Source organism: Ahaetulla prasina, chromosome 2 (assembly GCF_028640845.1).
Source record: "Ahaetulla prasina isolate Xishuangbanna chromosome 2, ASM2864084v1, whole genome shotgun sequence".
Lineage (NCBI taxonomy): Eukaryota > Metazoa > Chordata > Lepidosauria > Squamata > Colubridae > Ahaetulla > Ahaetulla prasina.
The window spans coordinates 15,940,955-16,070,953 of NC_080540.1; the positions used below are offsets into that span (position 1 = coordinate 15,940,955).

The window sequence follows — 129,999 nt, forward strand, 5'->3', positions numbered from 1 at the left end:
TATTACCGTGTTTCTTCGAAAATAAGACCCTCTCTTATATTTTTTTGAACCCTGAAATAAGCGCTTGACTTTATTGCCATGCGCTCAAAAGCCCGAGTGGGCTTATTATCAGGGTATGTCTTATTTTGGGGGAAACAGGGTACTTCTCCACGCTAGCCCAAGAAAACTGACAATTCCCGAGGACGGTTTTAGGAAGTCAAAAAGAAAGGTGAAACGGCTTTTGCTTTGTCTCTTCTTGGAGCATTCTGTGAGTCTCAATTTTATCTGTGGAATATTTAGCTGATATTCGGAACTCTATAGTTCACTGCGCAATATATCCTGCCTGACACTGGTCATACAAGAAAATCAACCTGTTAGTCATGGATACATGATGAGATATGTTTGGTATGCATGATTCACTTTTTCACTTTTCCATTTTTACAACCAGGAGGAAGTTGGGAGGGATCCCCATTTCCTTTTCTTGTCAAACAACAAACAACATGTTTTTTTCTTAAAGAGCCCTATTGGCTAAAATACGATATACAGGTCGTACTCGACTTACGACCACAACTGAGCCCAAAATTTCTGTTGCTAAATGAGACGCTTGTTATATGAATTTTGCGACTTTCCTTACCACAGCTGTTAAGTGAATCCCTGCAATTGTTAACTTAGCAATACGGTCGTTAAGTAAATCTGACTTCCCCATTGACTTCGCTTGTCAGAAGATCGTAAAAGGGGATCACATGACCCTGGGACACTGCAAACTGTCATAAATGTGAGTTGCCAAGCGGCTGAATATTGATCATGTGACCATGGAATACTGCAAAGGTTATGAGAAAAATGATCATAGGTAACTTTTTTTCCACACTGCTGTTAACCTCAAACAGTCCCTAAACAAACTGTTGTAAGTTGAGGACTACCTGTATTTTAGTCCTGCTATACTGAATGCTAGGTATTGAAGTCCAACATAACTGGACAACATCATCATACTAGAAAAAGTTTTTTTAATTATTACAGTTTTTAGATGCTCATTCAAACAGTGAGTTTTTATTTATTTCATCGATGTATGTATATGACTGAGTCACTTACAATATTAAAATGAATAAAAATACATAGAAGCCAGGAAAATCATAAAGATGACCCTGAATACAACCAGGAGATTGAGGCCCCAAGATATTTCTTATAATATCTTGATTATGTTCCACCAAGTTAATGTCACCCCTTAGCAACCACATAAATAGAAAAAGGAGAGGCCTGTTTCTTAGCTACATGTAAGTAGACCAATCTGCTGGCCACTGTGTCATTCTCCATACCGTGTTTCCCCAAAAATAAGACCTATCCTGAAAATAAGCCCTAGGCTGATTTTTAAGTGTGCGTCTAATATAATAATATAATAATAATAATAATAATAATATTTTAATTTGTATACCGCCCTTCTCCCGAAGGACTCAGGGCGGTGCACAGCCAGAATAAAATACAAAGAAAACAATACATATAATATTAAGAACAACCCCTTAAAAACTTATTCGATTGGCCAGAAATTTTAAAATACAGTAACACCCTATAAAAATTTACAAAAATTTAAAACCCATAAAAGCAGATTAAAAATTTTAAAATCAAGCCAGTCCAGCTAGACTGAATAAATAGATTTTAAGTTCGCGGCGAAAGGTCCGAAGGTTGGATAGTTGACAAAGTCCAGGGGGAAGTTCGTTCCACAGGGTAGGAGCCCCCACAGAGAAGGCTCTCCCCCTGGGGGCCACCAGTCGACATTGCTTGGCTGATGGCACCCTAAGGAGTCCCTCTCTGTGAGAACGCACCGGTCGCTGGGAGATAGAAGATGGCAGTAGACGGTCCCGTAAATATCCTGGTCCTAAGCCATGGAGCGCTTTGAAGGTAGTCACCAATACCTTGAAGCGCACCCGGAAGACAACAGGCAGCCAGTGCAGTCTGCGCAGGATGGGTGTTACATGGGAGCTCCGAACTGCTCCCTCTATCACCCGCGCAGCTGCATTCTGGACTAACTGGAGTCTCCGGGTGCTCTTCAAGGGGAGCCCCATGTAGAGAGCATTGCAATAGTCCAAGCGAGAGGTCACAAGAGCATGAGTGACCGTGCATAGGGCATCCCGGTCCAGGAAGGGGCGCAACTGGCGAATCAGGTGAACCTGATAAAAAGCTCTCCTGGAGACGGTTGTCAAATGGTCTTCGAAAGACAACCGCCCATCCAGGAGAACGCCCAAGTTGCGCACCCTTTCCATTGGGGCCAATGACTCGCCCCCAACAGTCAGCCGCGGCTGCAGCTGACTGTACCGGGGTACCGGCATCCACAGCCACTCCGTCTTGGAGGGATTAATATAAACCCTACCCCAAAAATAAGCCCTAGTGAAGGGGGTGGATGTGGCCAGCACAGGAGGCAGTGAGCACACACAAGCGGATGGTGTCCGGCAGTGGCAGCAGCCCATGCAGCGCAAGTGAGTTGATTATTTATTTATTTATTTATTTATTTATTATATTTGTATACCGCCCTTCTCCCGAAGGACTCAGGGCGGTTCACAGCCAATAAAAAACACAATACATAGAATACAAATTAAAAACTATATAAAAAACTGATTCAATAACGGCCTAAAAATTTAGATACAATTTAAAACCCCATTTAAAACCCCCAATTAAAACCCATAAATTTAAAAAACTAACCCAGTCCTGCGCAGATGAATAAATGCGTTTTAAGCTCGCGACGAAAGGTTCGGAGGTCCGGAAGTTGACGGAGTCCCGGGGGGAGTTCGTTCCAGAGGGCGGGAGCCCCCACAGAGAAGGCCCTTCCCCTGGGCGTCGCCAGACGACACTGTCGTGCCGACGGCACCCTGAGGAGTCCCTCTCTGTGAGAGCGCACGGGTCGGTGGGAGGTATTCGGTAGCAGTAGGCGGTCCCGTAAATAGCCCGGCCCTATGCCATGGAGCGCTTTATCTATCCAAGCAGCAGGCGGAGGTAAAGGCAGCAGGTAGGCATGCGATCTGGATGAGCTGCGTGGGCCGCGGAAAAGCTGAGAGTCGGTGGGCCGGAGCAACAGGTGGTTGCGGGAGGGTGGGAGGCAGGCAATCCAGACACAACACGCAGGCCAAAGAACAGCCAAGAGCAGGGGTGAAATGCTCTCGGTTCGGACCGGATTGCCTAATCCAGTAGTGATGGCGGTAGGTGGTTCGGAGAACCAGTAGCAAAAATCTCTGCCCCCCGACCCCGCATGCCCAGTGAGCCGCGCAATCATCAGAGGGTTTTTTTTTTTTTACTTTTAAAAGCATTTTTTATTCGGCCTAAAAATGCTTTTAAAAGTGGGGGGGGAAAGCCTCTGATGATCTTGCGGCTCAGCTGGGATCGGCAGAACCTTTTGAAAGCATTTTTTCTATAACCTCTTCAGACGAATAGGCTGTAAAAATGCTTTTAAAAGTTTTTGGCGATCAGGCAACTCAGCTGGGATCATCAGAACCCTTTAAAAGCATTTTTACTACAACCTCTTTGGCCGAAGAGATTGTAAAAAAAAAATGCTTTAAAGGCTCCTCTGGCGATCCCAGCTGAGTTGCCTGATCGTCAGAGGCTTTTAAAAGCATTTTTTCCAGCTGAAGAGGTTGTAGAAAAAATGCTTTTAAAAGTAAAAAAAAAAGTTGGCCACGCCCACCCAGTCACATAACCTCCCCACCAAGCCACACCCACAGAACCAGTAGTAACAAATTTTACATTTTACCCCTGGCCAAGAGTCAGTGGGCCGGACTGCGGGGGCTGACTGTGGGGGGCTCATCTTCATGATTCTCAGCTTTCCTGTGGCCCACGCAGCGCATCCAGATCACGTGCCTCCCCCCTGCCTCTGCCTCCACCTGCTGCTGGCTTTGGCACCTTCTCTCTTCTTGTAATGTAATGAGTGGTTGTATCTTCCTCAGTCGCCAACTTCGATCGTGACTAATCGTAATTGTCCGAACACCTCAGCATCCCACCCTCATCACCAGTGTAATGTGGTGAGGTGGAACGAATGGCTGAGGCGAAGGATCTGCTTAAAACAACTCTTTTTAATAGTAACAGGCAATGCTTAGAACCAGCAACAACAACTCGGGCTGACAGCTCTTATATATGCCGGCTGTCAGACCGGCTAACCAATCAACTGCATAATAACTCCTGCTGTTAAGTTCGGGCAATGAAGAGGCAGGAGACGATACAAGTGACAACAGCTCTTTGGTTTATTGTGATCCCAGCAAAAACCGACAGGCAAACCCCCTCTTTAAATAATATTTTGGCTGAGGCATCAGCCAATCAGCAACGTGCAATTTCCCGCCCAAATTTCCCTCCTGAAATTAAAATACATTACACCTGCTCAAAGCGTATAACCAATAGGAAGACGGCGGTTGTGTTGTTAGGGCAGCTCGCCAAACACAACATTTCTTGACAAGTATATTGATAAATCCTTCTTATTTTTTGCATCCTGGGTGATAAACAGGATGATCTACTAACTAAAAATGTCTGATTCTAGCACATTCAATATAAGTGTTTGTTTTCACTGAGCAGCTGGGATGACATTCATGGCTTGGTTGCTCTGGCTGAAAGTATATATTTTTGGCATATATTCCCAATGCTGTTCACTAATCCCTCCCAGGAATTGCTCCCTGCCATATAGGAGGAATGAAAGGAAGTAATACTTTGATCAGTGCTAATAAACTACACTAAATGTAGATTAAATGGTTACACTTGCAGGTATATTATTTAAGAGTAGCAAGATATAAGCTTCAAAGCACAGGTTTTAAAATATCTTTGAGGCTGTTTGATGGATGTTCAAAGTTTTGTTGGCCTGCAGTATTAGCTCTAGTAGCTGTAGTCTGAACAAGACAGAATTGATAGAAACCACGAAATCATCTGATCCTGACAATTTAGGGATCCATTCCCAACCAGTGTTGCAACCTGAATGACAACAACCCGTGTTACAACACACCTTTTGTCAATTGGATACAAGCAGACCAGAGGTGGGTTTCAGCAGGTTCTGACCAGTTCTGGAGAACCGATAGCAGAAATTTTGAGTAGTACAGAGAACCAGTAGTAAAAATTCTGACTGGCCCCGCCCACATCTATTCTCTGCCTCATGAGTCCCAGCTGATTGGGAGGAAATGGGGATTTTGCAGTAACCTTCCCTGCATTGGAGAGGGAATGGAGATTTTACAGTATCCTTCCCCTGCCACACCCACCAAGCCATGCCCACCAAGCCATGCCACGCCCACCAAGTCACACCCACAAAACTGGTAGTAAAATTTTTTGAAACCCACCACTGAAATAGACCTTTATGTTTGACAATCCTGTTAAGGATTTCATTTGCTTTTTTTTCCCCCAGCCGTATCACACCACTGACTGCTGCTTAACTTAAGTTCATCAAGACCAGTGATGGGTTGCTACCGGTTCAATCCGGTTTTTGCGAACCGGTAGTAACGGTGGTGGGAGGCTCCGCCTACCCATCTGGACGTCATCAAAGACAATCTGCACATGCGCAGAAGCTTCTGCGTGCACGTGCGGGCGCCCCCGTTGCAAACCGTAGCGAAGGTAAGTGGAACCCATCCCTGATCAAGATCTCCCAATCTGTTCCATATGTACTATTGCCCAGTATAGTGCCTCTCCCACGCCCTACTACAGGTAGCCCTTGACTTATAACAGTTCATTTAGTGACTGTTCGAAGTTACAACAGCACTGAAAAAGTGACTTGTGAGCATTTTTCACACCTATGACCACTGCAGCATTCCCCATGGTCACGTGATTTACATTCGAAGGCTTGACAAATGGTTCACATTTATGATGTTTGCAGTGTCCCGGGGGTCATGCGATCCCCTTTTGTGACTTTCTGACAAGCAAAGTCAATGGGGAAACTAGATTCACTTAATAATGGTGTTACTAATTTAAGAACTAAGGGATGCGGTGGCTCAGGGGCTAGGACGTTGAGCTTGTCGATCAAAAGGCTGGCAGCTCGGCGGTTCGAATCCCTAGTGCTGCTGTGTAACAGGGTGAGCTCCAGTTACTTGTCCCAGCTTCTGCCAACCTAGCAGTTTCGAAAGCACGTAAAAATAGATTTTGTAATGGAAAAAATGATTCCATCGATGTTTGCTTCTTTTGCCAGTTTTTCCCCCCTCCTTTTGCTGAAAGGGCAGAACATGAAACTTAAAGTGTATGTATATATATATATGTTTTCTGAGGTTTTCACGGGTGTTTGTATATAGGTCTTTGGTTGTTCGGGTTTTCTCCCGTGTAAAATTGGAAGTGTCTCGGCGACGTTTCGACGAAGTCTCATTCGTCATCTTCAGGCTTCAGCTTCGTGCTTCTGGGAGCAATGTGTGATTGCAGCTGTTTCTTCCTTTTTAACTGCTAGTGGGGGTTTGAACTGATTGGGTGGGAGCTTGACTGTGCTCTGATTGGATGGGGGTTTTTTTGTGCTCTGATTGGTTGGGGGGGTGTCCTGTTTGGGTGGGGGCTTGGTTGTGCTCAGATTAGTCTGAGTTGCAGGGGGATTTGAGCTGGTGAGCTGCACTGCTGCTGTTTGGCTTCGTGTTCGTGGTCGTGCTACATCTTCGTAGTGGGTGTCAGTCTGCTGCATGTATGGATTGGAGGGATTTGAAATGGCTAATGTTGCAGCTGCGGTCTGGCTTCTGGTCATATATATATGAAGAAGAAAAGAAAAACAATAGGACAGGAACGGTAGGTACGTTTGTACGTTTATGCACGCCCCTTATGGTCCTCTTAGGAATGGGGTGAAGTCAATAGTAGAAAGTTTTTGGTTAAAGCTTTTAGGATTATGATTATAATTTAATAATAATAATAATAATTATTATTATTATTATTATTATTATTATTATTATTATTATTATTATTATTATTATTATTATTATTATTATTATTATTATTATTATTATTTTAGGATTATATTATAATTTCTCACTTAACAACACAAATTTTGGGCTCAGTTGTGTTTATAAGTTGAGACTAACCTGTAACTCATGTTTTTACTTTTTCCTGTCCATATAACCCACTGGATTTGGCATTGAAATAAAGTGCGACCGGTAGGTCTTCGTGTATTCCTGCCTGATCGCCTGAAGGGGGAGCCACCTCAAGGACCAGAAGCTGTCATTGCGTTAAAATAAAAAGCCTACGGAGTTTTTGACCCTTCTTCCTTCCCGTACAGAAACAGGAAGTATAGTTTTCCCTTGCTTCCCCACCCACTTTCCCGCGCTGCTACCCGGCTTTAGGTCCTTCCCCAAGATGGCGAAGCTATTGAGCTGCGTACTGGGGCCTCGGTTGTACCGAGTCTACCGGGAACGAAGCCCCGCCAGATCGCGGCGACTCAGGGCTGAACCAGACGATGGGTCCCAATCCTCCTTGGACCCTTCTTGGGTGAGCCCGCTACTTTTGACGCTCCCCCCCTTGAGATAGTTGGTATCGCCCACGTCACCCTTTATAGAGGCGGGGGGGAGGTGAGCGAAACCATTATTGAACCCGGACGGGGGGGGGCTTCCTTGACATTCAAGAAAGGGACCAGCGTGCAGTTGAAGAATTGGGTCGCTTGCAAGCTGGTTTAAGGGGAGAACAAATTCAACCCGGAGAATCCCCTTATTTGAGGGTCCAGAGAGAAAAATGCAAAGCAGAAAGCGAATAGCCTGGTTAAAAACAGCATTATTATTTTTTTTGCAGGCAATTTAAGAAACCTGGTTTTGTTTTTGGCTTTTTGCAAAACTGCCCATTCCTAAAAGGAGGTGTATGTATGTATGTTAGCGTGAGCGATGCACTTGCAGGTTGACATATAACAGTATGTCAAAAGCTAGCCCAACCGTATATCTGGCTTGGTATGCATCTGAAAATGAACTCTGGTTCAGCTGAACCAGAGTTCATTTTCAGATGCATACCAAGCCAGATATATGTATGTATGTCTTTCTCCTGCAGAGCCTTCAAAACAACTTGCAATCCTATAAGAACCAAAGTGTAAATAAAACAGCTTTTATTAAGCATTGTTTCAGGGCGTACATGGAAGCCTATGTACCTTGAGCGACTATCTCAAGCAAAATGTTTCTGGGAACATAATTTTCTTAGCAACCCAGAAAACCTTGGGATTTTATTCCAAAATTTATGAGATGAAAAGCCAGAAGTGGATGCCATCACTGAGAATTTTATTTGGTGGGTATCACTAGGCTGGCTGCCTCCTACTTTTATTCAGGGTCTTTTAAAGAGGGGATGGTAGTAAGGACTATGTGTCCGTCATCGTCTGTCCCCCCCTATCCTTGGGGGAGTATTTCATGGGGGGAGAAATAGAAATTTACTTTGAAAAAAGGATGAGATAAAAAGTAAAGAAACAAATAGGAAGAATGTGTGTAGCTCAGTGTTGTAATGAACGGTCCTTGGGTAATCTGAGCTTGGTTGTTTTCTTGAAGATGATTCATTACCCAAACTAGGTTAACATCATTGCTAGCTACTAGCACTAGCACTGATGATGTTACCTAGTTTGGGTAATGAAATGTCTGCAAGAAAACAGCCAAACTCGGAAAGCGCTGAAGGTAAACGACATATGTGCTAGTCGTTCCTGATTCTAGGGGGCGCTGCTCATCTCCGTTTCAAAGCCGAAGAGCCAGCGCTGTCCGAAGACATCTCTGTGGTCATGTGGCCGGCATGACTAAACGCCAAAGGCGCATGGAATGCTGTTACCTTCCCACCAAAGGTGGTCCCTATTTTTCTACTTGCATTTTTTACGTGCTTTCGAACTGCTAGGTTGGCAGAAGCTGGGGCAAGTCACGGGAGCTCACCCTGTTACACAGCACTAGGGATTCGAACCACCGAACTGCCAACCTTTCGATCGACAAGCTCAGCGTCTTAGCCGCTGAGCACCAAGGGCCCCTCAAATGGGAAGTTGGAATGCATGCCGGAAAAAAAGCCTTTTGTCTCTAAGAGCAGACTCTTAGGATTTTAATAATTTTAAAACTGTGTCCCTTAGCAACTTAAGATCTTTCCATGGTTTATTTATTGGCTGAGACAAGCTTTTCTGTGGTAGCCCGTGAACACGGTCCCCTGAAGTTAGGCAGGCCTCCTATCCTTCAGTAAAGCTTTGAAGATCTGAATTCCCCTCCAAGCGCTGGGATAAGATTGGATAATTTGTACATTAGAAGACTGAACGGCTGCCAGGTCTTTGTTCTTTGAAACATTTTAAGCTATTTGGTTTTCCTGTTTTTATATTGTGTGTGTTGTTTTTAACTTTTAATTGGGAGCCGCTCAGAGTTGATTAGTAGAAGTTGGGCGGCTGTATAAATGTTTTAAACGGATAAATAAATACAGCAGCTTACCTGGAGGTTGTATTCTGGACAAACTGAAATGCCATCATAAAAACCCTTGAATTGTAATCCCCCAGGCTTGAATGGGGAGTGTGTCAGGGCAGTAACCCTCATAAAACTATCACTTTGCAGAAGATGTTGCAATAACCTCCTCAAAGTCACTTTTGGTCACACAATCTGCCTAGATCTCGGCAGTAAGAACCAGCACTAACAATACCAACAAGCTGCAGAAATTTGTTCTTAAATATGCAAGTGACACCGATAGGTTAAGTGACACCTTCTAAACCTCAGAGGACTCCTTTCATGTAGATTTGGCTGCCTTAATTAGCGTAGTTGTTTTTAGACACCCAGCTCCATCAGTCTCTGCAATGATGAAAACACTGCGTATGGGGACTTCTGTTTTAGTACCCAAGTGACACGTGGCCTTTTGGTTCATTCAGGACAGCATTGAATTGAAACTCAATGCCTAAAACGTTTTTAGCTAGGGATTTGAAGGGGAAAATTATCTGGGTGGTGGTGGGGTGCTGCTCACTGTTTGCTTATTCCCGTCACAATTTGAAAGTAACTGTTCTAATTCTTTGCCCCATACGAATGAGGAACTAAGGATACCTTGTCTATACAAGGATCAGTTATCCCCATGAGAAATGGAATCAGGTTCATGGCACATTTGAGTACACTACATCTAGTGCTAACTAGAGTACATCCCAAAGTTGTTGTGTTTTTTTTCCAAGAGGCAACTGGACTTTCTGGTTTTTCTTTGAAGATGTTCATCCAAGAAGCTTCTTCAGCTCTGACTGGATGGTGGGGAACCAACCAGTCAGAGCTGAAGAAGCTTCTTGGATGAGAAGCGAAACATCTTCAAAGAAAAACCAGAAAGTCCAATTGCCTCTTGAAAAAAAAAAAATCACCTTTGGAACAACCATGACCTGGATGACTGGGAATCTCTAAAGATATTTAGAGTCCGTACAGGTAGTCCTCGATTTACAACAATTTGTTTAGTGCTGTTTAAATTACAACAGCACTGAAAAAGGTGACTGATGACCGTTTCTCACACCTAACGACTGTTGAAGCATCCCTATGGTCATGTGATCAAAATTTAAATGCTTGACAACTGGCATATATTTTATAAAGGCCACAGTGTCCCGGGGTCACGTGACACCCCCCCCCCACCTTGCAACGACCTGACAAGCAAAGTCAATGGGGACACCAGATTTACTTAACAATCATGTTATTAGCGTAACAACAGCAGTGAGCTACTTAACAATTGTGGCAAGAAAGGTCCTAAAATGGACACTTAACTGTCTTGCTTAGCAGTGGAAATTTTGGCCTCAATTACACTCAGAAGTCGAGGACTATCTGTATGGTGGATGAAAAAGGGGCAGAGCTAATAGTTGTGAATAATTCCAAAAATGACTTAAAATCTTGGTTTTCCACTTTTTTTTTTCCAGTGCCCTCAAATCACTTGACAGTTTTCTATTCTTTTTTCTTTTTTTGTATTTTTTTTTTAAAGATAAAACATTCCATCTTTCCTTATACAGTATGTCGTCTGGATACATACATCTCGTTCCTCATTTATCACATCTTTCACGTTCACATTAACAGTTTTTTATAATATGTTAATTACATTACACATTAAAATTCCCCATTTTCTTCCTAACATCTTTTAATAATAATAATAATAATAATAATAATAATAATAATAATAATAATAATAATAATAATACCATATTAACATCAAATATTATTATTCCTTTCCTACATATACTAACAATTGTCATCTTATTTATAACTCTTTCTTAATATATTTTCTACTTATTTTTGATCTCCTTCATTTCCAGACTTCATTTTTATTCTCCAACCATTGATAAAATGCTTCCCATACCATATAATATTTGGGGAGGGGGAGAGAGAGAGAGAGAGGGAGGGAGGGAGTCTTTGTATTGGTGTGTGTGTGTGTGTGTGTGTAGAAATTAGACTCAGAGGCACTATATATATTTCCAGAATTTCAAATAGCAGGGTTAGATCTTCTGTCAGAAATTTTGAAAGCTGCTAGATCATAAATTGCAGCAACATCAGAGTTGGAAAATGCTGTTGAAGTCAAAAATAGAAAAATCTGGACAGGAAAGGGCAGGCTTATACGTTTATATTTTATCAATATGGGGGAGGTAGCAGGCAGTGGTTAGATTAGATTGAGGACACAGATTACATGCCATTCATAGCTGTATATATGTCAGTCTATAATAATCAACATATAACGATAGCACTTTGACCTGTATACTGCTCCACAATGCTTTTACAGCTCTCTAAGCAGTTTACAGAGTCATCACATTGTCTCCCAACAAACTGAGTCCTCATTTTACTGACCTTGAAAGAATGGAAGGCTGAGTCAACCACAATCCGGTCAGGATCGAACTCTAGATTGTGGGCAGAGTTAGCTTGCAATATTGCATTCTAACCACTGGGCCACCAGGGCTGTTGGTGATGACAGTGATACATTCATTATCTGTTATAGAGAACCAGTTTGGTATAGTGCTTCAGAGTAGAAAGCAGGAGACTGATGGTTCTAGTCCAAGGGTGTCCAAACTTGGTCCCTTTAAGACTTGTGGACTTCAATTCCCAGAGTTCCTCAGCCAGCTTTGAGTTGAAGTCCACAAGTCTTAAAGGGACCAAGTTTGGACACCCCTGTTCTAGTCCCACCTTGGGCACAAAGCCAGCTGGTGACATTGGGCCAATTGCTCTGTGTCAGCCCAAAGAAGAAAGAAGAGCAAACCACAAAAAAAAATTGCCAAGAAAACTGCAGGGACTTGTCCAGGAAGTAACTCAGACTCATAAACTGATTCGAATTCCCATCTAACACCCCTCTCCCCCCCAAAAAACCTTGCAATAGTATTATAGATTAGAATCACCATTTTTGCAGCAGAATGCCAGGATGAGTGTATTAGCAACAGGATGTTAAGGAAAGGAATAAGAGTTTTATTCCCTTAATCTTGACTCTTCCCTGTCACTGCAGAATATTGTATAAAAAAGAGACTATAAAAGGGACAGATCATAAGAAAAAACTGTTAAAAGTTACCAGGAAAGAAAAAGGCGATATAAATCAAGTATGCTGTTGGTGTTTTGTTCATTTTATTTACTAATCAAATTTGTAAAGGTGCACATCTGCATAAAAGCTCACAAATAATTAAAAACAGTATAAAAAGCAGAAAATCAATAGTACCAAAAAAAAAACCCCATATAAAACCAGGGGAAAAAAACTATAGCCAAGGTAATCAACTTCCTCCATAACAGTCAATACAGCCAATGCAAAATCTCTACCATACTTCCAGTTCCCCACACCTGTTGGCAAAACCATGTTTTTAAGGCCTTATTCCTCCAGACATACCCGCTGCATAGGGATTGAGGTTCAGTTACCATCATCTGTCAACTGCAGCCCTGAAATTTATGTTCTGTTTCTTGCGGGAGAGAGTCATGAGGTTAGGAAAGAAAAGATGAATGCTACACAGCCGCTAATTAATTTATTACAACGAACCTTTGTAAGACCAGGAATCGGGACTGAAAGGGCAGCTCAGCAGATGTGATGGTGCAACAACATAGATTTTCTTGAGGTAAAACCGTTCTGTTAGAGTAGGCAACCTCTTGTCTTAGATGCGGTTAGCAGGTCTTTCTGAAGCAATCCCTGGTTATCAACCTTGGTAGATTGAGAGCTGTATAGCTGGACCATTTTGCCAAGTCTTGAATTATTTTATCAAGGAAAGTATTTATTTCCAGTGTTGTTGGTTTTTATTTTCTTTTTCTTCCTGCGTTAAATTCAGAATCCTGACCCTTCTCAGCAACACAAAAGAGAAGAAAACAGAAAAATGTTGCTTTCTGTAGGTTCTACCCCTTGGCATGTTAGTCTTCATGAGGGAGAACCAAATATATATACTGGTACTCGGGGGAAAAAAGGCTGAGAGTGATTGATAGAATAGAATAGAACAGAATTTTTTATTGGCCAAGTGTGATTAGACACACAAGGAATTTGTCTTGGTGCATACGCTCTCAGTGTACATAAAAGAAAAAATCAAGAATTCTAAGGTACAACACTTAATGATAGTCATAGGGTACAAATAAACAATCAGGAAACAATCAATATAAATATAAATTGTAAGGATACAAGCAACAAAGTTACAGTCATACAGTCATAAGTGGAAGGAGATGGGTGATGGGAACAATGAGAAGATTAATAGTAGTGCAGATTTAGTAAACAGTTTGACAGTGTTAAGGGAATTATTTGTTTAGCAGAGTGATGGCGTTCAGGAAGAAACTGTTCTTGTGTCTAGTTGTTCTGGTGTGCAGTGCTCTGTAGCGTCGTTTTGAGGGTAGGAGTTGAAACAGTTTCTGGCCAGGATGTGAGGGGTCCATAGATATTTTCACAGCCCTCTTTTTGATTCGTACAGTATACAGGTCCTCACTGGAAGGCAGGTTGGTAGCAAATGTTTTTTCTGCAGTTCTAATTATCCTCTGAAGTCTGTGTCTGTCTTGTTGGGTTGCAGAACCAAACCAGACAGTTATAGAGCTGCAGATGACAGACTCAATAATTCCTCTGTAGAACTGGATCAGCAACTCCTTGGACAGTTTGAGCTTTCTGAGTTGGCACAGAAAGAACATTCTTTGTTATCCTTTTTTGATGACGTTTTTGATGTTAGGTGTCCATTTTAGATCTTGCGATATGGTAGAACCTAGAAATTTGAAAGTTTCTACTGTTGATACTGTGTTGTCTAGTACTGTAAGAGGTGGAGGGGTTTCTCCTAAAGTCTACCACCATTTCTATGGTTTTGAGTGTGTTCAGTTCCAGATTGTTCCGGTCGCACCACGAGGCTAGTTGTTCAACCTCCCATCTGTATCTCTGTGTCAGATTCAGATAAGTTAGGAAGAAAAAAAATTGTAGATTAAGCACAGAGGTTCCAATATTATTGTTACTTGAAATTACTGTTATTTCAAGATAAGGTTGGGGTGGGGGGGGGCAAGAAATCTCTGAAGCCTTGAAGAGCTTCTGATCACATGTTTGGGTTGGTAGAGAGTTATCCTTGTATGATTGTGGTAAACAGTTGTAAATTGGGAACTGAGCAGTTGCAAAGCCCAGGTATTTAACAAGCTTCAGGCTTAGACTATTGGAGATATCCCCAGTGAACACAGTAAATTACCCTCCTAGAAATATTCCCTGGAGTCAGAGGTTCAATTGTGCTTTCTCCAAAGCCCCTGAGCTCTGTTACCAATCTTACAACAATAATAAAAGACCTATGCTTGACCTTTTTTACATTGGTATCTTAATTACATGAGGGGGAAAAAAAGAAACTTTTAAGAGAGAAGGGATATGAATTAGAAAGCTGAAAATATTTTTTCTACGGTAGTTTCCTTCCCAGATCTTCTGGGTCTTAAATGTACCAGATTTCCACCCCAGAATTTATGGGAATTATACCCACTGTACCAAGAGGTTGGAAAAACATCATCTAAATCAGGGGTGTCAAACTCGATTTCATTGAGGGCCACATCAGGGTTGTGTTTGACCTCAGATGGGGGGGGGCAGAGTGGGCGTGGCCAGGGTGAGCGTGGCCAGCTTGACATCACTCAGGTCGGGGCGCCTATGGTGGCTCTGCTAGCTAAAATGGGCTCCCGAGCTCTGTTTTAGGCTACGACGGGCTCCTGCAACCCTCTGCCAGTGAAAATGGAGCTCCATTTTTGCTGGCAGAGGCCCGCAGGCTGGTCCTTCTCTGTTTCCATGGTGGCCCTGTGGGCCAGATCAAAGCACCCCGCGGGGCAGATCAAGGTCTGCCCTGGGCCTTGAGTTTGAGTTTGACACCCCTGTTCTAAATTATCTTGTGCAAAGCAACGTATCGTTCGACAGGATGATATACACAAGATAGGTGAAAATGAGTTTTGCAGGGGAAGTCTAAAATACATACTTGTATCTTTTCTTTTTTCCTCCAGGGAAAATGCTGGAGATTACTGCATATAATTTCAGAAACAATGCTTTGCAAACCTTCTGATGCTTGCGCAAGGAATTCTTGCTCATCTGCCAGGTTCACCTTACGCGATATTCATTCAGACCTGCGTGTGGATTACACATGGCTTTAGAAAGAGTTGCGAAGTGCCAGGGCCCAGCTTTACGTATCAGCAGGCGGTCTTTGATCCTAAAATGAAAGGATGTCTGAACCCCAGATTACCGCTCTATGGCTAAGACGGGAACAGATGCTTTCCCTTCCACCCACCCCAACTTAATAGGGACCCTACTTTTCATTTTTAGCTTCCTTTTTTACCTCTGAGGGTTGCAGAGTCCGGTGATCTATCAGCACCACAAGGGATAAAGTGAAAAGCTCATTTGTTGCTCGCCTTTAGATGTTGGAGAAGATTTTTAAGATGCAAAATATTTCTTGGGGACACCTTGATCTGGGGGTTCTCTAGGAGTCAGGAAAAAATGGGGGTTGGTAGTTCTGAAGCATATAAACAGAAATATAAAGCAAGAGGCATAAATTGCACAGAACTGGGCAGAAGTTGGACTTGAACTACAGGTGGATCTCTGGTTGATTCGTAGGATTTCTGACTTCCAGTTGTTTCAACAGTAGCGATTTGGAAAACCAGTTCCATAGTAAGGCAGATCCAGGCTTGTGTTGGTGGATATGATTAACCCCACCCTGTGGCTCATAGGACTCCCTAGGTATTTTCCCCTTCCCCATATATTACCATTTTTCATTGGTTTTCAGAGAGCTTCTCGCCCATTACATGTCCATGCCAGCCTCAGAAATGTGAAAAATAAGAACCAGCCATTTTAGCTAACTTGCTGCATGCCATGTAGCAATAGCTACACTCAGAAAGCTCAAACTGCCCAAGAAGCTACTGATCCAGTTCTACAGAGGAATTATTGAGTCTGTCATTTGCACCTCTATAACTGTCTGGTTTGGTTCTGCAACCCAACAAGACAGATACAGACTTCAGAGGATAATTAGAACTGCAGAAAAAACAATGGTTACCAACCTGCCTTCCATTGAGGACCTGTATATTGCACGAATCAAGAAGAAGGCTGTGAAAATATTTACAGATCCCTCATCCAATGCTAGATGGTCCCATCACAATCTAAGAATAGTACCTATCATAAATATAAAAAAATATTGGTAGTGGTAAATGAACTTCAATAATAAGTCAATATTTACTTAGCTACAATTAATCAGAATGACTAATTAATCAGATTAATCCGAATGGCAAAAAGGAAGTGGGAGTGGGGGGGACTTCCAACTTCCAGCTGGCTTCCCCACCAACCTTGCTCGTGGGAAGCTGACAGGGAGGGTTGAAAATGATGATCATGTGACCATAGGGTCACTGCAGAAGGACATAACTTTGTGAATAAAACTGGTCTGAGGATCATAGAAATTTCAGATATTTTTATTTACAGATCCCTCACAACCTGGACATAAACTGTTATAACTCCTACCATCAAAACGACGCTATAGAGCATTGAATATCAGAACAACTAGACACAAGAACAGTTTTTTCCCGAAGGCCATCACTCTGCTAAACAAATAATTCCTCAACACTGTCAAACTATTTACTAAATCTACACTACTATTAATCTTCTCATCGTTTCCATCACCAATCTCTTTCCACTTATGACTGTATGACTGTAACTTTTTGTTGCTATCATTAAGGGTTAAATTGCAACCTATGACCATCATTTGTGTTGTAAATGTTGTACCTTTGATGAAGGTTTTTTTTTCTTTTATGTACACTGAGAGCATATGTACCAAAACAAATTCCTTGTGTGTCCAATCACACTTGGCCAATAAAATTCTATCCCATTCTATTCTATTCTATTCTTACTTTATATATCACTTTACAGCCCTCTCTAAGCGGTTTACAGAGTCAGCATTATTACCCCAACAATCTAGGTCCTCATTTTACCCACCTTGGAAGGACAGAAGGCTGAGTCAACCTTGAGCCTGGTGAGATTCGATCTGCCAAATTGCAAGCCAGCCGGCAGTCAGCAGAAGTAGCCTGCAGTACTGCACTCTAACCACTGCACCACCAGGGCTCTTCCCTATAAAGTTGATGGATGGATGGATGGTTGGTTGGTTGGTTGGTTGGTTGGTTGGTTGGTTGGTTGGTTGGTTGGTTAGTTAGTTAGTAACTTGAAAACCAAGCTCAGCAAATGTCTTGTTTCTTTCAACAGGAATCGTATTACCAGCCACGGACCCTTGAAAAACATGCAGACAGTATCCTTGCGCTGGTGAGTGCCTCCTCCATTTCATTTTGTGGAGAGGGAGAAAGAGGAAAATAACAACCTCACAGTCTGGAGTGATTTGTACACGTTTGTGCTTGTGCAAGCCACATTCCAGACTGATCCCCCTCAAAGAAGAAAAAAAGCATTTTGTTGTAACTCTTTCCCTGTTTTCTCTCTTTTCCTTTTCCCCTGTATAATAATACAGATTTATGACCACAATTTAGCCTAAATTTTCCACTGCTGAACAAGACCGTTTTTAAGTGAGTTTTGCCCCCTTTTACAACCTTTTCTTGCCACTGTTGTTAAGCGAATCACTGCTTTTGTTAAGTTAGTAACATGGTTGTTAAGTGAATCTGGCTTCCCTGTTGATTTGGTTTGTCAGAAGGTCGCAAAAGGGGATCACATGACACCGGGACACTGCAACCGTCATAAATACATGCCAGTTGCCAAGCCTCTGAATTTTGATCACATGACCATCCGGTCATAAGCGTGCAATGGTTGTAAGTGTGTAAAACGGTCATAAGTCCCTTTTTTTTAGTGCCGTTATAACTTTGTTTGGTCACTGAATGACTGGTTGTAAGTCGAGGACTACCTGTAGAGCAGGGGTCTCCAACCTTGGTCCCTTTAAGACTTGTGGACTTTAACTCCCAGAGTCCCTCAGCCAGCTTTGCTGGCTGAGGGACTCTGGGAGTTGAAGTCCACAAGTCTTAAAGGGACCAAGGTTGGAGACCCCTGCTGTAGAGTATATCAGAGAAGGATATCATATATTTTCTGTCAGACCCTTCCTCCAGGCTTTATGCAGGTTTTACTGCTGTTAAATAAGTGTCAAATAACCTTTATCACACTTGGATTAGAATGATAACATTTTCTCTTAGGTCTCATTTACAGCTGACTTAATGGTGAAATCATTAGATGCTTTAGTTCTCCTTAAGGGAGGCCCTGAACTGGATATTGCATGAGAATGCTTTGAACGTTTCATTTTATTTTCTTCATTTTATTTATGTATTTGAGAGCCAGTGTGGTCTAGCGGTTAAAGGCACCAGGCTAGAAACCAGGTGCGAGTGAGTTCTGGTCTTACCTCAGGCATGAAAGCCAACCGGGTGGCCTTGAGCCAGTCCCTCTCTTTCAGTCCGACCTACCTCACAGGGTTTGTTGTTCTGGAAAAAATAGGAGGAGGAAAAAGCATTATGTATTTTTTGCCGCCTTGCGTTATTTATAAAAATAATGAAGGAGGGATAAATAAGGAAATGCAGCGGGGTGAAGGAGACCTGAAATCCATTCTAGTTGAAACAAGATTCTACCTCTCCCTCACTTGGAATATTGCCTTGCTTTAGGGAAGCCGTTGAGATAAAGCAAGAGCTCATTAGCAGCATCGATGAAAGCATGTTTACTCACAGTGACAGTCCCCCGTGGCTTTTCAGAGTAACTATGGGTACACCCCTTCTCTGAGCAACGTTGCTCTTTCCAGACTCGGTTCCCTCTTGGCTTCAAACCACTCCGCTTTCCGTAGCCTTCTCAGCTGCTCTCTTTCTGCTGTTCTTTCACCCAGTTCCTCTCTCGGGGCACACAAACACCCCGGCTTTGCAAAGATTCTTGGAAACGTTGCTTCTCTTGTGTAACTCACCCCTCCCTTTGCTCTGTCCTTGCAGGCTTCCGTGCTGTGGTCCATTTCCTATTACTCCTCCCCGCTCGCTGTGTTTTACCTGTACAGAAAAGGTATGGGCTGCTGGTCCTGGGTGAATCGTTGGGTGTTAGAGGCTGCCTCTCTGCTCCGTAGTTGTAGGATGGTTATCTTTGGCGCACTCTGGTCCCCTTCAGGAGTGGTCAGTTATCACCTCTGGTGGCCACTCCCAAGTCACCAAATCAGGGTGGCGGGGAGGGGCTGCTCTATTGCAGGGGTCTCCAATGTTGGTCCCTTTAAGACTTGTGGACTTCAACTCCCAGAGTTCCACTTGAGTTGAAGTCCACAAGTCTTAAAGGGACCAAGGTTGGAGACCCTGGCTCTATTGGACAGGTTCTGTGATTTGGAAATGATGTCAGGTGGCACATACACAGCCTCACGGTCAGGGGTGCTATTCAGCAGGTTCTGACAGGTTCTGGAGAACCAGTAGCAGAAATTTTGAGTAGTTCGGAGAACCAGCAAATACCATCTCTGGCTGGCCCCAGAGTGAGGTGGGAATGGAGGTTTTGCAATATCTACCCCCCAGGAGTGGGGAGGGAGTGGGGATTTTGCAGTATCCTTCCCCTGGAGTGGGGTGGGAATGGGGATTTTGCAGTATCCTTCCCCTGCCATGCCTACCAAGCCACGCACCCCAAGCCATGCCCACAGAACCGGTAGTAAAAAAATTTGGATTTCACCACTGCTCACGGTCATGTATACAGGTAGTCCTCAGCTTACAACCAGAATTGAGCCCCAAATTTCTGTTGCTAAGTGAGACATTGGTTAAGTGAGTTTTGCCCCATTTTACCTCCTACCTCGCCACAGTCGTTAAGTGAACCGCTGCAGTTCATTGAAGTTGTTAAGTTAGTAACACAGTTCTTAAGAGCCGAGGTGGCGCAGTGGCTACAGTGTAGTACTGCAAGCTACTTCTGCTGACTGCCGGCTGACTGCAATTCGGCAGATTGAATCTTGCCAGGCTCAAGGTTGACTCAGCCTTCCATCCTTCTGAGGTGGGTAAAATGAGGACCCAGATTGTTTGGGGGCAATATCCTGACTCTGTAAACCGCTTAGAGAGGAGTGTAAAAGCACTATGAAGCGGTTATAAGTCTTAAGTGCTATGGCTAAGTGATTCTGGCTTCCCCATTGAGTTTGCTTTTCTAAATGTCTCAAAAGAGGATCACATGTCCGGGGTGGGGTGGGGTTGGGGGGTGAACACACTGCAGCCGTCAGAAATATAAGCCAGTTGTCAAGTATACAAATTAAAATATTATTATTATTATTATTATTATTATTATTATTATTATTATTATTATTATTATTATTATTATTATTATTAAGTGCCCGGATTTTGATCACGTGACCATGGGGATGCTGCAGTGGTTATTAAGTGTGAAAAACGATAACATTGAATGGTCACGAAACCAATAGTTTTGCAAGTTGAGGATTATCTCTTATGCTACCAGAAGTCACTCGCTCAGTCCCCGGCATTTGCAGGCTGATGTAAGGCAGATGTCTGCAGGATACTTTGAGCCACTGCCACCAATCTGTGAAGGCAGGAGAGGATTCATCATTATGGCCTAGGATGGGCTGGATCGGGTTGCCCACTCCAGACACTGGACCAGAGCAGGGGTCTCCAACCTTGGTCCCTTTAAGACTTGTGGACTTCAACTCCCAGAGTTCCTCAGCCAGCTTTGCTGGCTGAGGAACTCTGGGAGTTGAAGTCCACAAGTCTTAAAGGGACCAAGGTTGGAGACCCCTGGACCAGAGGATGCTTTGAATGAAGTGCTGATAACTCATCACTGCTTTGAAGTCTGTAGAGATTCTCTGTCATTCAGATCATGGTTTTCCCAAAGGTGCTGTGTTTTGTTTTGTTTTTCCAGAAGGCAACTGGACTTCCTTGGTTTTGTTTTGTTTTTTCTTTTTCTTCTGAAGATGTTTCGCTTCTCATCCGAGAAGCTTCTTCAGCTCTGACAGGATGCTGGGGGAATGGAAACATCTTCAAAAGAAAAAAAAAACCAAGATGGGTCAAGAAGTCGTCAAGAGTTGAGATACGAAAAAGGGCAAGAGATGCGGGATAAATGCAGAACACCGTTTAACATAGGAGCTATACCATTAAGAATTAGTATAAAGATAGAAATTAGAAATGGGGAAAAGATTACTTTTTTTAATCGGGGAAGTATTCTATTAATGGGTAGGAAACAGTAGCAGAAGTTAGAAATCTGGATATGTAAACAGAGATGAAGTAATTTGTTTAACGCAAAATTCTCAACAAGCGTAAGCGAAGATGAGAATGAATAGATTTTGAGAATAATTGTCACAACTATTGTGTGTATAAGATGCACTGTTTGAATTCAAGAGAGACTGTAGAGGTTGTACCCAGGCAGTATACTGCAGTGTTGAAATCCAAATTTTTTTTACTACCAGTTCTGTGGGCATGGCTTGGTGGGCGTGGAAAGGGAAGGATACTGCAAAATCTCCATTCCCACCCCACTCCGGGGGAAGGATACTGCAAAATCTCCATTCCCTCTCCGCTCTGGGGCCAGCCAGAGGTGGTATTTGCCAGTTCTCCGAACTGCTCAAAATTTCCGCTACTGGTTCTCCAGAACCTGCTGGATTTCACCCCTGGTATATTGTTACTGTGAATGTAGAAATTTTATACATAACCCAAGAAAATTGTACAATTAAAAGATAATAAAAAAAACAAGGAAGTCCAGCTGCCTCCTGAAAAAGCACCTTGGACTCATCAGTGCCTTGAATCTCCAAAGGAAATTGCTGATTCTTTGCTTTGGCTTTGCCCCAAGGCCATTATTGATGGGCGAGATGCCTACTTGGCCACCCCCAAACCTTCTCCGGGAGCTGCTTCTAAATCACAGCGGAATGCAAAAAAAATTGGGAAACCTGGGGATCGATTCCTGGAACGCTCCCTTTAAAGAGATGATGTTTTCTTTATCAAACTCAGCTCCTGGCAATGACATGGGCAGGTTCCGTGTAGCTTTCTTGGCAAATAATGCTTCTTTGCCACTGCCTTCTCCCGGTATGGTTTTTCCAATTTCTCTGGGGATTTCCTTGTGGTCTCCTGTCCAAGTACTAACAAGGCCAGACCCTGATGGGCTTTTGAAAACCAGCCAGGATCATCTCTCTTCTGCCAGTTAGTTGGGCTTTAACTGTATGTCCTTCATTTTGATTTGTGTTAAGGTATCTCAAAGTAAATGAAGTATGGTAGGTTTCTGGGCTCCTGCCCATTTTGGTGGGGGTGGGGTGTCTCTTGGAACATCACTCAGATTTTTAAAAATGTCATCTTTGGCCCAAAACAGAGGTCATTATCTTACAACACAGGTGGCTTCTTGGCCATTAGAATTTTTACAAAAGGTCTGCCTCTGGCTCCTTTCCTTTCGGAATCCGTAGAATTTAGGCTGAATCGATTCTTCATTCGGAAATGGAGAGAGCTGCCTTTTGAGATAAGATTTGCAAAATGGAGCATCCTCATCACACAAAAAACCCCAGACACTAACTTAGCAATTTCTTTTATATTGGAAAAGTCGATGTATATGGGAAGCCTTTTGATTTTTTTCATAGAAAGCTCTTTCAGATGACAAGGCAGCTGTAATTCAGGGGCAAACAAAAGCCTCAGTTGTGAGGATTGGGTAAGCATTAAGCATGCAATGTCTAGTAATGCTGGTAGATTTTTGGAATAAAATAGGAGTTCTGAATAAATATTTTCAAGGCAGAAGTAAGCGTGTAGGATTCGGGACGTGCTTACTTCTACCCAGTGGTGGGATTCAAATAATTTAACAACCGGGGTTCTCTGCCCTAATGATTTCTTCCAACAACCAGTTTGCCAAACTGCTCAGAAAGTTAACAACCGGTTCTCCCGAAGTGGTGCGAACTGGCTGAATCCCATCACTGCTTCTACCTTGAAAATGTTAATTCAGAACTCCTGTTTTATTACACACACACCCCCAAAAAAATCTAACAGTATTACTAAACACACCCTGCATTTCTGTGCACAGATACGGTTATGGCATGGAATATCTTGATCCGTGGCTTAGCCAATATCTCGACTTATGATGACAATTTCCATAGCTAAGCAAGGCAACCGATAAGTGAGTCGTGCCCACTTTGATGACCTTTCCCCCACGGTTGTTAAGTGAATCGCTGCAGTCATTAAGTGAATCACATGATCATTAAGTGAATCCGACTCTTCCCCCCCCTCACCTTGACTTTGTCAGAAACCAGCTAGGAAGGTTGCATATGGCGATCACATGACCTCAGGATGTTGCAACCATTATACGTAAAATACATGCCAGTTAGCAAGCACCTGAATTTTGATCATGTAATCTTGGGGATGCTACAACAATCATAACTCTGGGAACTGGCAGTAAATCACTGTTTTCGGTGCCTTGTAAGTTCCAATGGTCATTAAATGAATGGTTGTAAGTCCACTTTCCTACACTTGGAAACTACAGTAAACCAAGTGTAGAAGCACTCAGGGGCTAGGACGTTGAGCTTGTCGATCGAAAGGTCAGCAGCTCAGCGGTTCGAATCCCTAGTGCTGCCGTGTAATGGGGTGAGCTCCTGTTACTTGTCCCAGTTTCTGCCAACCTAGCAGTTTCGAAAGCATGTAAAAATACAAGTAGAAAAAATAGGGACCACCTGTGGTGGGAAGGTAACAGCGTTCCGTGCGCCTTTGGCGTTGAGTCATGCCGGCCACATGACCACGGAGACGTCTTTGGACACCGCTGGCTCTTCGGCTTTGAAACGGAGATGAGCACCGCCCCCTAGAGTCGGCAACGACTAGCACGTATGTGCGAGGGGAACCTTTACCTTTACCTTTAGAAGCAATTATTGCTGGCATACGTTAGCTCAGGGTTGTCAAGCTTGCATCGTCACATTGTCATCACGTGACGTATCACAACTTTTTCCCCCTTTGCTAAAACGGGGTTGGGAATGGCCAGCACTTGATGCATCTGGCCCACGGGCCACGAGTTTGAGACCCCTGTGTTACCCAGTTACCCTTAATGCCATCCCAAGGCATTAATGTGTAATCAGATAAAATCAGCATGTCGTATACAGCCAAAGCGAAAAATCTGGTAGAGATTCTGAGTCATCCAGGTCACGGTTGCTCCAAAGGTGCTTTTTCAGGAGGCAGCTGGAACTTTTTTGTGTGTGTTTTTTTTCTTTTGAAGACGTTTCGCTTCTCATCCAAGAAGCTTCTTCAGCTCTGACAGGGAGCTTCTTCGGCTCTTCCCCACTATCCTATCAGAGTTGAAGAAGCTTCTTGGATGAGAAGTGAAACAACTTCAAAAGAAAACAAAAAACAAGAAAGTCCAGTTGCCTCCTGAAAAGGCACCTTTTGTCGTGTCCCACTCCTCCGCTGACGGCTGGGTCAGGGAAATCCGAATCAGGCTTGCCTCTGCAGCTCTGCCCAAAGTCCTAGCAAAGTCCTCAGAGCAGGCAGGAGACCAGTAAGTGACTTCAGCAAGATAAGTTCGACTTTGCCTGACTCAGAGACTGCCAGAAAGCAGATCCTTTATATAGGCCATGGGGTGTGGCTCCATGACTCAGCACTCATTAAGGCCTGCCCCTCCCTTCCTTCTGTTGCCTCCGCCTATCCAGTCTTCTGATGCGAGGATTACTCCAATCAGCTGTTGTTGGGAGTAAACCCTCCTCAGGCTCACCTGCTGTGGAGGAGGGGGAGGGGTCTAGCTGCTCCGTTTGCCTGGGCATGGAGTCAGGGCTGGGACAGGGAGATGCTCCTTCTTCTGCAGTTTGTCTGGGCATGGAGCCAGGACTGGGGCTGGGAGGCATACATTCCTCCGTGTTCGGGAGCAGATAAGAAGGCCCCGGCTGCTCTGAGGGCGGGCAAGACACAACACCTTTGGGACAGGCAAAGCTAAAGCAAGAACTTTTTTGGGGGGTGGGTGGGTGAAAAAACATGCAAATTTTTATGGTCCATTGAATCAACTCAGATTCTTTCTGACTGCAGGAACTCCCTGCTATTTTCTTCTTAGCAATGTTTTTACAAGTGGTTTGTTTTTGCTTTCTTCTTCCTAGAAGTGAGAGAGAGGGACTGGCCCAAAGTCACCCAGCTCGGTTAAATCATTCCTAACGACAAACTAGCAATTACATTCTGCAGTTTTTGCGAGATCAAAATAATATAAAATATAATAAATATAAAATATAATAAAAATATAAATAAAATAATATAAAATAACAAGGTAAATGATGTACCTTGATGAAGGTATCTTTTCTTTCATGTACATGTACACTGAGAGCGTGTGCACCAAGACAAATTCCTTGTGCGTCCAATCACACTTGGCCGATAAAAAATTCTATTCTATTCTAATCTTCAGCCTGGTTTCTTTATGGAATAAGATTATGTATGTATGTATGTATGTGTATGTACATATATATGTATGTGTGTGTACATACATATACATACATATACACTGTCAGCTTTGGAAGCCATATTAACACTGGGAAGCTTCCAAGCTGCCACATTCTTGTGCTTGGGAAACTAGGAGGGGAATTTAGTAGAGGGAATGTACCATATTTTTCAGAATATAAGACGCTCCGGACTATAAGACGCACTTACCTTTTTTGATGAGGAAAACAATAAAAAGAAATCTGCCTCTGCCTCCCAGCAATTTTGCCTCCTTGCAGCAAACAGCAGATAGCCTGCTTTACTTTCATTCTCGTTTTCAGCATTGCTTGATTAGCACAAGAAAAAAAAATCTGCTCCCAGCAATTTACCTCCTTGCAGCAAGCAGCAGAGGCCTGCGCAGCAATAGGCAATGCCAGTCCCTGCAGCCTGAAACAGCTGAGAGTCGGGAGGCCAATCTCAGGGACAATCAACTTATGCTAATTAGGCTGTGCTGAAGCTGAAATGGGCTGTTTCTTGCTGCTTGCTGCAAGGAGGTAAATTGCTGGGAGGCAGAGGCCAAAGGGTGGTGGGCAGAGCTACATTCGGTGTATAAGAAGCACCTAAATTTTCACCCCCTTTTAGGGGGGGGAAGGGTGCATGTTATACTCTGAAAAATATGGTAATTAGACATAATAGCATTTTTCTTTTCAGTCAAGGTCATGGTATGCCTGCATCTGGAGGAGGAGTGGTTGCAGTGATGGCTCAGGTTGGGACGAATGTTGATTGGGCCATGTGATGGACTGATAGGTGCAGGGGCTGGATTTGTGGGGTTTGATTTACTGAGGGAAAACCCTGAACTCTCAGATTCGGGTTTTCCCAGATGTGCCAGCATACCTACTCTAATAAATGGGAACTTTGAGAAAATGCCTGTCTCTGAATTTTTAATTGGAGTTGGGTTCTTCTGGAACACTGACACAAACGTGTGTGCGTGTGTGCTGGTAAGATTTTCCCTCTTAAAGATGTGAATGCTATTTTGGGTGTATTTCAAAATGGTAGAGTTGGATCATTTTTGCTAGGAACTTTGGCTAGGGTGAGGAACAGCCAAGAAAATGACATTGCATTTCATTTTTAGCTGTCTGAAAGTAGGCTTCCTCCACTTCAGTTTTCCTGAATTAAAAAACCCCTGCTGGCTGGAAAGTCATAGAGTTGCCGCCCTAGAACATCCGGAGGGCAGATTAGGGAAGTTAGTAATCCACCCCTCTTCCTTTCTAAGAAACAACAATGCATTCTTAGTCTTTCGATGTGCCAACTGCTCGCTCTAAACCCCTTCCCTTTCTTTGCCTTTCTTTCTTTCCAGGGTATTTAACCATGCCGAAAGTTGTTGCTATTTCTCACTATGCCGGGACCATGCTACTACTTTTGGCTGGGATTGCCTGTCTAAGAGGTATGTGCTTTGAGAATGCGGTAGGTCCACTGACTCGGGAAGCCATACTTTAACTAGGTTTGGAATCCGGTCTCTGCTCTGTACCTGAATTGAGTTGCATTCATGGTAATACAGGTGACTTACAACCATATTTGGGAACCAGAATTAAGTGATGGGGTCATTAAGTCAGGCATCATGGGAGCAGGCCCAATTTTTACAACCATTTTTACCACGGTCGTTAAGCAAATCACGTGGTCATTAGGTGATTCTGGCTTCCCCAATTGACTTTGTTATTGGAAGTTGGCTGGGAAAGTGGGTGAAACGGGATCACATAACCGCAAGATATAACTGCCGCTGTCATCACTGTGAGCCATTTGGCAAGCGCCCAAATTGCGACATGACCACAGGGCTGGTGTGATGATAAGCCGTAACGTTGAGGATGGGTCATAAGTTACTTTATCGAAGCGTTGTTAATCAAGTTGTCATAAATCGAGTATTACCGGCAAGAGCCAAAAACTATGCTCTGAAGTTGCTTCTGTTCTAAACCTCAACAGTGAAGGGAAGGGGAGAGATAAGAGCTGAGGTGTCTAACACTGGTTAGAATGCAGTACTGCAGGCTACTTTTGTTGACTGCCTGCAGTTCGGCAGTTCGAATCTCACTGGCTCAAGGTTGACTCAGCCTTCCCTTCTTCCAAGGTCGGTAAAATGAGGACCCAGATTGTTGGGGTGTGTGCAATATGCTGACTCTGTAAACCGCTTAGAGCAGAGGTCTCCAACCTTGACAACTTTAAGACTTGTGGCCTTCAACTCCCAGAGTTGAAGTCCACAAGTCTTAAAGTTGTCAAGGTTGGAAACCCCTGGCTTAGAGAGGGCTATAAAGCACTGTGAAGCAGTATACAAGTCTTAGTGCTATTGCTATTGCTAATACAACTGTCCCGTGCAATAAATCGGGAAGCAAGGCGACCTGTTCAAATGGTGACAGGTTTAACGCTCTTTCTAGAAGGATCTGAACCGCTAAATTGGCAGCAGAGAAGAGCCAACGGAATTTCAAGGAGGGTTGGACTTAGATCTCTTGCGGGTGCCGAAGGGACTAGAGACTGATGACGCCTTTAACCCCCTCCCTCGGGCTCAGCCTGGTCGTCTCTCCTACATCAATAGAGACAGCATTGATAGAAATAATAATAGCTCAGGTTGTTACGAGGATTGAAGGGTTGTGGTTTTTTTATTGTTTTTTTTTTATTTGCATTTATATCCCGCCCTTCTCCAAAGACTCAGGGCGGCTTACACTATGTCAAGCAATAGTCTTCATCCATTTGTATATTATATACAAAGTCAACTTATTGCCCCCAACAATCTGGGTCCTCATTTTACCTACCTTATAAAGGATGGAAGGCTGAGTCAACCTTGGGCCTGGTGGGACTTGAACCTGCAGTAATTGCAAGCAGCTGCTGTTAATAACAGACTGTCTTACCAGTCTGAGCCACCAGAGGCCACCAGAGGTTGAATCTTCAGGGAGGGATTTGAAGGGGAAGGAAATGGCACCCCATAGGTCTCCTGGGTGGGAACGCCGAGCAAAATGGACCATTTAGGGCCTTAGTCACTGAAAGGATTCCTGCTTCTTTTCAGGCATCGGGCGCTGGACAAACCCTCAATACATCCAGTTCATCACCATCCTTGAAGATGCTCACCGGTATGGCACACCGGAACACAAGGTAAAGGTAGCTGTGGTTACTTATTATTCGTGTTGCGTATGAAATTATTAAATATGTGATTAGAGAATAATCATATCTGCTGTTTTTTTCATTTTAAGCCAAGGAAACCAAAACCAAAGTCCTAGTTAGAACCCAAGAAAGAGGTTTATTTGTGTTGGCTGTTGCACCCATTCATCTCTCAACCTTCAGCCTTAATATTCATTCTCTTTTGAAGAAGACTTGAAGAGAGGGTTGTTTGTATTTTGTCCTATGTTCATCTAGATCAGCGGTCACCAACTGTTGGTCCATGGACCACTGGTGTTCCGTGAGAAAATTTTGGTGGTCCGCAGAAAATCATTCGCATTTTTTATATTGCACTAAATCAAGAGTCCTCAAACCATGGCCCCTGAGCCGGATACATGTAATGAACGTTTGTGTTGCTGTGGAGAGTCTCCCTCTTCGGCGTCTTTTTGTGTGGGTCAGATTGGTGAGGCACTCCTTTGACATGAGTGACATCGAGTTGGCCATGCCCACCCAGTCACATGACCACTTAGCCACACCCACCCAGCCAGTCATTAGGCTGATCACATTAGTGGTCTGCGGGATTTAAAATTATGAATTTAGTGATCCCTGAGGTCCGAAAGGTTGGTGACCCCAATCTAGATCAGTGTTGGTGAACCTTTTTGGCACCAAGTGCCAAAACAGGAGGTACCACACCCGTGGGGGAGCACCGGAAACCAGAAGAGCAGCTCCCCGTGTATGCGCGTGCCTGGAAGCTGAGCTTCCGGTTTCCAGCGTGCGCATGTGGCCGGCCACGTGGTCTCCCAGTTTCTGGCAGACATGCGCACGTGAAGACCAGCTGGCCGGCACGCATGGGCATGCCAGAAACCAGAAGCTCGGCTTCCCAGTGCACCCAGGGAGCTGCTCTTCCGGTTTCCAGCACTCCCACGGACGCGAAGACCAGATGGCTGGCACATGTGCACGCTCCGGAACGGGCAACGGCTGGCATGCCTGGAGAGATGGCTCTGTGTGCCACTTCCAGCACCAGTGCCATAAGTTCACCATCACAGATCAAGATATTTTAGAATGTTCTCTGAACCTAGAAAAGGAAACTGTCTTCAGCAGTCTAAAGAAGGAAGGTTATTTCATAACCGTACTTCACAAAGAAGTGGAACAACTTGCCTGCAGAAGTTGTGAATGCTCCAACACTGGAAGTTTTTAAAAAGATGTTGGATAACCATTTGTCTGAAGTGGTGTAGGGTTTCCTGCCTGGGCAGGGGGTTGGACTAGGTCCCTTCCAACTCTGTTGTTGTTGTTGTTGTTGTTATAAGAAGGGTACTGACTTTAGAAGTTATATTAATCCCACACCGCATGTTTTTTTAATATAATTTCTTCTTCTCTTTCTGAAAATGCTTCACAGAAAAAACTTTCCAGCTACAATTTTGACTTCAGAAGTTGGCCTGTCGACTTTCGGTGGGACGAGTTCACGAGTCGGTGAGTTGACAGTGGGGAATAACTCTGTTCTGTCCTTCATTTTCAGTGGTCTCCTCTCCTTTCAGGTAGGTTCACAAAATATATTATGGAGTAACAGATGTTTATTGAATGGAGAAAGGCAGAGGAAAGCCGGCTATTGGCAAACATTCACAATATAGCTTAAATGTTTGTATGAATAGCATACGTGGGGATATACTTATTAGCTAATCAGCGTGCATGATTTTTAAATCAGCTTTGGCAGTTTGCAGGATTGCCTGCCTGCCTTCTCCATCTCTTTTCCTTTTGACTTCTTTCCTTTCCTTCTTTCTTTCCTTGCTTGCTTGCTTGCACTATATCTGGCCATTTTGTGAAAACTTTAGCACTAGCCAACCATATTTGAAGGTTATGTCCTCCATCTGGATGATGTATTCCGTTCTATATTCCCCGCAATATTCTCGGTACTCGCTGGACAATGCACTCGGTGATCTGGCTTTCATGTGCTCTGTTGGTCTTGAAAGAAGACACAATCTTTCCCCTTGGATATAAATTAAAACATTCTGGTAAATACTTGCAGGTCAGATTCGGGAAATGTCCCCTTGTTGCGGTCAGAACCAAAGCATCGAAGTGCAATCAATGGTTTCCTCCATGCGATCAAGAAGCTGCCCTGCCAAATTGCCAGGTATCTTGTCTTGTCTTGTTCAGGTTTTGTCGTGTCCCACTCCCCCTCCGACGACCGGGGCTAGGAAGTCCGTATCAAGCGTGGCCATGAAGCCTCTGCAGCTTTGCCAAATTCCTTTCAGATTTCTCAGGGCAGGCAGGAATCCAAGTTGTGACTTCAGCAAACTAAAGGAGACTTTGCTTGACTCAAAGTTGCTTGACTCAAGCTGATCCTTTATATAGGCTGTGGGGTGTGGCTCCATGACTCAGCAATTATCCAGGCCTGCCCCTCCCTTCCTTCTGCTGACGTCGCCTCTCAGATCTCTGGAAGCGGGGATCCGTCCACTGTGAATTCCCTTCCTCCTGTTCTGCTGCCGGTAATTCCAGCACCTGGCTGGCTCCCTGCTCACACGCTGTAGGAGTGAGGTTTGTTTGTTCACTCCTGACATTCTGTCCAGGCATGGGGCCAGGGCCCTGGGGGCTGGAGGCATGCCAGGCCGTTCCTCTTCATTATCAGACTCTGAATCTGATAGCAGGCCCGGGAGGCGACAGGAGGGGCCCAGCTGAGGAGAGGAGAGAGGACGAGGCACAACAGGTTTTAACCTTTGTGAAGTAGGTGAAACATGGCTGAGGGCACAAGAAAATTATGCAGATATCAAAGGCTAGTTGAACTGATGAACATCTGCATGCCTATTCAGAAAGTTCCCAGGGTGCTTTTTTTCAAAAGGCAACTGGACTTTCTTTTTTCCTTTGAAAAGTTTCACTCCTCATCCAAGAAGCTTCTTTGGTTCTAACTGACTGGTGGGGAATGGAAGGATTTATGAAGAAGACTTTACAACCTTATTGATTTGCCGGTTTCAGGTGTGGCTTGGTATAAAGAGTCCAGATATTTACCTTGATAAGCTTTACATGTTTATTCAGCTGAATAAAGGAAACAAGCCCCACCCCCGCTCACTTAGCAAGGGAGAACCCTGAACAGATTAAAAGACTCAAATTTATTTGTTTGCTATATTATCCACTCGTCCACCCAAAAACACTAGCACACTCAGACAAGCTGGCACACTCCAGCTAAGTTAAAGAAGTACAGAAATAGCCATCCGCCTGACTTCAAAGTCCTCGAAGGACATTGGGTATCATCAGGGGTGAAATGCTACCAGTTTGGACCGGTTCGGTCGAACCGGTAGTAAAAAATGCTACTGGTTCACCCAAACCGGTAGTAAAAAAAAAAAAAGCTACTAATTTGGATATTTCCGACAACCAGCTGTGCCGTGCGATTTAAAGCGGGAAATCCTGCTTTCTAGCAAATCTAAATCATGCAGCACAGCTGTTCCCCCCTCTTGCTGTTCTACTTGCCTTTGTAGACTCAGAAAAAGCTCCTTAATTCTTCTCTTTCAGCGCTGTGCATGTACACAAAGCGTACGTTTGGTGCGCATGTGCGCGCAAAGCGAACCAGTAGCGAAGCGAACCGATAGCAGACATCAGAGCATTTCACCCCTGGGTATCATCATCTGAAGGACTTAAGGTGTTTCCTGAGGAACTTTCCATGACCTTGAAGGCCTGCAGAGACAGTGATGACATCGGCACGTAGGCTGCCTCAAGACTGTCAATAGAAATATTAGATTCCTGGTCAACCTTATAACTAAAGAAGCTTCTTGGATGAAACGTGAAAATGTGAAACGTTTTCAAAGGAAAAGAAAAAAATCAAGAAAGTCCAGTTGCCTTCTGGGAAAAACAGAAGCTCCATAGACATTAACCTATCCTGTACCATCCCAAAGACTTAATGTGTTTCTACTGTGACACGTTAGAGAAAGGTAAAAATTTCCCTCAAGTCGAGCTCGACTCCTGATAAGTAAGGCAGATAAAGCCTGTGTTGTTTCTTGAGAACAATAAGGAAATGGTTGCCAATACTTTTTTTTTATTATTTTTCTAAAATTATTATATTTTTGTGGTTGCCCCCTTAAAATTCTAGCCGGGTTTGAACTTGCATACTTAGTTGTGAGATCACTCGAGGTATAAATATTGAGAAGTATAGACAGAGAAGGAAGTAGGAAGCTTGATGGTTGGCTCAAGGAAAAGACGTTGGTAATGTTGGGATAAGAAAGTGGATTGGATTAATTGGAAGCTAATGAATACAGATGACCCTTGCTTCACGACGGGTCACTTAGCAGTCATTCGAAGTTTATAACAGAACTACTTGTTTTCAAAGTTTGAATGGTCGCACATACACCACACAATCACATGATCGCATTATGAGCATTTGGCATGAGTAGAGCAGTGTAAAATAGAATAGAATAGAATAGAATAGAATAGAATAGAATAGAATAGAATAGAATAGAATAGAATAGAATAGAATAGAATTGAATTCTTTATTGGCTGAGTGTGATTGAACAAGGAATTGGACACACAAGGAATAAGCTCTCACTCTGCATACATACAAGCAACAAGTGATAAATCATGATCATAATCATAAAATACAATCATCATAAATCGTAACATACCACACTCAGTGATAGTCATTGGATGTTTTATAATCAACATAAATCATAATAGGGTACTAATAAAAACAATCGGCATAAATCATGAGATGCAAACAACAAAGTTATAGTCATAAGAAGCTAAGGAAATAGAAATGAAATAGAAAATAGAATAGGAAGTAGAAGATAAGGAAATAGGAAAGATGAGGAGGATAATAGTAATACAGCCCTACTAGGTGTTTTGACATCCCAGGGGCATAAGGCAAATGTTGTGGGAATTAGTTGTTTAGCAGAGTGATGGCATGAGGGAAAGAACTGTCCTTATGTCTGATTGTTTTGGCTTCCAGTGCCCTCACAGAGTTGACTTGAGGGAAGAAGTTGAAACAGTTTATATCCAGGATGTGAAGGTTAAATGATTGAGGTTTTCTGTCTGAGGTTGTAAAACTCCTAGAGCAGGGGTATCAAAACACAAGGCCCGCGGCCCGCATCCGGCCCGCGATGTGGTCAGATACGGTCTGCGGGGCCATCCTGGAAATTGTAAGGGGCCTGCCCACATTGCTTCAGCCTGGTCTACCCAAAGCGAACGGGAAACATGCCAGCAGTTTGGGGAGTAGTGTCAAGGTGGCCACACCCACCCAGCCGGCCATGCCCAGTGAGTGGCAACCTGCCCAGTTGGCCACGCCCACCCAGCCCCGAGGTCAACCACAGCCCTGAAGCAGCCCTTAATGAAATTGAGTTTGACACCCCTATCCTAGAGTAAACTTTGGCAGGGAGATTGCACAAGTGTTGAGACGCCTGTCCTTCATTTCCCCACCTATTTGTTGACAGCTTTATAGTGGCACACACCTTTGGACGACGTATGCTGTACCCGGGCTCTGTCTACCTGCTGCAGAAGGCTCTGATGCCCATGTTACTTCAAGGACAAGCTCGACTGGTGGAAGAAGTGAGTAAACACCAACCAGGAATTTAGGAGCCCCCCCCAATTCCCAGACTTCTTTCCAGTCTACTACTCATCCTGATACATGTAGTCCTCGACTTAAAACCATTTCTTTATTGACGGTTCGAAGTTACGGCTGCACTGAAAGACGTGACTTACGACCATTTTTCACACTTGCGACCCGTTGCAGCGTCCCCATAGTCACCTGATCCAAGTTCAGGTGCTTGGCAACTGAGTCATATATACGGACAGTTGCAGGGTCTCGGGGTCACATGATCACCCTTTGCAACCTCCTGGCAAACAAAGCCAACAGGGGAGCCAGGTTCATTGTTACAACCGGATTACTAACTTAACAAACTGCAAGCGATTCCCTTAAAACAACTGTGGCAAGAAAGGTCGCAGAATGGGCAAAACTCACTTAACAACTGCCTGGGAAGAGAAAATTTGGGCTCAGTTGTGGTCACAAATCAAGGACTTCCTGTACAAAAATTAGAAATTAAGTTTCCCTCATTTGTCCTCCCCTATCATTTGCCCCATCCTCCTATCCTGGGAATCTGGCATTTGGGAAGCCTAAAAGAAATGCAGAAAATCCCAAATAAAGGTTGTTCTCCTCCTTGCAGTACAACGGAAGACGAGCCAAGTTGGCAGCTTGCGATGGAAACGAAATCGACACCATATTCGTAGATCGAAGGGGCACTTTGGAGCCACAAGGCAGAAAACTAGTGAGTTGACACCAAGTCGTGGTTTAACTCTCAAAAGATTTTATTGATAAATCTCCCTTAATTTTTCCTCTCCCGCTCATCCTTTACAGCAAGAATGTGCCAAAATTACTAAGCTGCTAAGGGAAGAATAGACTCTTATTTCCACATCACTGACACCAAAATCGAACCGTCTTCAAAGCAGGAACTATTATCCACCTTTTATCATCCTATTGGCTCAACCATGCCTGGTTGCCTGTATCCATAAATTGTTACTTACCGTATTTTTCAGACTATAAGACACATCTTTTTCCCCCCCAAAAAGGGTGACAATCTGGGTGCATCTTATACTCTGAATGTAGCCCAGCCCAGCTTTTCAAACGGAGGTTGCTCAGTTGCTCAACATTTCTTGAGAAATCAGGGTAGCCTGCAAATCTAATCAAGTTACAACTGTAGGGAGTTGGATAAGTTAAGTTTATATTCCCAGCAGAGTAATTTGGGCTCCAGGGCAAATTATCCTGTTGTTGCAGTGAAGGCAACATGATCTTTTTCTCAAAGCAGGGGCTTCTTATCAGTCCCAGGCAGTATGGCCAATTTTGGTGGTATATGGATGGCAGGGAAGATATTTAATACAGATAGTATTTGACTTACAACAGTTCATTTAGTGACCATTCGAAGTTTCAACGTCACTGGAAAAAAAAGTGACTTGTGGCCATTTTTTCACGCTTAAAACCGTTGCAGCATCCTCATGGTCAGGTGATCAAAATTCAGATGCTTGGCAAATGATTCATATTTATGACAATTGCAGTATCCTGGAATCATGTCATCAACTTTTGCGACCTTCTGACAAGCAGTGGGAAAGCCACTTAACAACCGTGTCGCTAACAACTGTAAAGATTCGCTTAACAACGGTGCCAATAAATGGGGCAAAAATTTATTTAATAAGCATCTCACTTAGCAACAGAAATTTGAGGCTCAATTGTGGTCGTTAAGTTGAGAACTACCTGCACCAGAAAACTGCAGTGCCTCTCAAAGAAACGCTCAGGTTTCCTAACTGCAGAAATCTTGAGTAGGGGGTTGGGCTAGAAGACCTCCAAGGCCCCTACCAACACTTGTTATTCTGTTCTTCTTCATTACCTCTTATTCTCTGCTTATCTCAAAGAGGATTGAAGGGGAGCTCTGGAAAGCTTCATAGAGTAGAAGCCAGGAAGAGCTCCACATTTTGGGCACAACATAGGATGTACATCCTTTTATTCAGAGCCGTGGTGGCGCAGTTAGAATGCAGTATTGCATACTGAGTCACTGTCCACTGCCAGGAGTTTGATTCTGAACGGCTCAAGGTCGACTCAGCTTTCCATCCTTTTCAGGTCGGTAAAATGAGGACCCAGATTGTTGGGGGAAATATGCTGACTCCATAAACCGCTTAGAGCAGGGGTGTCAAACTCAAGGCCTGGGGGCCGGATCTGGCCCGTGGGATGCTTAGATCTGGCCCACGGGGCAGCCCTAGAAACAGCAAAGGACTGGCCTGCGGTGCCTCTGCCAATGAAAACGGAGCTCGGGAGGGGCTGCATGTGGCCCTCCCGGGCTCGGTTTTCACTGGCAGAGGATTGCAGGAGGCCGTCACAGCTGAAAAACGGAGCTTGGGAGCCCGTTTTTGCTGGCAGAGCGCTCGGGCCACCAAAGGCGCCCCTGACACGAGTGACATCAAGCTGGCCACGCCCACCCCGGCCCCCTGAGGTTAAACACAATCCTGATGCGGCCTTCAATGAATCTGAGTTTGACACCCCTGGCTTAGAGAGAGCTGTAAAGCACTGTGAAGCGGTATATAAGTCTAAGTGCTATTGCTATTCAACAAGTCTCCCTTTGAATAAGAAGAACCTTCCCTTTCAGGGGAACTACCGTATTTTTCGGACTATAAGACGCACTTTTTTGTCTCCCAAAAGGGAGCGAAAATGTCTATGCCTCTTATAGACTGAATATTGCCAAAGCCCCGACCACCCACCAGCCATTTTTTGGCCTCCACACACCCTGTTCCCGGGCCCTTTTTTGTCCCATTTTTGAGGCTTTTTTTTTGGCCTGTTGTCAAGGCTTTTTGGGCCCCATTTTTGGGGCTTTTTTCAGCCTGTTTTTGAGGCTTTTTTTGGCCTGGTTTTTTGGAAAAAACAGGCCGAAAAATGCCTCAAAAATGCACCGAAAAAGCCTAAAAAAATGCGCCAAAAAGCCTTGAAAATGGCTCCAAAAAGCCTTAAAAAAGCCTCGAAAATGGGCCAAAAAAAGCCTTGAAAACATGCCAAAGAAAGCCTCAAAAACAGGCCAAAAAAGCCACAAAAATGGGCCTCAAAAAGCCTAGAAAATGGGCCAAAAAAAGCCTTGAAAACGGGCCAAAAGAAGCCCCCAAAACAGGCCGAAAAAAGCCTCAAAAACGGGCCGACCCCCTCCCCCGGGAAACAGGCCAAAAAAAGACTGGGAAAGGACCAAAAAAAGCCAAGGCCAAAATCTTTTGTTTTGTTGTTGTTTTCCCCTTCTAAATGTAGGTAGGTCTTACAGTCAGGTGCATCTTATAGCCTGAAAAATACGGGGTAAGTCGTCAGCTCAAGATCTAGGACCCTTGAATGGTGCAAGGCATTAAGGGACCAAATGAACGGCAGACAATGGTTTTGTTTTATTTTCTTTAACTAATTCTTTGTTGCCAAACAAAAGCACCCGTGGTTTTGCAGATAAAAATAAACCTATTCGGAGATCGCAGCATCTGCTGCTCCATAGGGGTGCCAAAGAAAAGTTCGGACATGTGATGGTGGCTCTATATGGGGGAGATTGATTGATTTCATTCCCAGATCCTGCAGAGCTGTCTCTCTTAAGGACGATTCCCATCAATATCCCAGTATTTAGCATTGTTTGGATAGATCCAGCTACTTGTTATGCACAGGACGTTCATAGGCAGGAAGTGGGTGGGAACTTCCTGCATGTTGGCTGGTTGCACAGCACGTTTCCTGTCGTTTGCATTGCTGACACGATAAAAGTTCCTATTTTTTATCTTTTCAGGTGATTTGCTGTGAAGGAAATGCAGGCTTCTATGAAGTAGGCTGTATCTCTACTCCTTTGGATGGTATGAGCCATCTCATTCTATTGCATTCTTTTCAAGGGAAAGGACTTTTAGATGAATTAATTCGCTATTAATAACAGATCATATTTGAGGGGCAGATCATATTTGAGGAAGCTTATTTTCCAAAGCACACCAGAAGGCAAGGACAAGAAACAATGGATGGAAACCAATCAAGGAGAAAAGCAACTTGGAACTAAGGAGAAATTTCCTGACAGTTAGAACAATGAATCAGCTTTCTTCCAGAAGTTGTGAATGCTCCAACACTGGATGTTTTTAAGAAGAGATTGGACAATTTGTCTGAAACAGTATATAGAATAGAATAGAATAGAATAGACTAGAATAGAATAGAATAGAATAGAATAGAATAGAATAGAATAGAATTTTTATTGGCCAAGTGTGATTGGACACACAAGGAATTTGTCTTGGTGCATATGCTCTCAGTGACATAAAAGAAAAGATATGTTCATCAAGGTACAACATTTACAACACAATTGATGGTCAATATATCAATATAAATCATAAGGATTGCCAGCAACAAGGTTTCGTGCCTGAGCAGGGGGTTGGACTAGAAGGCCTCCAAGGTCCCTTCCAACTCTGTTATTATGTTATCTTATGTCCTGGAATTGAATTAAACCAGGGATTCTCCTAAAACGATTGCAAGAAAATTTGAGTTCACTTTCTAAAATGTTTTCTGGGATAGACCCAAATTGTGGGATATGTTTTCCCATTCATATCCTGTGCTAGGATGCAGAAAGGTTTTCTCTGTTCCTTTTAAGCTGCTGGATCTCAAGATCTTCCCTTTTAGCTTAGTCTGATGTTAAGACTGTCCAACAGACAGTTTCCCTTGATTTTGGAAATTGCCCTTAACAAAATCCATTTTTAATCTGGAAAGGCGGATGGTGCCTGGATGGCATCTTAGAAGCACAGCTATGAGAATTAAGTCACTGGGAGAAATCAACCCGAGCCAGAGAAGTAGTTCGGTTGGTGCAGAGCTTTAATTATATACTTGCATGATCAACCATGTGATTGATGTTCTATACGTTCAGCTCCTGTCTGGATTTCCCAAGCTGAAGTGATGGAGACATGTTCTATCATACCTCTCTGGGCATTACAGTAGAGTGGTGAGATGGTGACATGATAGCAGTGTTCCAACATCTCGGGGGTTGCCACAAAGAAGAGGGAGTCAAGCTATTCTTCAAAGTACCTGAAGGCAGGACAAGAAGCAACGGGTGGAAACTAATCAAGGAGAGAAGCAACTTAGAACTAAGGAGAAATTTCCTGACAGTTAGAACAATTAATATGTGGAACGACTTGCCTGCAGAAACTGTAAATGCTCCAACACTGGAAGTTTTTAAGAAGATGTTGGATAACCATTTGTCTGAAGTGGTGTAGGGTTTCCTGCCTGGGCAGGGGGTTGGACTGGAGGACCTCCAAAGGTCCCTTCCAACTCTGTTACTCTATTCTAATTTAGATCCTAAATTAGAGGTTCAGGGCAAACCTTGGCACACACTACTTAGGAAGCTACACATAGTCCTTGCTTAATGAGCAATTGCTTAGCAATCATTCAAAGTTACGACAGACCTCCCTAGAGCTACTTACAACCCGGTTGCGGAATTCCAGTGATTGCATTTTGTGTACTTGGGCAACCAGCCCACGTTAAACGGCTGTTTGCTGCATCCTGGGGTCATGTGACTGATTTTCCGCCATTTACTTCCCATTTCTGACACACACACACACACACACACACACACACACACACACACACACACGGCCCGTTGAAGAAAAGAGGCTCGCTTCACAACTGCGGTTTTCATTCAACAACCACTGCAACAAGAGTGTTAAAATCAGTCACGGCCACACGGTGATCCGCTTAACGACTGCCACCATTTGTGACCGTCATTCCAGACCCAATTGTGGTCCTAAGTCAAGGATGACCTCTGTGGTTGCAAAATCATTACAAGCTGCTATAGGGCCAGGTCTAGTTGATATTGTGTAGGGATCCTGTTTGTTTGTTTTTTAACCCTAGATGGCTCTTTTTCTTCTTCATCCTCTTCTTCATCTCCTGTTTGAGGAGGGGGTTGGACTAGAAGACCTCCAAGGTCACTCCCAGTTCTTTTCTGATGGATTGATGGTTGTTGCGTTTGTTTGGGGTGTTTGTTTGTTTTTTTGGGTTAGGATTCTAGTTATTGCTGATCTTTCTTTTCAGTTGATTTTTCTCCTTGTCTTACAGCTGGATATTCTGTGCTGGGGTGGAATCATCCTGGGTTTGCAGGCAGCACGGTGAGTTATTCTGAGATTTATTTCAGATTATTTTTGACTTCTCCAGTAACTACTCTCTGAAGAAATCTGATACAGACCTGGCCATTCAATAACATATTAGGCGTATTGCAGACCACTGCGCCAATCAACCAATTACTGTACTTTTCGGAGTATAAGATGCACTCCCCTCCCCCCAAAAGAGGTTGGAAATGTTGGTGTGTCTTATACATCGAATACGACCATTTTTGGCCTCCCAAAACCCGGCCCTGCGTGTCCCATTTTTGCCAAAAAGAGGCCCCTTTTTTTCAAAAATGGGATGCACAGAGGGTTTGGGAAACTTGCAGAGTGCTCCTGGGGCCTGGGGAGGGCAAAAACACGATGCATGGCGGGTTTGGGAGGCCAAAAACGGGCATTTTGCCTCCCAGCCCCAGGAGCACTCTGCAGCCCTCACAAACCCTCTGCATGTCCTGTTTTTGCAAAAAAAAAAATGGGCCCATTTTTGGCCTCCCAAACCCCCTATGTGTCACGTTTTTGCCCTCCCCAGCCCCCAGGAGCACTCTGTAGGCCTCCCAAACCCTCTGAGCACTCTGTTTTTGTGAAAAATGGGACCGTTTTTTCGCAAAAATGGGATGCACAGAGGGTTTGGGAGGCCTGCAGAGTGCTGGCAGCCGTGGAAGGCAAAAAGTTTTTTCTTCTTTACATCTTCGAAATTTATACTTCGGTGCGTCTTATAGTCCAAAAAATACAGTAATATTTGGATCAAAACCATGTAAAAGTATTATTTGCTAGGCTGAAACAATGGTCTTTTTTGAAAGCCTTTAAAAGGTAGAGGCCTGCTATTTACATCTGCCCTGAATATCTTTTGCTTCCTCTTTGATGAAGCTTAACAATAGTAACTTGTTTGTCTCTGTTTGGAAAACATAAGAATATTTATCTTTGAAAAGATTCACTTGGGCTTATAGAAGACAAGAAAGAAAAGTTGAGAGCCCTTAAGTACACAAATGCTAAAAATCCAGGGAAATCCATTCAAGCATTTTTATCTGAGAAATCTAGAAACCTATAGTATGTAACATAGAAGAAGCAGTCAGCTTATTTTCCAAAGTACCAGAAGGCAAGACAAGAAGCAATGGATGGAAACTAACCAAGGAGAAATCCAACCTAGAACTAAGGAGAAATTTCCTGACAGTTTGAAAAGAAAAAAAAAAAGGCGGGGGAGCAGGCTACTTCTACTGATCACCGGCTGCCAGTAGTTTGGCAGATCAAATCTCACCAGGCTCAAGGTTGACTCAGCCTTCCATCCTTCCTAGATCGGTAAAATGAGGACCAAGACTGTTGGGGGCCATATGCTGACTCTGTAAACTGCTTAGAGAGGCCCATAAAGCGCTATGAAGTGGTATATAAGTCAGCACTATTGCTGTTGAACAATTAATCAGTGGAACAGCTTGTCTCTAGAAGTTGTGAATGCTCCAACACTGATGTTTTTTAAGAAGAGATTAGACAACCATTTGTCTGAAATGGTGTAGGGCAGTGATGGTTAACTTTTTTGATGCTGAGTGCCCAAAGCGCACGCACATACGTGCAAATGCGCATGCATGTGCCCCAACCCCCAAAATGCAATGAGAGCACCTCCCGACTCATTCACACGCATGCCTCCCCTGCATGCTCATACACCCCCAGACATGTGCCTCGTGCCCCCCCTATACCCCATTTTGGCTTCCAGGTTGGTACAAGAGGGACATGCATGTGAACCCCCAAAATGCAATGTGAGGCAGAGACCAGAAGATCAGCTAGCCGGAAGGAGGCACTGTCGTGTCCCACTCCTCCGCTGACGGCCGGGACAGGGAAATCCGAATCAGGCGTGCCTCTGCAGCTCTGCCCAAAGTCCTAGCAAAGTCGTCAAGGCAGGCAGGAGACCAGAAAGTGACTTCAGCAAGATATGTTTAGACTTTGCCTGACTCAGAGAATGCCAGAAAGCAGATCCTTTATATAGGCCATGGGGTGTGGCTCCATGACTTCAGCAGTTATCCAGGCCTGCCCCTCCCTTCCTTCTGTTGCCTCCGCCTATCAAGTCTTCTGAGGTGAGGGTCACTCCAGTCGGCAGCTGTTGGCAATAGACCTCCCTCAGGCTCACATGCTGTGGAGGAGGGGGAGGGGTCTAGTTGCTCCGTTTGCCTGGGCATGGAGCCAGAGCTGGGGGCTGGAGGTACTTCTTCCTCTTCAGCCTGTCTGGGCATGGAGCCAGGGCTGGGGTTGGGAGGCATACTAGAACATTCCTCCGTGTTCAGAAGCAGATAAGAAGACCGCGGCTGAGGTGAGATTGGACGAAACACAACAGGCACGTGCTTATGTGTGGTAGACCTGGGCTGGGGCAACGGCTGGCATGTCCACAGAGAGGGCTCTGCGTGCCACCTGTGGCACTTGTGCCATAGGTTCGCCATCACGGTTATCAGGTTTCCTGCTTGAGCAGGGGGTTGGATTAGAAGAGCTCCAGGGTCCCTTCCAACTCTATTATTCTGTTATATGCTCAGTGTTTGTTCTTTGCCCTTCTACAGTGCAAGAACCAATGAAATCTATTCAGTGGTTTACATATAGGTAAAACTAATGCTGTTCCTCAACACTCATTCTGGGAAATGTTTTTTTTTCCCTAGAGGACGGATATATAATAGCAGGATGGTGCGTGAATTTATGTCCTAGTTTTTGTAAGGGCAAAAAATGGGTGGGCTGATTGAGAGTGACAAGCAAGGAGTTAGCAGAGGTGGCTAAATTGACTGTTTTGATCAAAGAAAAAAAAAATACAAATGCTTTTATTTCTACTTGGGAACCGCTTCTGGACTTTGTGCTTTAGATGGGGGGAAAAATGAAACTTTGATTTTGGGTTTTACCGATGAGATAGATTTGTTGTTACAGTTTATACTATTATGTGAAAGTAAAAAGTTGAGGTTTAATGCCAATGCTTTATTCTACTGCAACAGAAGGAGTTGGAAGTCAATGCCTTTTTTTTTCCCTTTTTCCTTTTTCTTTCCCTTCCCTTTTCCCTTCTATCTACTTTTGTATTTTCTTTGTATGCTACATTATACAGTAGAACCTCTGATCACGACCATCATTTGTTCCATACCTTTCGTTGCAACCCGATTTGGTCGTGACCCTAACCTAGTTTTGGAAATTTGTTGCTTACAAAAAAAAAAAAATGGCACTGAAGGGGAAATCGACCACAGAAAACAAATGTGAATTTTTTGGTCGGAACCCAATTTGGTCACGGTCAGAAGCGTTCGTGACCAGAGATTCTACCGTAAACGAATAAAAATTGAAAAAGAAAGACTCGGAATGACAAGCAAGGCCCCTGGGAAGGGATTTTCATAGAAAAGAAGACGAGAAGGAAGGAAACCCTTAGTCTTTCCCCCTCAGGCATAACCTGTCTCCCTTGGTCTCCTTGCTCTCAGCAACTTTGCCGTTAATTGTTTTCCCCACTTGTCTCTAGGGAGTTCCCCTGCCACAGAATGAGGCCAACGCCATGGACGTGGTGGTGCAATATGCCATCCACCGCCTGGGCTTCCTTCCTGAAGACATCATCCTCTATGCCTGGTCCATTGGGGGCTTCACAGGTATCAATTAACAAGGCCCAGAAGGAAATTAGGAATTCCTAGCAGAAGGGGGAGGCTGGAGAAAGGGAGGCAGTGTTTTTCAATCATGGTGACTTTTAAGATGTTTTGGACTTCAACTCCCAGAATTCTCCAGCCAGCATGCTGGGGTCATCGAGGTCATCTCGTGCCTCTTTACAGCTGCACTGCAGTCCTTGGCCTGAAACCAGCGGTGAAATCCAGCAGGTTCTGATAGGTTCTGGAGAACTGGTAGCGGAAATTTTAATAATAATAATAATAATAATATTTTAATTTGTATACCGCCCTTCTCCCGAAGGACTCAGGGCGGTGAACAGGCAGATAAAATATAAATACACACAATAATTTAAAACAACCCTTAAAAAACTAATTTAAATGCCCAAAACGTTAAAAAACATACTCCCCTGTAAAATAACACAATTTTAAAAACCCATCCAATAAAATAAAAATCAGGCTAGTCCAGCCATATGAAATAAATAAGTTTTAAGTTCGCAGCGAAAGGTCCTAAGGTCAGGTAATTGTCGAAGTCCGAGGGGAAGTTCGTTCCACAGGGTCGGAGCTCCCACAGAGAAGGTCCTCCCCCTGGGGGCCGCCAGTCGACACTGTTTGGCTGATGGCACCCTGAGGAGCCCCTCTGTGGGAGCGTACCGGACGATGGGAGATAGAAGCCGGCAGTAGGCGGTCCCGTAGATAGCCCGGTCCTAAGCCATGGAGCGCTTTAAAGGTGGTAACCAATACCTTGAAGCGCACCCGGAAAACAACAGGTAGCCAGTGCAGTCTGCGCAGGATAGGTGTTATGTGGGAGCTCCGAGACGCTCCCTCAATAACCCGCGCAGCCGCGTTCTGAACTAGCTGAAGTCTCCGGGTGCTCTTCAAGGGGAGCCCCATGTAGAGAGCATTGCAGTAGTCCAGGCGAGAGGTAACAAGGGCATGAGTGACTGTGCATAAGGCATCCCGGTCCAGGAAGGGGCGCAACTGGCGGATCAGGCGAACCTGATAAAATGCTCTCCTGGAGACGGTCGCCAAATGGTCTTCAAAGGACAACCGACCATCCAGGAGCACGCCCAAGTTGCGTACCTTCTCCATCGGGGCCAATGATTCACCCCCGACAGACAGCCGCATCTGCAGCTGACTGTACCGAGGTGCCGGCATCCACAGCCACTCCGTCTTGGAGGGATTAAGTTTGAGCCTGTTCCTCCCCATCCAGACCCGTACGGCTTCCAGACACCGGGACAGCACTTGGACAGCTTCACTGGGGTGGCCCGGGGTGGAAAAGTACAGCTGAGTGTCATCAGCGTACAGTTGGTATCTCACCCCAAAGCCACTGATGATCTCACCCAGCGGCTTCATATAGCTGTTGAACAGGAGGGGTGAGGGAATCGACCCCGCGGCACCCCACACATGAGGCACCTTGAGTCGATCTCTGCCCCCATGTCAACACTGTCTGCGTCCGATCAGAGAGGTAGGAGGAGAACCACCGATAAACGGTGCCTCCCACTCCCAACCCCTCCAACCGGCGCAGCAGGATACCATGGTCGATGGTATCAAAAGCCGCTGAGAGGTCTAATAGGACCAGGGCAGAGGAGTAACCCTATCCCTGGCCCTCCAGAGATCATCCACCAGTGCGACCAAAGCTGTCTCCGTACTGTATCCGGGCCGGAAGCCGGACTGGAACGGGTCTAGATAGACAGCTTCATCCAGGTACTGGGGTAGCTGACATGCCACCACACTCTCTACAACCTTCGCCGTAAAGCGAAGATTGGAGACTGGCCGGTAGTTCCCTAAAACAGCTGGGTCCAGGGAAGGCTTCTTGAGGAGGGGTCTCACCACAGCCTCTTTCAAGGCCGCGGGAAAGACCCCCTCCCGCAGAGAAGCATTTGTAATCCCCTGGAGCCAGCCTCGTGTCACCTCCTGAGTAGCCAGTACTAACCAGGAGGGGCACGGATCCAGTAAACATGTGGTGGCGTTCAGCCTACCCAGCAACCTGTCCATGTCCTCGGGAGTCACAGGATCAAAGTCATCCCAAACCACCTCAACAAGACGGGCCTCGGAACCCTCGCCTGGATCTACCCAATTTTGATCCAATCCGTCCCAAGCTGAACGATTTTGTCGTATAGATAACCGTTAAACTCCTCGGCACGCCTGTAGGGGTCCTCCCGCCTCCTGTTGAAGGAGCGAGCGGTCACCAAACAGGGCGGCCGGGCGGTTATCTGCCGACGCAATGAGGAGGAACGAACGCGCACCCCTCATTGCCACTAGGTAGGTCCTACTATAGGACCTAACTAGTGTCCGGTCAGCCTCAGAGCGGCTGGATCTCCAGGCACTCTCTAGGCGTCTTCTCCGGCGCTTCATCTCCCTCAGCTCCTCGGAGAACCAAGGAGCTGGTTGAGACCGACGCCGGGTCAGAGGCCGCAAAGGCACGACACGGTCCAAAGCTCCAGCCGGCGCCCCTTCCCAGGCCGCAACTAGCTCTTCAGTCGAGTCGTGGGACAGGTGTTCGGAAACGCCCGAGCTCCGCCAGGACCCCCCCCGGGTCCACCAGGCGCCTGGGACGGAACCAACGCATTGGTTCCGTCTCCCTGCGATGGTGGGTAGCGGTCAGAAAGTCTAGACGAAGGAGAAAATGATCTGACCATGACAAAGGTTCCACAACTAAATCATTTAAAACCAGATCATTAAACCACTGGCCAGAGATAAAAATCAGGTCTAGGGTACCTCCCCCGATGTGGGTAGGGCCGTCAATTAACTGAATCAGGTCCATGGCCGTCATGGAAGCCATGAACTCCTGAGCTGTCGAGGATGCTACGCCGGCTGATGGCAAATTGAAATCCCCATGACCAGCAGTCTGGGGTTTCAACTGCCAACCCGCCAGCAACTCCAACAGCTCAGGCAGGGCTGTAGTCACGCAGCAAGGAGCCAGGTACGTGATCAACAAGCCCACCTGAGTTCTACGACCCCACTTCACGAAGAGGGATTCACACCCAGCTATCTGAGGCACAGTGGTCTCCCTCGGCTCTAGACTCTCCTTGATGATAACCGCCACCCCTCCACCCCTACCCTGGGCCCTCGGCTGATGGAATGCTCGGAAGCCTGGTGGGCACATCTCCACTAGGGGAACCCCCCCTTCGGTGCCCAACCAGGTCTCAGTAACGCCCATAACGTCCGCGGTCCCTTCCTGAATAAGATCTGAAATCAGGGGGGCTTTATTAACCGCGGACCTGGCATTACATAACATCAGCCGGAGGCCCAGGTCCCGATTATCCTGGCCACTCGGGTCACGGGAAATTTCTGGGGGGCCGGAGCACGCAATCGCTCGTAAACAGCAGTTTTGAGCAGTTTGGAGAAATGGTAGCGGAAATTTTGAGTTGTTCGGCAAATACTACCTCTGGCTGGCCCCAGAGTGGAATGGGAATGGAGATTTTGAAATATCCTTCCCCCAGGAGTGGGAAGGGAATGGGGATTTTGCAGTATCCTTCCTGTGGAGTGAGGAGGGAATGGGGATTTTGGAATAGCCTTCTCCCAAGAGTGGGGAGGGAATGGGGATTTTGCAGTATCCTTCCTCTGCCATGCCCACCAAGCCACACCCACGGAACCGGTAGTAAAAAAAAATGGATTTCACCACTGCCTGAAATCCCAAGGCCAAATCTAGCTTTCGGCCTGAACTAAAGTTAGACACCTTGAATTTTAGGAGATGCCCATCTTGAGGGATACCTCAAGATGGGCACTGCCAAGTTCATGTATCTAGAAAGAGGATCCATTCAAGGCTTTGATTGTGTTTAGATGAAATATCTAAACACAATCCTTTTCTATAGTAATTATGCTCAATCCACCCATTGCCCCAAATTATGCATTAATGGAAACAAGGTTCGCCATACTAGGTGGCCCCGTAGTGAACATAAAGAGATTAGAGTTTGGAATGATGCAGTTTTGAAGGTACAGGAGGTCAGCTCAAGACAGAACAATTGGAAGTATTTGGAGGGGATGCTGACGCTGGGTGATTTGAAAGCCACAGGAGGCAATCTATATCAGGGGTCTCAACTGCCAACCCGCCAGCAACTCCAACAGCTCAGGCAGGGCTGTAGTCACGCAGCAAGGAGACAGATCTATATAACATTCCAGATGATTATGGACTACAATATCTGAGTATCTCTTGGAAATGTACTCAGTGGCGAGAAATTCAGAAGGAGGAGGCACAGATGTCCTACTTGTTTATGATTTCATGACATCCCTGCTTGCGTTTCCAGCTCTCCCTAAATACAGATTTCTCTTTCTCCTTGCACCCGACAGCCACTTGGGCAGCCATGTCTTACCCCGAAGTCAGCGCCGTCATCCTGGATGCCTCCTTTGATGACCTCGTGCCTCTTTACAGCTGCACTGCAGTCCTTGGCCTGAAACCAGCGGTGAATTCCAGCAGGTTCTGACAGGTTCTGGAGAACTGGTAGCGGAAATTTTGAGTTGTTCGGCAAATACTACCTCTGGCTGGCCCCAGAGTGGAATGGGAATGGAGATTTTGAAATATCCTTCCCCCAGGAGTGGGAAGGGAATGGGGATTTTGCAGTATCCTTCCTCTTCCATGCCCACCAAGCCACACCCACGGAACCGGTAGTAAAAAAAAAATGGATTTCACCACTGCCTGAAATCCCAAGGCCAAATGTAGCTTTCGGCCTGAACTAAAGTTAGACACTTTGAATTTTAGGAGATGCCCATCTTGAGGGATACCTCAAGATGGGCACTGCCAAGTTCATGTATCTAGAAAGAGGATCCATTCAAGGCTTTGGTGCCCTAGATGAAGTATCTAAACACAATCCTTTTCTATAGTAATTATGCTCAATCTACCCATTGCCCCAAATTATGCATTAATGGAAACAAGGTTCGCCATACTAGGTGGCCCCGTAGTGAACATAAAGAGATTAGAGTTTGGAATGATGCAGTTTTGAAGGTACAGGAGGTCAGTTCAAGACAAAACAATTGGAAGTATTTGGAGGGGATGCTGACATTGGGTGATTTGAAAGCCACAGGAGGCAATCTATATCAGGGGTCTCCAACCTTGGCAACTTTAAGCCTGGAGGACTTCAACTTCCAGAATTCCCCAGCCAGCAAAGCTGGCTGGGGAATTCTGGGAGTTGAAGTCCTCCAGGCTTAAAGTTGCCAAGGTTGGAGACCCCAGATCTATATAACATTCCAGATGATTATGGACTACAATATCTGAGTATCTCTTGGAAATGTACTCAGTGGCGAGAAATTCAGAAGGAGGAGGCACAGATGTCCTACTTGTTTATGATTTCATGACATCCCTGCTTGCGTTTCCAGCTCTCCCTAAATACAGATTTCTCTTTCTCCTTGCACCCGACAGCCACTTGGGCAGCCATGTCTTACCCCGAAGTCAGCGCCGTCATCCTGGATGCCTCCTTTGATGACCTCGTGCCTCTCGCTCTCAAGGTCATGCCGGAAAGCTGGAGTAAGGGGAAGGACAAGAAATGGATCCTTCTTTATGGTCCAATGGTTTCACCTCTTTTGAATCTGTTTCCCAGACTGCTAAATGGTTCAGTCCGTGAGAGTTAAAACTTGGTCAGTAAGAGCTGAACCAACGTCTTCCTTTTAACCACTAAGTTAGTTCTCGTGTCCTCTAGTGGCCTGCAGTTTCTTTCCCTTGTCATCTTGGGAATGTTTTCTTATCCGGTTGCTTTGATATCAGCTAGTAGGTTGAAATTCCAGTTTTACAACATTGCTGTCAATCGGTGTATTACATTGTAGGCGTCACGGAGCTATAAAATCCCCAGTCCTGAACAGCTGCTATGTTTAGAAACGGAATAGAATAGAATAGAATAGAATAGAATAGAATAGAATAGAATAGAATAGAATAGAATAGAATAGAATAGAATAGAATAGAATTCTTTATTGGCCAAGTGTGATTTGACACACAAGGAATTTGTCTTGGTGCATACGCTCTCAGTGTACATAAAAGAAAAGATGCATTCATCAAGAATCATAAGGTAAAACACTTAATGATTGTCATAGGGAAACAGTCAATATAAATCTTAAAGATACCAGCAACAAGGTTACAGTCATACAGTCATAAGTGAGAGAAGATGGGTGATAGGAACGATGAGAAGATTACTAGTAATGCAGACTTAATAAATAGTTTGACAGTGTTGAGGGAATTATTTGTTTAGCAGAGTGATGGCGTTTGGGAAAAACTGTTCTTGTGTCTAGTTGTTCTGGTGTGCAGTGTTCTATGGCATCATTTTGAGGGTAGGAGTTGAAACAGTTTATGTCCAGGATGTGAGGAGTCTGTAAATATTTTCACAGCCCTCTTTTTGACTCATGCAGTATACAGGTCCTCAATGGAAGGCAGGTTGGTGGTAATTGTTTTTTCTTCAGTTCTAATTATCTAATTATAATTATTTAGGTTGGAATTCCTTTATTTTATTTTATTGTCTTCTACTTTAACCATGATGGAGGTCTATGGTTGTGTAATCTTCACCACACGATTTTGTTTCTCGTTTTTGGTTTTTTTCACAACTGGTGGCGATTAGATTCTCAAAAGGATTTTCCCTTTGGTGGGGAGGGCCCCTGATACACTCAATGTTCTTGTAATGTTTGTTTACAAATGTACAGGTTGAACAGAGAAGAATTCAACCAGGGAATGTTCAGCTCAGAGTTATGAAATGCCGTGTTAAGGCTGCAGACTTTTGCATGTGTCAGGGTTCCAAGTAATAGAAGCAAAACTCCGAGGCAGGTTGATTCCTCAAAGAATAGCTTTATTATATATATCATATTGGCACAGATCTGGTGAAAACGGACTCTAAAGGTTCCCGTTTGTTTTCACCTAATTAAAAGTAAAAGTTTTTCCCTCAAACAATCAGTCACATAGTCCAATCCCGGCTCTGTCTGGTTGCCTGGTGACATTACTCTTCTTTCCTCTGACCAGGTGTGAGAATTTATTTATTTATTTATTCGATTTTTATACCGCCCTTCTCCCGAAGGACTCAGGGCGGTGTACAGCCAAATAAAAAGCGCAATATATAAATTAAAACAAGACTAAAACAAACATATTACAAAATGGCCAAAAATTAAAAAAAAAATTTAAAACATTTAAAATAGTTTAAAAAACCCTAAAAATATAAATAACCCCTGATTAAAATTTAATTAGGCCAGTCCCGCTTGAATAAATAGATGTGTTTTCAGCTCATGGCGAAAAGTCCGAAGATTAGGCACTTGACGTAAACCAGGGGGAAGTTCGTTCCAAAGCGTAGGAGCTCCCACAGAGAAGGCCCTGCCCCTGGGGGCCGCCAGCCGACATTGTCTGGCTGACGGCACCCTGAGAAGACCCTCTCTGTGTGAGCGTACGGGTCGGTGGGAGGCATAAGGTAACAGCAGGCGGTCCCGTAAGTACCCGGTCCCTAAGCCATGGAGCACTTTAAAGGTGGTAACCAAAATCTTAAAGTGAGAATGTCCTTGGTTCCCAAGAGAAAGTATTTTATTTTGCCTACAAAGTCCCAACTATCTCAAATCTCCCCTCCCTTATCCCTCAGCTCCAGTGTGGCAACACTGAAGCTCCAAGATGGCTCCAGTCAGGTCAGCTTCAGGGTTGACAGCATGTTCATTTAGAGATAAAGGCCCGCTGAATTAAAAAGAACTTGCTGGAAGACAGATAACACCCTTTATTTTTCACAGATTGTTCTGCCTCCTTCCGTGCTCTGTATACAAAGTGCCAAGAGAGTCATTGTGATGTAGTAGTGGTGCAGGCAATGGGATAAGAACCAAGGAGACATGAAATTTTCTATTGCCTTATACACTGTAAGCCGCCCTGAGTCTTTGGAGAAGGGCGGGGTATAAATGTAAACAAAAAAAAAAAATTTAATGTGGAGAAAAGCAAGATTTTACACCTAGGCAGGAAAAACCAAAGGTGCAAGTACAGATTAGGAGAAGTCTGGCTCAAACACAGCAACTGTGAGAGGGATCTTGGAATCCTAGTGGATAATCGCTTGAGCACGAGCCTGCAGTGTACAGCAGCAGCCAAAAAAAGCTGATACAATCCTTGGTCATTTAAACAGAGGCATAGAATCAAAATCACGTGAAGTATTAGAACCGCTTTGTAAAGCCTTAGTAAGGCCACACCTGGAATACTGAATCCAGTTTTGGTCACCGCATTACAAAAAAGATGTTGAGACTTTGGAAAAAGTTGCAAAGAAGAGCAACTAAGATGATTAAAGACCTGGAGACAAAAACATGTGAAGAACGGTTGCAGGAATTGGGTATGGCCAGTCTAGAGAAAAGATGGACTAGGGATGGCAATGATAGCAGTGTTCCAGTATTTGAGGGGCTGCCGCAAAGAAGAGGAGGGACAACCTATTTTCCAAAGCACCAGAAGGCAAAACAAGAGACCATGGATGGAAAATAAGGACAGCAGCAACCTGGAATTAAGGAGAAACTTCCTAACAGTGACAACAATTAACCAGTGGAACAGCTTGACTTCAGAAGTTGCAGGGGCTTCATTACTGGAGGGTTGTTGCTTTTTTTTTTTTTTTTTTTTAAAGATGGACAGTCCACCTGTCTGAAATGGAAGGGTCTCCTGCTTTAGCAGGGAGCTGGAGTAGAAGACCTCCAAGATCCCTTCTAAGCTCTATTCTGATTGATTGAATCAGAAGGTTGATGTCTGCTCTTACTTACAGAAAGTCACTGGATGGCTTTGGGCCATTCCTCACTCTTAGCCCAGCCCCAGCCAGATTTACAGGGTGGCGTTTGCACAGATTAGATCGGTGGAGGACAGGGTGCAGGGCATGCCATCTTGGGTTAAGGAGAGAAATCTTACTAGATCTCTTAAGTGTTTCACCTACAGTTGTTTTAGCTAGTGGTGTCAGGGTTTGGACCAGAGGCTAAAAGATAAAGGTAAAGGTTCCTCTCGCACATATGTGCTAGTCATTGCCGACTCTAGGGGGCGGTGCTCATCTCCGTTTCAAAGCCGAAGACCCAGAGCTGTCCGAAGACGTCTCCGTGGTCATGTGGCCGGCATGACTCAACGCCAAAGGCGCACGGAACGCTGTTACCTTCCCACCAAAGGTGGTCCCTATTTTTTCTACTTGCATTTTTACGTGCTTTCGAAACTGCTAGGTTGGCAGAAGCTGGGACAAGTAACAGGAGCTCACCCCGTTACACGGCAGCACTAGGGATTCTACCTAGCTATAATTTATGCGCTCTTCTATTGAATGTTGACATCTTTCATGCGGGGATAGTATAATTAGGGTTATCCTTCATGGAGGTAGTCCTCAACTTACAGCCGTTTGTTTAGTGACCATTCAAAGGTAACCACGGCACTGAAAAAGTGACTTACAACCAATGTTAGAATTTTAAGCTGCCCCCAGAATCACTTTGCTGAGTTGTGCAGCTATAAGAAACGAATGAATCAATCCATTCAAATAAACAAATCCTCACACTTTCGACCGTCACAGCATCCCTACGATCACCTGATCAATAATCCAGGTGTTTATAATAATCTGCATCTACTTACGACAGTTGCAGTGTGTCGTGCGATTGCCATTTGTGACCTTCCCAGCCGGCTTCCAACAAGTAGTCTATTGGGGAAGCCAAGTTCACCAAGCCACCATGTGATTCACTTCACGACCGTGGCAAAAAGGTTGTAAAATAGGGAACGACTCACTTCACAATCTCGTTGCTTAGCAATGGAAGTTCTCGTCCCAGTTGTGGCTGTAAGTCAAGGACTAGCTGTATTTGCACCCATGTCTTAATACAGGTAGTCCTCAACTTAACGATCACAATTGAGCCCCAAAGTTTCTGTGGTTAGGTGAGACATTTTTTAAGTGAGTCTTGCCCCATTTTAAGACCTCAGTTGTTAAGTGAATCACTGCAGTTGATAAGTTAATAACCGGGTTGTTAAGTGACTCTGGCTTCCCCATTGACTTTGCTTGTCAGAAGGTCGCAAAAGTCATAAGTATGAACCAGTTGCCAAGCGTCTGACTTTTGATCACGTGATCCTGGGGATGCCGCAGAGGTCATCCTGTGAAAAATTAATTTAGCATATTTGGAAGGGAAGAGCAAAGAGATTATATTAAGAGCCATAATGGCACAGTAGTTAGAATGCAGTATTGCAGGCTAACTACTGACTGCCAGGAGTTCGATCCTGACCAACTCAAAGTTGACTCAAGTCTTCCATTCTTCCGAGGTGGGTAAAATGAGGGACCCAGATTGTTGGGGGCAATAGGCTAACTCTGTAAACCGCTTAGGGAGAGAGGGCTGTGAAGCACTGTGAAGTGGTATGTAAAGTCTAAGTCAGGGGTCTCCAACCTTGGCAATTTTAACCCTGGAGGACAGGGTTTCTGGGAGTTCTGGGGAATTCTGAGGAATTCTGGGAGTTGAAGTCCACCAGGCTTAAAGTTGTCAAGGTTGGAGACCCCTGGTCTAAGTGCTATTGCTGTATAGGGAGTTCTGCAAAATACAGGTAGTCCTCGAATTACAACCACGATTGAGCCCAAAATTTCTGTTGCTAAATGAGACATTTGTTAAGTGAGTTTTGCCCCATTTTATGATCTTTCTTGCCTCAGTTGTTAAGTGAATCACTGTAATCAGTAAGTTAGTAATCTGGTTATTAAGTGATCTGGCTTCCCCATTGACTTTGCTTGTCAGACGGTCGCAAAAGTTGATCACCTGACCTAATACAAACCAGTTGTGAAGCATTTGAATTTTGATTACATGATCATGGGGATGCTGCAAAGGTCATAAGTGTGAAAAACGGTCACAAGTCACATTTTCCAGTGCCGTTGTACCTTTGAATGGTCGCTAAACGAACAGTTTTAAGTGGAGGACTACCTGCACTAATGGGCTGTGTACAGACTGCATTGTGAAAAGCATTATGTAAAAGCTTTTACATCCCTTGTTTGCGAGATCCTTAACAAAACCCGTTATTTGAAAATGGTTAAACTGATTAGTTAGAGGCCATGGATAACAAAGTGAAGTTGGTTTGGGTTAGAGACTTATTTGCTGGGCAGAAAGGTAATGTAATGTTCTCCTCTTTGTTCCACAGGAAGCTTGGTCACCCGGACAGTGAGACAGCACTTAAACCTGAACAATGCGGAACAACTCTGCAAGTAGGCAACTCAGAGGACAAAACACCATGGAGCAAAGCCATTGTCAAAAAAATGTTGGATCATGCCAACCCTTTTCTGGCTAATTTTTAAAATCAACTACCACTCCACATGACCAGTGGCCAGATAGCCCAAAAGATCTGGCCAGAAGCAGATTTCCCCTTCTTTGTTTTAACCCATTATAGCATTTTGTTTGTTGCTTATCAGCGGCAAATGGAAATGAAGATTAGCCAAGGAAATGTCCATTAATTTCATCATCTCAAAGATTCAGCTCTGGAATCTACATCTAGAACAGGAGTGGGGAACCATGGCCCTTTAATGACTTGTGGATTTCAACTCCCAGAATTCCTGAGCCATTCCATGGCTGGCTCAGGAATTCTCGGAGCTGCAATCCACATGTCAAGGTTCTGACTAAGGAACCCAAGCAAATCAGAACTCTGAGGCTAAAGTCTTCCTCAAAGAACTTCTTTATTGGATACATCATATCGTCACAATCAAATGCAAAACCAACTCTAAATGTTTCCCACAGTTTCAATGTAATTATAATAGGAAATAACTCCCTCCCCAAAAGTCACACGTTGGCCAGTTAGGTTAATTGGCGGGCTCTCCAGGCACACCACCTCATCTCCACCTGTGGAGATAACCTTGGTTCCCACGAGAAAAGTGTGTGTTTTGTCTAGCAAGACCTTTCATCCTCCTTCCCCTCTCCACTCTCTGTGGCAGCTGAGGAATAGAAAAATGGCTTCTGCCGGGTTCGATTTGAAGTTGACACCACAAATCACAAAAGGGCCATGGTTCTCCACCCCTGATTCTAGAAGATGCCAGGCACAGAGAGACTTTCTATAGTGGGTTCTATGGAGAATGCAGAATTAAGCAGTTCAGCACTTCTTAACATGGAAAGTTCTTCCTACTTCTTTTCTCCTTTTTGACATTTCAGCTTCTGACCTTCACTGTTATTGCAAGCGGGCGAGTTTTCCCCCTGAAACTCCCTGCTTGAAACCTTTTGAAGCAAAATACAGGAAGTCATCGACTTAAAATAGTTCATTTAGTGACCGTTCAAAGTTACAGCGGCACTGGAAAATGTGATTTATGACCATTTTTCACACTTATGACCTTTGCAGCATCCCCCATCATCATGTGATCAAAATTCAAATGCTTCACAACTGGTTTGTATTTATGACCGTTGCTGTGCCCCAAGGTCATGTGATCACCTTCTGCGCCCTTCTGACAAGCAAAGTCAATGGGGAAGCCAGAGTCACTTAACAACCGGGTTACTAACTTACTGATTGCAGTGATTCACTTACCGACTGTACCAAGAAAGGTCATAAAATGGGGAACAGCTCACTTAACAAATGTCTCACTTAGCAATTGAAATTCGAGGACTACCTATATTTTGCAGAACCCCCTATATCGCAATGGCACTTAGACTTATATACCGCTTCACAGTGCTTTACAGCCCTCTCTAAGCGGTTAACAAAGTCAGCATATTACCCTCAACAATCTGTGTCTTCATTTTACCGACCTCGGAAGGATGAGTCAACCTTGATCTAGTCAGGATCAAACTGCTGGCAGTTGGCAGAGTCAGCCTGAAATACTGCATTCTAACCACTGCGCCATTACGGCTCTTAATAATAGTCCCTTTGCTCTTCCCTTCCAAGTATGCTAAAATAAAACAGGTAATTCTCCATTTTGTCTGAAGCATAGAACTTATCAATTTTCAAGCAGGCTAGTTGGAAATTAAAGCTGCTTGCTTTGAACAGTGTGAAATGTCACTAATATGCAACAAGAAAAGGGACAAGAAAAGAGCCCTCTCGGGTGTCCCCTGGGCAACGGTGATGTCTCCGGCTAATCCTTTCAACCCAGAAGTGCCTTGGTAGCTGCTCCTGACACAAATGTGGTAGTTGTAGAACAGTGTTTGTAGCAAGCTTAGATGAAACGTCCTGGCTTGCCTCCATATTAACCAAGTCTCCCTGTGGTGTCCTCTTCAGGTATCAGGGTCCCGTGTTGCTGGTTCGCAGAACCAAAGATGAGATCATCACCACCACGTGAGTAAAGTAGCAACTCCGCCTTTCCAATTTGGTTCAGGCAGTAAATAAATGTAGCTTTCATGTCATATTTGTCCTTTAGAGTAGAGAAGATCCATGTAGTCAGGGTTCCAGGTAATAAATCCATATCAAGTGAAACTCCAAGGCCAGCAGATTCCTCAAAGAATAGCTCAGGGGTGAAATCTACTTACTTTCCCTACTGGTTCAGTAGTGCACGCATGCATCACATGCGATTTTAGATTTGGGATTTTGGACCCTCTGCACATGCGCAAAGCCTGCGCATGTGCAGAGGGTAAAAAACAGGTTACTTCCTGTTTAAAACTAGGAAGTAACGATGTCCGGATGGGTGGGCAGAGCCTCACGCTGCTGCCGCTACTAGTTCTCCGAACCACCCACTGCTACTAGTTCGCCCGAACTGGTAGCATTTTACCCCTGGAATAGCTGTATTGGAAATGTCATATTGTCACAGATCTGGTGAAAACCAACTCTGAAGACTCCCTAATTAAAAGTAAAAGTTTTTCTATTTTCTCAAAACGATCAGTCATATGGTCCAATCATGGTACACTCTGGCAACCGGGTAGCATCACTTCCTCCAACCAGGAATGAGAATGTCCTTGGTTCCCAAGAGAAAATACTTTGTTTTGGCTACAGAATCCCCTCTGTCTCAAATCTTCCCTCCCTATCCCTCAGCTCCAGTGTGGCAAAACTGAAGCTGTCAAAAATGGCTTCACTCAGGTCAGCTTCAGGTTTGACACCATGTGTCTCTCATTTGCCATGGCATTAACTCTTCGTTTTTTCTGACCTTCTAGGGTTCCTGAAGATATAATGTCTAACAGAGGGAATGACTTACTGCTGAAATTATTGCAGCACAGGTAAATCAATATTATAGCTGCGGTTAGATAGAGAGCTGAACCTTTCCAATTTTAACTCTGGTTATGTTAAATTTCCTCTGCCAGATTTTTCCTAGCAGAATCAGTTTTCAGTTATAGCCTCGCTTTTGTGGGTTTTCCACCTCAATATGTCAGGAAAATATATTGTCCATTTTTAGTACGAATGCCGCTAAAATTCAGTTTTTGAGGGCAGAGAATCCAGAGGCCACAAATGTAGGTTTTTGTAAAACTGAACATACTAGCTGACCACTTTGGTGAAAGGCTTATAAATAGATATTTTGTCTGGGGTGATGGAAGCTAATGGTGTTGTGGTCCGCTGGCGGCCTGCAGAGCTGGCAGCAGAGTTGGACAGTGAGGAGGTTGGGGTGGACCATGGGCCAGTCCTGGAGTCTGGGGAAGGCTCGGATGAGAGCTCTGCATCGGAGGCAGAGAAAGGGCCATCTGGGAGGTACGTGCTGCCTCCGGAGCCTCCAGAGTCAGACTTCAGCTAGGCAGAGGAACAGAGGGAGCCTGTTCCCAGTGCACCCATGCGCAGAGCTGCCAGAAGGCAAGTACAGTTAAAACAAAAGGGACAACTTGGGAGTAAGGCTTGGAGATGATTGGCCCCTCCCATAAGACTTAAAAGAGGAGCAAAGGCAGGTGGGCCTTTTCAGGAAGCAGCACTGTTAATTCTGTTCAGTTTAAAATCTGAAACTCTGTTTGATTCTGGACTCCCTGTGGCTTTGCCAATTAGGTCTTTGGCAGCGTGTCAAGGGAGATAAAAGGGGGTGAATTATCATCTTTATCCCGAAGGACTCTTTACAACTATTTGGGACTCACCTGTGAACGAACAGAATTCACAGCTGTTGCAATAAAAGAGGTTTTTGGGACTAACTCGTGTGTTATACTGACTCAGGAAGCCTAAGTCAGAACAGATGGGATTCTTTCTCAACAAGTGCTATCTGTCCTAGGTATCCCAGAATCATGACTGAAGAAGGCATCAGAATCGTCCGAGAATGGCTGAAAGCTTCTACACCCATGGAAGAAGGTAACGTGGTTGAATCCTAAACCTAACCCCAGATAGATGACATGCTGAGGTTTGTCTTGACAGGTGCCAGAACTGTTGTGAGTTTGGATGATTCATATTAACCACCCTGTGAAGCAATTCTTGGTCCCAATGCTAGACAGTTTCGGGAAAGAGGCATTGATTACTCAACAGAAAGGCTCAGAAATGTCAGATGCATTTAATCAAGATCTGTCCCAAAGATGGATGGTGAAATTAAATCAGGAATGTTGCTCTGATTCTAAAGGCTCTAAAGTCTTCAAATGCATGCGCAAGAACTGCAAGAGCTCTTTCCAAAATAGATCCAGATCAGGGGTGAAATCCAGCAGGTTCTGACAGGTTCTGGAGAACTGGTAGCAGCAGAAATTTTAAGCAGTTCGGAGGAACCGGCAAATGCCTCCTCTGGCTGGCCTCAGAGTGGGTTGGAAATGGGGATTTTGCAGTATCCTTCCCCTGGAGTGGGGTGGGAATGGAGATTTTGCAATAGCCTTCCCTTGGAGTGGGGTGGGAATGGAGATTTTGCAGTATCCTTCCCCTGCCATGCCTACCAAGCTACACCACAGCCACCAAGCTATGCCCACAAAACCAGTAGTAAAAAAAATTGGATTTCACCACTGATTCAGATGCAGCTCAATAGAATGTGTTGATGCTTGGTTTTATTGTATGCTGCCCAGAGTCACTTCGTGTGGGATAGGTGGGTGGGTGAGTGGATGGATGGATGGATGGATGAGGGAGGGGGGAGGGAAGCAAAGGAGAAGGGAGGGAAAGGAAGAAGGGAAGAAGGAAAAGGAAAGAAAGGGGGAAAGGAAGAAAAGAAAGGGGGAAAGAAGAGAGGGAGAGAGAAAGAAAACACCTGCAATCAGAGCAGTGCCCACCTTTGCATCTCCCTGCCATTCAAGCCAGAGGGCTCTACTCACACCAGCTCCTTGTCATTGCAGCCTCTATGTATAGCCGCTATGAAGTAGAAGATGACTGGTGTCTGTCTGTACTGAAGTCGTACCAAGCCGAAGAAGGTGATGAGTTTCCGTGGTCTGTCGGTGAGTCCAATGCGAGAAGCACGTAGAGCAGAAAACTGCATGGCAGGAAACCGGCTCGTGGAATTGCCACAAGTCAATCGTGTTTCTCGGTTGGAGAAAATCTTAAGAATGTGCGATCCAGGTTGAAATTTGAAGACAGGAAAGATTGTCCCAATAATGTTGGCCTGGCTTACTGGCTTATGGGAATTAGCTAGTCTGTTTCCCTGAAAATAAGACCTCCCCGGATAATAAACTCAATCGGGCTTTTGAGCGCATGCGCTAAAATAAGCCCCCGCCCCAGAAACTAAGTCCACCCAGAAAATAAGCCCTCCGTAAAAATATTTAAATGCATGTGCAGCTGGTTTTCCCAGTTGCAATGTATGGCTGTGAAGATTGGACCGTAAGAAAGGCTGAGCGCCAAGGAATTGAGGCCTTTGAACTCTGGTGCTGGAGAAGACTCCTGGAAGTCCCTTGGACTGCAAGGCGATCAAACCGGTCAGTCCTAGGTGAGATCAACCCTGACTGCTCTTTAGAAGGCCAGACCCTGAAGATGAAACTCAAATACTTTGGCCACCTAATGAGAAAGAAGAACTCACTGGAGAAGAGCCTAATGCTGGGAAGGATTGAGGGCAAAAGAAGAATGGGACAACAGAGAATGAGGTGGCTGGATGGATCACTGAAGCAGTAGGCGTGAGCTTAAATGGACTCTAGAGGATGGTAGAGGACAGGAAGGCCTGGAGGAACGTTGTCCATGGGGTCACGATGGGTCGGACACGACTTAGCAACTAACAACAGCAAAAGCTGCTGGTCCCCGCCCTTTCCTCTGGTTAGGGAGACAGAGCTGGAAATCAGGTAGGACGGCAAGAGGAGCCCCGTCTTGCTCCACGTGCCCCAAAATAATAAGATCTCCCCAAAAATAAGGCCAAGTGCTTATTTCAGGGTTCAAAAAAATATAAGACAGGGTCTTATCTTCAGGGAAACACAGTAGTGATAAGTTGCCCTCCCACAACTACATTGAGTAGACCAATAATGATGACCGCATTCCAAACCAGAACAGCTAATGGGAAGAACGGAAGAGGAGGAACTATCATCTGATTGGTGGGATATGTCCCGTCAGCAAGAAAAAGGGAAAGCTTGACTGTACCATATTGTATCTTAGAAGTGACCCCCTGCAACAGGGTTTAGCATTCCTCAACTCTCATTGGACTTCTTAGGAACACAGGAGAGGTGGCAATAAAAGCAGTTTGGCTAACTTGGGTAGGCAGACAGGACGTCCGCAGAGTGTGATCAAGAGTCGAGTTATTATTAGCTATGATGTGGCTATGATCAAAGTCACATTGGTGGCTATGATGTTGTGATCCAAGTTCTACCATTTTTCTGGGCATCGATGGCCAGCAACTTGAACTTTTATTTTACGATTTTTATTAGTGTGTATAATACAAAATACAAAAGCAAATAGTAGGAAATATAATAATAATAATAATAATAATAATAATAATAATAATAATAATAATAATAATAATAATAATAATAATAATAATAATAATAATAATAATAATAATAATAATTTAATTTTTATACCGCCCTTCTCCCGAAGGACTCAGGGCGGTGAACAGGCAGATAAAAATAATACAATACATTACAATAAAAACACTATTTAAAAAAACTTATTCAATAAAGCCTAAATTTAAAATACAATACAAAATATAAAATAAACCCCAATAAAATCCATATTTAAAAACCCTATTAAGACAGTCCTGCTCAAAAGAATAGATATGTTTTAAGCTCGCGGCGAAAGGTCCGGAGGTCAGGAAGTTGTCGAAGTCCTGGGGGAAGCTCATTCCAGAGGGTAGGTGCCCCCACAGAGAAGGCTCTCCCCCTGGGGGTCGCCAGCCTACACTGTTTGGCTGACGGCACCCTGAGGAGACCCTCTCTATGGGAGCGTACCGGCCAGTGGGAGGCATGTGGTAACAGAAGGCGGTCCCGAAGATATCCCGGTCCTATGCCATGGAGCGCTTTAAAGGTGGTAACCAACACCTTGAAGTGCACTCGGAAAACCACAGGTAGCCAGTGCAGCCTGCACAGGATCGGTGTTATATGGGAGCCACCAGTGGCTCCCTCTATCACCCGCGCGGCTGCATTCTGAACTAACTGAAGTCTCCGGGTGCACCTCAAGGGGAGCCCCATGTAGAGAGCGTTACAGTAGTCCAGGCGAGAAGTGACGAGGGCGTGAGTGACCGTGCATAAGGCATCCCGGTCTAGAAAGGGGCGCAACTGGCGGACCAGGCAAACCTGGTAAAAAGCTCTCCTGGAGACGGTCGCCAAGTGATCTTCAAAAGACAACCGTCCATCCAGAAGAACCCCCAGATTGCGCACCCTCTCCATAATGGGAGGGGAAGGGAGAAATGTAGAAAAGGAGGGGGGGAGGGGAAAAATGGCATTGACGTCCGACTCCTTTTGGTGCAGTAGAATAAAGCATCAACATCAAACCTCAACTTTTTACTTTTACATAATAGTACAAACTAGCCATTTTTTATAACAACAAATCTAATCGGGAAAACCGAAAACCAAAGTTTCTTTTTTTTTTTTCCCCGCCCACCTCAAGCACAGAAACGGTTTCCAAGTAGAAACAAAAGTACTTGTGGTTTTTTTTTCCCTTGATCAAAGCGTCCGATTTACCCGTCTCTGCTAACTCCCATCAGCTTTTGCAGCCATTCATTCGTCCATGGTGGGGATCGAAGCGTCCTTCCATTTTTGTGCCAACATAGGCCGCCAACTTGGCCAGAAGGATGGGAGCTTTAATCAGCATTTTTAAATCCAAACTGATTGAACAGAGGTTCTGTTGCACCTTGCTTCCCTGTTAGAACCTTCTCAACCCGCCTCATTATTTTTTCAAACCAGGTGAAGACATGACCCTAGACGGGAGACGACAACTTGCACTATTCCTGGTGAGTCCTCCTAGCCTTGCACCCATACAGTAGTGGCCAAAATTGTGGAAACCTTTGGGTAAAGTGTATTTTCTAAAACTAGCTAATAACACCACTTTTTTTGGGGGGGGGGAGTAGTACCATAAAATTATATATCAATGGAAAGATAATTTTATCAAGAATGTAATGCAATAACTTTTAGGAAGGATTTGCTATTAGAATAGCAGTTACAGTATAAAGAAGGAAAGTGAAACACGTTGTTCTGTCCCTCTCCTCAGTCCGGGAGACATGAGCGATGACTTAATTAGCCGGCAACTATCAATTCTGACAGCAAACTAGCGAGTGTCTGTCAAGTGTCTCTGTTATCTCTCTTGGTGCCAGTGAGTCAGCCAGGAAACCAGGAACAAACAGGACTTCAGCTCTAGTTCTCTCCCTCTAAGCAGTTGATTTGCTCGCCATGAAGTGGTATAGCAGCCCTTGCTGCTTTTATATCCTGTGGGGTGTGGCTCCATGACTCAGCACTTCCTAGGCCTGCCCCACCCCTGCTTCTGTTGTTCCCGCCTCTCCTGTCTACGAAACGTAGGGTCCAGCCAGGCCTGATTGCCATCAGCTGGGTCAGGAGGCGTGGCCTGGGGAGGGAAAGAGTCAGGGAACGAAGGCCTCATTATCTCCTCCACCTGGCTTGCCTCTGGCTCCTGGAGCTGAGCCAGGGAAGCCGGTGCTCCAGAGATAAGTCCTTGTTCTGTCCTCCCTCGCTTCCGTCCGAATGATGGCTTAATTAGCCGTCACTCAGCTCTGGCAGCAGAATAGCCAGCGTCTGCCAAGAGCCTCCGTTATCTTCCACGACGCTGGTGAGTCACCTAGAAACAAACTTCAACTCTTAATCAGTGGATTTGCCTATTACAAAGAGACACAGCAGCTCTGGCTGCCTTTTATATCCTGTGGGGTGTGGCTCCATGACTCAGCACTTCCCACCCTTGCTTCTGTTGTTCCCTCTCCTGCCTACGAAACCAAGCCTGATTGCCGTCAGCTGGGTCTGCAGGCATGGCCTGGGGTGGGGGGGAAGAGTCAGGGGATGGAGGCCTCGTTATCTCTTCCACCTGGCCTACCTCTGGCTCCTGGAGCTGAGCCAGGCAAGCCGGTGCTCCCGAAGTAAGTTCTGACGGCCCTTCCCCCTCACTGTCCAAGTCAGTTTCTGGCAGCAGGCCCGGCTCGGGGGGTGCAGACACAACAGTCCTGATGGCCCTTCTCCCTGACTTTCCGAGTCACTTTCTGGCAGGGGGCCCGGCTCGGGGGGCGCAGACACAACACACGTAGAAAAAGTGAAACATACAAAAATTACCACCATAGAAAAAAAAGGGATATGCAAAAATTATCACTGTATCAGTTAATACTTAGTTGGGTAACCTTTAGGATGAATTACAGCCTTACAACGTTTTCCCATGGAGCGAACCAAGTCTTTTAATTCTGTGGCTATTAGACTGAACTTGTCAATCAGAAAGATTGGCAGTTCAGCGGTTCGAATCCCTAGTATTGGTCTCCTGCGTGAGCAGAGGGTTAGACTAGATGACCTCCAAGGACCCTTCCAACTCTGTTTCTATTACTATTAACTGAGTTTTATTGCTGGGTCACCCCTGATTAACAAGTTTCTGTAGTCGGCTCCATAGATGTTCAATTGGGTTAAGGTCTTGGCTATTAGAATATGATTATCTTGAAACTCCCCCCCAAAAAATGGTGCTATTAGCCATCAAACCTCAAAAATACACTTTTCCCAAAAGGTTTCCACAATTTTGGCCACAACTGTATATTCTGCTCCCCACAGCCCATTGTTCTAGCACATCCACCTCTCTTTCATTCACCATTTTCCTGTCCAACCAGGTAGGTTTCACAAGAGTGTTGTAATGCCCTTAGGATTAACTCCATTTTGTGCATGCACACGCTCGCTAACAACTTAAGCAGAGTTTTCTGAGGCACTTCCATCAAAAAACGCCAGAATTATCCTGAGGAAAAGGGAATACAGGTAGTCACGGACTTAAAATCACAATTGAGCCCAACATTTTGGTTGCTAAGCAAGACAATTGTCAAGTAAACCTTGCCCCCATTTTACGATTTTTAGCGCCATCGTTGTTAAGTGAATCACTGCAGTTGATAAGTTAGTAACACGGTTGTTATGTGAATCTGGCTCCCCCATTGATGTCGCTAATCAAAATATCGTAAAAGGTGATCACATGACTCTGGGGCACTGCAACCGTCATAAATATGAGTCAGTTGCCAAGCATCTGAGTTCTGATCACGTGACTATGGAGATACCACAACGGTTGTAAGTGTGAAAAATGGTTCTAAATCACTTTTTTTTCAGTTCACTAAATGAACTGTTGTAAGTCAAGAACTGCCTGTATTCTCCCCCAATTCTGACAGACTGTTTCTTCGAGTCTAGTACGTTAACCCCATAGTTTGCTCAACCCATTTTCATCCTGATGGCGTTATGCCCAAAAACTGGCTGAAAACTTCCTGGGCCCATCAGAACAGTGGCAATTGTTGCTACTTCTTCCAGTGTATTTAATGGCTTTAATTTTATCATCATCATCGTCTTTTAACAACACCATCATCCCTTGCGGGGTGGAGCCTAGAAAACTGAATGGAACTAGCAGAGTGTTTAATGGCCAGATGCCCTTCCTGTCGCCAATGCTGAGCTTTGTTCAGCAGATATATTCTCATTGTGCCCAGAGAGAGAAATATCTTGCCTCTACCTAGGATCGAACTCGCAGCCAGCCTCCTGATTGTGAGGCAAGAGCTCCACCTCTAGGCCACTGTGCCACTCCTAATGGCTTTATTTTATGGCCCTCTTAAAATAAGGCAATTAGATGGCCACTCATCAGGCCTTGGAGAGCAGAGAATGGCCCGGAAGCTACCAGTCGGGTCCCCTCTGAGGTAACAGGTGTATTTTGTTTTTGTTTTTCCATTCCACAGGCACGGAAGCACCTGCAAAATTTTGAAGCGACACATTGCACTCCACTTCCACCCCAAGAATTTCATCTTCCATGGAGCCTATAGCACCCTCCAACCACCCTCACCGTCACCACCTCCCATTCTTCTCCTGCACTCACGGCTTCTTGTTCCGACGTCCTCCCGCCTGCACCATTCTTGCCCGTGCGCGCGTAGGCGTGAACGGCCATCACCGTGCCGTCCCCCCCTCTCCCCCGCACTGTAAATCTGCTTCCCCTGTAATATTGATCCTCTGACCACCCACCCTCACATCTTGTCATCAGGGTTCACAATAAAGATGGTATTTTTTATATTTCCTGGCTCTCTGGTCTCTCAGGAGCTGCTGACCTCGTCTGGTGTTGTAAGAAGGGGTGGGTTTCAAAAAATTTTACTACCAGTTCTGTGGATTTGGCTTGGTGGGCGTTGCAGGGGAAGGATACTGTAAAATCTCCATTTCCTTCCCACTCCAGGGGAAGGATACTGTAAAATCTCCATTCCCACTCCAGGGGAAGGATACTGTAAAATCTCCATTCCCACTCCAGGGGAAGGATACTGTAAAATCTCCATTCCCTCCCTACTCCAGGGGAAGGATACTGTAAAATCTCCATTCCCACTCCAGGGGAAGGATACTGTAAAATCTCCATTCCCACTCCAAGGGACGGATGCTGCAAAATCCCCATTCTCTCCCCACTCCAGGAGAAGGTTAATGCAAAATCCCCATTTCCTCCCAATCAGCTAGGACTCGAGAGGCAGAGAATAGATGGGGGCGGGGCCAGTCAGAGGTGGAATTTGCCGGTTCTCTGAACTCAAAATTTCCGCTACCGGTTCTCCAGAACTGGTCAGAACTTGCTGAATACCACCTCTGGTTGGAAGTTAAGCGGATTTGGTCTGGGTTGGAAACTGGATGGGAGAAGAGCAAGAAATTACAGAGTTGAAACTTAAGATGGAGGGAAAAATGAGGAGGCAATGGGCTACCACTTCCTTGATGTTTCCAAGGAGACAGCATGCAAGTATCACATCCTCTCTAGGAATCAAATTCAGCCATAGGACATCTTTACTGCCTCTTCATAGATCTATATTGGAAAAACAATAACCTTTTGATTGATAGGAGCCTAATAAAATGGACTTTTATGGTGTGTGGTCCTCCTGTCACTGGATGAGCTGTTTGCTCTCAGTGGAGTATTTCAGTACACAAATACTGAATACTTTTAACTATCCTGAAAAATGCTTAGAAATAAAAAGGGCGAGAGAGCATCTGACTAACTGAAAAAACAGAGTTTGTGCAGGAAGCAAGGATAGAGTAAGCAGGAAGTATACCGATAAATATTTAAAGGTAAAGGTTCCCCTCGCACATATGTGCTTAGTCGTTCCTGACTAGGGAACGTTTCAAAGCCGAAGAGCCAGCGCTGTCCGAAGCCGTCTCTGTGGTTATGTGGCCGGCATGACTAAAGGCCAAAGGCACACAGAATGCTGTTACCTGTTTTGGTCCCTATTTTTCTACTTGCATTTTTTACATGCTTTTGAACTGCTAGGTTGGCAGAAGCTGGGACAAGTAATGGAAGCTCACCCTGTTATGCAGCACTAGGGATTCGAACCACTAAACTGCCGACCTTTCGATTGAAAAACTCGGCGCTTTAGCCACTGAGCCACCGCATCCCTTAATAAGTATTTAAGAAAGGCTAATAAATATCCTGATGAGTCATCAATGGCGTTCACATGACCCCCCCCCAAAAAAAAATCACTGAAATAATTGTAAAATATATGCTTTACAGTTGCTAAGTGCCTGAGTCTAAGTGCAGGAAATGTGACAGCTTTAGCGCAAGGACCATTCGTAAGTTACTTTTCTCAGCATCGTGCTAACTTCAAAGTCACTAACTGAATGGTTGCAAGTCAAGGACTACCTGTTCGGCGGTGTACTCTCAAGTCCCCCAACCAGAATAAAATTTCATTGGTCTCATTTCTTGAGCTTCAAATAAAGGCTTATTCCTAATGTGTCCCGATTGTTTGGAACTGAATTGCAATTTTTAGTAAGTCACCGAGAGTGAGTGGGGAGCCATATAAATTTTCTAAATAAATAAACTGAGGTGCTTTCCTTCTGGAATTGTGGGCTCTCTGTCCCTGGATGTTTTTCAAGCAAAAGATGGTTTAAGTCCTTCCTGCCTTGGGCAGTGGATTGGTTTAGAACAGGGGTGTCAAACTCAAGGCCCACAGGCCGTATCCAGTGGTTGGGCTGCTGCCGGTTTGCACCGGTTCGGGCGAACTGGTAGTTCCAACGATCAGCTGGCCCCGCCCCCACATCCCCGCCCTACCTTGTCCTATATTTCCTTCTTTCTGGCTCAGCTGATTACATGGCACAGCTGATTTCCACAACTCCGCTGTTTTACTTACCGGGGCTGCCTTAGAAGGTCCGAATAGGTTGTAAAAAAAATGCTTTTAAAAGTTTTTAAAAAGGCTCTGACGATCAGGTGGCTCAGCTGGGATCGTCAGAGCCCTTTTTTCACCTTTTAAAAGCATTTTTTTACAACCTATTCAGCCAAACAGGTTGTAAAAAAAAATTATTTTAAAAGTTAAAAAAAGGCTCTGACGATCGCGCGGATCATCTTTTTTCACCTTTTAAAAGCATTTTTAAAAGAAGTGGCAAGCGGGAAAGCAGGTGACCGGGCATTGGGTGGGCATGGGCAGTTCGGGGCAGGAATTTTTGATACCGGTTCTCCGAACCACCTGCCACTATCGCTACCGGATTATCCGGTCCGAACCGGGAACATTTCACCCCTGCTCCAAGGTCCCTTCCATCTCTGTTACTGTTACTGCCTTGGTGTGAGATGAACATGAACAAAAACAACTTGAGACAGCCTGACCCTTCTCCTCCTGCAAGACTGAAACCACACCATGGCTGGCTGGAGATGATTAAAAAATTGTGTGTTCCTCCTTTGACTCACAAGAGGAAAACCAAACCGCCACCAAGAAGCGATAACCTTTTCAGAGGGCTAATTTTGGCCTCTGGTTCAAAAATGCTTCCCTCCTTCTCGGGTGGAATTCATGATGGCAAAAGGCTTTGCCAAGCATCCAAACGAGGTGCAAATATGAAGTTTTGTCTCCTGAATGTATTGGTGGAAATAATTCTTCTGAGGAAAGAGCAAGGTAACAAAGCCACCGAGGGATCATCTTGGATCTGGGAGGGCAAGAAATAGGGTGAGGGGAAAGACTTGTCTTATTTTTAGCGATCCCCTCCCTCTTTCGTTTGCGGGTCTAAATGGGAAGACAAATTTGGTGTGGGTGCACGTTTAGGATTTCCTTACGTGAAAGATTAGCCTGTTTGCTCAAGGGTTACTAACTTGCGCAGGAGAGTCGGATGCTGAAAAAAAAGATCAAAAATTATACCTCTAAAGGTGCCTCAGAATCCTCTCCACAATTCAAATCAATTAAAGGGTTTCAATGTAAGAATTGAATAAGGTAAAACACATCGTTCATAGCAGAAAAAATGGGATGGGGATTTTGAGAAACATGCATTATAAACGGAGAAATAAGATAATTAATTGAAGCAGTGCTAAGAAATTAGGATTTGAAGGGTGGATGATGATATTGTTTATATATTAAGGTAAGGAAAAGATTAAGGTAAGATTTAAAAAGTAGAAATATTAGGGCAGAAGTTGAAATATGTAAGTTGTATGTGGAAAAAACAAAAAAAGAAGATTGGAATATATAAAAATCAATACATAACTGTTATAAGTTGTAGAAGATGTGACCCAGTCAATACACTGTTCATAAAATGTGTATGTAAAAGAAAAATTTAATAAAACTTGTTTGTTTGTTTTAAAAAAGAATCCTTTCCACAAGACAAATTACAATGTCCATTATCCTGAGTTAACTGGGGATGATGGGAAGTGTGTGGCCCACTACATCTGGGCACCACGAGGTTGATCAAAAACCACTTAAAAGCAGCATCAAAATGGTTTCTTGCAAATGAGATTTTTAAAGGTAGGTCGGGATGTAGCCTTTGGCTGAAGAGGTGGTTAACGTCTACTTGTCTTCTCCATCAGCCATCTTGGTGAAAAAGCTCACTCGTGAACCTGGGGAGGAGGCCTCCTTTCCCTGTGAAGAGGTGGGCTATCAAACGCATCTTTTTTGGCTCCCTCTGAATCCCAAATGTGCCAACACCAGCACAGACAGAGTGGAAATAAACTGGAATCCCGCCAGGAATGAAGTGATTCCTCTTCGGTTCGACCAGCGCCTGGTTTACCAGCCTCCACAATTACTAATTCTTAAGAACCTCGTCATGAGTGATTCAGGGATTTACATCTGTCGCTTATCCAATGGTTCAGAAACTCACACCAACCTGGAGGTCACCACAGGTATGTCTGCATGAGTGCATCCAAAATATTACTTTTCCCTAAGAGTCAATATACTTCAACATGAGCGAACCGTGTGCTGCAACTGCCCCAAAAAGCCAACACATTTCTAGGTTGCATAAACAGAGGGACAGAATCAAGATCACATGAAGTGTTAATACCACTTTATAATGCCTTGGTAAAGCCACACTTGGAATACTGCATCGAGTTTTGGTCACCACGATGTAAAAAAGATGTTGGGAAGAAAGAGTGCAGAGAAGACCAATGAAGATGAGTAGGGGACTGGAGGCTAGAACATATAAAGAACGGTTGCTGGAACTGGCTATGTCTAGTCAGGGGGTCAACAACCTGTGGTTCTGGAGCTGCAAGTGGCTCTTTCATCCCTCTACTGTGGCTCCCAGTTGCTGGTCGGCGCCACAATTTTGAGAGGAGCTTCCAGTTAGGGAGGGAGGAAATATGGCATGCCACGAAGAGACTCTATGGCAAGGGAAGGGTTTTCCGGTTGGCTCCACAATTGATAGGGCTTTTGGTTAGGACAGGTAGAGGAAAAAGGAAACTGCGCTAGGAGGAGACTCTATGGTGGAGGAACCGAACTTCCGGTCGGCTCCAGAATTGAACGGGGGGGCTTCTGGTTAGGACCTTTGTGGCTCTTTGAGGGTTTAAGGTTACCGACCCATGGTCTAGTCTGATGAAAAGAAGGACTAGGGGGGACATGAAAGCAGTGTCCCGATATCTCAGGGGCTGCCACATAGAAGAGGAAGTCAAACTATTCTCCAGAGCACCTGAGGGTAGAACAAGAAGCAATGGGTGGAAACTAATCAAGGAGAAAAGCAACTTAGAACTCAGGAGAGATTTCCTGACAGTTAGAATCAGGGGAACAACTTGCCTCCAGAAATTGTAAATGCTCCAACACTGGAAGTTTTTAAGAAGAGATTAGATAACCATTTGTCTGAAGTGGTGTAGGGTATTCTGCCTAAGCAGGGGATTGGACTAGAAGACTTCCAAGGTCCCTTCCAACTCTGTTACTCTGTTCTGTAACAGAGTAACTGTTCTGTTCTATTCTATTCTGTTCTGTTCTGTTCTTCTTTTCTGTTCTACTGTAAAATATTTCAGGCATGAGCTATTAACCATTCCCAGTATAGGTAATTCTTAACTTATGACCCAAATTTTGAGTCCAAATTTTCTGTTGTTAAATGATTTGTTAAGTGAGTTTTGCTGCACTTTACAGCTTTGCTTGCCGCAGTTAAATATTGCAGATGTTCAGTTAGTAACACCATTGTTAAGTGAATCCGGATTTCCCATTGACTTTGCTTGACAGAAGGTGGCAAAAGGTGATCCCACCTAACCTCAGAACACTGCAACAGTCATAAATATGAACCAATTGACAGCTGGTCGTAAATGTGAAAAACTCACCTGTCATATTTTTCAGTGCTGTTGTAACTTTGAACGGTCATTAAGCAAACGGTTGTAAGTTGAGGACTACCTGTAGCAAGAAGATGAGGTTGAAACTGAATTAAATTGATTGAATTGTATTGAGTGGAATGATTTAAATTGGATTTTTGATTGTACAGGTAGTCCTTGACTTAGGACCACAATTAGAATAGAATATAGAAGCTGGAAGGGACCTTAGAGGTCTTCCAGTCCAGCTCCTGCTCAAGCAGAAGAACCTATACTATTTCAGATAAGTGACTGTCCGGTCTCTTTTTAAAAACCTCCAGTGATGGAGCGCCCTTGACTTTTGGAGGCAAGCTGTTCCATGAGTTAATTGTCCTCACTGTTAGGAAGTTTCTCCTTAATTCTAGGTTGCTTCTCTCTTTGATTCGTTTCCAACCATTGTTTTTTGTCCTGCCCTCTGATGCTTTGGAGAATAATTTGAAAAAACAACAACAACCCTCTTGCTTTATGTTGGTAAGCGAAACATTTCTTAAGTGAGTTTTGTCTCATTTTTCCATCTTCGTTGCCTCAATTGTTAAATGAATCACTGCAGCTGTTAAGTTAGTAGCACAGCTGTTAAATGCCTCTGGCTTCCCCATTGACTTTGCTTGTAATAAGGTTGCAAAAGTTGATCACATGACCCCGGAACACTGGAACCATCATAAATATGAGGCAGTTGCCCAGTATCTGAATTTTGATCATTTTTTTTTGTTTTTTGTTTACTTTTTATACCCCGCCCTTCTCCGAAGACTCAGGGCGGCTTACAGTGTATAAGGCAATAGTCTCATTCTATTTGTATATTTTTACAAAGTCAACTTATTGCCCCCCCAACAATCTGGATCCTCATTTTACCTACCTTATAAAGGATGGAAGGCTGAGTCAACCTTGGGCCGGGCTCGAACCTGCAGTAATTGCAGGCTACTGTGTTCTTAATAACAGGCTTTTACCAGCGTGAGCTAAACCGGCCCCATGACCATGGGGTGGCTACAACGTTCGTAAGTGTGAAAAATGGTCACTTTTTTTCAGTGTTGTTATACCTTTGAATGGTCACGAAACAAACTGTTGTAAGTCAAGGACTATCTCAGGAGTGAAATCCGGCAGGTTCAGACAGGTTCTGGAGAACCGGTAGCAGAAATTTTGAGTAGTTTGGAGAGCCGGCAAATACCACATCTGGCTGGCCCCAGAGTGGGGTGGGAATGGAAATTTTGCAATATCCTTCCTCCAGGAGTGGGGAGGGAATGGGGATTTTGTAGTATCCTTCCCCTCCCACGCCCACAAAGCCACACCCACCAAGCCACACTGTTAGATTCGATGATGGAAAAGCCAGACGCAGCTCTTCCAATAACAACTCTTTATTAATAGACCAGTACAACCCAACAACCTGCTTGTCTGGCAGTGTCCTCTTTTATAGAAGGCTGTCAGACGGCTTAACCAATGAGCTTCAAGTATTTTCCCGCCCTTTTGGAGGACCTGAGTGAAGCCTATAGCTCACTCCTTATATGGTACATAACACCACACCACGCCCACCAAGCCACGTCCACAGAACCGGTAGTAAAAGAATTTGAATTCCACCACTGGATTATCTGTACTTGGTTTTTTTTTGATGGTGCTTCATGCCAAAACATATCTTGTCTAAGGAGAAAAAAATAAAATTAAGTCTTACCTGGGTGGCTAATTTTTTGACACTAACTAGCGCACTGGGGAAGGGACGTGGTGGCTTAGTGGGTAAGACACTGAGCTTGTCGATCGAAAGGTCAGCAGTTCAACGGTTCGAATCCCTAGCACCGTGTAATGGGGTGAGCTCCTGTTACTTGTCCCAGCTTCTGCCAACCTAGCAGTTCGAAAGCACATAAAAAATGCAAGTAGAAAAATAGGGACCACCTTTGGTGGGGAGGCAACAGCATTCCGTGTGCCTTTGGCACTGAGTCATGCCAGCCACATGACCACGGAGACGTCTTGGGACAGCGCTGGCTCTTCAGCTTTGAAACGGAGATGAGCACCGGCCCCTAGAGTCGGGAACAACTAGCACATATGTGCGAGGGGAACCTTTACCTTTACCTTTGCACACTGGGGAAGCACTTTGGGGAAGCACTGGGAAATTGAAGCACAGATGTGTTTTAATTTCTATGTAAAAGCTCTGTGTGTACACCACCATGAAGCCTGTTGAAAGCTATCCGAGGTTTAGGCTATCTAGAATCACATCAAATCATAGCTTTTGACAAGGCTGATCTTCCAAGCAAGCTTTCTGTTTAGGACAGGAATTATAACTTCATCCCAGATAAACGGCTATCCTATCTTTATTTGAAAATCTCCAATAACTGGGCACTTACATCTAACAGTACTTAAAAAAGAATTCTCAAGGCATCTTTGGTGCCTCTTTATCTGTTAACATATCAGAAAGCAGAGAGAAAATTTATCCCTTCTCTCCCCCATTTGTGATCCAGACTAATAAAAAAATATTCTTATGTGTTGCTAAGAGGTTTATATTAAAAAAAAGTTTCCATGGAGCCTATAGGAATTTTTTTTAAAAATGTACAGATGGTTAAGGTATTTTTATATGGGTCATGACTGCAGGGGAGGCTTTCCAGCATAGTCTAGTAAAATTAAGATGGCCTGCTTATATATATATAGACCTGTAATTAATAAAAGAAGAGCTAAAGATATAACTACGAATTAATATCATGGGCAGTGTTGTTTTTCCAGAATTTGTCTCCAAATTCTGCGACACCCTTTCTTTGGAGGAATGGAGAATCGCTACAGCTTTTCAAGATGGAAAATCTAATATCTAACTTTGGTGGATGGGGAGGGGGTAAAGGATATTTGATTCCTGCAAATGTTTATTTTTTATTTATTTATTTATTTATTTTGTCAAGTACATATTAGATAATATATATAAGCATGAATTGAATACATTAAATGAATACAATTAAAGGGAACATTAGGACAGACCCCTTAGGAATGGGGTGAGGTCAACAGTAGACAGTCTTAGGTTAAAGTTTTGGGGGTTTTAGGATGAGTTCACAGTCCGGTAGTGCATTCCAGGCATTAAAAAACTGTTGCTGAAGTCATATTTTCTGCAATTGAGTTTGGAACGGTTCACTTTAAATTTGTATCTATTGTGTGCTCGTGTATTGTTGTGGTTGAAGCTGAAGTAGTCATTGACAGGTAGGATGTGAAAGGAAATAGGCCACATAGTTTAACTGACCGATGCACGTTGCAAGCTATCAGTCTTGTTGTGAGAGAGAGCAATTCCACACTTGCCTACTGAAGGTCTCAGAAAGGTTTTCCTTCATAAAATCCACTGGCAGCAACTGTTCAGACCTTCATTACTTCATGAATGCTGTAACCCACTCTACATGGTGGTTTGCCTTTGGATTGGTCCAAAATGCAGTGGGATAACCGAAGAAGCAGATTATCAAATTTGTACTTTTGATTGATTGATTATATGTCCCCAAGTCATTTTTTTTTATTTCTAGGACCACATAGACTTTTTTCCATAATGATTGAGGCTTGATCTCCAAAGCCATAGGGGGAATAGAAATAGTATGATGACCTCCCCAGCCAAAGAGAGTTTGGAAGTTGGGATCAATTTTTTTAGAGAGAAGTCTTTTATTTTTGGTAAAATAGATTAAAAGGAACCAGAATCTTAATTGTCTTAAGCAAAGTCTTAAACATACCGAATAACTAATTTTAAGGGAAGGGGAAGGGAAGGGACCACCAAATTTGGTCACAGGCTTAGGAGTTTCCCTCTTGTCTGATTTAGACTTCATAGAAGTCGTCTTCTTATGTCCTGTTGGAAGAAATATCCATCTGGGTTCAGATCCAAGTGGGGACAAAGACACTGGAAACATGGAGGCTGCTTGGAAAGATGGTTTAATGGTGGGTTAGGATCACATGGCTTGAGTTCCTGAACAGAAAAGGGCTGAGATCCTGTGTGCTCCCTGGCTTTATGCTTTTTCTGAGCTTTGAACTTTCTGGGGCACAGGAAGAGTATCCTGATTGGTTGTCAAACTCCCAGGTGGTCTAGGGGTCTTAGTTAACATTGTAGGTTGTCCCTCAAGCTTGCCTGAGCCTTGCCATGTGGTGAGTTTCTGTTCTATTGTGTTGCAAATGATGGTCCATTGACAAAGGTGGGGGGATTGAGTGAGCTTGGTTGAGGCTTTAATGGCCCATTGACAAAGGTGGGGGGTAGCAGGAAGTTGCAGGGAGCTGCTTTGTCTTTAAAACATGTTTCTCCATTTCTCATCCAGGGAAATATATTCTGCCTTTTTAAATATTTTCTAAAATATTTCATTCTTCTAGGAGGGGGGTGGGTGCTAAATTCCTACAGTCCCATCCCAACTGTTACTACAATTTCCCTTTTTTTCATTTGGGGAAAATTGATTCTGTGTCCATCAACCAAATTCTGTCTGGAGATTCGTGTATTTGTAGCTCTCTCACAGTTTCTTTTCCCCAGATGGCTCAGCAGCAGCAGAAGGAAAAGGCTTCAGCAAGTGGGGAAAATGTTAAAAGTAATAGATTCCACAAATAATTACAGAAATGTTTCTCTAACCGTTAATTTCGTGAAGATGGGCATGAGTCCCCTTAGAGATGAGGTTTCTTTTCACTCCAGACCCAAATGAAACGATCCAAAAATGGTGCAGTAAATTATCTCCATTTTTCATGGAATGTTGCTTTTTCAGATCCTTTGATCAAAGATCTAATCGCTTTGAGAAGATGAAAATATCTGAGAATGTAAGGCTCACATGATGCTGTTCCTATTTTCAGTAATTTAATCAGCTTCTCATTTGCATACTTTCTACATGACTGTAACTTTGTTGCTGGCAATCCTTATGATTTATATTGATATATTGATCATCAATTGTGTTGTAAATGTTGTACCTTGATGAACGTATCTTTTCTTTTATGTACACTGAGAGCATATGCACCAAGACAAATTCCTTGTGTGTCCAATCACACTTGGCCAATAAAATTCTATTCTATTCTATTCTATTCTATTCTATTCTATTCTATTCTATTCTATTCTATTCTATTCTATTCTATTCTACATTCATAAAAGATGTTGATTATCACTCAGCCAGGCCTTCCAGGTTCTCTTCCCCATTTAATTCTATTTAATTTTTAAAAAATAAAATCAAGCCGATATGCTGCAAAGCCTTAGTCTTTAGGACTCTCTTCCTTTCTCCCTCAAACCCAACACATTCTTTGGAAATAAAATTGGCCAAGGGATTCTAGTCCTTTGCTTGGAATGATGCTCACATACTTCTCAAAAAATAAGTTGGGATGTGCAGAAAATTTTCTAGCATCTGAGAAATGTCTGGTAAATATCTCATATTTTTTAAGAAAATGTTTGTTTCTTTAGATTTTTTTAATCCCACCTTTATTATTTTTTTATTAATAACTCAAGGTGGCCAACATATCTAATTCTCCTTCCTTCCTCCTCCTATTTTCCACACAACAACAACCCTGTGAGGTGGGTTGGGTTGAGAGAGAGGGACTAGCCCAAAGTGACCCAGCTGACTTTTGCGTCTAAGGAGAGACTAGACCTCACAGCCTCCTGGTGATTGGCTGAAAATCAGCCAGCCAGCTTTCATGCCTAAGGCGGGCCTAGAACTCACAGTCTTTTAGTGATTGGCCCAAAGTCAGTCAGCTGGATTTCATGCTTAACATGGGACTAGAACTCACAATCTCATGGTTGCTAGTCTAGAGCCTTTACCACTTGACTAAACTGGACCAAATCTGCCCATGGTGGCAACAAAATACTATAGGAAGAAAAATCCAGTCCAGTTCCAAGCCGGGGGAAAAGCATTGGAAATAAAATGGAGGTCGATTGCAAGGAAAGAAGGTTTATTTGGTTTCCAGGAACTTCAGTGACAGCAACAATGTTTCTGGGGTGGCTGAGAAAATGGCTGAGTGAGTGGATGGATTTTTATAGGGGTTTTGTGATTGAGATGCTCCAGGGGGTTATGCAATGTAGTGAGCTTTGTGTCATTTACGATTTCAATGGTCGTGGGTTAATCCTATCTGTGTCCTAAAGGTCATGTCCTGTCCTTAGAATTTGGGTGGGGGGATGTAAATTCTTAATCCCATCAGCTCCCAGTTGGGAGCTGGCACTGAAAGCGTTTTGTTTCTGAATAGCTTGGCCCAGTCTTTCTGAATGGATACAAAATCTGCATTCCTAAAGGCCAGACTCTTCAATCTTCTTAGTTTGAAGCTCTTTTCCTATGGCAGGAAGACTGGAGCTGCTGTTTTCTGCCTTTGTTAAGATTTTTCTCCATTTCTCTTTTGGGAAAATATAATATTCTGCCTCTTTTAATATTCCCCTGAATGTTTCATTCTCTGGGAATGGGGGGAGCTTCCCACAATATCAAACATGCTCTCCGGCCCCATAAAGAGGATTTAGTTCTACGTTGGGATTATTGTGGGAGACAAAGGATTCCTGATTTCCTAGCATGCCTTAGGATTCCTTCAAATCCAGCGTCCTCCTCCTCCTCCTCCTCCTTCTTCTTCTCCTCCTCCTCCTCCTCCTTCTCCTTCTCCTTCTGCCATATCTGTCATCGGACGTGGGTGATCATGTTGGTGAGGCTATTTTTATCAACAGTTGCACAAAAAGGTGCGGCTGAGTTTTGTCCAAACCAGCCCCTTAGATTTTTTTAAATTTTTTAAATTTTTATTGAATTTTAAAAAAACAAAACAAAAACAGTGGACTTTGCTCCATGTCTCTGGTTTTTAACATCTGTGTCAAATCTAATTTGCATAAATTAAATTAAATAAATTAAATAAAATAAATTAAAATTAAATAAATTAAATCTAATTTGCATAAATCTAATGCATAAGAGCACAAATGTGCCTACCGTTCCTGTCCTATTGTTTCCTTTCATTATATCCAATTAATATAGTTATTACATACTCATACTTATATATATGCTTTTATATTATATAGTTACTTTCATGCTTATGCTTATATATACTGTTGTGACAAAATAAATAAATAAATAAATAAATAAATAAATGTCATAGGTTCTCAGTTTATATATAGGTTTACATCTCTTCTAATTCCATTCCAGTCCCTTAGATTTTGAAGCCATGATGTTCTTCTGCCTGGACCTCATTTGCCTTCAATCTTTCCCTGGATGATTAAGTGAAGGATGCTGGATTTTTCCGGCATGTCCAAAATATTCTAACTGTTGCTTTTTTTATGGTTTTAATGATTTCCCTTGGCTTTCCCAGGTGGCTCATCATCTCCTCATTTTTGATTTTGTCAACCCAGCTTATATGTAACGGCCCCCTGTCAATCCACATTTCAAATGCTTCTAGTCTCTTCAAGGGGCTTTCTGTCAGAGACCCACTCTGTACTCCGTAGAGCAGGATAGAAAAAATATAGCATCTGACAAGCCTGATTTTCAGTCTTAGGCTTATGTCGTGACTGCAGAAGACCTTTTTCATTTTGAAGAATGCTGTTCGAGCTTTCTCTATCCTTGTTTTTACTTCAGGGGGCATGTCCCAGCTTTCATGTAAATTAGAACCGAGGTACGTGATCCTTTTGACTTTTTCTAGTGGTATTCCTTCCAAAGTTATCTGTGGTAAATCAATGAGTTGTTTGCTGACTTTGGTTTTTGAGGTGTTACGCTTCAAGCTGTATTTTTCAGATATTTCTGTGACTCTGTTGGTGAAAAATTAAAGGTCTTCATGCTTACTGGCAAGCAGAATCCAACCTTAATCCTGTCATTTACCTTATTTCCTTCTTTTTCTACAGGCTGTCACAACAATATCTTGGTCTCCTCCCACTGGCTCAGCATCTCCTATTTGCAGCTCACATGCCAACATTGCAATAACCGGAATACGGACAGTTTCCGATGGCTGCTGAACTCCAAGCGACTAGGCAACCACCGTTGGGCTAAGAAAAGCAACATGGGCTCTTCGGTATTATTACATCCCATCAGGGATAAGATATGGGGACGCTGGGAGTGCCAGTCTATTTTCAATCCTGAGTGGAGTTCTGAAATTTGCTTGAGTTCACCCGCTGGAGAGACGGATGAAAGTAAGTTGGGGATAAACGCTTTGCTTTTAATGGTGGTTTATGTGCTTGGCAACTTTAAGCCTGGAGGACTTCATCTCAGGGGTGAAATGCTCCCGGTTCAGTCCGGTTCGCCCAAACCAGTAGTAAAAAATGTAAAAAAAAAGTTCCGATAATCAGGTGAGTGACGTGCAATCATCGAAACTTTTTTTTTACTTTTTAAGCATTTTTTTACTACTGATTCTCTGGAACTGGTAGTTAAAAATGCTTTAAAAAGTTAAAAAAAAAGTTTCAATGATCGCACGTCGCTCACCTGATCGTCGGAACTGTTTTTTTACTTTTTAGGCATTTTTTTACTACTGGTTCTCTGGAATTCTGACTGGCCCCGCCCCCATCTATTCTCTGCCTCCCGAGTCCCAGCTGATCAGGAGGGAATGGGGATTTTGCAGTAACCTTCTCCTGGATTGGGGAGGGAATGGAGATGTTACAGTATCCTTCCCCTGCCATGCACACCAAACCACACCCACCAAGACACACTCACAGAACGGTAGTAAAAAATTTTGAAACCCACCACTGCCTCCAGGTGACCTTAATGACTTGCTAAAAGAATGCAAATGTCCACCTGTCTGCAAGGAGTATAAATCCTTCCATTCTCCACCATCCAGTCAGAGCTGAAGAAGCTTCTTGGATGAGAAGTGAAAAACATCTTCAAAGAAAAACCAGAACGTCCAGTTGCCTCTTGAAAGAAAAAGCACCTTTGGGACAATCATGACCTGGACGACTGAGAATCTCCAGAGACAGTATATCATATATTTTTTCATTCCATTGTCACTCTCCCAACAGTTCCTGAATATATCGATTCTACCCAGCCCACCTGGTCAACATTGTCTGATTGGTCAAGTCCTGCTACCATTCAGATGACTGAAGTTACGCAGAGACACCATGCTGTGGATAGAATTGCTACCTGGATTTGGATGCTGCTGTTAGCTGGTCTGGCTCTGATCACAGCTGCCCTGGGTGTGACCTTGTATTTTTGGAGAAAAGATTTTTCAGGCAGGTGGGTCAAGGTGCTTCTGTGAAGAACGTTGATGGGAGGGAAGTGATGCTGTTTCAACCAGGTATTACTCCCCTCTCTATTTTGGCTACTGTACAAGTAATCCTCAACTTACAAGCATTCATTTAGCAACCGTTTGAAGTTACAATGGCACTGAAAAAAAAAGTGATTTACACTTCTCACTCCTCATTCTCACGGCCATCGCAGTACCACCTTGGTCCTGTCATCAAAATTAGTGGGCTTTGGAAATATATCTTGGTTTTTAGGAATGATTTCATGGGTTGCATTATGAGCTGTGGTGGCGCAGTGGTTAGAATGCAGTACTGCAGGCTACTTCTGCTGGCTGCCGGCTGCCTGCAATTTGTCAATTCAAATCTTACCAGGCTATGTTAAAAGCATAATTAAAAGAGTATCTGTTTTCCTCCCCAAGTCACATTGTCCAATTTTTTTTATTTTTTTTTAATTTACATTTATATCCCGCCCTTCTCCGAAGACTCAGGGCAGCTTACACAGTGTTAAGCAATAGTCTTCATCCATTTGTATATTATATACAAAGTCAACTTTTATTGCCCCCAACAATCTGGGTCCTCATTTTACCTACCTTATAAAGAATGGAAGGCTGAGTCAACCTTGGGCCTGGTGGGACTTGAACTTGCAGTAATTGCAAGCAGCTGTGTTAATAACAGACAGACTTAGTCCGTTGAGCCACCAGAGCCCAATTAAAACAGTTGGTGGGCTCCCCACTCACTCCTGTCCAACTGACACCTGTTGGGATGACCTTGTTATGTCTAATCCTAACCCTAACCCCTCCCCGAGTACATGGCAACTATGAAGCAACTATGAAGCAGCAAAAAATAAGACGCACTTCCCCCCACCCACACAAAAAGTGGGTGGACTTGTCTGTGCGTCTTATAGAACTAATGTTGCCAAAACCTCACCCACCCACCAGCCCCCACCTTTCAGTCTCTGCCTCCCAGCAATTTGCCTCCTTGCAACAAACAACAATCAGCCTGGTCAGCTTCAGCACAGCCTGATTTAGCAAAAGCAGCTGATTGGTGGTTGGATCGGCCTCCCGGAATACCACCTATCAGCTGTTCCAGGCTGCAAGGATCGCCACCGCCACCCATCGCTGCCACCATGTGCCCCTTTTTCGGCCTCCACACGCCCCATTTTTGGCCTCCATACATCCCATTTTTGGCCTCCATGTGCCCCATTTTTGGCTTCCATGCATCCTGTTTTCAGCCCATTCCAGGTGGTGGGGATTGCCACCGCCGCTGCTGCCTATCGCTGCTGAATAACGGCAGCAGCAGCAATAGGAGGCGGTGGTGATCCCCATCGCCTGGAACAGGCTGAAAATCGGGTGCGCAGAAGCCGAAAATGGGGTGCATGGTGGATGCGATAGGCAGCGATGGGTGGCGGCGATCCCTGCAGCCTGGAACAGCTGATCGGTGGTATTCCAGGAGGCAGATCCAACCGTCAATCAGCTGCTTGTGGTAAATCAGGCTGTGTGAAAGCTGATCAGGCTGTTTGCTGCAAGGAGGCAAATTGCTGGGAGTCAGAGGCAGAAGCAGAATTTTTTTTTTCTTGTTTACCCCCTCAAAAGCTAAGTGCATCTTATGGTCCAGATTGTCTTATAATGCGTATATAATTTATACTATATAATTTTTAAAAATATGTTTTTTTTAAAATTGGGCAAATGTCTCTTCCTCATAGATGCAACCTCATATATTTTGAAGAGACTTCTCCACAAAATATATGTGGTTGCATCTGTTATGCAATTTTAAGCACAGAATAGTTGAACATGACATTAGCCTAAGGTGACCAGACATCCCGCTTTTGGTGGGACAGTCCCGTTTTTTAATAATTTGTCCCGCGTCCCGCAGCATTTCAAAAAAGTCCCGATTTTTTTTAAAAAAATTTTTTTAAAAAAAGTCCCACCTCCATTCATTATTTACGGGACCGCCTACTGCTACCGAATACCTCTCACCGACCCGTGCGCTCTCATAGAGAGGGTCTCCTCAGGGTGCCGTCAGCGAGGCAAGCTGGCGGCGCCCAGGAAGGGCCTTCTGTGGGGGCTCCCACCCTCTGGAACGAACTACCCCCCGGACTTCGTCAGCTTTCGGACCTTCGGACCTTCCGCCGCGGGCTTAAAACATACCTATTTAATTGTGCAGGACTGGGCTAGATTTTAAATTTATGGGTTTTAATTGGGTTTTTGTTTTATATTTTAATAACAGGCTTATAGAATAAGTTTTTTAATTGTTTTTATATTGTATTTATGTGTTTATGTGTTTTTTAAGTGCCTGTAAACCGCCCTGAGTCCTTCGGGAGATAGGGCGGTATATAAATATGATTAATAAATAAATAAAATAAAAACTCCCATTCTGAAAATGGGAGGAGGCAACGCAAGAGGAGGAGAAGGAGGCGGAGGCGGGGGAGTGGGTGTTACAGACATCAAGCAGCGTCTCTCCTCCGCCCGCTCTAGCGAGATCGCCCGCTCTCATGAGAGCGGGCGGAGGAGAGACGCCACTTGACTTCGCCTGCCGGAGGCTGCCTGGAAGAGCCGAGAAGGTGCCTGGAAGAGCCAAGAAGCAGTGCAGCAGCGCTCCTCCTCCTTCAGCCAGGTGACGAGACCCAGCGCGCATGCGCAGCCCCCACAGTCGTCAATGGTTTCCCGCTTTGCCATCGCTGAAATCTGGTCACTTTACATTAGCCTACAACCTGATCCTAAGCCTAAAGTTTAAATCTATTACTCCCGGTAGTCCCTGCCAAGGTAGGAAATGTTGCCAAGTCTGCTTATTGAAAAAGGAGTTTAATAATTAGGAGGATGCTATTTCAGCTGGTCTTGCCATATTGATTATAATATAGCGCCACTTTAATTTCTTTTCAATTTCCAGGGCGACTGGTGAAAGAATGGAGCATCCAGGTAAGGAGTGAATGGAAAAGTCTTTCCCACTTATAGCAACATTTCTAGACTAGCCCTCTCCCTGCGTGATATTTTTGTTTTTAAATGGAACATTTTCAGTATTTGCAAAATGAACTGAAGCTTACCTGTTGCTCCTTCCTACAGTCCTAGAGTAGTTGAGTTAATACCGGTAGTCCTCGACTTACAGCAGTCCACTTAGTGACTGTCCGAAGTTACAACGGCACTGGAAAAATAAAGACTTGTGGGGTGTTTTTCACACTTACGACCGTTGCAGCGTTCCCATGGTCATGTGATTTACATTTGGATGCTTGACAACTGACTCGCATTTATGACGGTTGCAGGGTGATGTGATTCCCTTCTGTGACCTTCTGACAAGCAAAGTCAATGGGGAACCCAGATTCCACTTAACAACCGTGTTACTAACTTAACAACTGCAGTGATTCACTCAACAAATGTGGCAAGAAAACTTGTAAAATGGGGCAAAATTCACTTAACAAATTTCTCGCTGAGCAAACCATAACTTTTGGGTTCCATTGTTGGTCATAAGTCGAGGACTACCTGTAGAGACCTTGGAAGTTTTCTAGACCAAATCTGTACTGCCATCCTTTCCGTTATTTTATTCTTCTTTCATTATGTCCATTTCTCTCTTTTTCGTATCTTGCTCACTGGGACTCCACAACCTCAAGATTTTGCTTCCGCGAGAAATCCCATCAGAAAGGGAAAAATAAGCAAGCAGGAGAGTTTGGATGAGGTAACTACCAGCTGGATGTTTCTGGGAGCACAGTATGGTTAGAACAAACTTGGGCAGTTCATGGTGTTAAGGCCATATTTCCATAACTGATTTCATCACAAATAGTAACTTTTCAGTTCAGTTAGTCCTTGACTTACATCCAGGGGCTGCAGTCTGGTAAGTTTGTCTTTAAATCAATGGTAGACTGTTGCTGGTTTGGACCGGTTTGGGCGAACCGGTAGTTCCAACCACCGGCTGGGCCCACCTCGGTGCTATCCCATCCTATATATCTCACTCTCTGGCTCACTCACCCCACCCACGCAGCCCAGCTGATTTCCGCACCTCGCCTGCTTAACTCACCGCAGCTGCCTGAGAAGGTGTGCTGGAAACTGTGCGCATGAAATCGCCGTGTGTTTGAAGCTGCATGTGATTGCGGAAGGTGCACACACGAGCGAAGCGCGCCTGCACGCATGCGCTCACATTTTCGGTTCTGCACTAGGCGAACCGGTTGTTAAATTATGTGAAGCCCTCCTCTGCTTTAAGAGTACAGGTCTAACCTATAAAGGAGAATATTTGTAGCCTAGAGTTGAACGGTGGGGGCCCTTGGTGGTTTCTGAGCTTGGTTGCTTTCTCGTAGACATTTCAATACCCCACTAGGTAATATCATCAGTGCCAGTATTAGTATTCTAACCATTTATTTAATGCTGCTTTCCTTTCCAGAGATCTGCTTCCCTCTATTATGCTCAGCTGCAACATCTCCAAGGAAAATCTCCCCCCGTTCAGACTCCAGACAATGCCACAGTATATGCTGTGATTGTTTGATACCAGCTTTCATCCCTTCCTACGTGCACTTGAAGACTGCATCTTTTACCTGTTTCACCTGTTAAGCTTCACCTGGGTTCTGCTTCTAACAGCATGGTATGGAGCCCATCAGGCACAGGACCAAGCAAGTCTTCCCAGTTCCAAGTATCGAACAAGAGTTTTCCTTGTCTACATGTTTCCTTTCAGAAGGGTGGGACAAGATCTAGTTGAGCCGTGGTGGCGCAGTGGTTAGAGTACAGTACTGCAGGCTACTTCTGCTGCCTGCCAGCTGCCTGCAATTCAGCAATTCTGTCGTGTCCCGCTCCCCTTCCGATGACCGGGTCTGGGAAGTCCATATCAAGCGTGGCCATGAAGCCTCTGCAGCTTTGCCAAATTCCTTTCAGATTTCTCAGGGCAGGCAGGAATCCAAGTTGTGACTTCAGCAAACTAGATGAGTCTTTGCTTGACTCAAGGAATGCCAAAAGCAGGTCCTTTATATAGGCTGTGGGGTGTGGCTCCATGACTCAGCATTTATCCAGGCCTGCCCCTCCCTTCCTTCTGCTGACGTCGCCTCTCGGATCTCCGGAAGTGAGGATCCTCCCACTTTGAATTGTTTTCTGCTGTTTGAGAAAGGGAGGGGTCAGAAGGAGTAGGCCCGAGTAATTCCAATCCGTGGCTGACTTCCTCTGATGGCTGAGCCAAAGGAACACATGCCGTATGAGTGAGGTTTGTTTGTTCATTCCTGACATCCTGTCCGGGCATGGGGCCAGGGCCGGGGGCTGGAGGCATGACAGGCCATTCATCTTCATTATCAGACTCAGAGTCTGATAGTAGACCCGGGACGAGATGGGAGGGGCCGGCTGAGGATAGGAGGGAGGACGAGGCACAACAAGTTCTCACCAGGCTCAGCCTTCCATCTTTCCGAGGTGGGTAAAATGAGGAGTCAGATAGTTGGGGGCAAATATGCTGACTCTGTAAACCTCTTAGAGAGGGCTGTAAAAGCATGGTGAAGCGGTATATAAGTCTAAGTGCTATTGCTATTGCTACTTTCCTACAGCCACAGAGACTGAAATGTACCTGGGGCCCTTGTATTTTTATCACCTTGTAAATTTAATGTACATTTATGATTGCGGCAGAAAACCAGAAATCATTTCTAATGTAGTGGTATAAACATAATAAATATTCAGTACCAGCCATGGATTCCTGGCAATTGAGGTCTTTCTTTCCTTCCTGTATACATTGTTGATTTACAAAATACACCAGAAACACAAAGGAAAGTTTTTATCCTAACAGCAAAGTCAAGGTCTGATTTTTTTCAAATGGAACGTGCAATGCTCAATGTTATTCCCTAGAAGTTAAGTTGCCCAGAACAAAAGGACTCTTGAGAGAACTGGCACAGAGTGACTAGCTGCGTGACAGGCCCAGTAACATTTATTTAGACATAAAGCAAAAACTGTGCAAAACAAAAATATCATAAATGGGACCAAAAAAAAAAGAGTTTGTATTTTACATTCCTACAGGTGATCCTCCTTGCCGCCACTGTTGTCCGCTGTTGAGTGTCTGCTTTCTCTAATCCCAATGAGGTTTACTGGTATAATGTCATCTTGCTTGTACAGGTAGTCCTCGACTTACAACACTTCATTTAGTGGCCGTTCAAAGTTACAACAGCACTGTTCTGACCCAGCCTTAGTAAGTAATGATAAGCTGCTTACTCACGAGTACAAACAAACCCCTTTTCAAACAGGGTAGGAACAGTCTTTTAATTCACGTGGATAAACAAAAATCAAACGTGATTAGTCCTAATAGACCTGGCTAAGAAATCGAATTGCTTGTTGTATCCTAAAAGCAAACGGTTGTCTGTGACAACTGGCCACTTCTAACCCCCCAGTATTTATTTCCCAGGCAGGGAGAGGCTGGCTAATGTCCACGTCTGCTTTTCCTTGAGAGCCGGCTTATTGTATTCCTTTGTTCTCCTCTCCTCTCTATGCATAGGTGCCTCTGGGATGGGCCCCATCTGTTCCTCGCCCTCACTCGGCTCAGTTCCAAAAGACAGCTGCCTTCCGTCCATCTGGGGGTGAATGGAAGGTCCCGACTCTGCCTCTGATTCTGCTTCCTCATCAGAGCCTTCCAAAGGCTCCAAAGCTGGCCCAGGCGCCCCCTCCCCCTCCTCCTTGTCTGGATCCACTGCTAGCTCTGCTGGCAGCGGAGGGGCCACAACAGGCACTGAAAAAAGCCACTGTTGTAACTGTTTTTCACACTTACAAACTTTGCAACATCATCATGATCCCGTGATCAAAATTCTGATCCTTGGCAACGGATTCATACTTAAAGACTATTGCTGTTGCTGAGAATCATGTGATCACTTTCTGCAAACTTCTGACAAGCAAAGTCCATGGGAAATCCAGATTCGCTCTACAACCAGGTTACTAACTTAACAACGGCAGTGACTCCACTTTACAACTGTGGCAAGAAAGGTCATAAAATAGGGCAAAACTCATCAACAAATGTCACACTTAACATCAGAAATCTTGGGCTCAATTGTGTCGCAGGCCGAGGATTACCTGTAATCCAATCCACAGGTTCATTCTGTTGATCACTGTATAATCGAGTTTCTTGCCAACCTTAGCAATGAAAACTTCTGCAGGATCCTTAAGGCTCGCTAGAGCAGTGTTCCTTAACCTTGGCAGCTTGAAGATGTGTGGACTTCAACACCCAGAATTCTCCAGCCCCTCAATGAAGTTGTGAAACATCACTCTAATTGGTCAAACTGGCAGCCCACGGGCCGGATGCATCATGCACAGGCCACGCCCACCCCAGCTCCGCAAAGGGGAAAAAAAACATCACAAAACGTCACATGACAGCAACGTGACCCTGCAAGTTGGACACCCTCATGCTCTAAAGCAGGGATCTCCAACCTTGGCAACTTTAAGACTTGTGGACTTCAACTCCCAGAAGCTTTGCTGGCTGAGGGATTCTGGGAGTTGAAGTCCACAAGTCTTAAAGTTGCCGAAGTTGGAGACCCCTGCTCTAAAGGATTCTATGAATTCTGGGAGTTGAAGTCCACACATCTTCAAGCCGCCAAGATTAGATGCACTACACCAGGGTGTCAAACTGGATTTCTTCGAGGGCCGGATCAGCATTGTAGTTCTCCTCCATGGACCGGCCGAAGGGGGGGGTGGAGGGGGGAGAGATGGGACGGACGCTTCCTGCAGCACCCTGCTGGCCAAAATGGGGCACAGAGGGGCTGCAGGCCCCCTCCCCATTGCCCCATTTTGGATGCCAGTCCTTTGCTATTTCCAGGCTGGTCCTATGGCAGGGGTGAAATCTACTTACCGTATTTTTCGGAGTATAACCTTTTTCCCTCAAAAAAGAGAGTGAAAATCTGGGTGCGTCTTATACTCCGAATGTAGCCCTGCCCAGCTTCTCAAAAGGAGGTTTCAGAGGCTGAAAAAAGCTCCAAACGGAGCTTCAGGAAAAAAGCCCCAAATGGAGCTTCAGAGGCTTTTTTTCTGAAGTTCTGTTTTGGAGGCTTTCAGAGGCAGAAAAAAGTTTTTTCTGAAACAGAGTTTCAGAGGCAGAAAAAAAAAGCAAAAAAAAGCAAGGCACAGAACTCACAACCAAGGAACCTGTTGCTAAAATTCACCTCAGGGAAGAGCTGATTGGGGGGTATTCCGGGAGGCCAATCCACCTGCCAATCAGCTTTTTTCTTATTTTCCTGCCCAAAAACTAAGGTGTGTCTTATACTCCGGTGCGTCTTATACTCCGAAAAGTACAGTACCTTCCTTACCGGTTCGGAAGTGCGTCACATGCACACCCTCTGCACAGGTGCAAAAACTTTCTGCGCATACGCAGAGGGTAAAAAACACATTACTTCCTGGTTAAAACCAGGAAGTAACAACAGCCGGGCGGGTGGGCGGAGCCTCACACCACGATTGCTACCGGTTCTCCGAACCACCAGCCAAGATTGCTACCAGATCGGGCGATCCGGTCTGAACTGGGAGCATTTCACCCCTGCCCTATGGGCCAGATTTCAGCACCCTGTGGGATTAATCCAGCCGGTGGACCTTGAGTTTGACACCCCAGCACTACACCAAAGGATTGTATAAGTTCCAGGAATTGAGGTCCAACCATCTTCAAGCTTCCATGGTTGAGAAACGTTGCACTAAAGCAGGGGTCTGAAAACTTGGCTCTTTTAAGACTTGTGGACTTCAACTCCCAGAGGAACTCTGGGAGTTGAAGTCCACAAGTCTTAAAAGAGCCAAGTTTGCAGACCCCTGCACTAAAGGATTATATATCAGCCTTTTGGACAGATCAGCTTTTTGAACAATTGCTTGAGAGCATTTCTGCATAGATGGTAGCAGGCGTCCGCTCCTTTTTCTGACTCTGGCATTGCTCAGGCTCCTTGAATTGCAGTACTGAGTATTGGATTCCTTCTGCTCCCTAAAAAAAACAGAAGGGGGGGAGAGAGAGAGAGAGAGATCAAAAAACCAAGCCCCTGCGGTCAGTATATAGCAAACTCCTTCAACCACCATCAAAGTTACTGAATTTTAATTCAGGTTAATGACCACACCGTATAGTCAAAGCTTTCAAGAAGAGACTGTCATCAGTCAGAAATGGTGTAGGGTCTCCTGCTTGGGCAGGGGGTTGGATTAGATCAGCGGTTCTCAACCTGTGGGTCGCGACCCCTTTGGGGGTCAAATGACGATTTGCCAGGGGTCGCCTAAAACCATCGGAAATATGGGAAGTATACTTGCGAGTCAGAGAATTGCGCTCCAATGGTTGACTCCACAAGACAGCTGCAGGCTTTTCAAATCGCTAGCCGAATTCGGCTTCAGGCGCGATGAATTAAAAAAGAGAGAAATCTTTGCTCTGATGTCTCCCTCTCAAGCCAGCTGCAATCACTCCCAATCGCTAGCCTAATCTGGCTTCAGGCGCAATAAACTTAATAGGGGAGGAGTCTCCGCTTTAATGCCTCCATCCTCAAGGCAATCGCAAGCAGTTCAGATCGCTAGCCAATAAGGCTTCAGGCGCGATAAATTCAAAAAAACAGTTTGCCGCTTTTTCGCCCCTTCTGCGGCTGCTGAGGCACACTGAGATTGGTTGGGGTCGCCACACCGTGGGGAATTGTATTAAAGGGGTCGCAGTACTATAAAGGTTGAGAACCACTGGGTTAGATGATCTACAAGGTCCATTCCAACTCTATTAATCTGTGAAAGAGTTATTTTGATGTTTTCTCACTGGAGAACTCAGATCTTAGATAGTGACGTGCAAATCAGGGGCTGCCCCAAAGAAGAGGGGATCAACCTATTCTCCAAGGCACCTGAGGGCAGGACAAGAAGCAATGGACGGAAACTATTCAAGGAGAGAAGCAACCTAGAACTAAGGAGAAATTTCCTGACAGTTAGAACAATTAATCAGTGGAACAACTTGCCTCCAGAAGTTGTAAATGCTCCATCAATGGAGGTTTTCAAAAAGAGATTGGACAACCATTTGTCTGGAGTGGTATAGGGCTGTGATGGCGAACCGATGGCACGCGTGCCAGACATAACACACAGAGCCCTCTCTGTGGGCACGCAGACAGTCAACCCAGCCCAGCTCCAATCGCGGTTCTGCATCGTATTTCACTCAATCAGTTCCAACTTTTCACGAAAGAAAAAGATCTCGCGAAGTTGGAATTGATTGAGTGAACTTTTTCACTCGTGTGCTTCACAATGGGGGAGGCAGGTCCCCTCCTCCTCCCCCTGAAGCCCATTACGATGCAGGGCCGCAATGCAACCCTGCATCAGCTTGGCAAACAAAAGCAGTTTCTTTTCCTGCAAGAGCTGCCTGTGTTGGGATGCCTGGCTTCCCCACCAGCCAGCTGAGCTTCGGCGCACTGCTCCTGGACTCATTGGCCTACGGACGTCAGATTCCCACCACCCAGCACCAGTTCAGGGGGGGAGAGATAGAGAAACAGAGAGAGATAGAGAGAGAGAGGGAGGGAAAGAGAGAGAGAGAGAGGGAGAGAGGGAAGGAAAGAGAGAGAGAGAGAGAGAAATCGAGAGGGGGGAAGAAAAGAGAGACAGACAAAGAGAGGGGGAAGAGAGAGAGAGAGACAGAGAGAGAGAAAGAGAAGCAGGAAAAGAGAGAGAGAGAGAGAGAGAATGAGGGAAAGAGAGAGAGAGGGAGGGAAAGAGAAATGATATTACAAAAGTTTTTCTTTTTTTATTGTTGCTAAATGTAATGTTTCAAAAGCAGAAAGTGATGCTCAAGCATCACTTAAGTGCCATGTCCTGGATAGAAGGGAGCGAGCTGCCAATGAACTTTTCTGTCGTCCTCACCACTTTCTGCACTGCCTTCCTGTCTGAAGTAGTAATGGTGCCAAACCAGACTGTAGTGCAACATGACAGGATGCTCTCGATTGTCCCTGTATAGAAAGTGGTAAGGACCCGAGAAGGAAGATGAACTTTTCTCATGCGACACGGAAGATCCAGAAGACCACCAGGTGGCAGCAAAGGAACATCCCTAATATCTGTCACAGGCTCTTTTAAGTACAAATAATCCTTGACTTATGACCACAAAGGAGCCCAAAATCACTGCAGTAAAGTGAACCATGTGGTTATTAAGCAAATCTGGTTTTCCCCCATTGACTTTGCCTGTCGGCAACCACCTGGGAAGGTTAGACGTGACTTTGGGACACCGCAACTGCCATAAATACATGCCAGATAACAAGTACCCAAATTTTGATCACGTGACCATGGGGATGCTGCGAAAGTCATGTGCAAAATGGTCATAAGTCATTTTTTCCAGTGCCGTTTGTAACTTGGAATGGTGACTAAACAGACAGGTGTAAGTCAAGGATTACTTTGATGAGCCATGGTGGCTTTTCTAGGTAGCCTGCCCTCTTCACATTAACCACTTCCCAACTTGAGCAAACTCAAGATTAATAGTCCCAAAGGTTCCCTCGCCAAGAGGCAACTGGACTTTCTGGTTCTTCTTTGAAGATGTTTCACTTCTCATCCAAGAAGCTTCCTCAGCTCTGACTGAATGGTGGATCTTTCTATTCCCCTCCATCCAGCCAGAAGCTTCTTGGATGAGAAGCGAAACGTCTTCAAAGAAAAAACAGAAATCCAGTTGCCTCTTGAAAAAGGCATCTTTGGGACAACCATGACCTGGATGCCTGAGAATCTCCATAGTCAAGATTAACAGATTTCAATTCCCAAAATTCCTTAGCCAGTGTAGTCAATACCAAGACTTCTGAGAATTGAAGTTCACCCAGCTGGTAGTTTCTAAGGTTGTGAATCACTTGTTGCTGTCTTGTAAGGGTCATCTGGATCTCCACAGCCCAACTATATCAGTGGTGGGCTGCAACCGGTTTAACAAGCTTCTGGTGGCTCAGACTGGTAAGACAGTCTGTTATTAATAGCAGCTGCTTGCAATTACTGCAGGTTCAAGTCCCACCAGGCCCAAGGTTGACTCAGCCTTCCGTCTTTTATAAGGTAGGTAAAATGAGGACCCCGATTGTTGGGGCAATAAGTTGACTTTGTATATAATATATAAATGGATGAAGACTATTGCTTGACATAGTGTAAGCCGCCCTGAGTCTTTGGAGAAGGGCGGGATATAAATGCAAAAAAAAAGCAAAACAACAACAACAACAACAACAACTGGTTCTGTGAGTGTGCGCTTTGCGTGCGCACCTAACGTGCTTGTGCACAGCATTCAAAATACGCTATTTGAAGCTCAGCTGCTTACTTTCTAAGGCAGCCCCACAGAGGTGGGTTTCAGCAGGTTCTGACCGGTTCTGGAGAACCGGTAGTGGAAATTTTGAGTAGTTCGGAGAACCGGTAGTAAAAATTCCGACTGGCCCCGCCCCCATCTATTCTCTGCCTCCCGAGTCCCAGCTGATCGGGAGGAAATGGAGATTTTACAGTATCCTTCCCCTGCCATGCCCACCAAGCCATGCCACGCCCACCATGCATCACCCATAGAACCGATAGTAAAAAAATTTGAAACCCATCACTGCAGTCCCGGGTAAGTAGAACAGCTGAGGTGCGGAAATCAGCTGTGCCACGTGAATCAGCTGAGCTAGAAAGAAGGAATTATAGGACAGGATAGGATGGGGGCGAGTGGACGGGGGCCAGCTGATTGTCGGAACTACCAGTTCACCCAAACCGGTCCGAACCAGCAGCAAGAGACCACTGAACTATATGGTAGTCCCTGACTTATGACCACAATTGAGCCCAAAATTTCTGCTGCTAAGCAAGAGCAGTTAAGTGAACCACTGCAGTTGTGAAGTGAGTTTTCCCCCATTTTATGACCTTTCTTGCCACTGTTGTTAAGTGAATCCCTACAGCTGTGAAGTCAGTAACATGGTTGTTAAGTGAATCAGGCTTCCCCACGGACTTTGCTTGTCACATGACGTGTCAGTTGCCAAACATCCATATTTTGATCACATGTTCATGAGGACGCGGCAATGATTGCAAGTGTGGAAACTGGACATCAGTCACTTTTTTCAATGTCATTGTAACTTCGAATGATCCCTAAACAAATGGTTGTAAGTCAAGGACTACCTGTAGGAGATCTGTGCTTCCAAAGTCTGGAGTGACCTGACTAGGAATCCGTTAAGCCTGCATAGGTACAGGTGTGAAACTACCTTCAAGGAATGAGCCTAATAGTCTGGCAGGACAGAAATGGGTGAGTTGAAACAAAAGGGGAAATCCTTCCATCTTTCTCTTCAGGTGCCAAAGTATTGTTGCTACTGTCAGCCTCCGCTCCAATCCTCACATCCTTTTGTACACTTTATATTCAGTAGTTAGATTGCAATGGGGGTTTTATGTGTAATGTAAAATAGCTCATGGACTTAAGATGTATTACTACCCTATTCAGGTTAAGTGGAGAGGGCCCTTTAAGAGTGTCGTCTGACATGAGATCAAGGGGAGGGGAGATTGATGGTTTGTAATCAACAAGAATGTTAGAGCGGGCTTTTCAATGGACACTGCATTCCTGAGATGATTAACAGCCAGAGACCTGTGGAAGAAGATTACCATGGGGGGCCGAGAAGGAGCTGGCATTGGACCAGACCTGCCTGACCTCTTGGGGGAGGAGGGACTAATGAGGGGATATGGAATGTTAGCCATATTTTGTCTCAGATCCAACTTTACCCGGCTGTAGTCAAGATGTATTTAGTAAAAGTACTTTTCTTCATTACCAAATGAGGTCAAGGTGTTTTCTTTCCTAAATATAATCAGAGACAGCCTGACAGCTACTCTGATCCCCCGAAAATAAGACATCCCCTGATAATGCTCCCAATCGGGCTTTTATTATTATTATTAATATTATTTATTGGATTTCTAGACCGCCCTTCTCCCGAAGGACTCAGGGAGGTGTACAGCCAGAATAAAACATAAACAATGTACAATTAAAAACTAAATTAAGAAACTTATTATACAATTGGCCGAAAAATTAAAATATTTAAAATCTAAAAACCCCAGCTTAAAACATGAATAAAATTTAGAATTTAAAAATTTAAGCAATTTAAGAAAAAAAACTTAAGCCAGCCCCGCGCGAATGAACAAATGTGCTTTGAGCGCATGCGCTAAAATAAGCCTCCCCCCAAAAATAAACCCTCCACAAAAATATTTAAATGCAGAGCTGGAAATCAGGTAAGGCGGCAAGAGGAGCCCCATCTTGCTCCATGCGCCCCAAAATAATAAGACCTCCCCGAAAATAAGGCCAAGTGCTTATTTCGGGGTTCAAAAAAAATTATAAGACAGGATCTTATTTTCAGGGAAACATGGGAGAGCAAAGGAAAGATTAGAATCCGAAAAGCAATTTCTTAAGCTGGCTTTATTTGCAGCCATTTTATGCCTGGGAAACAAACAGCCAAAGAGTACGATGCATAAAACACCCATTACCCTCTGAAGCAAAATCTAGACTGGCCTAATATGCAAATATATGTAAATTAACTTGTAGAACGGTTTTAATTTATAATGGCTTGCACTTGGGAAACAAATTGGAACGGGTCTGACGTTTATACCACTCTTTCTGGTATCGGAAATGTGGCATATTTACTCTAATTTACTCATAATTACTCTATTCAGTAATTAACATAACGATCAGAAACAGTAGCAGTAACACAAAACTTACCTCGTTCATCTCTACGTCTTTCTCTGGGTTCTTTAGGGGGTTTTCCATTCCTAAAATTGAAAGATGTTAGCAAATGCAATAGAACAAGCTACAACAACTCGCTTTTGATTCGTTAAAGGCCTGGTCAACTGCTAGTGATGAGCCGAGGTGGCGCAGTGGTTAGAGTGCAGTACTGCAGGCTGCTGCTGCTGATCACCGGCTGCCAGCAGTTTGGCAGATCGAATCTCACCCAGGCTCAAGGTTGACTCAGCCTTTCACCCAGTGGTGAAATCTAAACATTTTCACCACCGGTTTTGTGGGCGTGGCTTGGTGGGCGTGGCCTGACGGTCATGTGACAAGGTGGGCATGGCCAATATGACGTCTTTCTCTGGGTTCTTTAGGGGGTTTTCCATTCCTAAAATTGAAAGATGTTAGCAAATGCAATAGAACAAGCTACAACAACTCGCTTTTGATTCGTTAAAGGCCTGGTCAACTGCTAGTGATGAGCCGAGGTGGCGCAGTGGTTAGAGTGCAGTACTGCAGGCTGCTGCTGCTGATCACCGGCTGCCAGCAGTTTGGCAGATCGAATCTCACCCAGGCTCAAGGTTGACTCAGCCTTTCACCCAGTGGTGAAATCTAAACATTTTCACCACCGGTTTTGTGGGCGTGGCTTGGTGGGCGTGGCCTGACGGTCATGTGACAAGGTGGGCATGGCCAATATGACGTCTTTCTTTCTTTCTTTCTTTCTTTCTTTCTTTCTTCCTTCCTTCCTTCCTTCCTTCCTTCCTTCCTTCTCTCTCTCTCTCTCTGCCTTCCTATTTCTTTCTTTCTTTCTTTCTTTCTTTCTTTCTTTCTTTCTTTCTTCTCTCTCTCTCCCCCTCTGTTTCTCCCTCACATACACACACACACACACCCCTGCTCTGGGCAGCGGCTGCTGCGGGAGAAGGAAGAAAGTGCTCTGGGAGGGTGAGCAAGCCAGCTCAGAAGCAGCGCATCCCCCATGTGCTGGAGGCAGGCAGCAGGACCCGAGATGGAGGGGAAGGCAAGTGGACGGCAGACACCCAAAGGCCTTGCAGAAGCCGAGCACGCCAGGCCCAAAAGGTGAGCGAGCCTCACCATGTTCCCCTGAGGCGGCTCTTCGGCCAAGCACAGTGGGTCTCCCTTCCCCACCGCCAGCGTCAGCCTTACACCTGCCCGCCCTCCTGGGGATGCCCATGCACACTCCAGCAGAGCAGCAGTTGCAGCTCCAGCGGTTGTGGCAGGAGAAGGAAGAAAGCGAGCGGCCTCTCTCAGCCCCAGTGCAATGGTTGCGTCTCCCACAAGGGCCACCAGGCCAGAGGGAAGCAACTCTTTCCCACTCAAAGGCTGGATTCCTGCCGCAAGCGACAAGAAAATCTAATTAGTCCTCAGGTGGGATGGGGAGGGTTTCTCTTCCTTCCTCATGAATTAAAAATCCATGTTAGAGATGAGGAGGAGGAGCTTGCTGCACAAAAGCCCCAAAGGCCGTGCCAAGTTGCAAACCTCGGGCGAGCTTGCAAAACAAACTCAATGAACCCCGCAAGGAGGAGGAAGAGAAAGTCGCCTTCCTCTTCCCTTCCTTGCCTTCTTTCTTCCTTGCCTTCCCTCTTGCTTTCTTCTTTCTTCTTTGCCTTCCCTCTTGCTGCACCGAGCCCTGCCCAGTGTTGAAGTTGGCAGAGAAGGAGGTGGATGGCTGCTTGGTGTGATGCCTGCATTCTCCCCACACACCCCCTTGTATGGGCAGTATCTCGGCCTTGTAGCTGCTGTGGTCTGCCCCGAGCAAGCTGCAGGCATTGCATTGGGTACTTGTTGTGAGTCTTCCTCCCTCCTCTCCTCAGCCGGGCCCCTCCCGTCTCCAACCGGGCCTGTTATCAGACTCCGTGTCTGATAATGAAGATGAATGGCCTGTCATGCCTCCAGCCCCTGGCCCTGGCCCCATGGCCGGAGAGGATTCCAGGAATGAACAAACAAACCCGATAAACCTCACTCATACGGCATGTGTTCCTTTGGCTCAGCCGTCAGAGGAAGCCAGCCACGGATTGGAATTGCTCAGGCCTACTCCTTCTGACCCCTCCCTTTCCCAAACAGCAGAAGACAATTCAAAGTGGGAGGATCCTCGCTTCCGGAGATCTGAGAGGCGACGCCAGCAGAAGGAAGGGAGGGGCAGGCCTGGATAAATGCTGAGTCACAGAGCCACACCCCACAGCCTATATAAAGGACCTGCTTTTGGCATTCCAACCTTGAGTCAAGCAAAGTCTCATCTGGTTTGCTGATATCGGACTCTATCATTGAAGTCACAACTTGGACTCCTGCCTGCCCTGATAAACCTCAAAGGAATTTGGCAAGCTGCAGAGGCTTCGTTGCCACGTTTGATACGGACTTCCTTGACCTGGTCATCGGAGGGGGAGGGGGACACGACAGTACTGGAGGTGAGCGGAGCCGTGGAGCAGTTTTGCAGAGGAGGTAGAATAGCGCAGCAGCAGCTGTCCACACCCTGTTTCTTGCCAGCCAGATTGGAGAAAGGGAGGAGGAGGGGGGAGGGAGGGGGCATCTGTGTCTTCTTGGCCTTTGCTGGGTGCTCTCCACCCTTCCCACTCTCCCCAATCGCTTCTAAAAGATGTGAGAGGCGTTTCGGGCAAAGGTAGCAGCAGCTGCATCTCCCCCAAGGGTGTGGGGGGTTAGGGTTAGCTGGACACTGATCTCGGAAGGCAAGCGAGCATGGGGGACCACCGGGAAGGCACCCTAGAAGGCAGGCAAGCATGACAGGGCTGCGGGGAAGGGAGTAGGCTGCTAGCTCCCTTCCCCACAGCCCTGCCATGCTTGCCTGCCTTCCATGTGGCCTTCCGCTTGCCTGCCTTTGCAAGCTGGCCACAGAGATGCCGAGAAGGCCGTGTGAAAGGCAGGCCAGCATGGCAGGACTACGGGCCATGGACCACTTTGTGGGCGTGGCCAGCCAGCGGTTGCTACCAGTTTGGCAAACCAGCCCCAATTTCTGCTACCGGTTCGCAGATTATAATTCAAAGTAATGGGACTATAACAGCTAAATAAGGGTGCTTATGCGTATATTAGATGCACACACAAACACTTGAAACTAAAAGGGGCTGCGGCCTACGTGGAGGAACACAAAGCCCTCCTGGATTTAGATGACCCAGGAATTGAAGAAGGGGAGGTTATAGACCATGGGGCGGAGGCGGCTGCCGCTGTTGTGGCCCTGGAGTTGGGTCAGGCTGAACCCAGAGTTCTGAGATCCAAAACTAGGAAGTGACAAAGATATTTGGTATTGTGTTGGTTTTCCTTATTCTCTTTTGTATGATATTCTGATTATTCTTGACCCTTCCTTATTGTGTAAGATTGAAACTTAGCTACCAGATCACCTGCTTGCCATATGGCTGTTGTATGTGTTTAAAATTTTGAGTAAAATTCTTATCATGTATAAGAAAAATGAAAATTTACCATACCTGATATGTATTTGCATAAATTTTTTTTGACCAATAAAAACTTTTTATAACTTGAAACTAAAAGGGACTACACAACTAAACAAGGATACTTATACACACACACATTCAGTGTTGCAAATTGGATTAAAGGCAGTGGTGGGATTCAGCCAGTTCGCACCACTTCGGGAGAACCGGTTGTTAACTTTCTGAGCAGTTTGGTGAACTGGTGGTTGGAAGAAATCATTAGGGCAGAGAACAGGTTGTTAAATTATTTGAATCCCACCACTGATTAAAGGGTATGTATAAATATCCTAAATCAGGACGTGGAAGTCTCTCCAAAACAGTGTTTCTCCACCTTGTCAACTTGGAGATATGTGGACTTCAACTGCCACAATTCATACAGTGTTTTAGTGCAGGGGTCTCCAACCTCATAATATTGACTGTCAACAATGCACCGATTTGGACTATACCAGGAAAATGAAAAATGAGAAAAACCCCTTTATTGCAGTCATAGATCAGGAAAAAAAAAAGGTAAAAAACCCAGTTTAAAAACTGTACTCACCGACTGAATTCTGAATCACTTGTGATTTTGGCTCCTTTGCAATTTTACTGGAGCTTAAAAAGATGACAAGAAAAATGTCTCCTAAATACCTGGTGTTTATAAGATTAATTCAAACAAGAAAAACATGATGTTGGGTTAAATCAGATATTTCAGTGCTAGAACATGTAGGATAAAGTCTGGCAAAATCAAATAATTTTAGAATCTAAGGGTACCTTAAGGATCATATCACCCAACCCCTTGTTTGGCCAGAAAATAAAAGAAATACTTCCTGAAGGGAAATTGACTGAGATGATCTATCTATAGCTCGCGTAGAGACTTTCGTCCCTTTCTAATGATCTCACCTTTCCGAAGGTTTATTCTATTTATCTAAAGCAGTGTTTAGATAAAAGCCATACCTTTTGTGACTTAAAAGCTGTGAAGACTTCAACTCCCAGAATTCTCCAGCCACTAGCCCGGTTGGGGGTTCTGGGAACTGAAGTTCACACAGCTTAAAACATCCAAAGTTGAGAAAAACTGATCTAAATCAGGGGTGTCAACCTCGCAGCTCGCGGGGCAACATGCATCACGCCCTGGCCATGCCTACCCCCACTTTACCAAAGGGGGGGGAAAGTCACGATATGTCATGTGACGACAACGTGGCGATGCAAATTTGACGCTCCTGATCTAAATGGATAACAGCTAGCTCTCTGAATTAAACTTTATATTATAACAACCAAGGGGTTCCAATTTTAGCTCCAGAAGGAGCTGTGCTCCCCTAAAAGAAACTTGTTTGTAATCTGGAAATGTTTCTCGATTCCCAGTTCCTACTAGATCACCAAAAATGCTTCACTCAAGCCATGATTGCCTCAGTACCTGACTACTGTAACTGATGCTGCCTGGGACTGCCCTTGAAGATCATCTGGAAAGTACAGCTGTGCAACAGCCCACGTCCTGATGTGAGAGACTCAATTCTCCCAAACAATATCTGCATTTGGGTAGCTTCATTTGTTCCAGGGTGCAATTTAAGGTGCTAAAACTAGCTTATAAGACTCTTTCTTACTCCCAGTAGAATCTACAAAAAGAACTTCGTGTCATTTCCATTAAGTTGACCAGGTCAGGAAACCAACAGGAAGGCTAAAAAACTTTTATTGACATTGGTTATAATAAGAGGATCTTACATATCAGATTGTGGTGTATGTTCTTCCCCTTCTTATGCTCCACTGAATTAGGAAGGTGTCTGACTCTCTTCTGAATATGATTTATCTGTGGTAGACTTAATGTATTTTTTCACTCCTCATCACTTTGATAATGGAGCTCACATATCTCCATCAAGGTCTTCTTCCATTGGTTCCATGTCATTTTGTTGACCAGATTGTAAGGATTTCACCCCAGAAGAAGACAATCGCGAGCTGTTTCTGCCCAGCCTCCCACCACCATGGAAATCAAAGAAGTAACATCCCTACATCTAGAGGTTGGCGTCATATACTGTAACAACTGGTTCACCTAGAACCGAAAATGTGAGCATACGCGCATGCTGGCTTCGCTAGTGCATGCCTTCCACACGTGCCGTTGAAAAAACAGCAATTATATAGGACGGGATAGCGCAAGGGTGAGTGGGCAGCCCCAGCCATTGGCCGGAACTACTGGTTTGCCCAAATCGGTCGGAACTGGCAGTAGCCCACCTCTGCCTACAGCTACCAGAAACTGAACTGAATTCAAGGGAGACATTCTTTCCTTTCCTTTACCTGGTTCTCCGTGATCGAAGCTTCTCCCGGAGAACAAATATAGCCACCCCCATCCATAGGAGAGCAATAATTCCTACCACGCAACCGACAATGACTTGGATCATAAACTTCTTCGCGTTATCTTTGGAGAGACATAAAACAGAACAGAGAAAAGGGGGTTATTCCAGGTCAGTCAAGAAAGTCAAGAAAGCAGCCTCCATCGTGTGGTGGAACCCCTACTCACGCTGCCCAAGTGTGGGTTTCATAAGAAAGGTCCTAGAGCTTCAAACTGATAGAGATGACTGAGATGGCAAAAGTAACTGTTTTAATTTTTTTTTTTAAAGGGAAGAGTAGTCCTCGACTTATGACCACAATTGAGTCCAAAATGTCCGTTGTTAAGCGAGTTTTGCCCCACTGGGTGAACTTTCTTGCCACAGTTGTTAAGTGAATCACTGCAGGTGGTAAGTACGTAACCCAGTTGTTAAGTGAATTTGGCTTCCCCATTGGCTTTGCTTGTTGGAAGGTCGCAAAAGGGGATCACATTTATTATTTATTTATTATTCGTATTTTTATACCGCCCTTCTCCGAAGACTCAGGGCGGTGTACAGCAAAAATAAAACACAAATATCGGAAAAAATTTAAAATACAATAAACCATTAAAAATCTAATTCAATAAGCTGAAAATTAAAATTTTTAAATAAAAATAGTAAATAAAATTAATCCCCTTAAAATCCCATTAAAACAGTCAATATAAAATTATATCAGGCCAGCCCTGCTTGGTGAAAGAAGAAGGTTTTGAGCTGGCGCTTAAAGATCCGAAGATCAGGGAGAAGGCGTAGCCCAACGGGTAGTTCATTCCACAGGGCCGGAGATCCCACAGAGAACGCTCTCCCCCTGGGGGTCGCCAACCGACATTGTCTGGCCAACGGCACCCTGAGGAGGCCCTCTCTGTGGGAGCGCACAGGTTGATGGGAGGTTACTGACGGCAGTAGGCGGTCCCATAAATATCCCGGTCCTATGCCATGGAGCGCTTTAAAGGTGATAACCAGAACCTTGAATCGCACCCGGAAGACCACCGGCAACCAATGCGGCCTGCACAGGAGAGGTGTTACATGGGAGCTACGAGAAGCTCCCTCGATCCCCCGCGCGGCCGCATTCTGTACCAGTTGGAGCCTCCTGGTGCTCTTCAAGGGGAGCCCCATGTAGAGAGCATTGCAGTAATCCAGACGGGAAGTAACGAGGGCATGAGTGACTGTACATAACGAGTCCCGATCCAGGAAAGGGCGCAATTGGTGAATCAGGCGAACCTGATAAAAAGCTCCCCTGGCGACGGCCATCAGATGGTTTTCTAGAGACAGCCTCGCGTCCAGGAGAACGCTTAAATTGCGCACCGATTCCCTGGGAGCCATCACATGACCCTGGGACACCATCATACATATCAATCAACTGCCAAGCATCTGCATTTTGATCTCATGATTTTGGGGATGCTGCAAAGGTCGTAACTGTGAAAAATGCTCATAAGTCACATTTTTCCATGCTGTTTATTCTGTAATTTACTGCACTGAAAAAGGTTGGAATTTAAAGCCATTTTTCCCTTTTACCCCACTTCTTTTCCTTTCCTTTTCCTTCCCCCTTCTCCTCTTATCTTTATTTTCATTTGTATTTCATATTATGATCACATGACCCTGGGATACTGCAACCATCATAAATATGAACCAGTTGCCAAGGGTCTGAATTTTGTTCATGTGACCATGGGGATTCATTAAGTGTGAAAAATGGTAATATGTCACATTTTTCAGGGCCATTGTAACTTTGAATGGTCACTAAGCAAACTATCATAAGCCGAGGACTACCTATATTGTAGTTTCAAATAAAGTGAGAAAGGGGATCAACTGTGAAATTCAACCCTGTAATCCACACAGCTCCAAAACTAACTTTGTCTTGGAAAACCACCTTTGTGTTGAGTGCCTGAAGTGTTATAGCAGGGGTGTCAAACTCAAAGCCCGTGTTGTGCCTCGCCTGCCCTCCTCTCCTCAGCCGGGCCCCTCCCATCTCCTGCTATCTGAGTCAGAGTCTGATAATGAAGAGGAACGGCCTGGCATGCCTCCAGCCCCCAGCCCTGGCACCATGCCCGGACAGAATGTCAGGAATGAGCAAACAAACCTCCCTTCTACAGCGTGTGAGCACGAAGCCAGCCACGTGCTAGAATTGCTGGCAGCAGATCAGGAGGACGAAAAGTCACAGTGGACGGATCCCCGCTTCCGGAGAATGGAGAGGAGACGTCAGCAAAAGGAAGGGAGGGGCAGGCCTGGATAAGTGCTGAGTCATGGAGCCACACCCCATGGCCTATATAAAAGACCAGCTTGAGTCAAGCAATTTGAGTCAAGCAAAGTCTCATCTGGTTTGCTGAAGTCACACCTTGGATTCCTGCCTGCCCTGAGAACTCTGACAGGAATTTGGCAAAGCTGCAGAGGCTTCGTGGCCACGCTTGATACAGACTTCCCAGACCCGGCCGTCAGAGGGGGAGTGGGACACAACAGCCCGTGGGCCAGTGGTGGGTTTCAAAAAATTTTTACTACCAGTTCTGTGGCTGTGGCTTGGTGGGCGTGGCTTGGTGGGCATGGCAGGGGAAGGATACTGTAAGATCTCCATTCCCTCCCCACTCCAGGGGAAAGTTACTACAAAATCCCCATTTCCTCCCGATCAGCTGGGACTCAGGAGGCAGAGAATAGATGGGGTATGGGGCGAGTCAGAGGTGGTATTGGCCGGTTCTCCGAACTACTCAAAATTTCCACTACCGGTTCTCCAGAACTGGTCAGAACCTGCTGAAACCCACCTCTGCCGGGGGCTAAATCCGACCCATGATGTGGTCAGACCCGGCCCACGGGGCCAGATCCATCTATCCACGTAGCTTCAGCCCAGTCTACTCAATGTGAAGAGCAAACATCAGGCCAGCATGGTGTCGGCCCAGTCTACCTGTATCCAGTGGTAGATTTCAATTTTTTTTACTACTGGTTTGGTGGGTGTGGCTTGGTGGGTATGGCGGGCATGGCATGGCTTGTGAGTGTGGCTTGGTGGGTGTCGCAGGGGAAGGATACTGTAAAATCTCCATTCCCTCTCCATTCCAGGGGAAGGATACTGCAAAATCCCCATTTCCTCCCCACCAGCTGGGACTCGGGAGGCAGAGAATAGATGGGGGCGGGGCCAGTCAGAATTTTTACTACCGGTTCTCCGAACTACTCAAAAGTTCCATTATCGGTTCTCCAGAACTGGTCAGAACTTGCTGAAACCAAACCTATCGCTTTGGCCTGGTCTACCCATTGCGAAGAGGAAACATGCCAGCAGTTTGGGGAGTGGGTGTCAGTCAACCACAGCCACCCAATCAGCCACGCGTGCCACACACACCCCCCCCCGAGGTCAACCACAACCCTCATGTAGCCTTCAATGAAATTGAGTTTGACACCCCTGTGTCATAGGTTGCTCCTACCTGTTTGAATTCAACTGAACCATAATCCACGCAGGTGGTAGTTCTGATACGGGCAGGGCATAACTCTTATACTCACAGTATGGTGCTGGGGTAGACCAGAGCATTTCCTCCGTCTCTGATCTCTCCGAAATTCTGAATTCATCTTCCAAGCAATAGCCGTCCGATTGTGTAGGACATCTGGAATTGCTGCATTTCCAGAGGCCATAATTTGGGGGACTGTCTTCAACTAAGATTGCAGTTCTTAGGTTCTTGAAAATGTGATTAGAAGCGTTTTTCCCATTAATAGTCCAGGCTATGGTAGAGCTTTCCTGAGATTGGTCTTCCGTGTTGTCATAACAAAGATTGCAGGTCAGCTTTACTAGCTGTTTCCTTTTTTGGGATTTCTCAGGAAGGGAAGCTGTCATCCCATGTCGATTATCTGTCAGAAATACCGATATGTTATTGCTTCAAAGCAGTGGTGGGTTTCATTTTTTTTAATTACCAGTTCTGTGGGTGTGGCTTGGTGGGCGTGGCTTGGTGGGCGTGGCATGGCATGGCATGGTTTGGTGGGCGTGGCTTGGTAGGTGTTGCAGGGGAAGGATACTGCAAAATATCAATTCCCACCCCACTCTAGGGGAAGGATACTGTAAAATCTCCATTCCTTCCCCAATCCAGGGGAAGGTTACTGCAAAATCCCCATTTCCTCCTGATCAGCTGGGACTTGGGAAGCAGAGAATAGATGGGGGTGGGGCCAGTCAGAAATTTTACTACCAGTTCTCCGAACTACTCAAAATTTCCGCTACCGGTTCTCCAGAACTGGTCAGAACCTGCTGAAACCCACCTCTGCTTCAAAGATTTGCAACTACAGAGGAAAGGATAAATGTCTATGAGATTTTATTTTGTGGAGTGCCATCAGAACAGGGGAAGGAAGGAAGGAAGGAAGGAAGGAAGGAAGGAAGGAAGGAAGGAAGGAAGGAAGGAAGGAAGGAAGGAAGGAAGGAAGGAAGGAAGGAAGGAAGGAAGGATACATAGCTATTTGGACTGTGTGTCTCCGGAAATTCTCAGTCATCCAGGTCATGGTTGTCCCAAAGGTGCTTTTCCAAAAGGCAATTGGATTTTCTTGGTTTTTTTTTCTTTGAAAACGTCTCGCTTCTTATCCGAGAAGCTTCTTCAGTTCTAACTGAAAAAAAGGTAGAACTGAAGAAGCTTCTTGGATGAGAAGCAAAATGTTTTCAAAGAAAAAAAATCAAGGGAGTCCAGTTGCCTTTTGGAAAAGAATCTTTGGGAGGATATCTTTTGGGAGATCCAAGGATCTGAATGAGATGTTAAACCATTATTACTTGGTTACGTAGAGAATTCACTGCATTTAGTGAAAACCTTCCAATAAAAGGAGAATAGTGGAAGGAAATTTCTCTCCTTTATGATATTGCACCTGGCTATCCAACAAATCAAAATAAGTTTAGGAGAATCAGTTAGGCAAAGGTTCCTCATCTAATCATAAAGGAACCCATCTGAAGAAATGAGAAATACTAGCAGACTTTATTTTTTTTTTAATAGGTTAACGGCTATACTGGTAGTCCTCGAATTACGACCCCAAGAAAGTCCAAATTTTTCATTGCTAAACAATTAGTGAATTTTGCCCCATTTTACAACCTTTCTTTCCATCGTCATTAGGTGAATCACTGCAGTTGTTAAGCAAATCGTGTTTTTTTTGTTTGTTTACATTTATACCCCGCCCTTCTCCGAAGACTCAGGGCGGCTTACAACGTATAAGGCAATAGTCTCATTCTATTTGTATATTTTTTACAAAGTCAACTTATTGCCCCCCCAACAATCTGGGTCCTCATTTTACCTACCTTATAAAGGGTGGAAGGCTGTTCATTAAGCAAATCGGGCTTCCCTCGCTGATTTTTGCCTTGGAAGGTCACAAAAGGTGATCGCATGACCCCAGAACAGTGCAACTGTTATAAATACACGTCAGTTTCCAAGTGTCTGAATTTTGATCACGTGATCACACTTGCAACACTTGTAAGTGAAAAACACTTGCAATATTTTTAGTGGTGTTATACCTTCTAACGGTCACTAAACTAATAAGTTTAGGACTACCTATATCATCAATATCTGGATAGAATATCTTGATTTGGAAAATGTACTCTCCATCAATGGTTTTCCCATTTGCAATATATGGCTGTGAAAGTTGGACCATAAGGAAGGCTGAGCATGAAAGAATTGAGGGCTTTGAACTCTGGTGCTGGAGAAGACTCCTGCGAGTCCCTTGGACTGCAAGGCGATCAAACCGGTCAGTCCTAGTTGAGATCAACCCTGACTGCTCTTCAGAAGGCCAGATCCTGAAGATGAAACTCAAATACTTTGGCCACCTATTGAGAAGGAAGAACTCACTGGAGAAGAACCTAATGCTGGGAAAGATTGAGGGCAAAAGAAGAACGGGGCGACAGAGAATGAGGTGGCTGGATAGAGTCACTGAAGCAGTAGGCGTGAGCTTAAATCAGGGGTGAAATCTAAAAATTTTCCCTACCAGTTCTGTGGGCGTGGCTTAATTGGTGGACGTGGCTTGATGGTCAGATGACTGGGTGGGCGTGGCCAATAACAATAAATAATGAAAATAATAAACAAAGTATAAAAAACAATAAAAGGTACCAAAAACCAACTTTCACACTTTACACACACACAACACAACACAATAGACACACACAGTGTAAAAGCAGCTGCACTTCACACTTCACATAGCCACAAAAAGCTCAAAAACTAACTTTCACACTTTACACAACTGTTACAACACAACACAACTGACACACACACAAAATACCACATACAGCTTGCTGAGATTTTGTGTGTTTGTGTAGTTAGAGTGAAACACTACAGAAACACACCAAATCTCAGAAAGCGGCACAAATATTTTATTTTATTATTAAGGTTTGTGGACTTCAATTCCTCAGCCAGCAAACCCAGCCAGAATTAGTTGCTCAGTGATGAAATAGATTAGCTAAATTTAGATTAGTTCTGTCTGGTGCTGAAAGTGAGACTGGGGCTTTTGGGCTGGGAAAAAAGCCATGCAGTCCATCAGTAATCAGGTAAGTGCCTTAGAATCTCTTAAAAGGAGTTTTTCTACATATTTTCTACAGAAAACATGTTTTTTAAGGTTCTGCTGATGAGGAACTCGGGTGAGATCACCAGAGGAGCCTTAAAAAAAAATTTTTTTTAAGTTTAAAGGCTCTGCCAATCTCAGCTGAGGGGCGGGATTCTCAAAAGTTTTGGTTTTTTTTACTTTTAAAGGCATGTTTCGGCTGAAGAAAAACCTGCTTTTAAAAGTTAAAAAAAAACCCTCTGCTGATGGTGCGGCTCAGCAGAGGCAGGGGGGGTGGGGCCAGGGATTTTTGCTACTGATCCTCCAAACCAGCCACCATCGCTACTGGATCACGCAAGCTGGTCCGAACCGGGAGCATTTCACCCCTGGCTTAAATGACCTCCAGAGGATGGTAGAGGATAGGAAGAGGAATGTTGTCCATGGGGTCGTGATGGGTTGGACACGACTTCACAACTAACAACAACAATAACAACAGTCCGTCAATCAGATGCTGAGGATGAAAACATTGTCATCATGTCCTTGCTTTCCTGTCAAAGACAGGTAGAAGAGGTACTGGAGATCATCTAGACTTGGCTCAGTAAAATCTATGACTACAATATGCCAAACAAATGGCCAGGATGTCTATGTTTAAGCCTCCAGTGAATGGGAACCTACCTGTGCTTTTCTGTTATCAAACACTAGATTTGGAATATTTATTTGGATTTGTTCATCCCAGGTTTCTTTTTTCTCCATTTTATTTATTTAGCTTTTTTTTACCTTGCCTTTATTATTTTTATAAATAACTCAAGGCAGTGAATATTCCTAATACTTCTTCTTTTTTCCCCCACAACAACAACCCTGTGAGGTGAGTTGGGCTGAGAGAGAGTGACTGGGCCAAAGTCACCTAGCCGGCTTTCACGTCTAAGGTGGGACTAGAATCCACGGTCTCCTGGTTTCTATTCTGGTGCTTTAATCACTGGACCGTTGACTGATTCTAGTTAGGATGATCCAGAGCAGCAAAGGACAAATCTGGCCTATCCTCTAAGGAAAGCCTTTCAGACAGGGGTGAAATGCTCCCGGTTCGGACCGGATCGGCCGAACCGGTAGCGATGGCGGCAGGTGGTTCGGAGAACCAGTAACAAAAATCCCTCCCCCCCCCACCCATGCCCAGCTGAGCCACGCAATCGTCAGAGCCTTTTTTTTTACTTTTAAAATGTTTTTAAAAGGTTTTTTAAAAAAGGCTCTGATGATCACAGCTGAAGCCTGCTAGGCAAAACATGGGGGGTGGGGGTTTGTTTTTGAGAGAGAGAGAGAGAGCAAGAAAGAAAAAGAAGGAGGGAGGGAGGGAGGGAGGGAGAGAAGGAAGGAAAGAAAGAGAAAAGAAAGGAAAAGAAAGAAAGAAAGAAAGAAAGAAAGAAAGAAAGAAAGAAAGAAAGAACGAAAGAAAGGATGGAAGGAAGGAAGGAAGGAAGGAAGGAAGGAAGGAAGGAAGGAAGGAAGGGAGAGGGAGGGAGGGAGGGAGGGAGGGAGGGAGGGAAGGAAGGAAGGAAGGACTACAAACCTGGCACTTGGATAATCCAGGGCTGGAAGGGACCTGGAGGTCATCTAGTCCAACTCTGCTCCAGCAGGACATTGTTGGTGAGTTTCTGTCTTTTGATCCCCAGTCATATAGTTACATAGCCACACCCGCCCAGTCACATGACCCTGCCAAGCCACACCCACCAAGCCACGCCCACAGAACCGGTAGAAAAGAAATTTAGATTTACTTTCAGATATTTGAAGACCTTTATCATCCATCCATCATCTATCATCTATCTATCTCTATCTATTCATCTATAACTATCTGACATATATCAGGTCTTTATTTTTGTTCAGTCAAAATGGCACACATACGTAATGTCGGCTGGCTGGGGAATTCTGGGAGTTGAAGTCCACACATCTTAAAGTTGCCAAGTCTAAAAAGTACTGGTCTAAATGGTTTGGACCATTCAAACCCAGGGTGTGTATTAAGGCCCACGCACTGACATTCCTTCAAGCCAACAGCTGGCTAGGCCACCCAGATGTGTGGAGGCCTTCTGGAAGATGTCAGAGCCATGTTCAAAGAGCCTGTTGCTATTTCCACCCATCATTTGGTGCCAGGAGGATATTCAATATCTACTTCCCAAAGTCCTAAAATGCCCCCTGGTTTTTATTACCAGATTTCACAACGACTGAGATAAAGGATGAGTTTCTTCTTCCATTGAAACAATAGAAAGTGCCGGAGTCATTCATGTGTTGGAGCACGACGGTGAGGACGTACTTTCCATTATTTTTTTCCGCCATCATCCTTCGAAATCTCTTCAGGTTTTCATTAACGGGGTGCATCTCGTTAGAAATCACTTTGTAGATTTCTGTCTGGTCCATTTTTAGGCCAGCACAGATGGGATAAAAGGGAATCCAGTACCATATGAGTTGGACATTTTTCCGGTTACATGGAATTTGAATCTCCTCTCCAGCATTGACTGAAATAATGAGGATAAAAAATGTTAACTAACACACCACAAAGCCAGCCCCGAATGCCAAAATCACAATTTTTCTCTGATTCTGGGCCATTGCACCAGGGTAGGGAGAAGATGCCAAAACAGTCAAGATGGCAGACTGGACCCTACAATCAAAATCCACATGCTTTTTTAAAATTTTCCAAGGTGAATATCTTGGCCAGCCACAATCTCTGGCCAAGCATCAGAAGAAACATAGCAACAAAGAGTTTTCAGTCTATCTCAACCATGGACCCAATTCACTGACCGTAATTTATTTAGAACTATGCAACTTTATATTTGATCAAAGCTTTTAACATTTTTAAATATTAAATTAATAATTTATTGAGCCATCCTGACCGGCTCAAGGTTGACTTAGCCTTCCATCCTTCCGAGGTGGGTAAAATGAGGACCCAGATTGTTGGGGGCAATATGCTGATTCTGTAAACCGCTTAGAGAGAGGGCTGTGAAAGCATTATGAAGCAGTATATAAATCTAAGTGCTATTGCTGTTGCTATTCCCCTTTTTTAGTTCCTGCATTTACATAACATAACATAACATAATAACAGAATTGGAAGGGACCTTGGAGGTCTTCTAGTCCAACCTCCTGCCGAGGCAGGAAAAGCTGACTGAATTTCTGACACAAGACAAGACAAGATTTGTTTGCCACATTTATATGGCTGCCCATCATCCAAAAAGCAACATTCAGTTATTTACTGGATTTAGTGGTGCCTTAACCACTAGATCAAACTGGCTCATCCTTTAATTTTCCAAATTAAAATATGGTCCCCACCTGTAATGCCACCCAGCTGTACCAGCCTGAAGCTACCTTCAACTTCCCCCTGGACTTCGACAATTACCTGACCTCCGGACCTTTCGCCGCGAACTTAAAACTTATTTATTCCGTCTTGCTGGACTGGCTTGAATTTTTAAATTTTTAACTGATTTTATGGGTTTAAATTTTTATTAATTTTACAGGGTCGATATTGTATTTTTTTTTTTAGTGGTCCATCCCTGGAGTTTTTCTTCCAGGGCAAATTTTTTTTATTTTTCCATAATAATTCCCACAATTTGACCAGTGTACAATACAATCACTTATCCAACAATCGATCCTATACTCAAATTATACTCAATCAGGTCTGCTCGACCGCCACTCCCTCCCTTAATCCTTTCTTCCCTTCTCATCCTTCTTCGACTTTCCCCACTATCCTTCTCCTCGCTTTCCTACTTCCCCGCCTCTTTCCCACTTCTCACTACCATCTTTTCTAACCCTCTATCTTCTCCTCCTTCTCCTCCTCCTATCTTTTCTTCTCCCTCCCTTCTTTCCTACCTACCTACCTGCCTACCTACTTTCTTCCTTCTTTACTCCTCTTTCCTTACCCTTTCCTTTGGGAGTGGTTACCGAGCAGTCCCGACTTTACACAATTCCAACTTGTTTAATTCTACCATTATTCCTGTACAATGGCAATCAATCAATTTATAATCTTCCCCTCTCCCCCCCCACCATTTCCTCCCTCCTCCCCGCCCCCGAGTCTTCCCAGAACAGAATACAGGGTATTGTAACTAACAAACATAATCTAAAATATAACATAAAACATATTCCATTTCACACCATCACACCATCACACTATCAATTCCCTTCTTTCTTAAACTCTAATACATAGCAATTCCTAACTTCACTCAAGGTCGATATTGTATTTTTAAATGGGGCCAAATTGAATAAGTTTCTTAATGTTTGTTTTTAGTATTGTATGTGTTGTTTTTGTATTTTATTGTGGCTGTAAACCGCCCTGAGTCCTTCGGGAGAAGGGCGGTATACAAATTAAAATATTATTATTATTATTATTATTATTATTATTATTATTATTATTATTATTATTATTATTATTATTATTATTATTATTATTATTATTATTAACTTGGACTGGCCTGGGCTAAAGAGGGCTTCCCCAAGGACCAAAAGCTTACCTTGGAGAGGCTCCACAGATGTCCCTGCCAGGGTAACAGCAGCCATGGCAGCTGGAATTAAGAAGAGAAAGGGCTTCATTGGGGAGGTCAAAGGCTGGAATAGAGACAAGGCACAGCTTTGGCCTGTTGAAAAGAGGAACTTTTCAAGAGGGAGGGGGGAGGAGGGAGGAAATGTGGGGGGGAAGGGGAAGCTGGAGAGGAAAAGGAAACCACAGATGTTGTCAACAAGCATAAGAAAGAAGAAGGGAACAAAAAGGCAGAATCTATGTGGGTGGGACCCTTCAAGACACCCGGCAATCATCAGGGAGCTCTTTCTTCTCAGTTTCACCTTATCCCCAATTTTTTAGAACAGGGGTCTCCAACCTTGGCAACTTTAAGACTTGTGGACTTCAGCTCCCAGAATCCCTCCAGTCAGCTTTGCTGGCTGAGGAACTCTGGGAGTTGAAGTCCACAAGTCTTAAAGTTGTCAAGGTTAGAGACCCCTGTTTTAGAACGTTCTTATTCCGGTAAATCAGCTTCTGGGTGCAATTCAAGGGGTGGGTAATCTTTAGAGACCCCTGTGATTAGGTAGGTTTAGGAGGTAAGACCAGATTGAAAACACGATTTAGAGGAGCTAATTCTGCTTTATTGTAAAGCTGAATCTTGGACGTCTGACAGTGCCAATCTCTACCCAGGGAGGGGGGGTAGGGACATGACATGGATTTTGTAATGTTCTTCACTAACATAATTACGTTGTATTTTAACTTGACTCATTTTTCTCTCTCTCTGAGAAAAGAGAGACATCCATTTGAAAATGGTGATAAGAGTTTATTGCAGACTGGAACGGAGGAGAAATTTTTATCCTATTGATCAGTGGTGGAGCTCAAATTTTCCCACTACCAGTTCCGTGGGCTTGGTGAGGGTGGCTTGGTGGGGTGGTACCTTTCTGTGAGTGACATCCTGTTGGCCACGCCCACTCAGTCACATGACCACCATCAGGGGCCTCTGGTGGCTCAACAGGCTAATGCAGCCTGTTATTAACAGCAACTGCCTGCAATATTGCAGGTTCAAGTCCCACCAGGCCCAAGGTTGACTCAGCCTTCCATCCTTTATAAGGTAGGTAAAATGAGGACCCAGATTGTTGGGGGCAATAAGTTGACTTTGTATATAGTATACAAATGGATGAAGACTATTGCCTGACATAGTGTAAGCCGCCCTGAGTCTTCGGAGAAGGGCGGCATATAAATGCAAATAAATAAATAAATAAAATAAATAAATCAAGCCATGCCCACCAAGCCACACCCACAGAACCCGGTAAGAAAAAGAAATGAAATTACAGCTATTGCAGCCTTTCTACCTATTTTCTACCCAGGGTCTGAGGTGGCTAAACTCAGAATCTGTCAAAGGCCTCCTCCTGCATGCGCCCGCTCTCCCTTCGCCATGCAATGCCGTTTCCTCACTTTCAGAGGCCCCAGCCTTTACTCAATCTCCCCGCTTCCTCCCCCATGGCCACGTCTTTCTTCATCCCAAGACCGTACCTTTCTCCTGCAGCCAGGGCTGAGCCATCACCGCTGGGCTTCCCGCCAGCCCACATTTTTTTGCTGCCCCACTTGTGAGATGCTTGAAGCCGCTGCATCCTCTTTTTGGTGCCACCACCTCTTTGCCAGACGGAATTGAGCCAGCAGTGGCGGCTGGCTGCAGGCTTCTTGCACCGAAAACTACCGGCCTCCACTTCTCCAACGCGCTGAAAAAGTGCTTCAGTCAGTCCCGTCACCGCTGTCGCTGCCTTGTTCTTCGCGCTGGCCATGCACGGGCGCACTATTGCCTGCTGCTCCGCTCCGGTGGGTAGCCGGTGGCCGGCGGAGGTGGTATTTACCGGTTTGCCGAACCAGTTAAAATTGCTGCTACGGGTTTGCCCGAACCAATCCGAACTGGCTAAATACCACCTGTGTTATTGATGTATGAATTGATTGATAGCTTGTCTGGACAATATCTCCTGATAAGAAAGAGAGCTTATTGACACTAATTGGCATGTGGTTTGTCTCATGAACTCCATAAAACCTTTTTACTTGTTAACATCCTAAAATTTACGTCCCTTCTGTCATCTCACTTCATTTTAATGAACGTGTGAGGAATTATGGGTTGCAAATATGTAACATGTTTGACTACGTGTAATTGACTTTTTCTCTGGCATTTTCTTTGATGTCTTAACTATAAAAGGGAATGTAAGATAGGCCTCGGGGGTCTCGGATCCCCCTTTTCATAGGGGGATCCCACTTTATCAGAGTACTATAATAAATTGCTTTTGAATGATCTTCCGGCTCGGTTGCTTATTGGAAAAGGTAAACTGAGGAAGAACCTAGGGTCAGAGTTGGCTATCAACACCCCCCCTCACATCTCCTTTACAGCGCAAAAAAATAGGAAAGGCCCAGGGGTGAAATCCGGCAGGTTCTGACAGGTTCTGAAGAACCAGTAGCGGAAATTTTGAGCAGTCCGGAGAACCAGTGGCAGAAATTTTGAGGCTAGCCGCAGAGTGGGGTGGGAATGGAGATTTTGCAATATCCTTCCCCCAGGAGTGGGGAGGGAATGGGGATTTTGCAGTATCCTTCCCCTGCCACACCCACCAAGCTACACCCACCAAGCCACACCCACAGAACCAGTAATAAAAAAAATTGGATTTCACCCCTGGAAAGGCCCCTTTTCAGCCTTTTGACCCACCCATTATGCAGCTGCAGCCTATGCTATCTTTTATCTAACTGTTCCCTAGGCAACATCCCTTTCATCCTGTCTCCCAAGGCCTTTCCCACATAGCATTTCAGGATATCTCTCTCCTTGCTAGGTTGAATCTCCCAGCCTGCAAATCCTGGTTTGGTTGACCCCAAACTTAAAGGAATGTCATCTTCAGGATCCCTCTGCTTAAACTCTTTCAATTATGGTCTCCACTTCTGGGACAATTTACCTTCAAAACTTGTCTACTCCTCCCTATAGCAATAGAACTTAGACTTATATACCGCTATGTATTTTATTGATGAACTGGAAATACTAATTTAATTGGAAGATTCTGAAGATTTTAGGAGTGGAATGGACTGATATATAATGGACTGGAAGAAGAATGTACTTTTTTGTTTCTGGAAGGGGAGTTAAGGTCTTAGAGAGAGGAGTGACTATGGATTATGACTTATGTTGTATTTTAATTTATGATTGTTAATCTTATACCCTGTACTTTGTTCTGGGAAGTCTCGGGGTGGAGGGGAGGAGGAAGGGGAGAGGGGAGATGAAGGATCAATGTAAAGGAATGATTGAAGATATGTAATTAAGAAATAGAAATAATTTGAAATGAAATCGGGGCTGCTCAGCTGCCATTTCAGAAGGGAATGGAAAGGGAGAGGAGAGAGTGAAGGAAGAAAGTAGGTAGGAAAGAGAGAGGTAGAAAAGGGGGAAAGGAGAGGAAGAAGAAAGGGGAAAGAGAGAGGGTTAGAAAGGGTGGAAGAGAAGAGTAGGGAAGGAGGAGAGGATGTAGAAAAGCGAAGGAGAGGAAGGATGAAGAAAGTAGAAGAAAGTAGAGAAGGGAGGAGGAAAGGTTTGTTAAGGAAGGAAGTGGTAGCTGGGCAGGTCCGAATAAGTAACAAATGAAAGTTAATGACTAATGTTGAATAAGAGACTGTATATTGAATAGGTTGTTGGAAAATGGAAATAAAACTTTTTTACTAAAAAAAAAAAGAAGGATGGAAGGCTGAGTCAACCTTGAGCCTGGTGAGATTCGAACTGCCAAACTGCTGGCAGATGGTGATCAGCAGAAATAGGCTGCAGTACTGCACTCTAACCACTGCGCCTCCTTGGCTCTGCGCCACCTTAGCTCTACATTTTCTATGTATTGTAATGTTATAAATCTTGCTACCTCGAATCATATAACATAACTCACAAAGGTTCCTGTTCAGTTCAAATCTGCAGCAATATTATGCACCAGAGACAAATTCCTTGTGTGTCCAATCACACTTGTCCAATAAAGAATTCTATTCCATTCATTCTGATTCTATTCTATTCTATTCTATTCTATTCTACTCTACTCTACTCTACTCTACTCTACTCTACTCTACTATATTCTAATCTAATCTACCACAGGTAGAACTGAGTGTGTGAGTGTTTATTTTGACAAGGCCCGGTGGCAATATGCTGACTTGTGAATAGTGAGGAACTCCATTGGTTGGCAAACAGCTGGCATGACATCAAAGCTAATAAGACACACCGGACATCCGCCTATTTTTCTTGCTTTCTTTTTCTGCATCTGCCTCTCATACTGACTCTCTAGCTTCTTTTTAACACCTTAAATTATTGGAAAGTGAAAACGAAGGACAGCTGCAGCTCTCCTTTCTACGTCTCTGAGCTACCCAAAGACTTTTGGCTGGCTACTGTATGGTGGAGAACAGGGGTCTCCAACCTTGGCAACTTTAACACTTGTGGACTTCAACCCCCAGAATACTCAGCTTTGCTGGCTGAGGAACTCTGGGAGTTGAAGTCCACAAGTCTTAAAGTTGCCAAGGTTGGAGACCCCTGGTGGAGAATGCGGGATTAGACAGGCCTCAAACCAGATTTATTTATTTTTTATTTATTTAATTTTCTCACAACAGTATACATAAACATTGTCATAGTAAAAAAAGAAAAACAATTAATTAGATATAATAAAGAGAACAATAGGACAGGAACGGTAGGCACTTTTGTACTCTTATGCACGCCCCTTATAGTCCTCTTAGGAATGGGGTGAGGTCAATAGTAGACAGTTTTTGGTTGAAGATTTTGGGATTTTTTGTAGAGACTATGGAGTCAGGTAATGAGTTCCAAGCATTAACAACTCTGTTGCAGAAGTCATATTTTCTGCAATCAAGTTTGAAGCGGTTGACATTAAGCTTGAATCTATTTTTTGTTCTTGTAATATTGCGATTGAAGCTGAAGTAGTCATTTACAGGAAGGATATTGCAATAGATGATTTTGTGTGTTAAACACAGGTCATGTTGAAGTCGACGTAGTTGTAAGTTTTCTAATCCCAGGATTTCAAGCCTGGTGGCATAAGGTATTTTGTTGTTTTCGGAGGAGTGAAGATCCAGTGGGGCTTCTGAAGTTCTGATGATTGTTTATTTTTAGGTCTTAAATGCAGCAGTTTTTGCAAATCCGACCACAAAATAAGTTTGATACCAACAGTCATTCCATTTATTATTATTTTTAATGTAGTGGAGCTTGCCCAAGTTCTTTTGGACTAGTATAATGGGCAAGCCTTTGAAGATCACTCAGAAACCTTCCCTGGTTCAAAATACAGCTGCATGAATTGCCCCTGGCACAGGCCTTACCACATCTCTCCTTCAAGCTGAAGAGGACAGCGGGAATGGCCTTGAAGGACAGGAAGAAAGAGCCACTAACAAGGCAGTGAGCAGAGAATAGGGATCTGAGCCCTGGGTAAGAATTTAATGTGAATAAGCATTTCAGAGAAGCCCCTTCCTAGTTCTGATGAAGGAGCCCCAGTGGCACAGTGGTTAGAATGCAGTATTGCAGGCCAACTCTGCCCACAGCCTGAAGTTCAATTCTGACCAGCTCAAGGTTGACTCAGCTTTCCATCTTCCGAGGTCGGTAAAATGAGGATCTGGATTGTTGGGGGCAATATGCTGACTCTGTAAACCACTTAGAAAGTGCTGTCAAGCACTATGGAGCGGTATATAAGTCTATGTGCTATTGCTATTGCTATAAAAGGATGGGATGAGAGAGACCATACTCAGACTTGCAAGATTCTGACACTATAGAAACCTTGAGTTCTAATCCCACCTTAGCTACGAAAGCCAGCTGGGTAACTCTGAGCCACTCCTTTCTCTTTCAATTCAACTCACCTCATAGAGTGGTTTTTGTGAGGAAAATAGTAGGAAGAAGGCATATTAGATATATTCGCCACCTTAAGTGGTTTATTAAAAAAAAGAATAAAGGCGGGATACAAATACAAATAATACAAGTACAAGTACAAGTACAAATACAAATACAAATACAAAAGGTAAAGATTCCCCTCGCACATACTTGCTAGTCGTTCCCAACTCTAGGGGGGCTCATCTCTTAGCTCATCTCTGTTTCAAAGCCGAAGAGCTAACGCTGTCCGAAGACATCTCCGTGGTCATGTGGCCGGCATGATTAAAAGCCAAAGGCGCATGGAACACTGTTTACCATCCTACCAAAGGTGGTCCCTATTTTTCTACTTGCATGTTTTATGTGCTTTCGAACTGCTAGGTTGGCAGAAGCTGGGACAAGTAACAGGAGCTCACCCCGTTACGCGGCACTAGGGATTTGAACCGCTGAATTGTCGACTTTTTGATCGACAAGCTCAGCATCTTAGCCACTGAGCCACTGCGTCCCTTGTAATATAAATATAAATATACATATAAATATACATATAAATATACATATAAATATAAATATACATATAAATATTAGATTTACAGTAAAAAATAGTACTGACCTACAGGATATGGGTTTCCTAGTCTAATCTACTTTGAAGAACTGACACAAACTGCATTGCTTCCCTGTCATATTAAATCTGGCAGGGCAAAAGCGTATGATGTCCTATTAGCTACACAAGTGCCATCTTGTGACAATTGGCCGATGTGCCTTCCCTACTGCTGCCCGTGCTCTTTGCAATCGTCTCGTACTTCATTTGACCTCCGTCTAGATTTTCAAACAAATTTATGAATCCTCTTGACTGATGATGAGTGGTTTCCACACGGTATTTCCCTCAATGTCCTATTTAGTATTTCTGTTCTGAGTATTTCTTCAGAGTTTTTAAAAACTCCATACGGCTCCTCGAGTCTTTTGATTCGTTGGCTATTAAATCTAAATAACCTTAATCACAGTATTTCAGAAGGCCTTACTGCAGAAGAAACTTCCCTCCTTCTTCTTATAACCTATCTACTTTTCTATTTTTATCCAGGCCTTTCTCAATGTTGTGTTGTTGTCTAGGCTACAACGGTACAGACAAAAGTGACTTACTACCGTTTTTTGTACGACCATTGCAGCATCCCTGTGATCACGTGGTCACGTGATCAAAATTCAGGTGCTTATTATCAACTGGCATGAATGGATGACGGTCGCAGTGTCCCAGGGTCATGAGATCACCTTTTGCGACCTTCTGACAGGCAAAGTCAATGGGGAAGCCAGATTCACTTAACATTCGTGTCACTGATTCAACAGCTGCAGTGATTCACTTAACAACTGTGATGAGAAAGGTCATGAAATGGGGCAAAACTCACTTCGCAACTGTCTCTTAGCAACAGAAATATTGGGCTGTATTTCTGTATAGGGCAGTGATAGCTAACCTTTTCCTGACCGAGTGTCCAATGTGCATGTGTGTGCAAATGTATGCACACCTGAACCCCCAAAATACAATGCGCATATGGCCCCCATGCATGCACCCCATCCCCCTGTGCATGCCTGTCCCCTGCAGGCACCCTGCCCCCCTCATATGCTTCTGCGCATCCTCTGCATGCATGGCAGAGACCCGAAGACCAGCTGGCCAGCGGGAGGTGCACATGCATGTGCGTGTTGTGCCTCGTCCGCTTTCCCCGCAGCCGGGGCCTTCTTATCTGCTTCCGAACGCTGAGGAATGTCCTAGCATGCCTCCTGGCCCCAGCCCTGGCTCCATGCCCAGACAGGCTGAGGAGGAAGAAGCGCCTCCAGCCCACAGCCCTGGCTCCATGCCAAGGCAAACGGAGCAACTAGACCCCTCCCCCTTCCCCACAGCATGTGAGCCTGAAGAAGGTCAATTACCAACAGCTGCAGACTGGAGTGACCCTCACTTCAGGAGAATTGATAAGCGGCGTCAACAGAAGGAAGGGAGGGGCAGGCCTGGATAAGTGCTGAGTCATGGAGCCACACCCCATGGCCTATATAAAGGATCTGCTTTCTGGCATTCTCTGAGTCAGGCAAAGTCTACCTTATCTTGCTGAAATCACTTTCTGGTCTCCTGCCCGCCTTGAGAACTTTGCTAGGACTTTGGCAGAGCTGCAGAGGCACACCTGATTCGGATTTCCCTGACCCGGCCGTCAGCGGAGGAGTGGGACACGACAGTGCGGTGGAGTTGAACTGGGGCGACAGCTCGTGTGCCCACAGAGAGGGTTCTGCGTGGCACCTCTGGCATGCATGCCATAGGTTCGCCATCATGGGTATAGGGTTTCCAGCAGTAGTGGGTTTCCATTTCATTTGCTACCGATTCCATCAAGAGCACTTGCATCAGGGCAGGTGGATGGAGCTTCCCGCTGCCGCCGCTACCAGTTCGCCTGATTCAGGGGCAACCGGTAGCAACCCACCACTGGTTTCTGGCCTAAGCGGGGGGGTTGGACTAGGAGATCTCCAAGGTCCCTTCCAACTCTGTTATTCTCTTCTCTTCTCTTCTGTTCTCTTCTATTCTTTTCCATTTTCTTGTCTATTTTCTATTCTATTCCTTATAGATTTAAAAAATCAATAGAGCTCCTTAGTGGCTATGTTGGATTTGACTAGAGGGTTAGATTGTCAGGGTTCCAAGTAACACCCCCCAACAAAAGAAGACTCCGAGACTAGAAGTTCCTCAAAGTTCCATTTTATTAGAGAAGTCGTATTGGCACATCTGGGAAAACCCAAATCTGAAAGCTTCCAGGTTTTCCCCACTCAAAGCAAAGTCCAAGTCCCTGCCCAACACCCGCATATCCATCATATGGACCAATCAATGCACCATCCAAACTGGAGATGCCTCTCAGCCACACCCCTCCAGGTGCAGGGCAAGATGTCCTTGACTTTCTGAGAAAGGAATGTTGTTATGACTATATATCACCCCTGCTACACCCCTCCATACAATCCCCCCTCCCAGTTTCCCACAGTACTAAATGTGCCAGGCCTGAAGGTGGAGGGCCTAAAGGCCCAATGCAAAAGATGGCTTCCAGGCCTGACATAGATTTTATTACCACATTTGATAATGGTATTTTGTAGGACCATTTAGGACTGGGTGTCATGAAAAATTGTTCAAATAAATAGAATTACACTTCTATCCAGAGTCAGTGCTTGCTAGCAGAAGTTTGTAAGAGATTGGCAGGGAACGAGGGGTAGGAGAAGAAAGCGAAATTAAATGAGAGTACCCACTGGCCAGGAAGAAAAAAAATACCTAGACTGCAGCTGACATGCTTCTAATGGATTATGTGCCATCAAGTCAGTGTTGACTTTTATCAACCACATAGATAGATTTTCTCCATACTTATCTGCCCTGGTATTTTAGATCTGCCAATGGTGCCCCCATTGCCACTGTAGCTGAGGCCGTCCACCTTGCTGTGGTTGTCCTTTTCTTCTCTGTTCTTCCATCATTCCCAGCATTAGTACCTTCTCCAGAGAGCTGGTCTTTGCATGTGTGTCTGAAGTAGGATAATTTGTGTCTTGAGGGAGAACGCTGGGTTGATTCGTTTGATGATCCATCAGTTTGTTTCCTGGGCCGTCCATGGTATTCTCGGGAGTCTTCTCCAACACAAAGTTCAAAGCCATCAAGGCTCTTCCTATCCCACTTCTTCAAAGTCCAGTTTTGTTTTGTTTTTTAAGAATGTCACATCGAACACCATGTCTGGCACGGTTCCGATCGCTGGAGGGAATATGGGGAAATTAATATGCAGAAATTTGCCATTTATAGCTTTTCAAGGCTCAGATGTATATATTTAGCAGCTGCTAGTGGAGAAAATCTATGCAGTTGCCAAGAACCGACAATGATTTGCTGGCAACTAATCAATCAAGTAATAACTAGCAAGCAAATGGCTATCCAAGTTATATAGGCAGGATAGGTCCCCAGAGCTGGTCATTCCTGAATGTGGAAAGCAAAACACTCCAATAATCATTGTTCACGGGGATAATTGTGTTTGCTCTACGTCATGTTCATTTTAATTTGAATTTCTAGCTGTTCTTCTTCTGTTCTATATTGTATACTTTATGGGCTTTACTGTAGTCACCAATACAGTAGTCACCAATTTCTAAGTTCTATCATATTGCAAGATCTAAAATGGACAGCTAACATCAAAAACATCATTAAAAAAGGACAACAAAGAATGTTCTTTCTGCGCCAACTCAGTAAGCTCAAACTGCCCAAGGAGCTGCTGATTCAGTTCTATAGAGGAATTATTGAGTCTGTCATTTGCACCTCTATAACTGTCTGGTTCGGTTCTGCAACCCAACAAGAAAAACACAGACTTCAGAGGATAATTAGAACTGCAGAAAAAATAATTGCTACCAACCTGAGGACCTGTATACTGCACGAATCAAGAAGAGGGCTGTGAAAATATTTACAGATCCCTCGCATCCTGGACATAAACTGTTTCAACTCCTACCCTCAACACGATGCTATAGAGCACTGCACACCAGAACAATTAGACACAAGAACAGTTTTTTCCCGAAGGCCATCACTCTGCTAAACAAATAATTCCATCAACACTGTCAAATTATTTACTGAATATGCACTACTATTAATCTTCTCATAGTTCCCATCACTAATCTCTTTCCATTTATGACTGTATGACTATAACTTGTTGCTGGCAATCCTTATGATTTATATTGATATATTGACCATCAATTGTGTTGTAAATGTTGTACCTTGATGAACGTATCTTTTCTTTTATGTACACTGAGAGCATATGCACCAAGACAAATTCCTTGTGTGTCCAATCACACTTGGCCAATAAAAATTCTATTCTATTCTATTCTATTCTATTCTATTCTATTCTATTCTATTCTATTCTATTCTATTCTATTCTATTCTACAGTATGTACAATGGCCACAAGGAATAGCCTTGCGGAACAGGAGCAAGAGCCACAATCAAGTCAGATAAAAGAAATCAGAGTCGAATCTAGAACTGTATCCCGAGAAAGCAAAACACTCTTCCTAATTCTTGTGAAGATAAAGGGAGGGAGGAGGAAAGTGTATTCAGACTTACATAATTCTGTTACAATAGCTCTATAATAAAAGTAGCACATTATGAGCTTTTAATAAAGTAATAATGCAATGTAATATAACACAACAAACCCAACCCAACCCAACACAACACAACACAACCCAACACAACCCAACACAACACAACCCAACACAACCCAACACAACCCAACCCAACATAACACAACACAACACAACACAACACAACACAACACAACACAACATAACATAACATAATATAATATAATATAATATAATATAATATAATATAATATAATATAATATAATATAATATGTTCAGGAGTGAAATCCAGCAGGTTCTGACAGGTTCTGGAGAGCTGGTAGCGGAAATTTTGAGTAGTTCGGAGAACTAGCAAATGCCACCTCTGGCTGGCCCCAGAGTGGGGTGGGAATGGAGATTTTGCAATATCCCTCCCCCTGGAGATTTTGCAGTATCCTTCCCCTGCCATGACCCGGAAGCCACACACCCCCAAGCCACGGCCACAGAATCAGTAGTAAAAAAAAATGGATTTCACCACTGAATTAGTTGCTAGGGAATTCTGGGAGTTGAAGTCCAGATATCTGAAAGTTGCCAAGGCTGAGAAATACCGATTTTCCTCTTTTTCCGGTTTAAGACAAAAGTATAAAAATAGAGGCCCCGGGCCTTGCACTGAATAATTTAGCTCATGTTCTCCAAATTGATTACTTAGTGATTGTAAATGAACAATATTTAACCAATGATGCATTTAAATATATTTGACTGAATTAACACCCTCGCCTGGATTCAGAAACACACTGTATGGTGCAAATTATCCACACTGGTGGAGTTTAATGGGCTAAAAGGTATGAACTGGTTCTCATGCCAAGTAAAAAAAGAAGCATATTCTAAGCTTAGAATTGCAAAACTGAAATATTATTCGGTAGATGAAAATTGTATCCTCTCAGCTAGCCTTTTCCGATTTGAGGCATCTGCTGGAGGCTGTTCTACTATGCAGGAAATGGGGGCTGCTTTCTGCCTGCAAGAGCATATTTTTCCATTTCTCCTTTGAAGAAATATAATATTCTGCCTCTTTTAATATCCCCCAAAATATTTCATTCTTGGGGGTGGGGGGCTTCCCACTAGGGCAGGGGTGTCAAACTCACTTTTATTGAGGGCCACATCAGGGTTGTGTTTTACCTTAGGGGGTGGGGGTGGGGCAGAGTGGGTGTGGCCAGCTTGACGTTATTCACGTGGGTGGAGCGCCTGTGGTGGCCTGAGTGATTTGCCAGTGAAAACAGGCTCCTGAGCCCTGTTTTTGGCTGCAACGGCCTCCTGCAGCTGTCTGCCAGTGAAAATGGAGTTCGGGTGGGCCACACGCAGCCCCCCCAAGGACCCATTTTCAGCCTCTGCCAGCAAAAACAGAACTCAAGGGGAAGTACGCAGCCCACCCGAGCTCTGTTTTCACTGGCAGAGGCACCACGGGCTGTTCCTTCACTGTTTCCAGGGCAGCCCCGCGGGGCAGATCTAAGCACCCTGTGGGTTGGGTCTGGCCTTGAATTTAACACCCCTGAACTAGGGGATCCCATGACCTTGGGAAACAGCAGCGGACATAAGTATGAATCAGTTGCCAAGAATCTGAATTTTAACCATGTGACCACACACGGATGCTACAACAAGTGGTAAGTGAGAAAAACAAGCATAAATCACATTGTTCAGTGCCCTTGGGACTTCTAACAGTCACCAAAAGACAGGTTATAAGTCAAGGACAATTTGTAATAAATGAATGGATAAACAAACTTGCCAGCTAACACATCTGGAGTGCAAACGGCCCCAAAGCAGGGGTGAAATCTAAAAAAATTTCCTACCGGTTCTGTGGGCGTGGCTTGGTGGGCGTGGCTTGGTGGGCGTGGCAGGGGAAGGATACTGCAAAATCTCCATTCCCACCTCACCTCAGGGGAAGGCTATTGCAAAATCTCCATTCCCACCCCACTCTGGGGCCAGCCAGAGGTGGCATTTGCCGGTTCTCCAAACTACTCAAAATTTCCACTACCGGTTCTCCAGAACCTGCTGGATTTCACCCCTGCCCCAAAACCATGTCAGAACTGGAAGATCGTCTCTAATTCTCCCTGTGTTGTTCTTTCCCATTGAAACAAGATGCATCTTCAAACATGCTTTCTGAGTGGGAAGATACCTGCATTTATAACTGCCTATCCTATGTACTCAAATTGAAATCGTTTTTGCAAATTTCAATCCTGATGTAGTCCACGAACCAAAAATCTTGGGGGAAACCCCTGAGGGACTCAGAAAACATTTTGGGGAAGGGGGAAACGGGCAAGTTTTGGATGCCTCCCCCCCCCCCACAACTGGCAGAATAGAGAAGCCACTTGAATGTGGACTGGCATGAAACTTTTTAATGTTATATCATACTTTCCTTCCTGAGCACCCTTTTCGAACTCCTACACATTGTGAAGCTTTGGGGGAGAACTGAGGAGGAGGGAGGACAAAATTATTTCCCTAAACAAAGGTGACAGCAAATATGTAGCCTTTTTTTTTTTTAGTTTCACTTTTATTAGAATTTCTGAATAGGGAATTCCTTTAATACAGAATTTGTTTAATTTTGGAATTAAAGGAAATATCAGAAAAAGATAGAAACTGGAAAGGTTATTGAGCAGTTGCAATCTTATTCTTTCCCACCCCTCTTTTTTAAATCCCCAAACCCATAAATTATCAATTCAGTTTTTTCTTCTTTAAACAAAAAGTCCAAGATTTTCAGTATTTTTTTTTTAAAGTTTTTTTTTTCCTTGGCCACCTTTCTGATGGTCCATTCTGCTCCACCATATGGCCAGAAACTGTATATGGTAGGAACTGCCAAATCATTGCAATGGATTTAATTTCAAAGATAATTGCTAAAACCTAAAGATGCCAATGCTTTTATGTCAGGGAATGGTGCAACAAGTGTTCAAATGAAGTCAGAGATGCTGACATGAACTTGTAGTTTTACACACATACACACTCAAACACGTATATACTGTATGTATATGTATACATACACACACACGTGTATATATGTATATGTATGCACATATACATATACACAGACACATATTTATTCGCATACATACATATATATATATATACACACACACACACATATACACACACATATATATGTAGGTCTTTGGTTATTCGGGTTTTCTCCCACGTAATATATATGTACACACATACACACACGTCTGTGTATCAGTCGTGGGTTGCTCCCGGTTCAGTCCGATTTTTGCGAACTGGTAGTAAAACTGGGGGCCGGCTCCGCCCGCCCACTCAGTTGTCATCATAGATCATCTGCACATGCATTTGCGCAATCCAATTGTGAACCGGTATGTTGTGGTCATCAGCCTACAGAGCTGGCTATGGAGCCAGACAGCGATGAGGCTGAGGTGAAGCCAGGGCCATCGGGAAGTGAGGTGCGGACTCCAGAGCCTCCAGAGACTGATAGTAGTGAGGCAGAGGAACAGGAGGAGCCTGTTCCTAAGGCACGGATGAGAAGAGTTGCCAGAAGGCAAGAGCAGCTCAAGCATAGAGGACAACTCAGGAGTAGGGCCAAGAGATGATTGGCCCCTCCCATAAGGCTTAAAACAGACCAGCACCAGCATTTGGGCTTTGCCGGAAAACAACATTGGTATTTGCATATTCTGCTTCATCTACGTCTTACATTTATTTTTGTGGCTTCTGAACGTTTGCTTATTTTACTTTGAGTTGAACAATGCTGGGAATGAAGTAATTCCCAGCTGTTCGAATAAAGTTTGTTTTTGCACGGACTGAGTTTATTACTACCTACTTGGGCCTTGGTCACAACACGGTAGTAAAGGTAAGTAGAACCCACCCCTGGTGTGCTGGGACGCGTGGCTCAGTGGCTAAGATGCTGAGTTGTTGATCAAAAGGTTGGCAGTTCAGTGGTTCAAATCCCTAGTGCCCTAGGGTGAGCTCCCGTTACTTGTCCCAGCTTCTGCCAACCTAGCAGTTTGAAAGCACATAAAAAATGCAAGTAGAAAAATAGGGACCACCTATTTTTCGGCGTTTATTCATGCCGGCCACATGACCATGGAGACGTCTTCCGACAGCGCTGGCTCTTCAGCTTTGAAACGAAGATGAGTCGTTAGAGACGGGAACGACTAGCACATATGTGCGAGGGGAATCTTTACCTTACACACACACATGTATACACACACACACCAAACAAGATAGGCACATCACTACATCATGATGTAAATCACAAAGCATGGGGAAAAAGGGAAATTCCCCTTTTACACCTAGCAACCAATCACAATGTAGATTGCTTCATGCAGAGCCTGCACTCTCCAATCAATAAACAATAACCATGTGTTCTGTTTGTTTGTTTTGTAGAATCATGGGGCTGGAAAAGACCTTGGAGATCTTCTACCATAGTTCAATCCGTGGCCAAAGGCAGGAGTCCTTATTCTAACCTGGACAAACAGTTGTCCAATCTTTTCTTGAAAATTTCCAGTGACAAGCTTCTTGTGCCCTCAGATGTTTTGGAGAATAAATCAACCCACTTCTTCCCCATGACAGACCTTCAAGATTTGGAAGACAGCTATCATGTCACCCTTAAGATTTCTCTTCATTAGGCTAAACATACCCAGTTCCTCCTAACAGGCTTGACAGAGTCTCCATTCAACCAGCCTGCCCTGGACCTTCAAAGAAGGCAGATGATGAACCACAGGAATTGCAAGAGACTTTGAGGGTGCAAAGCTGCCTATGGTCCACTTGAGGGAGAGAGAGTGGCCTCAGCTCTTCAAGGAGGTTGAGGAGAAGCCATATCACATGTCTCTGCAGTACAAGAGGTCAAAGATGATTAGGAGGCTGGAGCCTAAAACATGTGAAAAATGGTCAGAGTTTCTTGCAAAAATCAAATCCAGAAGCACACACAGATAAACTGATTCAGCAGGATTCATTAACTTCGTTATATACATAACAACAGATGAAGTATTTACAATACCAATAGTTGATTCTTCCAATGTGGTAGAACTTACAGGCAGAACACAAGGCAGCAAAGAACAATTAGTTTCATTTCAGCAGAGCAGACAAGTTCACACACACTGGTTTCAGTTTCGTTTCTCTGCACAGAAGCTGCAGACTAAGACACGCCCTGGCTCCAGTCTGTTTCAGTTCCCAATTGGCTGATTTAGTTGCTATGCCTATTCATTGGCTGATCTTGTTACCATATCTCTGCCAGTTCATGAATAATCTGACATGGTAGCAGGAACTGGGCATGGCTAGCCTAGTGAAGGAAAGGATCAGGGGAGACATGATAGCAGTGTTTGAGGGGCTACTACAGAGAGGAGGGAGTCAAGCTGTTTTCCAAAGTACCTGAAGGCCAGACAAGGAATCATGATCAAGGAGAGATTCAACCTGGAATTAAGGAGAAACTTCCTAACAGTGAGAACGATTAACTAGTGAAACAGTTTGCCTTCAGAAGTTGTGGCTGCTTCATCAGTGGAAGTTTTCAAGAAGAGACTGGACAAGCCACTTGTCTGAAATGGTGTAGGCAGGGTCTCCTGCTTGAGCAGGGGGTTGGACTAGATCAGGGGTCTCCGACCTTGGCAACTTCAAGTCTGGAGGACTTCAACTCCCAGAATTCCTCAGCCAGCAAAACTGGCTAGAGAATTCTGGGAGTTGAAGTCCTCCAGGATTAAAGTTGTTCCAAAGGTTGGAGACCCCTGGACCAGATGACCTACAAGGTCCCTTCCAACTCTGTTATTCTGTATCTTTTCTTTTATGTACACTGAGAGCATATGCACCAAGACAAATTCCTTGTGTGTCCAATCACACTTGGTCAATAAAAAATTCTATTCTATTCTATTCTATTCTATTCTATTCTATTCTATTCTATTCTATTCTATTCTATTCTATTCTATTCTATTCTTATTATCTTTCTGGCTCTTCTCTGCACTTTTTTTAGGGTTCCAGTGTTTTGTTTAGTTTTGTTTTTGTATTGTGGCAACCAGAACTGGATGCAGCATTTCAAGGGTGGCCTCACCAGTTCAGTATAGATTGGTCTTATCACTTCCTTGATCTTGATGCTGCTCCTCTGTTGTTGCAGCCTAGCAATTATTTGTTCGTTTGTTTATTGGACAGGAAGTCCTCAATGTACGACCACAACTGAGCCTAAAATTTCTGTTGCTAAGTGAAGCATTGGTTAAGCGAGTTTTGCTCCATTTTACGACTATCCATGTAACAGTTGTTAAGTGAATCATGGTGGTTGGTAAATTTGTAACCCCATCATTACGGGAATCCGGTTTCCCTGTTGACTTTGCTTGTCAGAAGGTTGCAAAAGGGGATCACATGATCCCAGGACATTGCAACCGTTATAAATAGGAGCCAGTTGCCACATGTCTGAATTTTGATCATGTGACCCATGGGAATGCTGCAATGGTCGTAAGTGTGAAAAGCGGTCATAAGTCATGTTTTTTCAGCAATGCTGTAACTTTGAACGGTCATTAAATGAACTGTTGCACCCTCGAGATTAGCGAAAATGTACCCTAAAATGAGCCCCATATGTTGGAAATGTAAAAAGAAAAAGGGAACATATTACCACATGTGGTGGTCCTGCCCCGAGGCCTGAAAATATTGGCTCAAAATTAAAGATTGGCTACAGGAAATCACTAACGAACAATTAGATTTAGAACCGGAACTCTTCCTATTGGGGATCTTCAAAAAAAAGTATGTGACAAGCACAAAATATTTAGTACTGCATATATTAACTGCCACCAGGATGGCCTTCGCTCAATGTTGGAAACAGCCATATATACCCACAGAGAAACCTGTCATACAAAAGGTCATGCAAATTAACGCTGAGTTTAAAAGATAAAGAGGCATCGATATTTTACAATGTATGGGAACAGCGGTATAACTGGATAGAACGGAGATAGTTATTAAGTATAAGTAATAGATAAAATAAGAATGTAAATACACG

General features: G+C 44.4%; 3 protein-coding genes across 8 annotated transcripts; 2 read left to right on the top strand and 1 right to left on the bottom strand.

Annotated features, from left to right (window-relative positions):
* The first annotated feature begins 5,351 nt into the window (after nucleotides 1–5,351).
* On the top strand, nucleotides 5,352–66,240 carry ABHD16A (abhydrolase domain containing 16A, phospholipase). Of its 5 annotated transcripts, none has more exons than XM_058168225.1 (20): nucleotides 5,352–5,544; nucleotides 17,503–17,559; nucleotides 19,203–19,269; nucleotides 26,935–27,021; nucleotides 28,627–28,718; nucleotides 30,112–30,185; nucleotides 30,739–30,843; nucleotides 34,124–34,238; nucleotides 34,853–34,954; nucleotides 37,973–38,036; nucleotides 40,264–40,313; nucleotides 43,771–43,894; nucleotides 49,263–49,367; nucleotides 54,951–55,014; nucleotides 57,000–57,056; nucleotides 57,866–57,928; nucleotides 58,897–58,973; nucleotides 59,927–60,025; nucleotides 62,906–62,952; nucleotides 65,902–66,240. In XM_058168225.1, exons 1-20 carry the CDS (start codon nucleotides 5,488–5,490, stop codon nucleotides 65,983–65,985), a joined length of 1,590 nt encoding a protein of 529 aa, XP_058024208.1. In that variant the 5' UTR covers nucleotides 5,352–5,487; the 3' UTR covers nucleotides 65,986–66,240. The 5 variants fall into 5 exon arrangements, with proteins under 5 accessions (XP_058024208.1, XP_058024206.1, XP_058024207.1 ...); XM_058168223.1 differs by lacking the exon at nucleotides 5,352–5,544 and adding an exon at nucleotides 7,201–7,380; XM_058168224.1 differs by lacking the exon at nucleotides 5,352–5,544 and adding an exon at nucleotides 7,203–7,380 and having other exon boundaries at nucleotides 28,627–28,712; nucleotides 65,902–66,239.
* A 2,707-nt stretch (nucleotides 66,241–68,947) lies between these two features.
* LOC131192605 (uncharacterized) lies at nucleotides 68,948–86,881 on the top strand. The gene is made up of 7 exons (XM_058171874.1): nucleotides 68,948–69,057; nucleotides 69,957–70,268; nucleotides 79,456–79,740; nucleotides 80,560–80,773; nucleotides 83,668–83,696; nucleotides 84,383–84,447; nucleotides 85,147–86,881. Exons 1-7 carry the CDS (start codon nucleotides 69,000–69,002, stop codon nucleotides 85,246–85,248), a joined length of 1,065 nt encoding a protein of 354 aa, XP_058027857.1. The 5' UTR covers nucleotides 68,948–68,999; the 3' UTR covers nucleotides 85,249–86,881.
* Nucleotides 86,882–89,444: 2,563 nt separating this feature from the next.
* On the bottom strand, nucleotides 89,445–112,210 carry LOC131192604 (uncharacterized). Of its 2 annotated transcripts, XM_058171872.1 has the most exons (7): nucleotides 112,090–112,210; nucleotides 109,801–110,106; nucleotides 104,618–104,959; nucleotides 101,076–101,196; nucleotides 99,352–99,404; nucleotides 95,356–95,405; nucleotides 89,445–89,667 (listed from the first exon to the last, which is right to left on the bottom strand). In XM_058171872.1, exons 1-7 carry the CDS (start codon nucleotides 112,166–112,168, stop codon nucleotides 89,539–89,541), a joined length of 1,080 nt encoding a protein of 359 aa, XP_058027855.1. In that variant the 5' UTR covers nucleotides 112,169–112,210; the 3' UTR covers nucleotides 89,445–89,538. The 2 variants fall into 2 exon arrangements, with proteins under 2 accessions (XP_058027855.1, XP_058027856.1); XM_058171873.1 differs by lacking the exon at nucleotides 109,801–110,106 and having other exon boundaries at nucleotides 112,090–112,197.
* Between the last annotated feature and the right edge of the window lie 17,789 nt (nucleotides 112,211–129,999).

Bases quoted from the DNA above. Each gene is read 5' to 3' on its own strand.
- ABHD16A (XM_058168223.1), top strand. From the start codon at position 7,249: ATGGCGAAGCTATTGAGCTGCGTACTGGGGCCTCGGTTGTACCGAGTC. The intron at 7,381-17,502 runs GTGAGCCCGCTA...TTCTTTCAACAG, and splicing joins CCTCCTTGGACCCTTCTTGG to GAATCGTATTACCAGCCACG. The intron at 40,314-43,770 runs GTGAGTTATTCT...ACTTGTCTCTAG, and splicing joins CTGGGTTTGCAGGCAGCACG to GGAGTTCCCCTGCCACAGAA.
- LOC131192604 (XM_058171872.1), bottom strand. From the start codon at position 112,168: ATGAAGCCCTTTCTCTTCTTAATTCCAGCTGCCATGGCTGCTGTTACC. The intron at 101,197-104,617 runs GTGAGTATAAGA...GTCTCTCCAAAG, and splicing joins GTCTACCCCAGCACCATACT to ATAACGCGAAGAAGTTTATG. The intron at 95,406-99,351 runs GTGAGTACAGTT...TTTCAATTTTAG, and splicing joins AGTGATTCAGAATTCAGTCG to GAATGGAAAACCCCCTAAAG.
- LOC131192605 (XM_058171874.1), top strand. From the start codon at position 69,000: ATGAAGTTTTGTCTCCTGAATGTATTGGTGGAAATAATTCTTCTGAGG. The intron at 70,269-79,455 runs GTATGTCTGCAT...CTTTTTCTACAG, and splicing joins CAACCTGGAGGTCACCACAG to GCTGTCACAACAATATCTTG. The intron at 80,774-83,667 runs GTGGGTCAAGGT...TTCAATTTCCAG, and splicing joins AGAAAAGATTTTTCAGGCAG to GGCGACTGGTGAAAGAATGG.